Here is a 131,555-nt window from a genome sequence, read left to right as displayed (position 1 = left end):
TAGCTATTAAGACCACACTGTTATCACAGGGGAAAAAAAAAAGCATAAAGTTATCATTATTATTCCTATAACACAGTCTCCATCATGTTGAGCAAACCAAGACGCTTTCTTGACACAGAAAACACAGTCACACTAAATCCAGGACAATCATCTCAAAATAATGGCATATTATGAGTTGGTTAAACTGTCATCACGACAAAACAAGCTTCATTACCCCGGGACAATTAGAAAACAAGATTTTATTCTGTCAAAACAACCAAACAAAATAATTACAATTAATTGTGTGAACAAATGCGTTCTTATGTTGAGGTATTTCAGTTGAAAACTTATAACTTTAAAACAAAGTTTTAATATTGACAAAACTTAGTCAGTTTTCCTTGAGATAATAAAATAATAAAAAAAACAATACCATGGAAAAAAAAAAGCTGTTCTTCCCAGACAAAACAATCTGGCATTTAGAAATGAGTTAATTGAGCCATTATCACAACAAAACAACCTTCATTATCAATTGTTTCCAGAGTGACTGCAACAAAACAGACAGAAATGACTAACACTTTGTTCAATGAATGACAAGTGAGCAAACAAATGGAAGGGAGTTGGAATCTGATCCAACCCAGTTTTAGTGATTGGATTGACAGCAGAAGTTTCAAGAATTAACGTTGATTCAAATCAGGAACGTGCAGAGGGGGGCGGCTGAGGGGGCTTGAGCACCTGCCCCTTTTGTGGTCTCTGCACGGCACTGACTCAAATAGTAAATATGTTTGTGTGTCCATCTAAGAACGGATAAATAAACCTTCAGTTAAAGTCCCTCCACCCTCATGAAGTAAAGTAAATTACAATGACTTGATACATCAGGGTAGATTCTCACTTATCCTGGTTTTCTAGGACTTGAACAGAAAGTAGCTGGACTTCTTACACCAACAGGGTCATTAGGGTCACTGTTTGGGGTGTAAAGGTCAAATGTGTCACTGGCCTCCATTCAGATCAACATTTGACAATCAAAACATGTTATCTTTATGATTCCACCATATCAGTATGTCTAATATATATATATATATATATATATATATATATATATATATATATATAAAAAATTCCCTTCTCACCCACCGCAGGTGGTTCTTATCCTCTGAGCTCGGGTCCTCTACCAGAGACCTGGGAGCTTGAGGGTTCTGCGCAGGGACCCTCAAGGACTGCACATTTCTGGACTGAAATGTCTGATGTTGTTGTTCCTGGGATCTGTTGTAGCCACTGCTCCAGTTTGGGGGTTACTGCCCCGAGGGACCCGATGACCACAGGCACCACTGTGGTCTTCACCCTTCCAGGCCCTCTCCAGTTCTTCCCTGAGGCCCTGGTATTTCTCCAGTTTCTCGTGCTCCTTTTTCCTGATGTTGCAATCGCTTGGTATTGCTACATCTACCACAACGGCTTTCCTCTGTTGTTTATCCACTACGACCATATATATATATATATATATATATATATATATATATATATATATATATATATATATATATATATATATATATATATATATATATATATATATATATATATATATATATATATATATATATATATATATATATATATATATATATATATATATATTAAATGACAATGTTCAAAACAAAATAAAGAAATTTAAGGGCATGTGACCTTGAATTTCATTGTAGTTGCCTGAGTTGCTCTATTTGATGAAATTTTCTGACTAGAAAAAAGCTAAAAACAAAAACTTCCGGTATTTTTTGATGCTGTATTGTTTTTAATGTGGTATTTTTCTGTTTCAAACTGTGAAATCTCTCAATTCTTGAGTGATCAGTTTTGAAAAATTATTTTAAACGAAAACAGCAAAACTGAACTAAAAGCATGTAGTTTGATGCAGTTTAATAATTGAATACATTTGAGCTGTTGGGTGATATTTCAGTATATGAATGATATAAATGTGCAGTTTTTTCTTTCTGTAGTAGCAGATTCAACAATTATTTGTTGAGTTGTCATTTCCTGTTTTAGGGACTGCAGGCTTGCTGCAGGATCTCACCAAGCTTGTTGGTGAGCATGTGGGCTGTTTCCGTCCTCTGGCTGTCTTTTCGAATAAGGATGAAAGTGAAATTATTCCTTAAGCGATGCTGACGTTTGCACCTCGTTGCTATCTTATCCGTGCACACAGATGCTTTTTAGTGGGGGTTGGGGGAGGCACCTCAACAAAAGCAAACATAAAGCATCACCAGCATTTCTACAGAAGTTCACTCAGTTCACCAGTTATTTTTCTGGTGATGATTTAGTGCACAATTGAGGGATTGAGTAGCATGTAGTTTTTTTAGCATGGTTTTCACCAGTGGGCACAGAAGCTTTATCCATGCTAGATTAGAAGGTCTCTCAAATCTTCCATACAGTCTCCCTGATGTGCAGCAGAGAAAGATATTCGGAGCAGAGCACATTTTTACCATGCGTTTCTCTGTGTGATAGTTTTCACATTTTTAGCGTCTCAGCAGACGCCGTCTCAGCGGACAAAAGAAGCAGCTGGGAGTGCATGATTCACAGTATGTGCAGTTAAAATTGGAAAATTTTCTCTTGGCTCATTCTCTCTGGGAATTTTGATGGAACAAACAAGGAAAAGGAAAAAAAAAGTTATTTATTTAAGAGAATGCAGGAGATATGAAGCGCGAACTCTGAGAATTAAAGAAGCAATGAAAAAAACAAAACAAATACAAAGCCCATTTATCAAAGTTAAGTTTCCTATTCTCCACAGTCTGATTCATTTAAAATGATCTGAGTCATAGATGTTGATTTGAGGCTAGGCACAATAATATCATCTTTTCAAAACCCTTAGGATTGTATCTGGTGACAATATTTTTAAGTTAAAGTAATTGTCAGCAGTTCACTAAGAGAAGAGACTTTTTTTCATATGAAAGATACTATTAAAAATGTTAGATTGGGACTGATATCAAATTACAACGTTTGTTTTTGGAACTGAAATGTTTAGAATGCTGTTATTTCACTTCAAATCTTTCAAGAGAGTCAAACATGGCCATTTATACAATATAAATGGCCATTAGGATGATAATGTGATGGTCCTTCCCTGTTCAGAGGTGAATCTCTTCCCTGCCTGGTTTGCAGGTCCTGATGACTCTGATAAATCCAACTGATCACTTTAAAATTGCCTGACTGAAGCCCACATAACAGCTTCTCTTCTCTTTATTCCAGGTAGCACCATGTTTTGCTAAATTACCTTTTGAGTTTTACACTAAGCGGCATCCAACAAACTATGATTCATTCATCTGTTGACAAAGCTGTTATACTGACTCACACCTCACACAATATGTCCTTACTTAGTACAGAACAAAATGTGACTGTCTTCAGTTAACATTAATCTCTGCTATTTGTTAATTAATGCAATTCAGATTGTTGTGCGCATATTTACAACATGTGTTTGTTAATAACCACCAGTAATGAAGTCGACATGTTTCTGGACCCAGAACAACCTGCTCAACCCAACAATGGTTGTGGTGAGATTGGAAGTCAAACTGGGTCTTTTTTGGGAAGCAGTCAGAATCCTGACTGGTGCAGTTTGATTAGAAGTTGGCCTCTCAGCAGTTCATCACACATGGAAGTCCATTCCAATTAGTGATTTTAAACCCAACAGGAAGCTTAATGTCAGATTCTCTTTGTGTACTGTTCTTGACTGGTTCTAAGGAATAATTCTTTATTCCAAATATTTCATGAGCACCTCTCATGTCCTTTCCATTTTCATTCCCAATTATGATTCTAAAAATCATGCTGTATATTCCCATAAGTACCAACCTCTTGCACCAGTGAACAAATGAATTTGCCACTATTTATAGAATCCCACTTGCAGCAGAATTCTCTTCCCCATAGTCCATCTGTTTACTCAGTGTTTCCGCCCATCATTATGCCAAAACATGGATGAATATGCTGACAAGAGCAGAGGAAATTTATTTTAAAAAAATGCAAAAGTAGTGCAGTCGTGACAAGCTGCAGAAAGATGGATGGATGGGTGGATGGATGGATGGATTGGCCGACATGTGAGTGTAATGGAAGGTGTGTTTAATACCTGCTTAAGGATTTTCTGATTTTCATAGCTTTAATTAATCTTTTTTTTTAATATGACCACATATGTATGTGTACATTTTTTGTACTTGTTTTCCTTTGGAGAAACAGTTCAGCTGCAGGTGTATGACATTCCTTCCTGCTTGGTTCATGGTTTAAAAGACAGGGAAACTGTAATGGTCATGACTTACGATGACCCATTTTAGCTGTAACAAGGTAACATCTGTGAGCCCGCCAGAGGGTTTCTGTTTTTAGGTCTGACCTCTGAAACCCTGGGATATGATGCATCAGTTCACCATGGTGCATGTTTCTTACTTTTGTCATAACAGATGTCTGGAGCCTCCAGCTAAGAATGAGCCAGAATAGAGCCCTACTGGCAGAATCACCTTCAATTTACAGACTTCAGAAAACACAAGGGCAACTGTAAGCTGCAGTTATATTGCTGTCTGTTTGCCATTGAGTACCTGGGAGGAGAGCAGTGTATGAAGATAACTATGAGTTGGACAATGGGCTTAAAGATTGATTTTTTTGTTTGCAATAGAAACTGCATTATATTGCAGTACTTAGCATGAAAGGTCAACAGTTCAACTCTCATTGGGTTCTCTCTCATTATTGCTAAAATAACTGTTTCGTGAGAAACAATTTTCAATCCCTTTTTGTTCAGAACACTGAAAAATTGCATATTATCTCACCTGTTTTATCCATAAAATGCATTAACTTTAGAAGTCTTTGGAGAACAAAACTAATCTGCTATTTTTCCCCACATATATAAGTATAGAAAGTATCAGACAATGCAAAACAAATTTCGTCCTGAAACAGCTGAATCTGCAAAGAATGTATGAATGTTTCTGTGGAGCTGCCCCTCTGTCCTCAATATAGATAATGAAATTATATTTGACAAGATAAGTCCCACAGGTTTTCACAATGCATACATGTCTGGGTATGCAGGATTGTCTAGAAGTTTCTCTGGGAGTGAGCTCAGGTGTTGAATCTCAGGAGACATTCGTGGGCCTTTGAAAACGTCCTGCCTCGTTCTTCTTGCATCGCTTCTGGGAATATTTTGCACTGTATATGTTTTGAGAACACATAAATCAATTGTCAAAGAAAGCCAGAGATTATGCATGCCACTGCCTTGCATAGTTATGTCTTTGACTTTTGCCATTTCAAATGGTTTGATCCTATTACTATGGTTTATTGGCACTTGAAGACTCTGGGTTTAAAGAAAGTAATGAAAGAATCTTAGTGGACTGAATGTTTCAGTGGTTGACAGAAATTCCTAAAGCTTCTCAATCTTCGGAGGAATAGCTTCTTTAATTTTCAAGTGTTTTACCTCTAATATTGTGGATGATAAATTTAAAGCTTTTGTGATGAAGGTTACTGGTTTCTGAGCATAATGTCAATCAATCCTGCAAAGTGTTATCATCATTTTCCATAATTAGTGGGATATATTTTAGACATACAAATATCCATATTTGAATTAGGCTAAAAAGAGTTGCATTTAGTTCACTGACACAATTGCCCAGGAGTTCTGATGTATTGCCTCGCAACTAGATCCATCTCCAGGCAAAGTAGAAATCAATATGATATGAGGATATAAAACGTCAAAGGAGAGGAGGAAGCATTATCACCTAACATTCCAGTTTTTGCCAAGAAAAATGCTATCACTGTGTTGTTGCTACATACTGTACAAACTGTCAGCTGTTGTTTTTTTTGGACTTTCTACTTCTGTGTTTTTAGTCAGCGTGTATTACTTATAATATCTTACAGCTTCGTCTGTTTTTAGTGTGGCATTTTTCAGGTTTTCCGAAGGTTGTATTTGTTACACATCAACTCCACACAAATAGATATTCTACCAGTGAGTTAATTCAAAACAGGCATTTATGAGATGCAGTGGTGGTGCAGCGGTAAAACTCAGCCCGTGTATGGAGGCCTAAGACCTCAACGTGGCTGTCATATGACCTTCACAAGGTCTTCAGACCCTCACAAGGCCTGAAGACCTTTTCCACATGTCTTCCCCCTCTCTCATTACCAATTTTTCTGTCTGACCACTCTCAAATAAAGGCTGAAAAAGCCAGAAAAATCTTTAAAAAGCAGGCATTTGTGGCAATGATTGCACTGCTTTTATGTCATTTTTCTTGAGTCACTTTTAACCATTGTTTTTTTGGTTCAGTTTCATTGGTCTAAGACTAAGCAATGTCTGATTACAATTGGAAAAAAAAAAAAGTAGGTGTTGAGAAACAAAGCAGTTGACATTTATTAGTCTGGAAGAGCTTTCAAATCCATCTCTTGGGCTTTCAGACTGAAGTAAACCACAATTGGAATCGTTTTTCAGAATTGGAGAAAAAAATAGACTCCAACCTACCAACTGTTCTCCAAGAGTACATCAATGATTCACCCAGAACATCATTTAAAGCCTCTCAGACCACACTTTAGTTGCCTCACATGCTTTTGGTGAGGTCAATGGTCATGATCGAATGGCTAGAAAGAGATGAGCTATGGCATAGAGAGGTGGCACTATCAGTTTGACACGGTACTTCACTGCAAGAGGAAAATTACAAACTAGCTATCACCACAAAGAAAGACATCAGACAAGAGATTAAGGCTTTGGGACTGAAGCATTTTCCAAAAGAACAATGATGTCCAATTCTGAGTGTAAATATTGTATATTACACATACATACTTTTCAATATTTGTATTTGTATTTTTTTTAAACTGAAATTGTCCTACAAGCAGCTAAAGCAAAACCTATTTCTTTACAAATATGTATTTTTTGTGGCTCTGAACACGTTTATCTTTTAGCTGGACTCAAGTCAAAAAAGTCTTGTTGGGAGGTTAAGGTTGCTAACCTTGGATCTAGTTTATGAGTTTTATGTTTTTAATTGAAATACAATGAAAGTCACATTTCTTCATGTAACTTCACATAAAATATGTAATAGTAAAATCAAGTTCTTCAACGTAATGTTTTCATTCTTCAAAGCTGCCACAGAAAGGACCGAAAAGGCCAACACAAATATTTTTACAAAAGTCTGTGTGATCTTAGTTTGCATTTACAAAACCTGTCTTGAAACACAATCTTCTTTTTTTCTTTACTGATTTTGATCCAGGTCAAGCAGGTAGCTTAATTGGCTGACTTTCTTTGCTTTGCTGCTGACAGCCTGCTGTGTTTCCTTCACACACGAAAGAAGAAAGAACTTGACTGCTCAGCCTCTTGCTGCTTCGGTCTGACTGACAAAGAGCAGCAAAGCATTTTGTACCTGTGGAGGTCTGACGCTGGCTTGCTTCAGTGTGGTTAAATCCACAGGGTTAATGAGCATCACAGGGGCGCTCCTGGAGGAGAAATTGGAATCAATAACCTGACAGAAAGCATTCTGCACAAAACAAGGTGTGTACTGGCTATGGTGCAGCTGAGCTTATTGAAGTTGAAGTGTTTTATTTCAAGACCTGACATGCTGCTCTATAGTTCACTTCCAATTAAGGCCACGGGCCCGCTTCACCTCTGACCTGTGCGAGATGAATACAGCAGAATGTTTCAGTACACATCAGTTGATGCTACAACCAGCATTAGGATTGAAGAGTTAGGCGATGTGTTTTTATCCATCAGCCTTGGAGGTGCTTGAGGCCATTCTCATTGGTGAATCTCAAATAATCTCTATGCTTTTACAAGTATTTCATAAATGTGTCTATTTTTTAATTTTTAAAATTCCAGAATTAGTTACTGACTCATCCACCGACCTCTATTTTGTAGCACTTTACTGGGCGTGGACATTTTTCTGCTTTCATCATTGCACTAATTCTATGTTGCAAGGAATGAACAAGTCAACAACTTTCATCACAGATGCAAGATTACATATTTCCAGCTCTGGACAGGCCAATCAAGTTCTTCCACACCAAACGCCATCATGAATTGATGCACCATGTTTTGTGTACTTTGCGCAGGCCTGATTCAGACCACACTTAAAATAGTCCCATTATGTGAAAACATAACACGTTACAAAATATCTTATAATGCCAAAACAGTAAGAATTACTTTCAATGGAACCAAATGACTGTCACCAGCTACTAAAATGTTTAGTAAATATTTTATTAGCTCAATAAATTTACTTGACACTATGTAATCAGGTAAGTCTCCTTCTCTCACTAAAAGGCAAAACTTATACATTTCTGTAGATTTAGACAGATAGATGTCATTTGTTAGTCTGTGGAAGAACTTCACTCCTCTAAAATGCAGTAATAGTATATTTATATCACTGCATCAAACGCTTTGCATTGATCTGGGTGATTTAAGGCTTGGATGCATCCCTTGGCAATGGGAACCCCCCCCTTCCCCCATACAGATGTATTGCCATTAATCAGAAAATTGTGCAAATTGCAATTACAAAAATAAACTATTTTTATGGAAACAGACCAATTTAGGAAACTTTTTGCACTACGATGAGGTCATTTCTCTGTTGCATCAAAATTTGAGAATGGAGACATTTTGCTACTATTGCCAGAAAAGATGAACAAGACAACAGGAAGTGGTAGGAGGACATTGTTGCAGCATGTTTTTTTAATGTCTTATCACATAAACAAGCTTATTAATCTGTTACCTTAATTGCATTTCTTATTAAATCAAAACACTGCAATTGCAAAACTGTGTTTTACCAACAACAGTGGAATACTGACAAAATTCTTAGTACACTTGTTGTGGAAACACATATGCATAAAGTGATTTATTGAGCTAATCAGAAGACCAGGAAGTTTAGAGGTACCTGAACTTGCTGAGCTCTGTCCAGGGTAACCCCACCTGTCACCCAGAATGTTGGCTAGAGATCGGCACCAGCACCTCTAGACCCCACTAGGGACAAAGGTGTAAGAAAATGGGTGGATGGATAAAATGAGACAGAAACATACTTGGCATAAATGAAACACATCCATGCTTAATAAGAGCATGCCTCATTTTTCTTACGGTAAGTGATAATGAAAGGTGTATAATCAAAGCAAAATGGTTGCTGTAAATATTTATTTGTAGCAAGAAGTAGATTGAAAATGCAAAATATTTTATTTTTAATAATATATACTTACAACTACAATTTACAGTCATCATCCCAGCCATATGTTTTTAGTGCACCTTTAAATGCATTGAAAGTCTCAGTTTGTAGGATGAAATGGAAAACTTTTGTTTGCGTTGTAATTACATTATAGGAGGGAGATGGTTGAATATGGACTTTTAGTCACACACACAAATGATTCCTTTCCTATAAAAAGTATTGATATTAATTTTTGCTTTGGTAAATGAAGGCTTTAAGGTGGCAAAAATTAAAAACTCTGTCATTGTTGTCAGCAATAAAATAGAGATATCCATCTTAATGAGTTTGGAGCAGCTCGACTCAAAACTGTGGAATTCAGAGCCAAACATATGGCAACATAGTTACCATATGTTTATGGTAACTCCATAAACATATGGAGTTACCATCAAAACCACCTGCTCCATCGAAACCAATCGGGGTTGTTACCTGCAACACACCAACATGTCTTCTGTCTCTGGACACAGTTTCATGTTGATTAGGTCAAACAGTAAAACATGACACTTTCTGTTCTCAGGGGGTGTGACCTAAGTGGTGTCATCATTTGACCATTGGGTATTGTTGGACACCTGATGATGATGAATCAATGGAGTTTGGTGCCTCTGTGAGTTTTTGTGTAGGAGATACAACAGTTTTGTGTTTCATGGCGAGTAGGTGAACTTTAACTCCTGACAACGTCCCTTCAGCACAAAAACTCACTGTTTTGATAACTTTTAATCGGCCATGCCTTCTGAACAGACTGACCAAGTTTGAAGCCGATCAATTGAAATCCCCAGGAGGCGTTCGATCAAACGCAGAGGCTGTAAACGGCCAAGATGGGGTCAATTATGACTTTAATTGTATTTTCTGTGTGTCTTGGGGAGCTCCACAATTGCACCAAATTTCCCTCGATGAAGTAAGGTCAGAGCAGAGGGTACTTTGAAAGCTGCTAGGTGGCGCCGTTGAGTCGTTTCTTTTAAGACCTTTGCTAGGACCTTAAAAGGCGTAATTTTCACACAGGCTGGACGTGTCTGCCAAGTTTGGTAAGTTTTTGAATATGATAAAGCTCCCAAAAAGCCCCTCTTCAGGGGGGCAGAATCATAATAATAAGAAACACTGATTACAATAGGCCTTTGCAGAGCTGTATTTGCTCTGGCCTAATAAACTCAAACAGAAACTTATATAACTAGCTGACCTTCCCTCTGCTTCTCACATACAAGCTGTGGTTAGATTTTACTCAGAAGTGAAAATGTAACTTCAGAAACACATGAAAACGGATTTGAGAACATCCAGGAAGAAGACTTCTCCATTTGCTTTCATGGCACCTTAATCACAAACCTATTAAGTAAATGGTTAAAGTGATAGATGAAAAGATTTTTATGCTCCGTTGAGCTGATCAGTTAAAATTTAATGACATATTCACACTCATTCAGATTCGTGCTGAAAAGAAGTCTGAACGCAGACGACAGAAGCGAGGAGACGAGGCGGTGGGGGCAGAGGGCCTTGTATGTCTCATTTGGGCGCTGCCGCTTGATTAATGTGGCTCTTCTTTTCAGAGTGGGTATTCACTGTGCATTTTGATGAGCCAATCAGATTGCCTCTGCTGGGTCATTCCTACAGCACAATGAATGAATACACTTCTTATTGGCTCTATTGTTTTAAAGATGGATTGCATACAGTGGCGTGAGGAAATTGAATACATTAAAGATCAAGTTTTAACAACTTTATAGAAGTTTTGCAAGATTTGCTTTTACCAAATATGTCAAACATTGATAAATTACACTAATATATTTGTGTTAAAGTTTTTATGCTATTGAATGAAATTTAATCTTGAGTAAATGAATGGGAAATTCATTATTCTGTAGTAATTAAAAGCAAACAACTTGCTCTAGTGTGGGCTTGGTTTTAACTTGCACCCATCCATCTTATAGTAGTTAATCAGCAGTGGGCTGTTGGAAGGGAAAAGCATATATACATAAAGACTCTATAACTCCTCAACATAACTCCAGATGTCCTCCTGCACATTTCAAGTGTTGGATCTGCACCAATGCCTCTGCCCTGCAGGACTTTTCCAAAATACCTTCTTAAGAAGATGTTCAAAAGTCAAAGGACATTTTCTCCAGATTGACCCTAACAGACAGCTGCTGGCTGTTCTACCAGGCGAGATCACAGATCTGAGCCGTACATTTAAGGAGCAGAATCAATTTCCATGAGCAAGGTTGAGCAAATGTAAACATCACACCAAAGTAAGGCATCATTTGAAATTGCTTCTCTTTTTTCAGTCTGGCCTTTTGTCTTTCTATTTTGGTTAACCCATAGCAATTAATCTTTAATTGATTTTTTGTGTATAATCTTGAGTAGGTCGGAGTCTGTGCTGTTATTCTTTTTTTTTTTAAGATTTTTGTCTTTTAAAAGCATCAAAATCTTTTGTTTGTCCAACAGATAACTCAATGTGACATCAATAACTGCTTTTTTTAAGATTATGTGAATACAGTATAACCTGCTACACTTTGATTTGCCTCTGGCTTGTAAACAAGACCAGCAATAATGCAGCTCATCCCATTCCAAACCTCCCATCACCTCCAGGAGCTACTGAAACACACTGCTGCATTGTGCAGAAGAAAACAATGACAGAAAAAGGTCTTGAATCGACTTTGTGCCACTTTCACAAACTCTAGCATTGGAATTATGAGACAGACTTAGCCAATCAGCTAAAAGGTTTAATAATGTGTGAATTAATCAAATGCTGATAAGTCTTATTTTTCCACTAGCCCTGAAAGAAACATTTTAGCACGTTCTGTATTTCTGTATTTCTTTGGTACATCTTATTTAGTCAGACATTATGTAGAACAGGGCATGCAGGTGCGTGCTCGTGCATGCATGCGTGTGTGTGTGTGGGAAAGAGAGAAGTGTGGAATTGTCCTCAGTTGATTAAATCTTACCATTCATTATTTTTTTCTTTCCATCAATCAAAATTAATTGATATGAAATTAATAAAAGCTCCCTGCACACCTGCAGAAAACGCTGGTAAATGGCCCCTTGTTTCACAATGAGAGCAAATAGATGATGAGAGTGGAACCACTTTCAATTCACTTTGCTCTAAATCAAAGCTTTTGCAAGGAGGCAGACAAAAGGAAGAGGAGCAACACAATGACAAGGAGAGAGGAAGAAATGCACCTGAGAAAAAGACATCTAATGAAAATATAAAACCTGTATGGAGGATGTCAGCAAAAATGAAAAAGGGCAACGTTTTACTGATTGTGCCTTTATGGTCTGTCATTGATAGTGTTGTTGGTGAGAATGTCCAGCTGCCTAAAATCCTTACATTCAGTCAGCAGAAACTCTGTACCTTTGACTGGGGCTTATTGTCCAGCTTTTATACAACCAACACATTGAGCTGTGACACATGTAGGCAGTGTGTAAGGAAGACCTACAATGGAGAAGTCATGTTGACAAATCTTAGAAATCACTTGAAATAGTTATGAACGCCATTCATCCATCCATGGAAAACCAGACGTCTTTCTACCAGCAACACTTTCCAACCCAAAATGGTAAATCTCTACCTCAAGCCTTCTTTGCAGCTTCATTTTTCCACTTGTCTCCTTTGCATTTATTCTTTCATGGGTTTTGTCTCGTTTCCACTAACTTAAATTGATGTTTTCTAGAACATTGTAGTTTATTTGGATTCAGAACTGTGCAAATCTGTCAAACTGTGAATTACGAGTGCAAAGAATTATGTGGCATTGCAAAGAATAACTTTGTTCAATGTAGCTCCACTGAAGGTAAAGAGGAAACAAACAAAAATGTTCTAAATTTTTAAGCCCTTATGTAAAAATATCTGAATGAAACAATCCATGCCTCACATATCTAACAACCTTTTTGGGACACATCTGGGAATGTTGTGGGGTTCATGGAGGAGGGATGTTGAATTTATTCCTCTGAGTGTTTTGTTTATTGAGCAAGTGCCTTGCACAGCTTCAGATTTCAGCTGTTAGCTGAAAGCGTTCTTTTCTGCAATTTGTAACCTTTTTTTTTTTTTTCAAAACCACTCAAGGTCAAATATGTTGTGTGGTTTGAAAAGCTTTTATACTCATCAACCAAAGAGTTTTTGTTAGACAAACTGCAGTTTCTACATTGCTTTGAACACAATTCAAGTTATTTGACCTTTCTGACTTGTTTTGCTCCATTGATTTTGTTTTTCAAACTCATCTGACTAAAGTTGAAAAGCTGCTTCAGTGAACATCCGAACAGACTGATGAGTAACATCAGAATAACTCTGAATGATTGAACTGAAAACAAACATCTTTGCAAAACTGAAACTCATTAAGATTAAATTGGTCTCACTTTTAAAGACTAAACCAAAAAAGTCTAAAAGTAATATTTATTTATTTATATATGTATGTATTTTCAATACAGCTGTCAGTATACCCTTTGTAACAATTTACCACACAATCCTCTTCAGTTCTATCTTCCCTGGTCATTTTGAAATGAAAAAGTGTAGGACTCTTGCTGGAATATGTCAAGGTTATAATCTATGAATTCCTCTGTTCTGGGCAAAAAGCTGCAGCTTCATCTTTGCCATGTCTTATGAGTTCTGATACTTTGTGCTGGTGGTTTGAGGGCTTTGTCTCAGGTATTGTCCTTTCTATGTGCTTCAGAGGGCAGCCTTTGGTGTTACAGTGATTGCTGGGAAAGCCTCTGGATTCTCTATGAGGATGCTAAAGCCAGAGAGATGAGAATCAGTCTAGAATATTTAGAAATGAAACTTTTTTCCCCACACACATTTTAGCATATTTTGATGTTTTATGTGTGTTTTTGGCTAATGAGTTTGAGGATACTATCAAACTAACAAACACAAAAATAACCTTGCAAGATCCTTACCACACCAATACATAATCCCTCTGACCTTTCTGACATTTTCTCCTTTACATGGCCTGAAGACATGCAAACAGGCAGCATCCATTCTACTACAGCAGGCTTCATGAAATATCAAGTAGAGAGTAGGATCATCTGCACCATCCCTGAGGGAATGTTCTGCTGCAGTTTTTTTTTTCTTTTTTTTCTCAGTCGTGATAAGCTTCTGCAACACTTTCTTACTGTATTGAAATGGGAGAACGCTCCTCTGTACCAGTTTCTTTCCAAAGTTAGATGAAAATAAAACTTTTGGTTTTCAAGGACATATTTTACATTTTCTGTTCCTCCACAGTTCACCTAGTTAATGTGCCCAAAATGACTTTACTGCATTGTAATGTTTCTCTAATGTTGCAGTAGTCTTGAACTGAAGCAAAGAACAAAAATAATGCCTCACATCTCTTCAGAAAATTTCAGAAATCATGTAATTGTTTAGTGTAAGGAATGTGGTTATATGAATAAATAATTTCCAGAATAATTCATCTAATTGTGCTGGAAATAAGTTATTTTGATCTGCGATAATAATCTGTCTTATTTAACAATAATTATTTATAGTTGCAACAGCTGGTTCGACTTCACTTTTAGGACATTTCTTCCACTGTAAAATGGACTTTTCTGACATAAACATTGACAAAGTATGACTTGAAATACTGTCAATCTAATGTAATATTTTGTCTTTTTTAAGATATCACCTGACACACAATCCTCAAAAATGCATATATATTTTGACAAGGACCATATACAATGTGTAAAATGGTCAAACTGTGTTTCATTTTATTTTTATTCAGTTAATTTTCAAGCAGCATTAAAAAAGAATTTGACTTTTATCCAACATTTTTGCCCAGGTTACCAGGGTAACCACTGCACATTTTTATTAGCAGGTGACACCACATTGGGGGTGGGTGGTATAAAATAATAAAGGGTGACTGACAGTTCTGTCTTGCACTTTATTGCATTAAATGTCACCAAAATAGAATTACGCCTTTTTTCTTGTTCAAACAGCTATTAAAACTAAATTAATCACAGATTTCATTTTAGGATCATTTTGAGGGCCAAAAAGAGGAAAAAAATCTTCCATTTTTATTTTTATTTGACATTTTCTTCTCTGCACTGAGAGTTTACTGGTAGGCTGTGTTTTCACTCAGCTGTGGTCTATTGTTTATGCACAATAATCATCAGTGTGGAAGGAGGGAGTGAGTTAGAATGGTTGAGTGGATGCTGTCAAAGCAATGTGGCACGTTTAAACTCAATGAAATTAAAATTATGAATGCACATATTTTCTCTTTAAATAAAAATGTAAGTATATGCATGCTTTGCATTATTCTGGTACATTATGGTTAAAAGAGTATTGCTGTAAGACTTATGCAGCTAGAGTTGCAGCTGAGCTACTGAATGTTTTAGTGTACGAGGAGACTGGAATAATTGAGCAGTAGTTTAAACATGTGCGATCCCACTGATCTGCAATCCTTGTAGTTACAGTGAAAGTTGCTTCTTTCTTTTCTGTTAAAATCTTGAGCATGCTGTGATAATACAATATCACAAAATGAGTAAATATTAGCAAATTTTGTTTTGGATTCCAAAGTGGTGCCATTTACAGTCTGCAAGGGGCTGGGTTCAAGTCCTAACTGAAGTCCTATCAACAAGGAGTTTTATGATCTCCTCATGCGTGATTTGGCTATCTGACAAAACTATGCATGTTAGTTCATCACTCCAAATAAAGTCTCTGTGCACAATCATCTGTGTGTTGCTGGAAATGGACTTCAGGTCTATCAAAGGAGGCCTTCCAAATAGTTTTTTTCCTTGTTCAAACAGCGACTGGAGCAATTGTTTATTTTATTTTTTTTAAATTAAACCACAATCTGAAGACCTTCAACTATATAAAAATGTTTCTCTCTGTCTATATTTACAACAACAGCAGAAAAGAGAAAGATTAACCGAATCGCATGTCTACAGATATTGTGTAGCTCCAGGGCAAACTCGTGTTTGACCTTCATGAGTACAACAGTGTTCCTTTAAGCCAAACACATTTGATCTATTTTCTTTTGGAAATCCCTCCTAATAACTGAGATGTCCTTGATGCCAAAAATATCATGAACGAATGATATTATTTTGACAAATTATTAAATGTGGCTAATACAGATATTGTCTCTTTGATCACTTAATTCCAACACCAGTTCATGAAGATGAAACTGAGAGGATGGCTGCATCCTGCATCCTGCAGGATGGAAATAAAATGGTGTTTGTGTAAGAAAATGTCAGTAATTCAGAAGGATTTATAAGCTAAACTTATGCTGTTATAATGCCACACTCTCAGTGGTGTGAATTAGCTCACAAAAAAAGACTAGGACCGGAGATAACAAGTCTGATCCTCAAGTCTTAAAGCATTTAATTACTCCTCTTTATTTTGTCAAAACATTGACGTCCTTCTTTTGAAACTCAACGTAAAACATCACCAAACTTGAACTTTTAGAACAAATGTAGCAAGAAATTAAATCTAACTTAGAAATAAGCTAAAACATCCATGTTTGGTTTCCACTGAGCTAAATCTCACTAAAGAGACAATGATTCATTCTTAAAACCTAGAAATGTGGTTTACATGCAGTGAAGACGCCAGCTGCTAACTGTGGATAAAAAGTGATTGGGGTTGATCGACTGGGCTAATTAAACCATTCTCTTAATGTTTCTTTAGGTTAGCTATGGATTTAAAAAGTATTGCTTTATTGTGTTTTTGGGAGGTAAATAAAGAAAAGGGCAAACTGACCTGGGATAGAAAACATGGAGGGTTTTTCTTTGTAAAAAAAAATACGCAGGCATAAAAGTTTAAGAATGAACAGAACCTACTCATGAAATGAAGGATCTCTTTCTGTTTCATAATGTGCATGTCTTTGACAATGTCAATGACAAATTGATTCCAAAAAGAATCAGTAATGTAAAGATTCATCTTAACTTCAGGAGGACTATTGATGATATCAAATATTTCTGAGTGACAGAAAAACATTTCATGTACTCCATGTTCTTTTTTAATATTTGTCAACATGATTTAACAGAATCCTACGTTTCTGTTAGATTATTATGATTTAAATCTTGTTTTTGGGGTTTCTCTTATTGTAACTCTGAAACAAGTGCATCTTTTATTTTGGTGTTTTATCCTTGGGAAATGTAACTTTCATTTGTCACTGATTCTTTCTTTCCTGAACGAGATCGTAATGATGATCTACTTCATTTAATTTTCCTCTGTAGATGAAACAGAGGAAATTGTGCCAACTTTTTTTATGAACTTATTGTCATGGTGATTTGTTGGTAGATTGTTTGAGGACCCAACTGCAGAACAGAGGAAACATGGAGTGAATATTGAAAAAAGGCTTAATGAAAGTGATGTACAAAAAAACTTAGAAAGAATCAACAAAGAACCAAGGCAGAAGACAAACAAAATTCAAAGATGAAATCGATGAGGAAATGTGACAGTAGTAGACAAAAGAACCCAGTAAGGAGTGAATGAGAAAGAGAGGATTAAATATTGGGGAGGTTACATGCTGAATAAAATACTTGGGTTGATGAGTTAACTGATTGCAGGTGTGAGCAGAGGGAGCAGGAAGCAGGCTGAGGAAAGAAAGAGAGAGAGAGAGAGAGAGAGAGAGAGAGAAAGAGAAAGAGAGAGAGAGAGAGACAGAGACAAAGAGAAAGAGAGAGAGAGAGAGACAGAGACAAAGAGAAAGAGAGAGAAAGAGAGAGAGAGAGAGAGCAGCACAGGGCAACATAAACTAATTCTAACACTAAAGAATAACCAGGCTGAAGAAACCTAAGACAACTAGAATAACAAAGAACTATAAGAAATAAACATAGCTAGAAAATTAAAATAAATGGAAAAAAAGGAAAACAGGAACAAGACAGATATAACCAAACTAAGATAGAAACACAAAAAATAATGAAGCTAGAATGAAATTAAACTACAAAACAACTAAACAATCTGGGATCTTAACAGTCATTTAGTATAAATGTGGTTACCAACATCACAGGACCCCATGAGTTTTGAGAAGTGTCTCACAAAAGTGATGCCAGAGTGTAGAGAGGAAGCGTCCCGTTCCATTCCAGGTTTGGTTAATGTCGTGCTAATGAAGAGAACCAATTTCTTCCAAATTAACATTCATTGGCAAGAAGCTTAAATGCATCTGGTGAATTCATTTTCATAAGCCCGGTCAGGCTTAGGGGCAGCACTTGAGGCGTTTCTGTGCTTGTAATAACTGAATTAAAATTTTATTAGAAGCAGCTAATTTCAAGTGAAGGAAATTACTCTGACAAGTCAAATGGTTTGTGGGGCACTGAGCAGAAGCGAAGCAGGCACATTAGAGAGGCTTTTCACTCTTTGGTCTGTTCAACGTGGCACATTCATGCTGCTGTGGAACATGTTTCTGGAGGGCAACCTGGTGTTTCTGTGTGGTTTGAAAAATCACTCACTCCTAAAAAATTATTGGTAACATGTTTTTCAATGGGGCTATGAAACTGAAACCAGAAATCAGTAAGAATCCTAGTAATCGACACATACAAAGGAATCACATCTAATGGTCCATTTATAAAACTATTTGTTATAAAGTGGAACAACAAGGGAGAAAAGAAGTAAATAAGTGAAGAGAAGAAGCAACACAAAAGCATTGAAAGCCTAGAAATGAGCTGAAATCAGTTCCAACTGATGGCCTGTAAAAAGCTTTTTCATTACCAAGAAGAACGAGATGAGGGGTAAAAGCAAAGAGCTCTTTCAAGGCCTTGGGAAACTTATTGTTGCCAAATATTTTGAGAGCACTGGCTATAGAAGTATTTTTAGTCTTTTGAATGTTCCATTATCCACTGTTGGGACAATAATCCAGAAGAAAAAAATAAATAAATCAACGGCAGAGTTTTAGAAAAACTTGGTATTAGTAAGTAAAATAGTATGTTTTACTTGCACAGCACTGTTCACAGGAAAAAAAGTGCTTTAAAACATAGCATTAAATGAAAACATATAAAAATAATGAAAAGTAAAGAAAATGATAAGTAAGGTATATACACACTTCTATATACACTTACTACAAAAAATTCCACTACTGACAAAATGATGTAAAAAGTTATCTTAAAATTTTCTCCAGAACATTTAGAAAAGCCAGTGAAATACTGTGAACATATAATAAGTTAGGTTAAAAAAAAAAAAAAAAAAAACTAAATTATTAAATATCAGTGCACACTGTGTTTTGAAGACTGGTCCAGTAAATCATTTCTAAAAAATATGCCAACATTTAAGCAGGGAGCTGGGAACAGTGCAGACATCATGACCTAGAGACTAAACAGGGTCGGCGTTTCAAGTACGGGGATGCAGCAGAAAATACACAGAATAAAGAAAAGTTTCTCCATTAAAAATTTATACCAAATATTATACCAGCAAGCATGTTCAATACACTGTTCTCTTTGTAATCTCACATTAACTCACTTAATTTATGGACTTATGCGTTACAATCTTGTACATGTGCATATCTGTTGTAGATTTTATGTTAAAATTAGAAATGTTGACAATTTTTTATTACAAATATATTTACTAACAAATATATCAAACTGTTCATGTCTCCTTGGCCAGGAAAGCAGCAGCTGGCTATGGTGGAGAATAATGAGGTTCTTCATCCAGAAACAAATCCCATTAAATCACAAGAGGAATGACCCTGAAGAAACCTTCCCCCAAAATGCACTACTGTGAAAGGCACTCGAAAGTTATAAAAGATAAAAATGAAACACAATTTGTTTCAATGAGTAAGAATAAAAAGATTTTAATTTCTTTTTTTCCCTATTTTACAGTAAACAGGATCCAGGTAAAAAGAATGATTTTTGCATTCTGAATCTTCACAGTTGAGAAATAAACCAACAGTTCTGAGTCTTTTCCAGTTTATTGCTGGATTATCAGACAACAGCATGTCTTTTAACACAGGAGACAAATTTAAACCCTTCAAGAAAACAAGCTGGCTATTTATTAAAAAAAAGGAAATTAAAATTATCAGTTACAATTAAAATTGATGTAATAACTTAGTAATTTTATTTGTTTTGGCATGGGGGGTATTTTGTACCACTGCACTATACAGCTTAGTGATTCTACAGGGGATTTTATTTATCTCTAGGGAGTCATGGTATAAAGCAAAATGAATTGATGTAATTTTGCTTTCAGTGCCCTGCCCAGTTCTTCATGTGGTCAACCATAGAGCAAAAGAAAATAAAGAGAATCAATCTGTTTTGCGGTCTGCTGTGCATTTCGATGATCTGTTTGAAACTGAGTATGTAAAGAAGAAATAATCCAACTCTGGAGTGTTCTTTGTTTTCTTATTTGAGATTTAAAGTTGTAGTAAGTAACTTTTATGCAAATGTATTATTATAATGTATATAATAAAAGGCAGAGAGTAAATGAAAATAGTGACACTCCTCTGCCCCCTTCCTGTGGTTCTCCTACCATCTACAGAAATATGCATCTCCAGCTCAGAAACCACCAATCAGAGCCAAAAGGAAAGTCTTAGCACATTGTCAAATATGACCGCTGATGATGACAGGTAAGGAAGACTATGTTGTTTCTCTGCCAATTGCATAGCTGCAGAAAAGTGTGAGCATACACAAGCCTGATTGACATCTGATCTGACTGGAACACCAGTGTCTTGACCATCTGATGATCCATCCTACCTTGCACAGAACAGAGGCTCATGAAAATTGATCAGGGCTGTTTTCCTAATACATATACACCCACGAAGTTTAGACCAATCACACAATAAATTAACATTGAATCGGGTGTGAAAGTTTCCTCAGAGGAGTTGTGACAAGAAGGTTTGGAACACGCGGCTGAGAACAAAATAACATGATTTTCATTACGCTTGTAATCTAAAAACAAAAACTGATTTCGTCATTTCGGCCTTTACTCCAGTTTACCTCCATGTTCCATCCTGATGGAGATGGAGCTAAGCCTTTTCCCAGTCAGTAAAAGACAATAAGTGTGATTGGATAAACTGTAGCAGACCTCCAAGTATTTCTGCAAAGGTAGAAAACTGCATTTTAATCTCAGGTCTGAGAGCAACAGATACTGGAGTTTCCTCCATCAGGTTTCTCAAGGTGGATGAGAAACTTTCTTCCTCCAAAGTTGGACCAAGCTTTCTGGTCCACGCCTAAAATAAGGAAACACCCTCATCTGTCCCTGAATTTCAGGCAGTTTTACTGTGGATTTTCCAAACAAGATAATCCAAGATTAACCTCAGGAAGTTTCAGAATTTTCAGAAGGGACGCATAAATTAAAATTTTACTCATAAGCACCTCTTTTCCAGTGAAATGGGGAGTATTGGAAACCAGTATAAAATTGGATACTTTAGCAGAAAGTCCAGGCAGTTATGAGTGTAACTGGATATGGAGAGAGCAAATTACACCACTTGATCATAGTACCTGTTTAAGAGCAGGGGAATGTCACGAAGCGTGGAAATAAAACAGGGCGAAGTGGAAGGTTTTTTTCTTCAGTTTTCATCATTCTTTCAGAGAAACCCCTGGAGCTTTCAGGTAAATGATTCAAATGTGAGAGTGAGAACACTGCATGCCATGAGATGAGACTTTAAACAAGATGGAATTAAATTAAAATGATACGCCATCTCTGGAGTGCGGGAAGAAAAAGTGTTTTCCTTTGAACGATCTGGCTTTCAATTCCGATTTGTCTTTTTTTTTTTTGAAACACAGTCAAAAGCATTCGTCTCAGCTCCAACCTGCCTGGGTGAATATTTTAAAGTGGCTGTTTTTCTTTTTCTTCTGATGGTTGGCCTTATTTTTCTGTTTCACTCAGAACTATGCTGAGATAATTCAAAGCTTCAACACAAAAGTTTGCGCTACATTTTTGTTGCATTTAACATTTTTTAAAATTCATATGTGGCGCTGTTTTGTTTAACAGAAGAAAATTATGATGCCATTTAAATTGGAATGTTTGTTGGATTTCTAAGACAGGATCAAGAGAACAAATAATTTTTGAATTACAGACTATCAATGTCCAACAGTGAGTCTTCTGTTTGAGGTTATCAATATTTTTAGGCAATATTGATAGTAAATGCTGTTTTTATCTCCAGCTTGTCATTAAAAGTCTTTACTGGGGCTTTGGATTCTTGCACTTCTGTGATGTGAATACTATAGTTCATAGATGGCATAGAATTTCTTATTAATTTAGGAACATTGTCGGTAATAAATATTGTTGATTTGTGGTGAACAGCGCATGTCAATGATTGAGTTTTTGGAACAAAATTGATTACAAGTTGTAAAATTGAATTGAATTGATCAAGGTTTGGTTTTTAGTTGTGCCTATATTACTTGTCTTTATGACATAATAAGACAAAACAAGCAAATTTCAAATAGAGAGGAAGAAATTTGTGTTTAATTCCAGGTTTCACGCAGACGTGGCTCCTAAATACAGAACACCCACATTGTTCTCTGCCAACATTTCTTCACAAAGCCAGATTGATGATACACTTCCTTTTATGTTTGAATATTTTCTCTTTGCATGTCCTGTCATTCTGTAGATGAATTGAAAATAGGAAACAGCTTTGATTCTGCATCACTCATCAGATATTTGATGTGTGGAACTCTTCCTTCAGTGGTGGGAAATATTGATTATGTTGCCAATCTGTTTTCTCACATGATGTTACACATGTCAACTCAGTAATACATTTTAAATTAGAAATGGTCTATGTATACATACATATGTAGGGAATCTCTTCTCCATGAGCATTTCAACCAGCTTTAACAGTTAGTTCCTCCTCTTTCATTTCTCGTTCATGTTAATACGTTCCTGCCCATATTTATGCCCAGACAGAGAGGAACCCAACTTTACTTGGACTGAACCAGACATTAACAGTGGAGAGAAGGCTTTTGTCTTCTCGATTGAACACACAAATTCAGGACAGGTTGGCCACACGGTAAAACATAGCAAAGCAAGTCATTGCGATAAGTATGACTCAGGACAAACTGTTCTTAATGTATCTATCTAATTAGTATTTTCATTCACCTTCTGGCTTAAATTGTGGACAAAACCAAAATGAATTTTGAACTCAGACCTGGTTAGTTCAAGTCATCTACATTGAAAAGGACACATAAAGAAGTTTCTATCCATTTTCAAAATCTTTAAATCTACATTTGGGCAACCTGAGGAACTCTTGATTAAGAAAAAGGAGAAGCAAAACACAAAATATTATGACTGTTTCAATTTTTCAACTATTTCAGACTATTATCAAAAACCACAAATAGCTGAGAAAAACCCAAGTATCAGCCTAGACAGTCACTGTTGGTGGTTTGCTCTTGGATTAGATTAAACAGAAATATTCTGATCAGTCATTTTCTGCCTGTGACTATTAGAGCGGAAGAGAGAAGACTGTTATTTTCACTTGACTTCTAGCCAGGTGTGTAAACTTTTAAATAAAGGCATATTATATATTTTAATTTAACTTGATTTGATACAAAGAAAGTGTGGAATATCATCTGCCGGATCCTTTAGAAACTGTTCTGATAATTTCCTTTTAAAGACACGGTGACTATGGGGATTTGACCCGAAAATGTCCACCAGCTCCCAGATGACCTGAGCCTGGTACTGCATCATGCAGCAGCCATGATCTTCCATTTGTATGAGACCAGGGAGCCATTTATAGCAGTGAAGCCCTTTGAGGATGTAGGCAAGGTGTAATTATTCAGGAGCGAGTTAAGAAGGTCTTTCACATTTCTTCTGGCTCCCTGGACTCAGTAAATCAAAGTCTGGACATTAGTCACACTGAAAAGAAAAAAAAAAAGCTCTTTGGTAAAGGGAATTGAAAGTAGCGCTCAGACTCTTTTGGTTGTACCTCTAACATGAAGCTAATACTTCCATTAGCCTGGTTAACAAAAAAGATCAAATTCTTTTCAACTTGACTTTTTTTTCTGTGAACAAATTTGCACATAAAAAAGGCAGGAGTTGACACTAAAGAAAGAACATGTCAATGCTCTTTGGTGGTTTCAGAATTCAATTAGTGCTTTCTTTTTCAGTTTTTGCCTCCAGCTTTCAACTTTTCATTTCATACTTTCTGATATTCACACATGATGACAAAGATGAGCACAGTGTGCTGGATGATACACTAATGGATTCAAATGGAGAGTTGGATGTAGTAGACAATGGTGTTAAATGACACCTGACATCTCTTTTTCTATTACGAACATACTGATCAAATAAAATTACGTTATAAAATAAAATACTGACATAGGTCCAGACTTAGTAATTAGTCTACTTTTCATTTCAAATTCTGACTGTGTATGACAGAGTTAGGGGAAAGGGTAACATTTTTATATTATTCAAACAGTAAGTCAAGTAAGTTAATGTAAATTTAAATGCAAAAGTGCACATAGCGAAAAAGTTGATATCCCATTACATTAATTAGTAAGAATAAAGTCAGTATCACCAAAACCATTTGACAATTGCTAAATTTTTTCATACTGAGTGGAACTTTCTTAATATTTATATCTGCTTTGTGTTATAACAATGAACTCTGCAGACTGGACTCTATTCCTCAACTCAGATATTTTGGATGGTCAAATAGTTTACCTTCTAGAAGGTAAAATGAGAATCAGAGAGGAGAGGCTGTGTTGAAAAGGACATAAAGATCAAAAATACCAAAGGCAAAGGACTAGAGAACAGCTGCACTGGTTGCTGCTGGAGACAAAGAGGTTCCTGTGTACACAGTGAATCAGTACACAGGAGGTGGAGGTGATTTTAGGCAGGTGTGTTCAATCAGGCTGGCTGGGGACAGGCAGGCGGCAGAGGTGGGGCATGTCAAGGTTCACAAGTAAAAATGATTTGATATAGAACTGTCCTTGGTCAAAGTTTTTGGAATCCTTCCATAACCTTCCAACATCACTTTCCTGGAAGAATTAGTTCCTGATCTCACACAATAAAGCAGTGTGTTTGAGTTGCTGCAGCTGGTAACGTCACTAAATTAAAAAAAAATACACAGGCTCAGGGATCCTAAAGGCTGAAAGTTATTAGGATTTTATTTTTTATATTACATTTTTGAATTATACTCATTTTGTCTATGGTTTTGGTTGTGTGTGGTCTATATTTCAGTTTTATTTATTATTTTTGATTGTTTTCATTTATTTAGAATATTTAAAATGTCTTCTAGTTCCAGTGAGGAACAAAATGAAAGTTTATTTTCCTTTCAGAGGCGGAACTCGCATTATTTTGCCATTATCAGTGTATATATTGAAAATAGTCTCCAGACAACATTAAGTTATGGTCCACAGAAGTTAATTTTTTTGTTTGTTTTTGTTTTTATGACTATATAATATTTAAATGAAGCAAAGAAGTCTGATATTTATGAAAAAGATGTTTGGTAATCAGTATAGATCCCCAAAGATCCCATGTATGTTATTTGTTAAAGAATCAATCAAAGAAATGGCTTGAACTTCCTCCCTCTGCATCCAGGAAGCCTCTTTTTGAACTCTTCTGAGATTTGGGGTCACTGTTCGGGTTTTAGTTGAGCTTTTGAGATGCTGATCAGCTGCTCATATTTGTAAAAACAACACTTTGTTGTCACGGTTTCGCATCATAAAAATTGTCTGAGTCTAAGAAAATAAGAGCAAAAAATCTTCCAACTACATAGCATCACAAAAAATGTCCAAACATGTCACACCTCAATTATGAATTATGAACATCAGTTTGCAAAAAGAACCAACCACAGCTAATGTAGCAGAGCTACTCCACCATGAGTAGCTCAGTTTTAAAGTCTGAGTGAACGACAGTGATTGGATGAACACTGTGGACATGACATGGGGTTCCAGAGATATAAAGTCATTTTATTAGCATGTCTAACCTTAGATGTGATTAAGTTTGAACAAATTATTTTTCTTCCTTGTTGTGTTTGCTCTTGTTAGACAGTCAATAAGTTCTACTGCGTTTGCCACTCAGGGCGATGACTCGCTCTATGTCAATAAGAAAAGAAAATTGGCAAATGAACTTTGGACCAAGAATCTGCCTTTCCTCCTGGGAACATGTTAGCTGGCTGTGCAGATGCTGAGGAGATATGATGACTTTTCTTGACCTCTATTTTACCAGTTTACTGAACGTAACCACAGGTGTTGAGCTGAGTACTCAGACATGCTGCAGGGATGTTTGCACCACAACCTGATTATATTTTTTTGAAGAGCTGGCTGCCTGAACGTGTTGATCAGAATTCAGAGTCTGTGTCATGATCTTGAGCAGGTTGTTTCTGGTCAAAAACCCTTGAATGTGACTAAATTAAAGAAATTCTATACAATATAACCATGATGATGTGAAAGACTCATTTTCATTTAGAGTGAATAGTTGACAGTAGATGATGCTACTAAGAGTGGACAAATGATGATACTTTAGGGATTACTTTCTCCAATAGAATCAGGTTGATTTTGATACACTTTTTCTCGTGAATAAAAGCAATATTTTCTGTTTGCATTTTTGCTTTCTTTTGAGCATTAAAATATTTTTTATTTATTTATTTCAAACACAATAGAAAAGAAATGCAAAATGAACAGTTTTGTACTACATGAATCTTAACATGCATGAACATTTGATTAAAACAAAACAAAATAAATCTGTAAAGAGGCAGATGGCAATGAATGTAACAACTGCAGCCCCTCCAGTTGCAGTTTGCTGGTAATTTTGTCATTTGATAAAATTACCAATTAAAACATTATGATGCTTGATAATGTTTTAACTGATTCTTATACTTTCCATTTGTTGCATCTGGTATAATATTGCATCTTTGCCTGAATGTTCATGTTATTCATGCTATATAATTCTTTTTTTTTAAGGTCAGCCATGATATGATGCTCCAGAGCAAGAATCTTGGCAGTGCTTCTGCCTTCAGCCCACATGCTCTTCTCACTAACCCACCGGCTTGAACACTGAGCTTATTCTGAAATCCATCGGCTTCCTTCCTGTGTGGGAAAATTCAGCTGTTTGCCTTTATGACTCCTGTAAAGTCCAGCAGATTATTTTTTTGAGCGTTTCTGTATCTACACCTACCTCTTCTAACGACACCTTGTGAAAATAACAACACAGCAAAATAAATTCACGTTTTGCATATTTTTGTAATTCATTTGGGACTCTTCTGCTTCTAGAAACTGTCTAAGAACTAAGACAAATCATCCAGCCATTTTCTAGTGAAGTTAATGTACTTTTGGAAGTTAGTGCTTGTCTGAAAAACAAACTGATTCAAAAACCTCCCAATTATGAAGTCACGTTCAACAGGCATTACCCACCACCTAGCAACCCAATCAGAGGTCCAACATGTTTGGTCAGCTGGTTTTCTGCTGTATGTTCTGCACAATGACTGCTAAAAAAGACATGTGTTTTGTTGTTAACTTATCATCCAGAAACCACTTTCTGAATTCTTCTTGGTTCTGGATAGGACTCATTGTCAAAGACGTTTGGTTGTACAATCAGTTTGCCACCATTTTTGTGTATAAAGTCTGACATTGAATTGGGGGCTTTTTGTGCAAAGTAATGAACATGTTTTATAACCAGCAGACCTATTCTAACTTAAAAAGAAGCATAATAGGTCCCCTGTAAAACAGGGACAGTGCTATGCACTGAATTACCATGAAGTCCTTAACAGCAAGGAGTGGTGTGTGTGTGTGTGTGTGTGTGTGGGGGGGGGGGGTGGGGGGGGGGGTGTTCGTGTGTGTGTGTGTGTGTGTGTGAGATCAGATGTTATGAAGAGGTGTGCACTGTTGTGAGTTAAATGGAAAACTTGTGTTTCAATATAAGTTGTCAACCTGCCTCACTTTTTTTGTTGCCTTTCTTCTGCTCTTTTCTGTCTTTATTTTTATCTTATACCTAAAACTGCTTTAAACTTTGCTCTCTGCTGGAATGACTTTAAATCCTTTCTGAAATGTTGCAACTTGTATTTGTATTTTCTTCTTCATCTCGCTAAAGATCTGATGCCATTAAAGCCCACAGTTTATAATTTGCAGGCAGTGAAGCATAACAACACATACACAAAGAGAAGCAAAGTCAACTTTTGTGATTTGGTTGCTTTATTATATATTAGAAAAAAACTACAATTTTACTGTAAGGATGAATATAAACAAGATGTTGGTCCTTTTAAGAAAAGGATAGCATGATTCACTGGGCATGAACGAATCAATTTTTCCAGTTTCTGCTTTCTCAAGCTGTTTAGCACCATAAAAGACAAGCATGCCAGCAATAGAAAAATACAAGACTAAGGAATGCAAAAGAACAAATCACCCCTCAAATCCACCAGTGTGTGCAGACAGATGCACCCTGTCAATGAAAGGAGCGCGCCTCTCAGCAAATATTTGCCGTCTTTGAAAGTCTCTGAAAGCTTTTCAGGTTTCCCGCAGGTCAAACAGATCTCACTGCGGTCCTCCCACCCTGGAGAAGGACAGAATACAATTCAGATATTTTTTTTATTTTTTATTGAATCAATTTTTATCTTTATTTCTTGGCAAGTGAATTTCAGTGGGCAGAAGATAGACTGAGTGAGGAGTAGCTTGTGTTCAGGGAAGCGTGTCTCTCTTTTACCTCCTTCCACATCACAAGCTTGAGCTGTATGATTGGATTCTGGGTGTCGAGGCGTTTGGTCTGAACAACTCTTCAGCTGTCAGCCGGGGCGCTGGATCTCTGCTGTACCACAGGAAATGATCAGGCAGCAAACTTCTGTCTTGGAACTTCCAGTTTTATCTTGAAAACAGACAAGGAACAAAGATAGGTTTTTTTTTCATATTGAAAAAAAAATTCACAAATGTCATATTTGCCAAATTAAGAAAAAAATAATAACGTTTCTTTCCTTTAAATCTAGGAAAATAAACGTATTTTCTCTAAAAATGTCCCAGGTAACTAAATGGTTTGTCTTAAATAAATAAGGTGAAATCATTAATAGAAAATATTCCTGTCCAGCAGCACATATTGGATTTATTTTATCTATCAGCCTGACCCAACACACTCAGTGGGAGGGGCTAAATACGCTGTCTGGCCAACGTTTCTCTATGGCAGTAGTGATCCTTTATTTTTTACCTGATAGCCTGTAGTAATATGAATATAAAATAAAAATAGCCAATACTTAAATTAATTCACCTGATTTAACCAATTTAAACCATTGTGGTTTAAAATTATTACACCTTAGCTATACATTTTGTTTATCCAATATATTTATTTCCATTTTTTTTTAAGTGGTGTAAATTTATTGGTATATTAAAAGCCTTATTGGACTATGGGACTTTTGTCCCTTTATGTCTACTGGTGGTGGTGTGTGTGTGTGTGTGTGTGTGTGAACAGGCTTGGTCTCACTGTTACAATTAGTTATCTGCATTCTGCCACTTCTAATTTCCTACTTCAGACCGTTGTGTGTTTAATGGGAGCCAAATTACTATTGATGCACGATATATCAGAATTAACATCAGTTTGTTGATTTGATAGTGTTTACATATCCGTATCACTCCAGCGAGTGAAATTGAGTCTATAATAACTACTAATGGTGGTTTTTGTTTGTGACACTGGCAGTGATTGTGGATGTTTAGCTGAAGCAGAATATTAGGGGTAGAGAAACATATGTAAAATCGATGAATATTGGTAACACCCATAAGAGCAAAAAAATAAAAATCCAATATGCTTTTTTAATTATCATTCCAGTCACTTGATGCCAAAAAGATGCTTTAAGTTTGTGCAAGTGGGAAGGAATCCTCTAAACAGACAGAGAGTTACATATGTTAACTTTCATACAAAGTGTATAGACTTGTGGATATATAGTTTTTTTTTTGTTGTTTGTTTTTTGTCTTGACACTCACTTGAACAAAGGCGATCACAGTTTCATGATCTTTTCCTTGGAAGATGCCTCGTTTCGCTGCCCCCTGACCTCAGTCGGTACCCCGGTTGAAGTGCTCCAGCACGGTGGCGTTGGTTCGCTCAAACAGCCACTGCTGGCTCAGAGAGGTGGGGTCACACGTGTTCATGAACACTCGCCGCTCGCTGGTACTGCTGTCGATGCAGCTGTTACTGACGGGATGGTAGAGACTCTTATCCTAGAGAACAGGAAACAACCACGGATTTTAAAATGCTTTGTTGTAGTCCTTCTTCTCAAACTACAGCCAGTAGGAATGTATGTTTAAGCAGTTAAATTTAGCATCAAAGCCAATGCTCAAACATTTGGATTCAGTTTTGGTTCTTTATAGAAAATCAAGAGCACTTTTGGAGGTCAGTACCTTTCTGTAGCGCCAAAGCTGATTCCCCTTCATGCCATGACAGTCGTACAGAGTGACAGGGCTGTTGTGTGAGACGGCATCAAAGCAGACCTTCCTCGTGTGATTGGGTTCACCCACCCGGATATCCTCCCTCCAACCAAATGTCAACACCTGTACAAAAACAGAAACACTGAAGCCGTTGAGAATAAACTCATTGAATTTAGATTTAAATGACATCTAAGTTATTTGTAGGAAAAAAAAAATATTTATCTGAACAACAACATAAAGTTCATTGGACTTCTCAATAGCAATGCATGTCAATAACATCAGTTCAAGCAATTAGCCCTTAACTTTTCACACACACAGCCGACATCAGCATCACCTTGTCTGTGGTTGGTGGTCCAAATTTTGCTGGACAATAAATGACCCCTGTATTTACAGCAATAAACAATAATGTACAGAAACCATTTTCAAGTAATTTATTGATAATGGTGAAATAAAGCAAGCTGGTCCTCTAAAAGACCAACATTTTATTAATTATAGTCAATGATACTGACATGTCACTAAAGATTCTTTCTTGGATTTGCATAAGCAGACAGTTTTAAGTTATTCAACTTTAAATTTAAAAGCTAACAACACACATTATATCCAAGACGGTGTAAATGTTTGGTGAAATAAATATTCACATATAAATGACAGATACCTGTCCATGGCTCCAGCTGATTTCCCCTCGACTTTTCACACAGTTCTCCAGGCGGATGGGACTCCCAGAGACAAAGTGTTTGATCTCCATACACATCCCACTTCCCACATTTCTTATCTAAACACAAACAAATAGAGACATATAGAATTTGATTTGCACTGAACGACAGTCTTTTTACTTGTCTGACTTTTCTAGAAATCCATAAAATGTGGAATAAGCCCTCCTTCTGCTGTTTTGAAGTTTAGTTTGAATTCATTTTACATGTGAGGGGTCTGGGCTTTCTTTTGGATCCTAGCTGTGCAGCTCTGATTCCCTGATGGGAGCCACAGCCTGATGGTCAGAGGTCAGAAATCCAAGTTATTGCAAACACATGTCATCACTATATCGCCCATGTAGTTAAACGCTTAAATTTTACTAGCACTCAATCTAACCAGCAGTAGGTATTTCTTCTGGACCAGTTAAAGCAATGGCTGCTCTATTATGCAGGAAAATGATTGAAGAAGGAGATTAAACACAGAACATGGTCAGCAGTGATCCCCCCCTCCAGGCTTTGGGGTTTACATTGCATTCCTGAGGTTCTGAGGTTCATTGGATAACTTTTATCACAATGATTTATGTTGCTATGTAGATGTTTAAATGCCAGGTTTGCTTTGTGAATATTAAAAGAAGCTCTTTAGTATGTAAAATTCATTTTTGAATTTTAATGTTATGATCTTATTCCTTCATCAGAGACCTACTGCTAGTGTTGCCCTGATTCATTCATGCATGTTTGAGAATGTCTGTGATCTCCATGGCAATGACTCAGCTGTGCAAAAAGCCTGGTTGGCCCGAGGTCCGCCTTCAAGGATGGAGCTCCTCCTCTGTGTTTCAGTTTCCAAACTTCTGAGATTCTCCCCCGTAACTTCACCACTCAACTCCTTCAGACGAGCCAGCAACAATTAGCAAACACCTGATGGAACTGCACATCTGTTTAGCTTGGTCTCAGTGCAACACTGGCAAAAATGTTGCTCAACATTTAATAAGAGGAGGGACATTGTGAAGAAAGAGTTTCAGAAAGAGCAGGAGTTTTTAAAGAAGCAGAGACCCAATTTCAAGGTCTTAAATTACAAAGTAAAATTTCTTTTAAGTCATATTTGATAGATATAATAAATGAAGGCAAAGTAGTTTCTTGATTTGTCTGTGAAATGGCATTATGTGCCTGGAAATACATAATACCGCCCATTTAATCATCAAAAATTGCGTTTGTCAGTTACGTTTCCCTTTAAAAGTTGCTCTTCTGGTTTTTGTCAATTCATCTTTTTTGAAATTTTACGCATAGTTAAGAATGATGTGAAATATAAATAATTTCATAAATGTTAGTACAATTATTTACTTAATGCCTTTTTCATGGAGCTGAGTCACTATGGACTCTCAATATGGATACAGAGATGCAACTTTAAAAGACATTTTTTCCTTTACCTCCCCCCATGCAGCGGCGGGGGGCTCCACAGGTGGGTAATGTCTCGGCAAGTCCCAGGCCACTTCGCTCATGAACCACTTGAAGTTTTTACAGCTCAGTCGGCTCCGCAACTCCTTCTGCGCCATCATGTCTCCGGCTGACAGGTGGCGGTACTCGGGCCGATGCTGGTACACGTACTCGGCGTACTCGTCCATCCACACCTCCGCCACCCGTTTGAGATTCTGCAATCCATCGAATCGCTCCGAGTTAACACTATATTACAGTCATATCATCATACAAACACAACAGTTCATAGATTTTTTTAAAAGCCTACTAGCATGTTTTACTTTATTGACTCTCCAGAGTCAATAAATGCTAATGGCTGAAAGCCACACAAAGTGAAAATAATTTAAAGCTGTGAGAAGCAACAACACAAGGCCAAAGTTTTCTCCATTACAAATAGTGACCTCAAAATTTCATGTTAGAAAGGCCGCCTGCTAACGCCGTTAGTTGGAATAAAACAACAGAGCTGCATTCTGCGCTCAGTTCCAGCCTGAGAGGCAAAGGTCATACATAATGAATGGTGCTCAGCTGAATATCAGATGATTTAGCTCTTTAGGAGAATTATCCATTCTGTGGCAGTGCTTTAAAAACAAAGGAACTGAAGCACATTCTTCATCGCTGCACCTGTGTAGGCCCAGAGAAAAGATCTCACTAACTAAAGACCACCAGGAGAGAGAAGGAAGAATGCAAACCACACTGCATTCTTAATCACACTCCTCTGCAACTAATCACACTTTCCAACGTCTTTTTCCTGTTGCAAAGTATTTACAGCCTGTTTTAAATCTGTTTGCTTAATTGCAGGTGAAAGCACAAACGTTTGTCCAGTTTGCTTCGTGGATTCATTTATCTCTGTGAATAAACTCAGATGTTTGTGTATTTATGTAAAATAAACTTTTTTTGAAGCTTTTGCACCAAGAACACAAAAACTCTCATATTTCCAAGCTCAACAGCTACATATGTTGATTTCTATCTGTATTGTAAACTAAGGTGTGTAAAAACTGCTTTTGACCTCAGTTTTCTTTTTGCCCTGAATGGATCTAATTTCCTACATACTTACATATCAGATTAACATTTTACTTCTGTTCAATGAACCAAATTCAAGGAATAATCGAAGAAAAGTGATTCAGTATCACAACTTATGTATTTAAAGAAACCCTGCATTAATAAAAATGGGCTTAATTTAACAAGAAAGTCACAAAATCCTTGACATGTGATGATGCAACAAACAGAATTTTAAAGCTGATTTTCCGTTTGTTCTTTTTTATTTGGAAAGTTTTGATCTGCTGGAACAAATTTTGATTCCCACAAAAAAAATAATGAAAGATTATTATTAGAATAACATTGAAATATATCTTGTATAATCTATATAGTCACCTTCCTAAAACAATGTCATTCTTTTGCCAAAAGTAACTTTTTACTTAAATCAAGACATTTTATGCACTCTAGCATCTTATCTCCCCACTCAGTACGGTTAATATCTGCCCTGAGACCTAAAATCTATAAAATGAACATTTTATCATAAAACATGCTGCACCACCTTTGCCAAGCTGATCCCGCCAGGAATCTTATAGGGAACATATTTCCGGTAGATGTGCCCCACCCTGGAGCAAGGGATGTCCTCCATCCGGCCACCACACATCCACACCTACAAAATCACATGTAGATGTGTTGACTGAAAGAATCTAAAAGAAGGTGTGAAATTGATGCTAAGGTTTATCTGACTGGTTTGAAAATCTCCAGTCATCAGATGAGATACAATTTCAAGCCAACAGTTGTTTGCAAAACACAAGCCAAAGCTGCAGAATCTCTTGAGAATACAATTCCTAAAATACCTTTCAAATTCTTCAACAAAGGTTTCAATTCTTTTTAAATCACAATAATGCAAAACAATTCACCCTTTTAGTAATTGTTTGTTTATTTTTGTGACTCATTTTGTGACATAGCAGACACTGAATTACGTTTTCATGACTTTAATCCTCATTCAACATAAAGAAAAGAGTCATTCTTCTCCCACTTGGCTCCTGACGCTGAAAATAAACCAGGAGAAAAAAATAAATAAATAAAAAGGACGAGACAGAAAAGACGATTTAACTAAAGCAGGCAAACTGGAAAAAGGGGCTTTGTCTTTTACAAGAAAAGCTAAATGCAAGCTAGAGAAACTAGAGGGCAACGAGAACATGAAGTAAGAGTCAGGAGGAAGGAAGAAAAGAAGGAAGGAAGGAAAGAAAGAAGGAAGGAAGAAAAGAAAGAAAGAGATGAGGTAAGAATAAAAAAGCAATGTAAAGAAGAAAGGAAGTGAGGAAGGCAATTGAAAGAGGGAAGGAAGAACTAACTGAGGAAAGAAAGACAGAATGAAATTAAGAAAAAATGAAAAATAATCCATGCATAAATATAATGAGGGAGAAATAGGAAAGAAGGAAGCAAAGAAGGAAATAAATAAAATGACATCTTCTTGAGTAGAAACCCAGAACTCAAGAGGTTTGTGCTGCAAAACAAATAAAAAACACCTTGAATTTTGAGCTTTTACATAATTGCTGAGGTCATCTGGTTGTTAAATTGAGCTTTTAGAAGCTTTTGTTCTCATTCACCTCGACTCAAAATAAACACATTTTTGTCTCTTTAATGTTAGTTTAATAAATCGTGTCTGAAGAGCGGCTCTGTCTGTGTGTGTATGAAATGTGTGAATCGGGAAAATGTTTTATCCCTCTCCTCTGCATGTAAGGCTGTAATGTGTTCAGACATTAGCTTGCTGTGTGAGCTGGAGACATTCAGTGCTCCCACACCAGTGTTTCCAGTATGAAACTCCAGATTAACCAACTAAACAATTGTGTTCCAAACACAAGCAAGGCCTGGTTTGTCGGTGAGAGCAGCAGTTTGCTTGTAAGGATTAGTATGAGAGCCTGTTAATCTCCACCTCAGGAGACTGGCTGTCTGTGGCGTATCAGCTAATGGGGATCTTAATAAAGACGAAACCAAATTGAATATCTGAGCACATAAAGTAGACCTAGGAGGCACAGCAAGGCATGTGCTGATAGAATAATTTCTTACCATGATAATCCTGGCTGAAATAATAACCTTGGTGTGGGATATTATCTCACTAATTACTTAAATAAGATGAAAAGCTTCAGATGAGAGTTAAAAACATCAGAGCCTTTCTGGCTGCGCCCGTCGCTGGGTCAGGAGGAGGTTTGTCATTCATTTCACACTCAAAGCTACAAATAGAAGGAATTTTCACTTCTTACAGAGCGCTTAGCTCCAAGGCAGACTTATTTGAATTATACAGTGTGTGTGTGTAAAACAGATATTTCCCATCTAATTTTAACTGATAACCAATGCCGGTACAAACGTTTAATTATAAAACCACTTCTAGAGCAATGTGTCATTTCAATTATGCTATTTGACTAAAATGAAGAGACATTTGGGGGTGTGAGAGGGAGAACCAATTGTATTTAAAACACAAGTTGGTATTTTTGCTTACTCAACATTTTTAGGGAAAATTGTGACCATCATCTGATTTTAACAGCATGCTGATTAAACGTATCTATAATTTGGTGAATAATAAAAAAATGGTATATGATCAGGAACAGTCAGTTTGAAATTAAGTCAAGTGAGTGGCTTCCAAACTGTTCACCTTATGACCCAAAGAGACTGAAATTGATTCTATCCTTTTACCTCAATGCTTACTCACAACTTTCTATATGTTGTAAAAGCACTAAGTCCCACAAAGTTTTTTCTGTCTGGTTTGTTGTGGAAATATCTTAGTACACTTGAAAAAAGACAAACATAAGTAACTTTTCATAAGTAACTTTTCAGCAGGATATACTTGGTCAATACTTTTGTGATATTGATGAAAAAGTATTTGTTCCACAGAGAGATTATTTCACTTATATCATGAGAAAATTGTATTTTTATGTGAAATAATCTGTCAGTGCAACTAGTACTTTTTTAACATTAATATTAAGAATTATTTCTTTAAAACAAGGTAGTATATTGTTGAAAAGTGATTGGTAAGCTAGTTTTGTCTTATTTGAAATGTGCTAGGATATTTGCAGTAGAAACTAGACAGAAATATTTGTCTTTAGATTCTGTGTTTGCAGTGTTAGCTTATTTTAGTTGACCTAAAAGCAGAAAGATTTTGTTTGATTTATCTGATAGCAAAAGAGCTTACTCTAGGTATTTTTTTTTCAAACATGTGTAAATCTATATTCAGTTGCAGACATTTATCTTTTTTTACCTTGAAGGAGATCTCATATTGTTCTCCTCCCCAGATTTCCAGGCCGGTGTCGTATCCTCCCAGCTCCCAGAACCACTTCCTGTCAACAGCAAACAGTCCACCTGCCATCACCGGAGACCTGGAGGATGAAGTAAAGCAGGAACAGTTACGCATTGCTTTGACAATGGGAGTTGCTGCTGGCCTACAGAAGGTATATTTTCTGAGTCTTGGATAACAACTGCAGCATATGAGCCTTGAGTTTATACTGTATGTCATTTTGGCTTATTTGTATTTTAAATACCGATCTGATTTCCAAGCTTTTTGGTTGACTGAAACCAACATTACTAAATCTGCAAGGAGTAGAACTAATTTGAGGCTAAACTGTATAGACCTACTTGCTATTTGAAGCATAAATATGTTTTAAGTATTTTGTAGATCCTTGTTTTACTTCTAACAATACAAAGATTCAATAACTAAATAGTCCTTAAACATCTTTTCAATATCAACAAGATGGTTGTTCAACCAATTAGACTATTCAGTACACAAACTAGCCTTATTAAGTTGTAACTAAGTTAACTATAAATTACTACAGTTCTTGGAGGATTTCCTTTCTTTGCTTTGCTTAAACCTGGAGATGGTCCTAAGAAAATTGTATATTTATCGCGACACTACTTCCTAACACATAACTATGTACAGAGAAAAGCACCCATTAGCTCGTTATAGACTCTCTGAGCTGCGGATTGGAGAGCCTGTTGGCGTCTGCTGAGCTTGACTGTTGCTGCTGCACACCTGAGGCAAAAAATTAGGCCAGCAAGTGAATCCACAAACACTTGTTTGTGTCAGCCTTCAATGAAATCTCCTTCTGGCAAACGCATTATTAAACAAACTGATCTGTCTTGTCTGCCCATCAACAACTGTATTATCCAGTGTAAGAAATGCACTAAGCTGCACATAAATGTGCTCAACGTTGCTATAGCTACTGGCCTTTGATTAAATAGAAGATTGGAGGCAGCATCCCTAAAGGTGGTCTTTTCTTGCCAAATTTGTCCCCGAGGAGGATCAATTAAAGGCAAACGGGGCAGATTTTGTACAGTCAGCCAAGAGAAAAGCTCTGGGGCTTTCTTCACACCACAGGACCACTAAGCAGAAAAGATCCCCACGGTGAAAAACCGACAGGTCTTTGCAGTTTTTAAAAGACATGAACACAATCAAAGCAACACAGCAGATACACGGGGATCTTTTTAACACCAGATTCAGTACAATATTGTTAACTTCTTGTTTTAGTAAGAAGAAGCTAAGGAGATAAAAACCTTTGATCCACAACACAAATATTCATAGCATAAATTCTGGGTGATGATATATTATTCTTGTATAGGCAGCAAGAACCTTACCAGATTATGAGTAGGATATTTATACTATTAACATGTATCCCTAACAATATTTATTCACTAAATTATTATTAAAAATGATGAAGGAAAGAATTGTGTGAAAAGAATCTGAATAAGCCACATAACTCAACAATTTTTAAAAATATTTTTTAACAGTAATACCTCTTAGTTTTTTTCTAACTTTTCTTAAATTATAGTTGAGCAATTTTGACTCTTCTTTCCAATATTGCTTCATTGTTTCCAAGTACCAATGTGTATTTGTTAGTAATCTTGTCTTTTCATTATATTCTGATATTCAAAATATTACAATTTAAATTGTTTTATTTTGTAATGTCTATAGTACACCACTGCTCTCAGACTAAGCAGATGAGTCAAAGTTAATTGTTTCATTCTGCATTTGCTCTTTATAAGTGGATTTCTGTCAAATCAACAAAATAATTTCTTCTTTTCCCCTTTTCAAATATGTTTTCTTCTGTAAAAATGTGCTAAATTAAAGAACATTACATTGTTTCAGTTGCATTTCCCTTTTAAATTCAGCTTCAAAATGTCCAAATTTTTATTTCATAGATTTCACTGTAGAGTGAAATCTATGAAATTAAGTATTTTTTTAGTATGAGACAATTCAAATGGAAACTCAATCCAGAGATATTAATCCATTGTTTATGGTATACTTATGTTTATAGTACAACTCCACCACATTTCTGGAGATTACTGTCACTCACTCAAAAGGCTCAGTGGGATCATCCCTCTTCATCTCTGGAGGAATGGGGATCCGTTTGTAGTACATTTCCCAATCAAAGGCCCCCCGCATGGCATCCCCCGCCTGCGTGTCGTACCCAAAGTGGTCGTGGTCGATGACATCTATCATGGGACACACAATGGTCTTCCGGTTCTGGGCAATCCGGTCTAAAAAGCACAGAGGGACACGTTTGATTGTGTCTTAAAAAAATACAACAGGGGAATATACTGAATAATATGCAAAAATATTTTCAAGTCATTTGACAGATATTTGAAGAGACTGGATTATTTCTTCTTTTTTTTCAAGAAAAACATTCAGAGTGTTTTCTGTGAGGTTTACTTCCCCCCATCTTAGCTGACTCAGAAGTCAACTATGATGTTTTCTCTTAGTTGAGTAAAATTTTACTCATTTTACTCAGAATGTTTGACCATTTTACTCAACATTTTCACTTGAGTAAAATGTTTGGATTCTCTCCACACTGTGATTAACATCTCTGACTGAACAGGCTTGTTTTGACACAGCTGCACACCTGCAGTTTTTTTATAGTTTCATAAATATTTTACTGCAAGAAGTTGATGTGGATGTTGTTTTCTTTTGCTTAATTTTCCAATTTGTAATTATGTTTTATGAGTCATTTACATTGAGGTCCTCAAAATACCAAAATTTCCACATAGCTTTATATTTTTGTCTGTCTGATTATGTAATGTCTGTCTAAATATTAAATGACTGATGTTTGGAGCACTTGAGAAACATTTTGCTAGATAGTTTCTAGAATACTGTAGCTACATTATCACAATCCAAGTGACAGACTTTCATCCGATCCCAACTTGATTTGGAAAGAGTTCCATGGGGCGGTAACCCGAGTTAAATGTTCTACTGTAAAATGAGTTGGAGTCGTGCAGAGCTGAACACTCGTCCTTAATGGCAAAAAGGGTCATTGAGAAAGTGAAAATGTATTTGTGAGCAAATCCACGAGACAGGGGAAGAGGCACTCGGCCTCTCAGTGGGGTTGATGTGCCTGTAAACGCCTCTGTGTCATTTAGCAGGCAACTTGATTGGTTCTAGATTCAAGAAAGGAGTTTCAAAGCATGATCAACACATCACGAGTGATGAAATGTTAGGAAAATCACAACATTTTATAATTCTATGCAAGTTTTTATGACCTGATATAATTTCTGATTTGTCAAATTGGGTTGCTGACTTGAGAACTGAAAGTGTATTTCTGATGGAATTGCCAAAAACAACCTAGAAATTTGAATTTTTAGAGGATTAGGCCAAGCTTTTACATTTGCTTTAAATCAATCTATGACCACCTATAAAAGGTAAATCATTTTCTAGTGTTCTTCAGAACCAAAAAAAGCCAGCATGTATACTTTGCAATTAAAGGTACCAACATTTATGAATTTATTTTGCTGTAAATTTGGGTATATTTAGGTATATTGTTATTCTTTAAAAAACAGTCTTGTCAAAATGCGTTTGCTTTATTATGGCTTGCCTGCGTTCTACTCAGCAATAGCAACAGACCAAGTATCACTACAGAGTTAAAGTACCAATGTTTAACACTGTGGAAACACAAGAAAGATGAGAATCCTTTATGATTTATGGCCTCATCTGTTCTTAGGTTTTGAAAAGTAAACCATTGCTGTAAATGTCATCAAATGTCAAATGTTAGGCAATAAACACATCATGTTTACTTGCATACCTTTTTGTTTGCAAACAAAAAAATTGATACTTAAAAGCCTAAACATTTATAAGTTTAGGGACAAAATACTTACAGAAAAAGATATAAGAAAACAAATAACCTTCGAGAAGACAGTTTTAGACATATTTAATATAAAATGTTCCCTATCCATAAGGTAATCAAAAAAACAGAAGTTTTTGGAAGGAGGAGAAACAGCCCCCATTTATATCTAAAGACTCAAACTTACAAGTAGTTTAAGCGAGTCACTTTGAAAAATGTGCATGATGGTAAGATTTCCAAACACATTTGGAACACTGAGATAAAATGGATATTTGTGGTTTTGCCTTGTATTTACAAGCTGCAAGGTGAATATAAAATTGGAACAATGTTAATCATCAAGCCAAAACGGCCATGATTATATCCTTTGAAGATGCTTCAGAAATATCTATATTCATAACATGTTTTTGAAGTATATAAAATCTAAAGGGGATGTAAAATTCATATTTTGCTATTTATTTATTTATTTATTTATTTATTTATTTATTTATTTATTTTAACTTCCACTAGTGTGTCTACTGCTTCAAAAACTAGCTTAGGTGCTTAAAAAAAACATCAGCTTTTGTCGCTAAGTTCATGATTTTTGGTGTCTGGAAAACGTTTTGAAGACGTCTCAAAAGTTAAGTCAACTCAGCTTCAGAATGTTTGACCAGCTGGTTTCACCACTGTGCAATGGCTGCTGGAAAAGATAAGTTTTTTGTTGTTGACTTACCATCCAGAAACCTCTTGCTGCATTCTTGTTGGTTGTGCAGGAGGCTCCACTTTTGCTTTGTTTGAAAACAAACATGCAAGTGTAAATACTGCATGAGGGGGCGTGCAGAGGCCCAATAACAGCTCATTCTGAAAGGGGCTTCAAATAGGCAGAACTAAGCAGACTAAAATCTCATCATCTATGAATTATGTTCTGCAAAAAAAATAATGTACATGTTGTGTAGCCCATAGACCTATTCTGACCTGTTCAATGAAGCATAATAGGCATAACCTTTAAATTAAAATGTGCACGCTTGTGCAATATTTTTGATATTTTCAAATTCCTTTGCGTGTTCCTCACCCACTAGAGGCGGCAGCCAGTTGACGTTGGCCTCACAGTGAGAGTCCAGGAAGGTGATGACCTCCCCTGTGGCGGCGGCGGCTCCCAGCAGCCGAGTTCTGATCAGACCCTCTCTCTTCTTCGTCCTCAGGATGCGAACCTTGGGTATTCTCGTCATGTAATCCTCCAGGGCTACCTTCAGGTGCTCTGCACAGAAGAAAGGGGAGTAATGGTGATGGGGTAAATATTTCTTTCCATTTTTTTCTGGTTACAGTGATTGCTTTAAAAAAAACTGTATTTTATACACCAATTATTTGTTTTCAGCTCAAATCTTTCTTCCTCGCTAAAGACCAGACCAAACCCCTCATTGGTGCAGACAAAGCGCCAACATAGCTGTCAATCTGAGCTGCATATATTAACCAGTTAAAACTGCTATTAACAAATATCAATGCAATATTGAACACTGAGCTTCGGCAGTACACTCAATATCAGTGCATATTTATTTAACGCTTATTTTTGCACGTAAGAGGGATGATTCTTTTTTTTTTAAATTTTTTTATTCTCTTCTTTGGATTGAATGGTGAAAGATGATAAGAACGTTGGCTCTCAGAGCTCAGTGGTTTAAAGCAGTCAAAACATGACATATGACTTTGACAGCTTCTTTACAAACAGCCACAATGCAGCCTGTCTGAAATTGACCTTTTCAATTTATCTTTAAAAAACTTTGATTTGCTTCCCTGCCAAGTATGGAGCTATCTGTGCTGCCTTTCTAAACTGCACAATGGGAATCAGAAATACTCCCTGACCTGCAGTAAAAGAAAAAGAAATCAGAAGGAGTTTTAATCCTTTTAGGTTTATATGAGTGCAAATGAAAAATTATTCACACACCACCCTAATGACATATATGACTGTTTTTGGTCAATTATTTCTACCTCTCCTTGAAAACATTGACTGAACTGTACTGGATTGAGATTGGACATAACCAGTTATGAATTGAAAACTTTTCTCAGATTTAAGTAATACAAACACCACAATGATTCAAGTGTCTCCAGGCACCCAAGAAAACCTGACTCTTGTTGATTGAACAAGTCTAATCACTCTGCTTCTGACACAACTTTCTGCCAAGATGCAAGGCAATGTGGTGTTAAATTTTGTTTTCCAAACATGTGCTGCCTTTTTGAGCTAATCCTTTCATTCTGAAAGCACACTGTTGTAAAACAAAACTTCTTGGATATGAGTGCATCCAAAGCTAATCCTAAATCAAATCCTTTCATCCTTTTTGGAGTGATTTCAAATTACAGCCTTTTCTCCATTTTTGCAGATTGTATTTGAACCTACTGAAGGTCAGCTCTGTTTACTGAGAGCATCTTTACTTTCTCTACTTTCTTCATCACTGACCTGCAAAACACTGTGAAATATGACTTTGCAGCAAGAACAGAGGGTATCCCAGAGGTCAGCCTCATACGCCAAGAAACAGTGTCCTCTGCGTGAGCTCCTGCACTCCCATTAAAAACAGACCATTACATGGAGGGCTGTGTGTCTTTATGAATGCAACGCCTTACAACGAGAGGCTTACATCATCCTGGTAGTGATAGAAAACGAGGAAAAATTAATCAGAGCACATTTGGTCCTTGTGTGAAAAGGCTCTGTTCATGGAGAGGTGAGGGAATATGATCGAGGCATTTAATTATGATTGGTTAATTTCCCTGAATGAATTGGAATACAGCTCATACTGTTTACCAAACGCAAGGAGGCCATTAATCAATGTAATGAGAGTGAGCTGATGTCGGCAAACACATTAGTCTTTATTAAAACGTGCCGGAGAGGACGGAGGAGGGATGAGGATGCTGAGGTCACATCAGAACTTTGAAAAGATTTTGGAATGACCCAAAGGACATCACATTATCTATCCATCCATCTCAGACTGTTTGCCACAGTTTTCTCCCCCGCTGATCTTGGAGGATCCTAGGCTGTATCAATGCCAGAAGATAAAAATACACAAATGGAAGTCATCATCAAGCATCTGAATCACTTCTGCTGATTTTTTTTGATTCAGGGGAGCAGCATCGAAACTCTCAATTCCACCCAGGAACAATTTTAGCCGCTAATAACCGGGATGTCATTCTGCTTATCATCCTTACGAGCAAGTCACCAGACATTCTAACTCTGCAAAATCCTCCCTTATAGCACAGTAGAGTTTGATTGTTTTAGGAAAGCTGGTCCTGGGATATGGAGTCTACTGGACAGTTGACCTTAAATTGTATGCAAAATTCACATATCCAATTCTTTTTTACATTTGGGTCTTAACTTGAAAAATTTGACAGAATTCTCTAATGTATTTGAATTCACTGAAATAGGTGTTCAAGAGAACTCTCACTGGCCGCAGCTAACCTGAGGCTTTTCACCAAAATTCTATTAGTCTTGGATACAACATCGTATGCAGTGAATTAATCTTCAGACTCTGGCATATCATAACCAGAGCTACTAATTTTTTCTCCCTAACTATTCCCTCGTCCTTGAGAACTCCATTGCTCTCTTAATTTTCCTCCTTAGTCCAAGGTCATTGTTCACTTGAGTCACATTTTGAACATGGGGATCATATATTTTTTTGGATCTTTTTCAAAATATTTATCCTTTTAAAGTCATTTAAAATCTTTAGTACATCTTGATAAGAATAACTTATCAGGTCATACAAAAAACATTATCTAGAAAAATAAATAAAAAGGAAAGGCCTGATATGAGAGGCAATCCTACTTGACACACTATTGGCAACTAATCCATTCATTTTCCTTGGAGTTGACTTAAAGGACCCCTAAGAGACACAGAAGACTATGGGTGGTTTAGCTTCTGTGGTCGTGCTGCCTATTCTAAATTACTACAATAGGCAGTTGTAAGTGTTTTTAGAGGGAATCTCAAGTATAGATTCCAGCTATTCACAAGTGGTTGTGTGGATTTCAGGGTTCCACCCTGAATCAACACCCAGAGTCACTAAGTTGTACAGCCCATGATGCCTGCCTAACAGATATGTGAGCTGAACATCATATCAGCAAGTTTAAAGAATTATAAATAAAACAAACATTAGCTAAAATAAATAAAGAAGAAAAAGGTGCATCTGATAACATAAAGGCATTGACTTTTTGAGTAGAGGCCAAATAGTTTAGGAACAAGTGTTTCAACTTGTTTTATTTTTTTGTTGCTCTAACCAGTTTGAAGTGTATGAAGTGTATCTCCACTTTTATAAAGACAAAGTAAAAGATGTGGACATTTCAGCTGTTTTAATTTCAGTCAAAAGTTTACATTTGGCTTGAAAGTGAAGCTACTTTAGTTTTCAGTGCCATTACCTCTGATTTAAATGTCATATATTCTATGAAGACAGAGTTGATTCAATAACAGACACCTGCTGTATGTGGCTCATTATGATGTAATGTGGAAAATCTGTATACTTTAGATAGTATATTAACTAGCCCACCTGATAATGTTAGTATGTAAACAAACCAGCTTTACATGTGCTGGTTCACAAGATTTGTACTTTCAAGCTTAGAAGTATGACAAAAAACAGAAAAAAAAAATCATATGTTCATGCCAACTAGTGGAGAAACTGGGCTATATTTTCATAGAAAATACATGTTGATTGACAAAGATTTGTGTTTGCAACCATTTGGTTGCACATTAACCAATAAAACTGCATGTTTTGATTTTTTTATGAAGTCTACAAATACCTACTTTGTGAGAGGGAAAAGACCTTCTAAATGTCACTAGGATGTGTCCATTTTATTCTATATATAACTAGCTTCATTAGGTGATAAAGCAAATTACTGAATTTTATAATCTAAATAATTACTTTAATACTCAGTGTAGTATTTAAAAAAAAATCTTTTGATGGTTTTGTCCTGATGTTTGGTCAATTGTTGGCTGCTGTCCCACCTGAAGGTTAAAACCCAAACTTTGCAGAACAGTGTGGGTTACATTGCATTTAGTTTTGCGGACCGTTAGACTAAGACTTTCTACCATGTGATCCACACAAAACACGGACTGATGTTGCTCATAAAGACAAAAGCATCACTGATATGGTGAATTTTCTGCTACTTAGCTTTTGCTAAATCTGAGAAAAGAGACCAAGATGCTTATTGTTAAAACCATCGAATCCTTGAAGAAGAGATATCAAAACCAGGCGATGTGAGTTTGGAGAACTACTCAGCTTCCAAAAACTGAATGGTGGGGAATTGCACAGCCAGTGTGACAGACTGCACACTGAGTACTGGACATGAATTTGACATTGATGGATCAGAGCTGGCTGTGGAAATCAGCAATCTGCCAACCCTGCCTTCTGATAACATGACTGCACTGGAGCTTTTCTCTTTCATCCAAAAAAAAAAAACCATTATATCCAAATCAATGTATTTTCCAGCAGACTGCCTACACTCTCCTTCACCCCTCTGGTCTTGCCATAATCACATTTAGTAAAGAAAACAACAATGTGTTTTGCATTATAGGAACAAGGTTAACTCATAATGCTTTTGTTGTAGTTTTTTCAGATTTTGGTGGTATTTAAGTGTTATTCAATTTTATTTCTGCTCATTTGCAAAATGAACCAGTTCATTATCATTACTGTTTTTATTATAGTTAAATTTTATTTTATTACTAATAAGTTCTTTATTGAAAATTCACATCAGCAATCATGACTGAGCATTAAACTGAGACTCTGCTAAACATTTAAATGTGTCAGTGAAGTGGACAGCAGTAAAAAGTCCTTAGAAAATGCAGACATTTGATGCAACTTAGTGAAACATAAAGGACCTGCGACAGGGAGAGACGTTGGGTACCAGGAGTATTGTGCCTGGAAATAACCTACTCTGTTCAATACAATTAACATTTTTGTCTGTTTGCTGCAGTCTCAAACATGGTATTTGGTTTTGAATATTCATTAGAATAAAGTTTGAATTGATATTATCATGACATAACTATTCAATATCAAACACCTTTAGATTTTATGCTTTTGAGTCCATGTTTTCAATGCACAGCAACAAATTGTGATCAAAACAAATGATTCTTCCAGGAGTTCAAATGTTTTTGTTCGTGACTGTATATGTTATTCCAGTGGTAAGTGTTTCACATTCAGATAGTATTGATGAGTTCAGAGAATATAAAACCAAGTATCAAAAGAAAGAAAATAAAAAACAATGTGAAATTGTTTTCCAGTTTGTCTGCCTTGAAGAAAATTTTTGCTTTGTGTGTGTGTGTCATTCTATTTGCTTTAATAAAGTAAAAATAACGCTCTTGAATCATGGTGTCATGAACATTGAAAGAGCTGCATTACACATAAAATTGTCTTTAAAAATGCTGAATGTGCTAAATGGTTTTTAAATGAAGCTTCACACTACGCCAGTCTGTAAATATTTCTCTGGAGCTACTGTAGATGCCGTTCATGTTGTTTTCTGTCAGTAAGTTTGACTCATACTGTTTTATGCTCTCCAGGAAGATGTCTGAATACACGCACACGCACGCATGCACACATCTTACCACTGATGGCTCTACATCTCTAAATGGCAACTCTCAATTAGCTGCTTTTGTCCTCCGTCATTTGTCTCCCGCTTCATATCCGCCGTCTCCGTCACACTTCGCTGAGCACCATTACCTCATTATCTCCCTTCGTTCTCAGTCAGGAGCAGAAACGCTCACACCGACCAGAATGAATAAACATGTCGAACTTTGTTCAGTGTTTCTGCTCTGCTGCCTCACTCCCTCTCTTCTTTTCCCTTCGCCTGTCTCACAAATCATTCCCTATCTCCCCATCACGAGGCTTCCTCTCCCCACCACTCCATCATTCTGATGGTGAGGCTGCATGTGTTGATAAGAAGCTTCAAAGTAGCTCTGCAGTGCTGACAGCAGCCCTCTCAGGCAGCCAGTGGAGCTAAATTATTTAGAAAATAGGTCCTGTAACTTAAAGACTGTTTATGCAATGAAGGCATGAGGTCTATTCTCAACCGGCCAAAAAGTCATCAAATGAGATTTTTCTTTTTTTGTCAAGACTACATATATATATATATATATATATATATATATATATATATATATATATATATATATATATATATATATATATATATATATATATATATATATAATATATATATATATATATATATATATATATATATATATATATATAACTTTATTTTTTTTTTACCAGAACATGTATGTGACCACAAGCACATCCTGGGGATATCTGAGGAATCTGGAGACCAAAGAGTCATTACTGTGCTCCTTAAACCATTCCTGAACTTTTCTTATGTTGTAACATCCTACATTATCTTTCTGAGAGAGTCCAGAGAAATAGAAAACACTGTTCATTTCTCAATGCCTTGTGGAATAATGTTTGGGTGGGTATCAACATAACCCCAAAATAGCAGGATGAAGGTTTCTCTAGTTAGACAACACAAATATACCCTTGTAATGTAGAACAAAATATAATTCATCAGACCTGACCACCTTCAATTAGTGCACAATTGTTTATAGTTAGCTGTTTCAGACTCTGAATGACGTTGATATCTGAAAATGTTCACTACAGAAGAAATATGACAGAAAAGAAAAGTCTGAAAGCGTACTTTCTGGGTTTTAGAGGGTTCCCATTGACTGAAAGCAATTTTCTTCCAAACAATAAGATCCACTAACTTCCTGCTTTTAACCCAGCATTGAGTCTAAACTGCACTGATCTTAGAAAATTACCCTTGTGTTACATTCCAAAAAATAAGTAAAACTTCAAAGTAATAGGACTCTCCAGTGAGAAAATCATTAGCATCAATATTTCAAATATATAAGAAAAAAATATTCAGTCGACCTTGGGAGCAAGTTTGTTCAGACATTAGATGTTAATCTGCACTATGTGTGTTTGATTTTTATCTTTTAGTTCTAAATGTTCAGATGTTTCTTCATTTCACTGTGGGAGTTTTGTCTGTGCTTCTGTTTTTCCAACAAAACACTTTCGGACCCAATCTAGACCTAGTCTCTTTGGTTGTACATTATAAATTAAATTAAGTTTAAAAACACAGTCTAAATATTCTCAAGTCAAACAGAAATTACTCACAAAAAAGTTTTTTTGACAGATACAGGACAACATAGGCCATTTTCTATTTCAAAATGATGAATAAATGCAGCAACTGGAGGGATATCTGTCTTTCAGATATGGCAAAAATCTGTCAGAGCTCAGACTCCATTAGTGTCATTCTTATCTTGAATTGTGGCGTAAGAAGAAAAGCCTTGTTCAGGAAAAGCTTTTCTCCTATTGATGTGGTCATTCCAACTGACTGATTGAATTTCAGCCTGAAAAAGGGGGGATTATTTCCTCACTGCTGCATCCATTGCCTTGACTGTACACCTGTGGTGGGAGAAGTCTGTTATTTTCCTCCACAATACCATAAAATCTGTTCCTGATATATTTCCGCACACGTAGCAGCAGACCTCCTGCATGAAGCACTACAGTGGTTTGAGACTAAAGGCAGCACTGGTTCCTGCTGGGAGCCATTCTGTGTTCCCACTAAACTGCCTTTACATCCAGACTGGAAATACATCAAAAGTTCCTTTGCATACATCCATCCCACACTCTTATTTGAAATGACGTATGGCAGCCATTTGCTCAACTGATCCCATCGGGAAGCAGAAAGTGGGAAAGTAATTGGACAATCAATCTGTAGATGGCAGGTTTCCTTCACACAGGAGCTGATAGTGCAGCATGCCAGAGCTGTCCTGCTGAATAAATATGGGCTTTGTTTCTGGCTCTGATTACATGACACATCCTTTTTCACTCCTGAATGAGCATTCTGTGTGATTGACAAATGTGACAGAAGTATTTACACATGAGGCAAAATAAATAACAGGAGAAGCAGTTCTCTTTTCCAGGCTGTGGGCAAACATAAGAATGCTTATGTCCAGAAAGGAGACAAATCGGCAGCTTTATGTATTTGGCACAATTACTAAGGACAGATGAGAAAAATCTACTATATAATATTTTTAGTCTCCTAAACAGACTGTGAGCTCAGAACATACAGAATTTATATCATTCACCAACAGTTGCTGTAATCATGTTTAAGGTACATATTCAGAAAGTTTTTTTACCAAGTTGCACACTTGATTTTAATATTCCACAAATTAACAATATTGTTAAAAAAGCGGACTTAATTAACAAAAATTACTTTAACCTGATTAGTATGCTTTATCTTTGCAATGCAAAAAAAAAAAAATCTTACTAAGCATTTTTGTCTAGTTTCTATTGCAATTATCTTAGTACTCAGAGAACAAATAATTTACAAGTAACAAAACATTTTTTTTTCCATAATTTAAGTGAAAATATAATCAATATTAAAGAATTTGTTACCATATTTTCTGGTCTATAAGTCGCTCCGGAGTATAAGACACATTTTTGAGAGAAATTTATTTGATAAACTCCAACACCAATTCAGACATGTCATCTTGAAAGGCAATAAAAATAGAATAGAGACAACAACAGGCTGAATAATTGTACAGTATGTTAACGTTACATGACAAACAACGAACTGAGAACGTGCCTGGTATGTTAACATGACATATTAAGAGTTATTCAGCAAACTATGGCATAAATAACATGCTAACAAGTTTACCAAGCCATCCGTGTCTCTCCAAATCACTAAACGTAATGAAATCTTCGTCCTCGATGTCGCTGGTAAACAACTAGAGCGCCTTCTTGCGGTTTAGTGTGAAAATAACATGTGATATGATACAATGATGTGTTAATTTCCACACATAAGTCGCTCCGGAGTATAAGTCGCAAAAAAAAACAAAACAAAAAAAAAAAAACACTGCGACTTATAGTCCGGAAAATACAGTACTTAAAATAAGCTCATATCAAACTGAAAAGTGACTTATAAGTTAGTCTTGTCTTATTTCAAATATACAATAATATTTGCACTGAAATCTAGACCAAGCACACTTGGATGTTGTGTACTTGTCCTGTCTAGGTATTTCAGGCATACCACATGGAGAAGATGGCTCACTACATGTATTTCAAGAATCTAGTATACAAAATAAATAAATAAAAATTACTAAGTGCTGCATAATAGTACAATAACCCAGGAGAGAATAATTCTAATGAGTACATTTATTATAAACTTAGTCACACCAAACTTAGTTCAAAATTTAAAGCAATAATTTTAAATTCATATTTTCAGTCACAAGGATCTCTTTGAGTGCTAAGAATCTTTACTGTGAAATAAATTATTATTTTTTCCACTACAACAACTAAATGTTGGAGCCATCTTGAAGATCTTGACTAACAGTAGGATCTGCATGATTTAAGGCAAATAGAAAAACTTAAATCTACTATTTTAGTTAATTCTTCTGAAAAAAAGAAGTAATAATTTGAGCTAAAGCAATCTTAATGGTTTGTGAAGCCTATCAAATGGTAACTGAACCGAAATTATCTTTTATTGGGAATTATTGTAGAGATCCACTGTATTTGTATTAAATACATATATTGTAAAAAAAAACAAAAACTTGTTTTTATTTTTTTCTATTGCAATATTAATCTTCCAGTGAATTTGTGACTTGATTCATCACAATGGCAGCCAGACTACCTGGCAACTCCTCACAACTCCTCCACTTTAAATCCCTGCTGTGCCTCGACCAGGAGAAATGAATTAATAATTTTTACCCTACATCATTAAATCCTGAGCAAAGTTTTCTGCCTTGACTTGATCTAATGTGCCAGCAGAGTTGCAGGTGGTCCCGCTGGCAGGCTGCCAGGTGTGAGGGTTTCACCCGGCAAGACTTTCACCTGCTGTTGCATCTATAAACGCTTTTTTATGAGTTACTTAACGAACTGGAACATTACCTTGTGAATATTCCTGTGTGGTAATACGCTACATGTGGTTTTGTAAGTAAATACATGTCTTATCATCTTTTGATGAAAACATAGTTGAATAAGATCAACTTAAAAAGTCATAAATTATGATCTCCCAACAGCAGGAATGCACTTTCAAGTCTTGACTGCTGAAAAAGGGACCCAAACTGTCACCCTGTAGGTGTTGTCTGGATGCTATGTGAGGTTATCTATTATGCTTCATTGAACAGGTTAGGGTCTATGGTCTAAGGTCTTTACAGAACATGTTTATTACATGTTTTGCATAGTTATAGAATAATCCAACTATAATCTTTTCGGTTCTGCCTATTTTGAGCTTTCAGAATGCACTATTGTAGGACTGTTTGTCACTTGAAATCCAAATTAGCTGGTGCTGGATACACTCCAAAACTCACCATTTACACTCACACATGAAAATGTCTGCAAACCGACACAAAATTATATTACTGTACATCTTTGAGTCTCCTGTAAAAGCAACAACAGTGTAGGTTTTGGTTTCTAGATGGTAAGTCAGTAATAACAAACTTGTCGTTTCCAGCATATCTGGTGTTATGTGCTCTACCTTCCTGGTTTTAGTGAGAATGTGAGCAGCAGCGTTCTGGATCAGCTGCAGCTGTTTGATTGATTTGTTGGACAGGCCTGTGAAGACGCTGTTGCAGTACTCAATGTGACTGAAGATAAACGCACGGATGAGTTTCTCTAGATCTGGCTGAGACATTAATCCTCTAATCCAGGAGATGTTCTTCAGGTGATAGAAGGCCGACTTTCTAGTCTAGATGATAGTCCGGATTCATTCTGTTCTAACTAGCCTGCTCAAAATCTGCACATTCCCCATAAGTTTGAGAAGTCAGAAGGAGATGAATAGATGAAGCTAGGCTCCCACTGCAGTGAAGAGATTGCACCTTTGATCTACGTAAAGAAACAGCTTCGCCAAAGGGCAAAGGTCTTGATTTATTGGTCAATTGATGTTGGAATGTTTCAAGACCCAGCTGAGGTAGTTAAAAGGTATCTACTGGATAGCTTCGTTTTGAGGTTTTTTGAGGCATCTCCCATTGGGAGGAGTAGCAGGGCCTGAACCCTGGAAGTGCTAAACCTTCCTTCTGGCCAGGGGGTTCACCAAAAGAAAGTTGGGACAGAGAGAGCACTTTTGGTTTCAGCATTAGACCTTACCTCCATGACCAGAGATGGATGGATGTATACGTGAAGTTACAGGAAAACAGATAGGAAATCAAAGCAAGATGTTGTACTAAGAATTTTGAGCTTTTGACACTAATATTATGCTTAGTTCAGGATTTCAAGTATTTTGAAATCCATTTGCTCTTTACACATGGTTTGCCTTATACAGATGTATCTATCTTTACTAATGCAGACATGATGAAATTATTTTTCAGTTTTTCTTCCCACTCATATATGTGAAGTTAAAGCAACTTTTGCTATCCTGTCTAGTCATAAATCCATGAAATGACTTGGGCTCCACCAGCATAATCCATTGCTCATGCTCAAAAGCAAATGCTAAGCTGCATGGATCATTTTTTTCTTCTACACAGTAGATAGAAGATGAAGATGATGAGCAATTGCTCTACTGCTCTGAAGCCAGAAATGTATATTCTTCCACCTCAGCATCTTTTCAGACAATTTGATTTGTCCAAAGTAACTGTTACAGTGTAAAGTGTGACGAAAGTACAAATTAAAGTAATGCCAAGTACAATAGCCTCCACCACAAAGTAGGAAAACCAAGTTAAAGCAGGAAACATAAAAAGTGTTTTCAGCTCTGATCATATTATGTCATGTTGCAAATACGATTGGACCCAAGTGCAGACAAAACTAAGGGCAGCTGATGAAAGATGAGGATAATAATAAGAGGAACAATTAAAACACAATGAGAACTGATAAGTTTTATACTGAGCGAGAAATGGAAATATCAAAGCCACCTAAAGGTCTGATCAGAGCCAAATGGGAACAGCTGAGGTAGTGTGCAAGCAGAGGGGAATTAGGTAATGGAAAACGCCTGTGAAAGGGATAAAAAATACAAATAAAAAAAAAAAAACTGAGGAAAGGTGAAAAGTAAACTGAGAAGTTAAAAATCAAAGAAAAAAGAAAAACAGCAAACAAAGTGAGTAAAATACAAAAGCCCAGAGAGCAGAAGTCATAAATAAATCAACTAACATCAAGTAATGAACCATATGTCTCAGACAGTATATATAAAACAAGGAGGTGATAAAAGGAGATACACAAACTAAACCCAAGACTCAGACATAAATGAACCTTAGTGTATAGTTATGACCCTTTGTGGATAAAGAAAAATCAACAACTCATATTTAAAGGATGATTTATGTTGAATTATTTATTATTCCATTCAAAATGAGCAGTTCAGATAAATAATTAAAATAAAAAGAAAACTGACAACAGGTCCATAACTCCTGTAATAAAATGTTATTAAATAAATTCTCACCCAAACTTACATCTGAGTTGACCTCTTGTCAGATGAGACAAAAATGTTAGACTGTCTTCTCTCTCTCTCACAAGGCTTGCATCTATCTATCTATCTATCTATCTATCTATCTATCTATCTATCTATCTATCTATCTATCTATCTATCTATCTATCTATCTATCTATCTATCTATCTCTATCTATCTATCTATTTATCTATCTATCTATCTATCTATCTATCTATCTATTTATATATATATATATATATATATATATATATTTTTATATATATTATATATATATATATATATATATATATATATATATATATATATATATATATATATATATATATATATATATATATATATATATATATATATATATATATATATATATGTGATTCTTATCTGAGCTCGGGTCCTCTACCAGAGGCCTGGGAGCTTGAGGGTTCTGCAGTATCTTGGCTGTGCCAAGGACTGCACATTTCTGCACTGAGATGTCTGATGTTGTTCCTGGGATCTGTTGTAGCCACTGCTCCAGTTTGGGGGTTACTGCCCCGAGGGCCCCGATGACCACAGGCACCACTGTGGTCTTCACCTTCCAGGCCCTCTCCAGTTCTTCCCTGAGGCCCTGGTATTTCTCCAGTTTCTCGTGCTCCTTTTTCCTGATGTTGCAATCACTTGGTATTGCTACATCTACACAACGGCTTTCCTCTGTTGTTTATCCACTACGACAATGTCTGGTTGGTTCGCCATTACCATTTTGTCTGTCTGGATCTGGAAGTCCCACAGGATCTTAGTTCTGGCGTTCTCCACCACCTTTGGGGGTGTTTCCCACTTTGATCTCGGGGTTTTTCTGCACAGATGTTTCTGTACACTATGCCTGCCACTTGGTTATGTCGTTCCATGTACGCTTTCCCTGCCAGTATCTTGCACCCTGCTGTTATGTGCTGGACTGTCTCACGGGCCTCCTTGCACAACCTACACCTTGGGTCTTGTCTGGTGTGGTAGATCTGGGCCTCTATTCTTCTGGTGTTTAGGGCCTGTTCCTGGGCGGCCAGGATGAGGGCCTCTGTGCTGTCCTTGAGTCCAGCTTTTTCCAGCCATTGGTAGAATTTACTGATATCAGCCACTTGGGTTATTTGCTGGTGGTACATCCCATGTAGGGGCTTGTCCTCCCATGATGGTATCTCTGGCACCTCAACCTCCGTTCCCTGTTGTCTGAGACATTCACTGAGCACATTGTCTGTTCAGGCTTTGTCCCTGATGTTTAATTTAATCCTTGTTTCCATTGAATCGTAATAGGTTTTGATGACTGATAACATCCAAATAATATTTTTCTATTCTTTATGTGCATTAGATCTTGTGCTATTCATGTTTTACTATTTAATTTGCAATCATGTTTGATTGAAAAACAGCAACATGTACTGAGAGGCAAGTCTAGTAACAAGAAGTATGAAAAAGATGAAACACAATCTCATGATGCTTGTAGGGCTTGTGGGATATGGAGAGAAGAGTATAGGTTCTGGATTGAAATCTGCCACAAGGCAGACACACTTTAAAAAGTAAAGATGTATTCTTCACTTTCAGACAGTAAGAGGTGATTTCACTGAAACTCGGCTTTCAGCAGAAGGCTGAAAGACTCAATCATGCCATGAGATATGAAGGGTGCTGTCAACCCAGTAACAGGGAAGCCTTGAATCCAAACAGACATCCCCAATGTTTAAATAGCTGGAAAATATAAAGCAGTAGTAGTCAGTTGATGCTAAAAGGGAAGAAAGTAGTTCTGCTCCACTACAGAAACTATTGTAGTGGAGCAGAACTAAAATACACTGAAACTTTCTTATGTGATCTGAACAAGACCCACTCCAACTGATGTGCATGAAGATTTTATTTTAAACATTTAATTACCTAAGCCATAAATACAGAATTCTAAATTTACCATTTGATGTTATCAGTGGTTACCATGGTTGTTTATTTATACCACATTGACTGACAATATCCATCCTGTTATGTGCACAGTGTGACCTTCTTTTGATTCCCACTTCTAGCAATAAGATGCATCATGTCACAAAGCACAATTTATTTTAGACTGGTTTCCTCAGCAGAACAATGAGTTCACTGTTCTGCAACAGCCTCCATAGTCACTAAATCTTAATCCACCAGAGCACCTTTGAAATGTGGTGAAAAATTGATGTAAAGCCAAAAAATCTGCTCCAGGTGTATGATGCTATCATGTCAAAATGAACCAAATCTAAAAGGAAAAATGTTTTTTTTTTCAAACTAACATTTTGTGGCATTTTTTAAGTAAACAGATTCAATTGCAGCATGTGTTTGCCAGCATTTTTGTTTCTGCTTCACTTGGCAGTGGGATAGTTTTGTCACAAAGCTCTTGGTGTTTGTTAACCTCTAAATGAGCCTTAGGCAGTGGAACATTTTATTACAGTCGACAGGATGGGCACTAAACATATCCTTCAGTAAGGGATGGTGACGGTAAGTGGTAATTAACAAGATGTAAAACACTTCATTTAGTGCTGTAAGGAATAATAACTGAGAAAAGCTGCCTTTAATTCAAGGAGGTGTAATCGGATATGTAGGTTTATTCTGTAAGGGCACAATATTTCAACAGGGAGTCAGTTTAAAGGGCAAATTCGTTGTTGGTATTTAGTTACATTTTTAAAGCATATATCTCAAGCCACAGAATGCTTTGCAACACTACTAACCTTTTGAATTTCTCACATTTAGTCAAGGTACAACCAAACCTTCGATTGTATTTTCTCAGAGGCAGCTACAGCAGTCAGATGCTCTGCCATTTTTGAAAAAAATTAGCCTTCATTGAGGGACAGATAAGCCCTGATCTGCCAAACTCAGGGACTTGGTAAAGACATATGACTGACCAGATTATAAATGTATGAAGGTGCATCACAGTACAGGCGTATATATCATAATCTGTTTTAAACAGAAATCAAATCCTTAACGATCAGTGGTGGAATATCTTGGGAGCACTTAGAACCCCAGCAGCTGCATTTTAAACAAACTGTGGGTGGTCCAGGAAGGTTTATCAACATAAGGTCAGATAAAATTACAGGTAGGAATGACAACTATGACAAATCACCATTCAAAGTAACTCCAAATTTTAATAGTGGGTTTAATGTATGCAGAAAGCAAGTCTCGTCAAACATTCTGCTGCACCTAGACATTCAGACCACAAAATAGAACTTTGGTTTCCTCCTGCATAAAATGAAGAAAATTGTCCAGGGTCTAGGACTTTACACTATTCAAATTCCATAGAACAGAAACATTCACACATTTCATAAAAATGAATAAAAAGGTATAACAAAAAATACATAAAACATGACAAAGAAAACAACTGAGTGGAATTCCATGCTTAGAAGTAACAAATGTGAAGTTATAGTTGGATTTTGCAACAGAAATACTTTGTGTTGATATATAAGAAGTACACCCACGCAGAGATCCATTGCATGTACCCACCTAACTCCTTAGTCTCTAAAGATGCATATGTTCCTGCATCCATGCTACAAGTGATTGGAGAGGCTCTGAGGCAGAGTGATTAAGTGGATTGAGTGAAACAGAAATCTGATACAAACCTTTCTATGTAAAGTAATTAAACAGATTCGAAATATATTTAGCATGCATTTGCAGGAATTACATTAGTCTAGCAAATTTTTCACTTCTGAGGTTAATAAATACTGATTAATGTAAGTTAATCTAACTGAAAATAAAACTATTAGAGGTTCTGAAAGTCTTGAGACTAAGTCAGAGGTTCCCTTCCCATAGCTTCAAATTATTCAAGGTATAAGCCTAAATCCTAAACATTGGGCATCTGGGGCAAGACTTAAAAAGTTATGTTAAAGACTTTGGACTCAATATGGATGAGTCAATCTGAGTTCAAAAGAAGACGCGTCAAACATTTCAGTCTCTGGAATATATTTTCTCAAAAGATTCATACAGATGCATGATAGCCTTTTTCAGATTTTCATTTGAACAGAATGGTGAGAACTATCAATACATCCATAGTCCATCCTTGCAAGGTCTCACAGGGGCCTGGTGCCTATCTCCATCAGTCGATGAGTGTGAGAAGGGAAAATAGAGAAAAAGCAGAGACACACAGGACAAAAGCCCATGAACACACACACAGTCACTACTATGGGCAACGTAGAGTGACCAAATACCATAACAGTTTTTTTTTTTTGTTTTTTTTTGTGAAAAGAACCCAATAACGGACAAGGACAATGCGTAAACTCAACATGCAAGACCTTCCTGGTCCAAGGCAACAGACCTACCAACAGCAAATCCTGCAGCCCATTTCTAACCTCCTTGCGTCATTCACTTCACAATAATACATTAGATAATGCTTAGCCTACCAACCCATTATAAAAAAAGAATGTACCTTTGTCACTGAAGTCATCAACCAGGATGATTTCTGCGATCAGCTCTGGAGGAGAACGGTTGATGACACTGTGAACGGTCCTCAGCAGAGATGACCAGCCCTCGTTATGAAATGGGATGATGATGCTGGTGTTGGGCAGCTTCTCTGCATACAGCGTCTGTTTGCAGCTGCAGACACAAACAACTGGTAAAGAAACAGTTCGGAAATGGGTATTATCATTTATTTGCTTTGCAAGTGAATGGATGGCATGTCCAGAATAGGACAATAAGTTAGAGAAACAATGTCCCCTATTAAAAAATTACCCATTAAAAAAGAACCCAGATCCATTTTTTTTTTTTTTGTTACAGAATAAGTTTTTAATATTTTTCTAGTTATTATGCACATGGTATTATATCACAAAATTATTTGATAAATAACACTTTCAGATAGTGACTAAAGAAAAAAGAAAAGAATTAGGCTATTCTTGAAATAAACAGCTAAACTATTACGATGAATGACCATATATGTGGGTATACATACTAGCAAAACTTCACATCTCATCATCATTTATCATTTTCGTTCTGTTAAGGGGAAACAAATTTTGGCATGCCTAATCAAAATTATCCGTAACAGCTGCCCAGGTCTCGAATAGTGACCGGTTTCAGTCTCATATCACATTAAGAACAAATGCATTTGTGACTTGGGATCTTCTTTCATTATAGATCAGAAAGTCAATCAAATATCTGACTATAACCAACAACTTAGAAAACTGCCTCAGTTGTTAATGTTAGTCAATTCTAAATGTTTTTAGGTTAGATTTAGGTGACTTTAGGGGGCTTTGAGCTTTATGTTTGGAGTTTATTAAATCAGTTCTAAAATGTAACCAATCTGTAAAAAATTAAACACATCCACTAATTAAACAGAGACGACAACAATAAGCAAACCGAAGCGCTTCTGAGTGCTGCATAAAAAGAGCTTAGTGATGCTGCAAACGTATCATGACACAGACAGCTTTAATTTCATTACTAGCAGCATGTACAGAGGTTATCAGCCCCAACATGTGCTCCAAACGATGAGAGACAGCGATCTCCTCGTTAATTACCCCAGCAGGTGGCTCAACCCCTGCAGAGGTGTTAATCATGGGAGGTGAGTTATGTCCCCCTGGAGAAGTGTCTAGTGAGCTGTGTCAGTCGATAAATACAGGTGTTCAATATCAGCCAGCATATTCATTCACATACAAACACTAAGAGCTGCAGTGATGGACAGCTCACTGGGTGGTTTACTTTAACAAACCTCGCCCAATTCCACGGTAGACGGAGGTAACGGTTAGAGAGTGTGCTTCCAGTAAAAATCATCAGCTTGCACAACTCAGATGTGCCAGGTGCAGGTTTGTGTCTGATTGCCTCTGAGTCACCAACAATGAGCTAATCGCAGTGAAGCAGACGGCACCCGCAGGGCAAGCCAGGTGAGATACTGATGTGTGAAAGGTGCAAGGCGACAGCAGATGTTTTTATTTAAAACATGTTCATTTTTTATAATGCCATGAGAGCAGCAGTGAATCAGGACTGTGGTTGCCACATTTGATATGGAAAAAGGACCATTTTGCATGGTTGTCAGTGAGAATTTATGTTTATTCAAGTAATTATAAATAATGCAGTCCTTATCAGTTGAGAAAGCAGGTAGTGACAGGAAGGAGCAAACTCAGGCTGAAAACAGGCAGGTGAGCAAAGGAAGCTGAAGATGTTCATTTGAAAAGCACAACTAAACACAAAGAGAGGTGTTCATGGAAAACTGACTAACATCTGGCCAGTTACTAACAATACTGCAGGGTGTTAGGTTTTATAGGCTACGAGTGAATAAACAAGAATATACCAAACTGTGACTCTGCAACAAAACAAAAGATGATTTAGACAGTATTTCTGCATTAGTTTTTTCTTGTTTTTTCTGGGGCATTCAAGTGTTTAACACACTACCAAATAGACAAATATCAGCAATGAACAAGCAAGCATCAGTTTGCTAAAAGGTCATTACTATTTTTAAACCTTCATTCTTTAGAGAGATTATTACCAACAGGAAAACATTTAAGATGCCAGCCAAATCTTCTAGCAAATTCATCCAAGAGCAAACTTCACAATGCTGAGAGAACTGATAGAAAACCCAGGAGCTCGGTCTTAGTCTTACTTAGGATGATAAATGTTAAAGCTCAAAACAGAAAATGAAAAAAAAAACAAAAAAAAAACAGTTACCAATACTGGCTTGTTTGGACAGGTTAGATTAACGTCTGGTTCACGTGGCAAGATTTCAGATTTGTTCATTTTCAAACCCTGAGACACACAATGATAAAAATTCTTAGATATTACTGGTTTATTTGTGTGCAGTCAAATTACAGACACATCACTCTCAAATGTCCTTGAGATTTCACTCAAGAACATTTTGATGTTAGATGGGAAATCTCTCAATTCCTCTAGATATCAAACATGACTTGAGAGTAAAGAAACATGGCAGACAAAGAAGAAACAGTGGAGATTTTTAACAAAGACAAAACCTAAAAAAATATCTTTGATGTCCACCAGATAATCTGGTGCACTGTGGCAGTTTGATCCTTTTGGTTTTGGATTCCCCTCCACGTTTCCGTCTTCTTGCTTTCTGATTGGTTTCAACGTTCACCAGGCTGTGTAATCAGAGAACACCTCACAGGATAGGATATCAGCTCAAGACTTAGAGGTCGTAGCATTCTTTCTACACTAGATAGCTCTTATAAAACCCATACAAATTAACATCTTCTAAGATAATCTTTAGAGATATCACAGTAATCGGAGCATCAGAAGGAAAAGATCAGGTCAAAAATTGGCAAAATATCTTCCTGTGTGAACCAAACATTAGTAGAAATGCCTGGTTCACAGTTGAGCCAACACTGTTACTGAGCGAGCAAACAACAATTACAAATACATCTGATGTTTTGCAGTTTATGCAACCTCCAATGTATAAAATGAAGATCATTTGGGCATACATTTCCATGGCAACCACTGCCAATTTGAACATAATTTGGTGTAAGCGCAACTTCTCTTCATGCATCTAAACACATCACTCTTCCCCCTTCTGAACATGCGGAAATTTATGAAGCGCACAGATTGTTTGCCAGGGAGGGACACTGTTCAAGTGTTACAGAATTTTCCATGTTGGAGATGTTTGATTAACAGACTGACGACTTGTTTATAAAGGAAAACAGCTCTAAATCAAAGAGAGGCGATGAAGAACAGACTTTTTGGCACATCTTCTAAGATGACATCTTAGATGACATCTCCATCAAAACAGTGCAGGTTTAATGGATGATACAGTTTACCTGAAAACCAAAACATCACTGCCTATGTCAAAGAGAGAATAATTTAACCGTATGTAATTTGCTCAGCTGTGTAATGCAGCTATTATTCTAGACACACAGTGCTATTTTTTTGGGCATATTGTAAGAGCTTATTTGAAACAGTTGTCATGACTTATGATGCTTTAACATATGGTATTTATCTAAGATCCCTTGCACAATCTACACTATTTACTTTAAACCTAAAAGGTGACACTTTCCTTTCTGCCTGTAGCCAACTCTGAAAAACATTAAACTTAACTTTTCATTCATATACTTTTTTTTTTCATGTTATTTATTGAATTTATTTAATATTTAGGTCATATTTAAATTACTTGTAATTTCACACATTATAAATGATGTGATACTAATGGTGATATTCATATTTATATTTATATATGAATCTGGAAAAATATGTCCCCTTTGAAAAAGTTTTTTTTTTCTTTGCATATATGTTTGCCAGTTTATAATTGAGCATCCAAACTGCTGTTTGCTTAACTTAACTCATAAAAAATGGGATCTACTGTTGGAGTATGTGGAGAAACAAAATCAAATTTGGTTGCTGTAGTCCTGCTGTTGGCAGACAGATTAGAAGCTGCCTCATGTTTTACACCTGCGTGAATTAACATTGTGTATTACAATATATATGAACTTTCCAGTCCAAGAATTGAAAGTTTAGGTTTTGTCTCTGGATGAGATCTTGAAAATCTGTAACCTGTTGCATCTCCTGCCTGGACCAGATGAGAAAATAATTCTCAGGCCAATTTGGGACAAAAATGCTTTCAAGTTGTGTTCAGCATTTGTTTTCAATGCTGCTGCAGTAATAAAAACAACTGTTGGAACAAATTGCATTTTCATTAGCAACAAAAACACATCATTCATCTAGATCTTGATCTGTTTGAGTTGCAGCATTGATTTTCTTTTTCTAATGTATCTGTCAGCACTAACAGATTACTGTAGGGGAGCTCAGGTCAAGGAAACTCTGCTTTCATGAACCCAAATTAAAAAAGAAAACATCCTTTTGGAAAACTGGTGTTAAGGAAGCAGGTGTAGTTGCTTTCAAATGAAAGATGGTGGGAGGTGAACTGTCAGAGGAAAGGCCTCACAAGAAAAACTGAAAATTGTCCTACAGCAGCATTCAAAGACAGAAGGTTCACACAAGAGTCTAGATCATTTGTTTTTGTGATGGAAACATTTTTATTTTTTTTATCTGCGCATAAACACATTACCAAACGTCCTCCAGATGAGCAGCTGTCATTATGAAGGTGAACCTGTCAGAAATATTCCTCTGATAAAAACATCATTAGAATGTGAACAAAAGACAAACAACGGAAGGTATTTCAGTGATTCAGGTACTATGATTCAGGTACTATGATGCACACCCACTCATATTCTTCACGTTTCATTGGTAAGGCACTCACTTTTCATGACGGATGTCAGGCAGGGAGCGGTTAAGAGAGATCCGGTTGCTGACATAAATGTTGAAGCCGTTTTCCCGGTAGGCCTGGTCAACCCGGTCAGTTTCTGTCAGAGGGAACGGCTTCCCCTGTTCACCATTACCTACAGGACACGTGTTTGCTTAAAATTTTCAGAAATTCCCATTGCTGGGGAAAGTATGACACAGTGTTAGGTTATTGTAGATAAAAGAGAATAGGTAGACATGGAGGAGTAAATAAAAAACAAACAAAAAAAAAACATTTCAATTTTGTCTTTTGTCGTGCAAAATTACAAGTTTTTTATTGTAAATATGTTAAATGAACTTCAGAATTTCAGCTTTGTTTTATTTTGCCCCTTTTGACCTTCATAGTGCATTAGAATAACCATATTCCTCAGGATTTTTTTTTTCTTTTTAGTATGTCGCTCTTGCACAAAATATTTATTTTATATCTCTTTACATTTTCTTTATTAGAAATATAATTGGTTTACATTTAAAGAAGTAAGATTTTTTTTCCATCATTTTGTGATCTTTTTTTCCTTTAAAATTGTCTGAGTCATTATCAGTTCAATTATTATCAGCGCCAGACGTAAAGTAAAGAAATTCACTCTTAATGTGAGCAAATTAACTCTGACATATGAATCATTTGGGTGAAGTAAGCTTCCTAAACCACAGCTCTACCCTTTGTACTGTTCAACTGCTGAATATTTTCGTTCAATCTGACTTACGTATTCTTTACTTTCAAAATCACACTTCCCAATATGTTGTGGTGTGAAATGACTCAGAAAATCCATCAACAAAACTCATCACAAAATCTGTAGAATGATTTATCTGGATCATTTGAAAAGACACTGATTGCAAGTATAGAATGTAAAAAATAAGTAAAAGGGAATATTTTTTGTGTTTTTTTAATGCACATAAGTTACATAAGAATTATTCTTGAACTTGGAAGAACTTGGCAGAAATTACAGAACAAGTTACTTGAATTTTTTTCTTTAATGTCTGCATCTCTTGAGTTTTAGACATTCCCCTGTTTTAATTTTCTCCTCAGCTATTTTCATATTTTTGTAGGAGCCTGCTGATTACACTTTTTTGTTTCAAATTGGATGTATTCAAGCTGGAAAATATCAAAAACATGAACAATTTTACCCATGAACAAAAACTAGCAGAATTAGCTAGTTTTTCTACAACTGCCTTTTGTCAAACAAATTCCTGAGTACTGACTTATTGACAGGAACCACTGTGCAATCTTTTAGTCTTAGACCTTTTCCTTCAAAAGTCCAGGTAATTTTTCACCCAAAGTTTCTCCCAAAACTACACAAAAGCCAATTAAATCCTTTCACTTGTTTCTAACTCAACGCCAGGGGCAGAATCAATGCTTATTGTAGAAGATTAAGTGTGTTTAATTATGAACTCAGGGCGCTACAAGTCATATTGATTCATGCTGGTTATGTGGTAGAAAATCCAATTGGAGGAAATTAAGGAAAGAAGTCGGGGAAAAAATAGAAAAGCAGTGAATATCTGCTTGGCCTGAACAGATTCAGCAATGAATTTGGCCCTACCGATCCGAGCCGCGTCTCTCCTTATCGCTTCATGGTCGTGCCAGTCGACTCGCCGCACACCATCAGCTCCTACCTGAACCACCTTCTGGCTGAACCCCTACAGGAGCAGAAACAAGAAAAAAACACCAAGATATAGACTGAAATCAATTCATTATTTCAGGTTACATTACGTTTTTCAGATATTTAAAAGTTCTTTGAACAAAACAAGCACATCTGCAGACAGCTTTTAAATCCTCATCAGCTTTCTTTTCTGGCTGCCATCCAGAACCCTCCATTATTCTTTCTGCTACTGACAGCTGTGGGTTCACACAAAGGAAAGGCAAAGAAATCCTGCTCTTTATTTGTTTAACTCAGAGTAAAATGACATTCACTCTCATCTCAGTGGTGAACGCACACTTATCACCATGAGCCATTATTCTCCGCCGCGCATTAAAATGCACAAGCAGCCGTTTATGAAATTCTCTCCCGCCTGCTTTAGAAATGACTTTTGGTGGCTCGAGATGTTATAGGATCACAGCACAATGGTAAATTAATTAGCTCCATGGGAGGACGCAATTAGAGGAATGTTGTTAATACAAGAAACACGGCTGACTGTGTGGAATACTGTTAACTGGGCTGCTGGCTGATAGTGCTGCACAGTCAAACAAGCGGCGCTGGCGAGCCGTGGGACCGTGTAAAGTGTCTGCAGCAGCTGTTCTGCAATTTTTCTCTGTTTGCTTCTGTTCTGCCTCACAATGGCTTCAGGAGAAAGACCAATCAGCGAAGGAGGGAGACACTCCATAGAACAATAAATCATTTAGTCAGTGGTGCGTTTCATATTTTATGTTAACATTTTATACTCAGGAGAAATTGCATATTAACTGAGAGATGTTTTTTGATGATTGCAGAAATTGATAAATTGGAGATTCATTCATCACAAAATGCTCAAAGACAAAAAAAGAATAGGAACCAGAAAATACTTTATTGATCCCCAAGGAAAAAGTGCGTTTCTTGATAACCTTCTCTCATTCAGTCGTGACATCGGCAACCATCCAGGGCGGCATATCTTTGGGGATGCCATGATTGCACTGTAGTTTCTCAACTTTACAGTAAAAAAGATTTTGTTTTTATTTGCTCTCAGATCATATTTTGTTTGATTTATTTAAAAGACAAAGTCAGTGCACAAAATTAGTTTTCATTCCCCGTTGTTTCTGTGTGACATGTAAAAATGTTTTCAAGAAAAATTGTTTGGAGACATCAATATATGTTGACTATAGTCTGTCCTCACTTTAAACAAAATCATTCAAAGAAAAAATCTAATGTCTTTACCTAAAGGTAAGACGTTTGATGATTTATCACACTTAAATGATAAACATAAGGGATGGTATCATCTCTTCACCCTATTTTCTGTCCACTTTACAATAAAGGCCACTGGAGCCTAAAAGAATGAATAAAAAATAATAACTATTCAATTATTTATACTTATTCATAGCCAATCCAAACCCTATTCTTGCACAAGTAGAATGTCTTTATAGTCATGTGATTAAAATAGTCCTTCTGAAATTGCTCAGGGAATAAACAAAGCAGGGAATAAACAAATTTTAATTCCCTGCTTTGTTAGTCACTGCTTTGTTATTTACCTTCAAAGAAAAGCATACAGGCATTATTGCTTTCTATCAAAACAGTCTTTCGAATGGAGTGTTGCTCAGAGAGCAATTTTCAGGATCACAGTAATCTTTGGGGTGAAAGGTCAACTCCAGTCAAAGAGAGCCCAGCAGGCTCCAGAACTGCCTCATCCCAAGCCCATCCACAACATAATTGTGATTCCACAGACTCAGAGCTTGCACAGCATTGGGTGTGAGAGCCTCTCTACACACAGAGAGACAAAGAATTTTAGAAAAGCCAGTTCTGTTTAAGAAAAACATCAAGGGCAGTCAAACACTGGATTGTGGAGAACAAGCATAAAGTTATTTTCTCTGAAATAATCCCGTCTCTGATTGCTTGTGTCTCATTCAAGAGAGCCCAATTTACCAATTCTGGTCAAGAGAAACTCCTTGAATGAGGAGAGTGATCAAAACGTCCTGAGAGAGCAACTTCTTCCAACATCCCCTAATCATTGGGTATTGAGCTGTGTATCTCCAAGTATGGTGGCCCACCGTGTAACAAAGCTGCAACACACTGGCCAACTCCATGCCTGGCCTTTATTGTTTAGAAAATCAACAACTTTAGAGAAATTGCAAAATGTTGTGTTTAAGTAACAAAATCAAAACCCATTAAGTTGTGTACATCATAGTCTCTACTGAGGTAAAATTCAAAAAGCAAGCGAGAGAAAATTAAATGTCACCACAGCTTGCAGCCAAACATGTTCCTGCTAAGTTGCACCACCTGTCTATGACGCTGTTATTATGCAAACTCCCTCTGGTGCTGAATTGATTCAGCGATGCCAATCTTAAAAAATGTTTTCAAAGCACAATTCTAACAATATTTAACAAATGTAGAAATCAAATCAATACCTTAAGTTTGATTTTGTTTCATAAACATTTTGAAACCTTTTAGAAGCATCTCAGGGTAAAAGTAGAGGAGTGCGAGAAATGTGCAGTATTAGCTCTACTGAAAGAGACAGAAAGGAATTCGTGGACCAATGCATTCATTTAATGAAAAGAAATGAAAAACAAAACATCAAGGAGATCAATGTTTGCCTGAACTACAGAAGAAATGGCCCAAGCTAAAAACTTTTAAATCCCATGTCCCATGTTTCTCATTTTGAGAAATACAAGCTGTCACAAGAAAATGAAATGCACAAATTCATAAAGTGCAAGATAAACTTCAGAGTAGACCCATCTAAACCTTTAACCAATTGTATGTCTTTGAAATAATTGAAAAGACAGATTGTGTTCACAACCAAGGACATTTTCAAAAAAGTCTTCTCACTGGACAATCCCAGTGGAAGTTAATATTTCAACAAAACAATCAAAATGAGCAGCTTTTCTTGGATTGATTCATTTTTATTCTTCATAGTTGATAGTCTGTGGCATTTGAGAAAAAAACATTCCCTTCTTAATGTCTGGCCTGGGTCACATTTCTAACAAACGAGGGATATTTTGAGATCCAATGAAGCATGTTTGTTTTTACATGTCTTGTTTTCCTTTTGCAAACTAGCCTCAAGGTGTGAAGCTGCTTTTGGTCATTTTTTGTAAAGCTGACACAAACTTTTCTAATTCAAATGAGACAGTCCTCTCCTTCAAATTTGTGCTTTTGAAACTGGAGGAGAGTCCTCTGATATCTCTTCTGGACTGCAATAATGCAGCCATTATAGCAAAAGAAATTAGCTTTGCCCAGGGCACTAATCCAGCACCACATCATTTCTGTTGCTTGGTGCATTGAGTACTTGCTGACAATAATCTTTAATTGACTAAGATTTTCAGAATGATCTTTTTTTCTTTCCAAGTAGCTCTATTACGAGTTGATGAAAAATAGTAATTCTTGCTTCTGTTTGGACTGAGGCATCATAAATAACAGCAGTCTGTCCTAACTATAGTTTTCTTCCCATTTAATTCCTGATGATTTATTTTATTTATATAACTTTCATCCAAAAGCCAAAGAAATCAGAGTTTCATACTTCTTGAAATAAGTGTACAGGAACTGCCTTTGTAAAAATAAAAAAATATGATTACAATTCAAATGCAGGAAAGGATTTATGTTAATATATATATGATGGGCTTTCATCTTTCCTTCCTGCTGCTGCCACTTCTTCAGTCTTGGCATTCGCAGGTCTTCCCAGGAGAACTCTCCATCTCATCATGGAGGTTTTTCTAAGCCAGAAGGGACAAACAGTCCAGAGCAATAGAAAGTTGCTCTGGAACAGAAAGTTTATTGTTACTGCTTCCATATTTTTAAGAGTGACAGCCATGGTGCTACCATAAAAGCAGGATATTTTCCCTGGTTTGCTCTTGGTGAAGGTCTGAAAACCTTCAGCATGGAGCTTAAAGAAGCAACACATTCTATCCCAAATCTCAACATTTATTACATGTTAAGCTGGTGTGGTTAAGTTTTACACTGCAGTGTGTCAAATGAACCGTACCCTTTGAAAAACCTTTTCCTTCCTTCACATGTGGTAGTGCTGCACCAAGAAGCACTGAAAGAAACAACATGAAAACTTCTGAAGAAGGCAATGAGCTCAACTTCCTTCTTTATGAAAACAAAACAAAAATACATGAGATTTTAAAGGTTGTCTTTTTCTCTTTTATCTTTGGCAAAGGTCATTCCTCCAGCTACCACGAGTTGAACATTTGTTTTGGTTGTATTTACCAATGTTGTGTTTTTTTGCTTTTGGAGGGATCACTGATCTGCTTGGCATTAAAATATCTATTTGAATAGGAGCAGAGTTGACTTTGACCAAACCGTGACCTGGGTTTTTAAGCACACCAGAATTTAACACCAATTGAAGCAAGCCATACTGTCAAGGAAAACACAATACAGTTAGATCAAAGTGAACTTAGTAAGGCTAAAGTGAATGGACCTTAAAGTACATCATCTTAAAGGGAGAGAGATTGTATACATGATTATACACAGATTATATGAATCCTTCTCTGTATATGTTACCACTTTTGTCCTTTTAGTGCAGATTCATCCCTTCAAATGCAAGTAAAGTCTATCAATCTCCCAAATATATCAGTAGTAGATCACTAAAAACCCAAAGCTGAAAACCCACTTTCTGTAAGAGAGATGACAACGACCTCAGATTTGTTGATCCTAATCCCCATCCAGGAAACAAAATGAACTCATTTAAGAAACTTTTTTATTGTTCCACTATCAGAACACAAAGACGGTTAGGAATTTATTGTAGATCAACTTTTTTTTGCTGCTTTTGGTGGGTCAAGAAGAGTGTGAGTCCATCTGTGTATTTTCCAAATGAATAGAAGTGATGCTACGCCAACACATTTGCTTATAATTAAAATTTAAGCCACTGTGGATGTTTTATTCCACTGAGGCTCTCCACTCTAATGAGACCTTGAGCAACAGAACACAGAGAATAAAAGACTATAGCTGTTTCTGAACGCTTCAGTGTAACTCTTATTTTTATACCGTTTTTTGCACAAGTCTCTATGCTTTGCACGAGTGGGCTGAGCCTTTGAAAAACAGCATGAGAGAAAAGATGCTGGTGATTAAAACAGTCTTTTTTTCCCCGTCTGGCCCAACATACCCCCCTCCACAACCCAGCCTCTCTCACACATACGGTCACACGAGTGAGTAGCCAGCAGTTGTAGAGGACCTTGCAGAGAACAAACAGCCAAGGGAATATAATTCCCAGGAAAGCTGTCTTAATAACTCAACACTGATATGCAAGTAATGAAGCTGGACACCACATTAACCCAGCTTTCTGCTGGAACATCCATTTCTTTCCTACCACATAGAGCCTCGCAATCACTTTATTTTACTTTCTATCCAGCCATGCTGAAATTCGCTCTGTTCAGTTTAGATTTAAGATGAAACTTAAGGCTGAAAGTTTTAAGGGCAATTAAATCATGACATATATTGCCAAGTTTTCTCAATGCCACCACAAAAAGACCAGTTTAATGGAGCACGCCTCTGCAGTATGGTGAGAACAATAAATACTATGTGCAAAGAGGTGGAACTTAAATGTTTTAATATTTAAATAATACATTAAAACATGTCATTTTTGGACTTATTTAGCTCCATTCCTCTCTTTACGGCTTCATAAATTAATTATAAACTTGCTCTTGTTTACAGCTTACTGAGACTCAGTTTCTAAAATGAGTCTCATTATGTCTAATTATGAAAGGTAAAATGAATATTTACTATTTTAAAATGTATTTTACACCTCGATCAGTGAGGGATCCAGGATTTATTCAAAAATGTATGGTTTCATATGGAATAAATTTTCTTGCCAATATAAAGTTGTTTTTCTTTACTGCATTCACAAGTTTTTCCTAAGAAAAGCTCCTTTATGTTATCTTAAAACTCTAAGATAGAAAAATATTAATCTTAAACTCCAAGAAATATTAAAAGTACATTTTGAATATGTAGCTACCCATAAAGATTATCCACTTGTAACTTAAAAGGTCAAAATTTTCACTTTATTAAAGTGCTGGAAGAGGCCCCATCCAAATGTCAACTTCACAGCAACAGCACTAAGCAACAGAAACAAATTAGCCTCTATTATAATTTGCATTTACAAGCAAATAACAATTGTTAAATAAACATGTAGAAATATTTCTCAACTTTTAACTTTGATTTTTTTTTTAAAAACACTGACTCAACAGGTTCATTACTAACCTTAGAAATACATGAAAAGGACCATTTCTTTGTCACTCTTAATATTAATTTCAAATTACTATCATACATGAGGCTTCCCAAAAGGAGGAAGAAAACATGTTCCCTGAAAAAGCCCGACCTGTCGCACAAGAACAGATTTGAAAAGGTCTTCAGTGCCCAGAAATAAAAAGAACTCCCTGTACAATGAGTGGAAATGCCATGTTAACATCTACGACGGCACCTTTTCAGCAGAGACTTTCCACATTTTGCTTTGATCCGTTAACTTTTTTTCCCCCTTTCTTAAAAGAGACACCTTTCTCCAGAGAAATACAAGAAGATGATGTGATTGGTGACAAATGGTTGCGACCCTCACCAGTTAAATTTGTCCTTTCTAAACGTTTTGCTGCACCAACTTTAACAAAGGAGGCTAAAATATTAAAAATTGTTCTTTTAAATGAAATCACTTATGTAAATTCTATCACTTTTCTGCCTGCCTTTATATCTGTGTTGTCCTCTTTGCCTTGTGATATAGTACATTGTTATCGTACATTGTGAGCAAACACTTTTCCATAACTGTAAGGTTACTTATGAACAGAGATGTATTGTAAAAGCATCTTGTAAGTCATATGATTTAGCCTGAAAGATCCCAGACAGTTCTTAAATTCTGAGAAGTTACTCGTGATTTTCAGGCAAGTGACTCTTAAGTTCCAGAAAAGTAGCCATACATTTCAGGAAAATTACCAATATGTCTTGGAATTCAAATTATGACTAGTACATTACTTGGAATTTGTCTGAAATTAACAATGAATTTTCAGAAAGAATCCCCAAAACTAATCTTTAGATTATAGGAAAGTTGTATCTTCTGGGAATGTGACAGGTAAGTGTACAAATAAAAATGTCAGGATCAGAAAGTAACCTTTCAAGTTTCATAAAAAAAAAAAAAAAAAAAAAAAGAAAAAAAAGAAAAAAAAACATGAGTTGCAAAATGTAGTCAGTTGGTTCAATGAAATAAGTCTCGGAAAGTAACCTCCAACTTTTGAAAAAGATGTAGACTCTGCTAAGTCATGTAAATATTCCAGGAGAGTAACCCACAAGTTCCCAGGAAGTAATCATTTAGCTCCAGATAGTTCTGTACTCTAATGTATATCTTATGGAATGAACCCTGTAGGAAAGTAATCTGAAATAAAATTGTGAGTTTAAAAAAGTTCTAGTCCTGCGTTTAACTTGAAAATTAAATGCAGGATCTGTTGCTATCTGCATGTTGTATTTTATCATTTGTGACCTGTTTTTTATTGTGAACATTGGTAAATTTGATCAAATTGAATGTTTTGTCTTTGCAAAGCGACAAAACAACCAAAGCAACTCTAACGTCATGGTTCTTCCATGGAAACTGGTTGAATGTTTCCTCTCAGATTCTCTTTCTCAAGTCTGGCATCATTCATATAGCAGTAACAATTAGATAAATCACAGCTTTATCTCCAAAAATGAGAGCTGCACTGCAGTGTGTGGTGAACATGGCCCAAAATTAAGCTCTTCTATGAAGGATACATTCCAACCTTCGTATTTGGTCAAGAATCGTGGATCACGACAAACAGAACCAGAATGAGCTCTGCCTTACAGTTGAAGTGCTTCATCATCAGTAGTGTGGAGTAGAAGTTCTGCTTCTCCACATCTAAAGGAATCAGATGTGGTGGTTTGAACATCTGACCAGGATCTCTCTGGGAGGACGGCCCAGGGCAGACCCAGATCTCATCAATGTCAAAGTATCTACTCTAGCCTCTGATCACCTTAGATGGGTGTTTCTCAGCCCCGGTCCTCTGGGTTTCCATCTCTTACATGTTTTACATGTTTCCTTTCTGCCTGCCACACTTCTGCCTTCTGCAGAAACATGGTAGCAAGCTGGAGGTAGAGCAATCATTTGAATCAGGTGTGCTGGAGAAGAATCCATCTCAAACATGACTGTAGGCACCAAGGTCCAGGAGTGAGAAACATTGCCTAAGGTGTTAAAGCAGGAGAAGGATATAATGCCTGGCTGGATGGATGTAAAGTAAGAAAATGACACAAGCTAAAGAAAGAAAGAGAGATGACTACATTTTATCAAGCCTTGCTTGGCAGGGGGAAAAGAGCAAAGCCGTGCATTTGATAAAAAACAGATCTGAGCATTTGTTCTCTACAGACCAAAGAGTTCGACCACCGTGGGTCAACACCACCAGTCTGTTTTCTTTTTTCCATCCTAAAAGTGAAAGCTTTCAGAAGGCTGGACTCAGAGGAGATTTTTTTTTCCTCCGTCTTCTTTTCTGTTTTTCGTTAGATCACAGAACCCCAGGGAGACAATTACCTGCTTTTCCTGTTTTTATCTCACCTTCTGCTCCCCGTCTTCCTCCACTTTCCGACACTTCACAGACAAGTCAATTTGTGCTGGGAGCTGAGAGCATCCTTTTGCTTCATCCAAGAATGCAAAAACTTGGGTGCACAAAAATGCCCATTTCTATCTCAGTCCAGGGAATGAATCCATATCCTATCTGAGTGTGAGCAGCAGCTGCGACTCCAACATTAAATTTAGTCCTCATCCTTAGTTGAGGACTAAGAATGACATTCATAAAAACATAGTTTATATGACATTTACTCCAAATTATTTTGTATCTATTGAAAATGTATATACCAGAAAATCAGCAAAAAGTATATTAGATGTAAATTATAAATTGCATACACAAGAAATGTTACATTTAATGTAATTTATTCTGAAAAAATGATCAAATATAAAGAGTTTCAAAGAAATAGTTGCTTAGTTCAGCTGCAAGGAAAAAAATATATATATATTTTTTACCATTGGTGCTGAATGTTCTGAAATAATTTTTACTTGTCAACACCAATGGCAATAACTTTCTAGTCAGTTGTTGTGATTTACAGCAACTGGGGTCTAGCACTTGGTTATTCACAAAACTTTTACTAAACTCTGACCACAATGAGAAAATATCAGCATGGATGACTTGAGATGAGATTGTCAAAGATGGTGGTGGCAGCATTAAGTTAAGGGAATTATTTCTTATCAGTGTCACTTGTACCCTGCATGAAATGGATTTAATAATGAAGAAAAGGACTGACAGAATTTGACTTTAGTTTTATCACTTAAAAGTCAGGCTGACTTTAGGTAAACTTGTGGCCAGTACTTAAAAGTTGTGCCCATTTTAGGACACAATCCAAGTTCAAGGATCTCTGACAATTCTCCCAAGGAGAAAGGCCAAATATCCAGTTAAATTTATCCCAGAATGTTGTTGATAGCTTCAAAAAGCATAAATATGAAATGCAATTTCATGAGGGACATTTAGAAATGCAGATTCTAAAGTTGGAACACCATTTGCAAGCATAAAACATACCACAATCAATAACATTTGGCTACTTTTTCTTTCCCTGTGATTTATGAGCAGCAGGAAAGATCCTTTAAAGATTATGATCATAAGTTAAGGTATGATCATATAACTTAACTGATGTGAGTGTTTTTAAATCTTTTGCTAAGGCCAAGCATTACCTAACATTTCTGTGGGTTGTTTTCACAACTTCTCAGCCACAAATATGCAGACAAGAGTCACTTCAAGTTGACTAAAAAGCTAACATGTTGCAAAACACTCCCCATCTTTACCAGACTCAGAGCAACAGTGAGAACTTTTTCTGGCTGGCAACTGATCAGAACCTCTAAACCTGTCACAATGTGGATAAACCCCACAAAGATGTCTGTTCTTTTAGCTCCAGGCTGCAGAAGACCCTGCAGAGGAAAACAGTACAGTAACGCTACTGTAAGGCCCATTATTTCCAAAAAGGAGCCATTATACAGAATCCTGCTGAGCTGTAGAGTGGACAGAGGACCCAACAGAGACTGCAACTTGTGAAAGCTTAAACCTCTCTCACAGAAAGTGATGAATTAAACCTAACCTATGAGTTTCAGAAAACATGACAAAAACGCAAGGCATGCACAGGGTCTTGATGCCTCTTACCTGTAACAAGCGAGCTCAGATTTGGAGAAACTTTCACAGACAAATTCTCGTTACCATTATCAGTGGGAACACCGCAAAGTTGCAACCCGTTACTAAATCCATCAGACAGCCTAAAATAATTATTGTGACATTTTTTGTTATTTAAATTATTTCCTCTGACAGCCACATGTAGAGTAAACAAGTATCCACTGAGATGACTTAATTGAAAGTCTGCACAAACAAATGCAACAAATACACCTCTGGCTAAAACGAGGAGGATCTCTTCTGGTACTAGAGAGTATCAACAGTGAATGACATCAAGCTTTACTGCCTATAAAAAGTTAGAGATGTAATAATCTAGAGCAGTGCCACATCCAATAAAGACACAAATAAAATGCACAAATGCCCTACAATTTTCATTTAGGACATATTTATTATTGAATCTCACTGCTAAGCAGTTTTCATTTGCAGAAATGTGAAATACTACCTGAAACGTTATGTGTGAAATAAGAGATGGAAAAAAAATGTCACATATAATATGTTAAAAATAAGAGATTCTTGTCAGAAATGTCCTTTGACTCATCATAGGCATCATGTCGTATCTGTTTTAGACTTTTGGTCATTTTTTTAAACCATTACTTTTCCAGGCTTAAATGACTTAAAATACAAACATTTTAATTTAGGGTGAATTTTTATATTTGCATAATTGGGCTAAAATATTAACAGATCTTACAGTACACCGATTGTATTGCTTGTTAGCACAAATTGTACATCTAACCAATCACATAGCAGCAACTGAGTACATCTGGGCATCTAGAGGTCATGACCTGCTGAGCCACAACAGCTTTTTAAACCAGTTTATGCAGAATACCTGCTACTGCAAATGTTTTCAGCATATTTTTTTCATTCATGCCATAAGCAGTGAAAGTGGTTCTGAGGGCATGATTGACAGTTGTAGTTCCAGCATTTGAAAGTCTTAACTTGGGCCCTCCAAACATAGCTATAAGCATGGAAAATTTTCATCAAACTTAAAGGTGCCAATATAATACTTTCTAGAAATTTCATCATAACTACATAAAAGTTTAGGAAGTATGTATTCGATTAGATAACATCAACCTTCAATTCAAACTTCTGCCTCTAACTTAATTATTGGACCCTAAAATCAACAGGATGCCCTAGATGAGTGGATGTTTATGATCGTGTTCTTTATACACTGTTAGTCAAAGCTGAAAAGATCCATTGTTCTCGCTACTAATCTTTACTTTGCAACAATCAGAACAACCCTGAATAAAAGTCCCATTTTAAGAAATTATCTTTATGAAAATAAATCTGTATTTTTTAAATCTGCTTTATCTAACACCTTCAGTAAGCGAGATCCTCCTGTTTTATTCAAACCTGTTTCAGCAGGAGCTGCAGAGAAAATCACCAAAAATGTCTTTAACTAGACTGTATGTGGGAAAACAAGAATGGGATTACAGTATTGACTTTTATCTGCTTCAGTGAAGCAACAGGAGGCAGAGAAGCAGCTCAGATAGAAGGCAATTCTTCCCAACATCATCTAAGCAGCCTGTCACTGACTTTTGTCCCACAACGACACCCTCCTTCATCAGTCTCACAAAACATTTCCATCTTTGTCCTTTTCTCATCTTAAGCAAACAAAACACAAATGAAAAAAAAAAATGAAGATGCAATTTTTTGCTGAGCGCTAAACAGAAATTATCAAGTTTTATTTTTACTTAAACAAAACAAAGATTGAAATCATCAAAACTGTTGGTTTATTTTGCTCTGTTTAGACTTTTTCTAATGGTATGTCTGGTTTGTTTTTACATAGCATGTCTGGTATTACATGCTGACAGCCAGTTTTGTAACAAAAAATGCTGAAGATGACATCTGATTGCAATAGTTAATGTAGTTTTCATACCCTGTGATCTGCTCAGCTGGTTATAATTAATAGCACATCGCTACCTGGATGTTTTAGAACTAATTTATGATGCACTTATTAAATATTGACTTGTTAATAGTTTTAGTCGAACCCCTTTTTCAGATCAGCTTTTACTCTACAGACTTCGGTCCTGGGAGAAAGGAGGCATTATTGATTGGAACAAATTTTTTCTGTTGACAATTTTAAACGCATAAACATCTTTATACTCTGGTTTCAAAAAAACATTTGTCTGATTTTAAATGAGCTTGCCTACTTCTTGTTGTATTTCATATGGTCAAAGTTCATTTTTAAAGAGAATTTTAGCATTCAAATGTTTCTAAATGGTTCTTATCTTTCTATACGTTAAATGGCATTCCGTTCTATTTGTCTACCCATATTATGTCAAGTTCAGCATTTTTTGTTTTTTTTGTGTGTGTTTTTTTTTCTTCTGCTGACTCCTCATTGTTAGTTTGCTTGTTCCTTTGCTTTAACCTCTACATGAGCAAATTTTACTACATTTGAATGTATGCAAAATGGTAAATAGGTCTGATCGACTGACATTATGCCAGTTAGAAATGTTCAAGTTTGAACCCTGGTCTAAACCTGATCTAATTCCCTGTATGGATCTGAGAATCGTGCTTAAAATGAATGATGAGTGAAGTTGTGCTTTTATTATTTCTCAGTTTCTGCTGAAATCCTGCTGAATATTCGAGTTTGGACATGCAGGTTCTTCTGTGAAACAACTTGCGCTCTCCAAGGTGTTGAAACTGCACCGAGAACTTTCCAAGGTTCTGATTCTGCATTTCTTAGCCTTAGTCTATCAGCGAAAAGGTGCACGGTTAAAAAATAAAAATAAAAAAAGAACATTTAGGTGTAGTTTCTATTTGCTTTCAGTCGCACATGTGTGGATTTTCTCGGCCAGTTTGTTATTATGGTCATTTTAACAGAAAACCGCTGCCTTACCTGAAGCAGCGCCGAGATCCGGCTCGGTCCGTCCACTGAGCCCGCTGAGCCGCTGTCCAGCACGCGGTCCCGGTACAAAGACCACAGGCCGACGTTCGGGAAGAAAAGAGCCGCGGCGAGCAGCAGCCCGGTGACCTGCAGTAGCCTCTTCTCCTTCCGCCGCATGTCGTTCTCTCTGTCCGGGGAGGAAGAACTGAACAAGCTGCTGGGATCCTGACGGAGCTTTATCCGCTCCCGTCGGAGACAACTTTCACTCCGACTGACAGAGAAGCGGCTGCTCTAAAAGCTCCATCAACACTATGAGTGACGTCAGACCCGGATCAGACTTTCAAAATAAAACACTGAAAGTGCTCATGACTTAAGTCGAAAACTTTGTTTCGGCAATAACAAACAAATGAATGAGTAAATGGGTACGTTTTACTATTATTATTATTATTATTATTATTATTATTATTATTATTATTATTATTATTATTATTATTATTATTATTATTATTATTATTATTATTATTATTATGTGATTAAGTTTATAATTATTAAGTCAGTATGTGGTGCAGTCAGTAGCACTGTTGAATTGTCCTGGGTTCAAATCTGAGCGTGGAGATTTCCTTCCCAAGTCCAAAAACAAGATTATTAGGTTTTTGGCTTCTGCATATTGTGACTTTGAAAATATAACTGTCAAAAATATAAGTAAAACAGTTTGAAGGGGCAGTACTATGTGTTTACCAGGCACATATTCCCATTTCATAGCACAATCAAGTGTCATCTTCAGTCAGGGGTGTCGTAAGGAGGGAAACTTAAGACAATATAACCCCCTGTTAGGGCCTCCACAAAATAGTTTTGTTTTTTCTTCATAGAAATATTTTTAAAAAATGGGCCTTGTCAATTACAAAATAAATTAGATTGTGTTTTTTTATTGTTTTTATCAGTAAAAGATAAATGTTACCACTCCCAGACCAAAATACACACATTTACATTTACATTGAAGCTCCTTCCCTTGAATCTGCATAAAATGGTTCCTTCCTGCTAAGTGGTGATGGTTTTCAGCAGCAGTCAGTTGAAGACAGTTTCCTTGACCAGTGAAGTGTGCTGCATGTCAGTAATTTCAACAGAAATCTTCTGACCAATGGGGCCATGTAACTCTACCCAGGCCTGAAATGAAAACGTCTTCCTCTCCGGTGGCTGTGTCTTCAATAGTTCATCATCTCCTGTGTTTGGAGATGCATTCATTTTCATTGACCAGTTGAGAACTAGAGAAGATAGTTTCCCTGGTACAAGCTTCCTTTTCTAACAAGCTTCCTTTTCTAAGGAGTCTGTCAGATCACCTTGTTTTTCCAGAGGAGATCTATAACTTTTTTCATCGAAATTTTTATTGGAAATCATACAATCTGATGTCGGAGGGAAATCTTTTCTCTGAGCTCTTCTTGACATCCCAAATTGATTATTTCTCCTCTGACTGATCCACTGTCTCCTGTATTTTAGGGATGGTTTCTGTTACAGTGACCAGTGAGGCGTCTTGCATTTCAGTAATTCCAACAGAAATATTTTGATCAATGGGTCGCATAGCTCCAGAGAGACCTGTAGTGGTAGCTGCTTCTTCTTCCTCCTCTTCCTCTCAGGTGGCTGTTTCTTTCCTTTATCACCCACTATCTCCTATATTTTAGTGATCAGTTATTTTTCGGTGATCAGTTGACGAATAGCAATCACAGTTTGTTTGATTAGCTGAATTAGAAATCTTTGTTCCTGAGGAACCCGCCTGACCTCCTTGTTTTTCAGAAACAAAACTAGCCTGTCTTTCAACACTTTAAGTGGATGGCTTAAGAGTCACGCAGATGTGCGATGCAGGGAAATTCTGCCACATCACCAGTGTCTTCTTGACACATCTGCACTCAGGGCAGTGTTTCTTCTCCACTGTCTCCTGAGTTGTAGCGATGGTATCTTTTTCAGTGACCATTGAATCATGTTGGTTTTCATCATTGTCATCAAAACGATGTTTGTGTTCCTTTAACCAAATTTTGAATGCCACCTTCCTCTTCTTGTTTCACCTCACCCTCAGTGGCTCAGCTTTTCTCACAACAATATTGTTGGATTTATCTATTTCAACGGTAAACTGGTTTCACAATTTTTCCAATGGCCCCTGACCGAAAGGGGTCCTCCACATTGTTTTTTTCTTTCATAGAAATAAAAGAAATGTGGGCCCCTAGCAATTGCAAAAAAAATTAATCATATTATGTTTTCTAAAATAGTTTTTAGCATTAAAAACCCTTCCTCCGCGATGTGCTGTAGCAAGCAATGAAGATAAGTTGTTTCTCCACCATTAGTGGAGAAGTGAATGAGATTGGTTCTCAGCACTAACACCTTTCTCCTGGTTTTGATTGGTTGTTTTTGGCCAGAACATTGCATTAGTTTGGCCAGTAACATTATTTCAGGGAGGAAGTGGAGGAGATTGGTTGTTTTCCCAGATTATCTGTCTCATAACAAACTGGTATGACATGGTGTCAGTTTTAACAAATATGGAGAAAACATATTTTTATTAAAGTTATGTACTACAGCTTGAATAAAATGCAAATATATAGCATTTTTAAATGACTGCTTCATATATATTTTGCATGTTGCCTATGACTGTTGTTTGTGGGGAGAGAGTTTTCAGTGATCTAAAACTAATAGAAAACATTTGAGAAACCTACTTGCACACTGTATGCAGATTGTTTTATGTAAAATTTATGACCAGTAAATATTGTCCTAGTATGAGTATTGAACCAAAGAAAGCATCACAATTATAAAAGCCTTCAAAGTTGTGACGCTTTTGATGGGTCAGATAGATTCAATAAATCATAAGAGCAGCTGCGCAGGGGGGGAGGGAATTTAAATTTTTTATCATGGGGCCCAAGATTCCTGGCAGTGCCCCTGCCTTCAATTGTTGCAAAAATGTTGTATGTGTCAAAGGTGACTCAAAAGAAATCAGGCTTTGTGATTTGACACCTTCCCCCTCCCTCCTTAATTTGGTTTCTGTCTCTTTAAGTAGTCTCTTCATGCTCTATCTGATGCACAAAGCAACACTCCAGGTGTGTCTTAATGAGAACAGTAGCATAACATGATGTAAAGTTTAAAAAAGGTCTATTTTATCTAAAAGTGTAAAATCACATTACCCTGAATGTCCATTTTACTGCCAAAAGTCAAGAGCTTACATTGTTTACATCATGAGCATTCCACATTGCCATTATTTCTGCTTCAATGTTTTTTCTGCTTCAGTTCATGAGACGATGCTTCCCCAATTGGAATATTGTGCAAAATGAAATGCAAATGCTGTAAAGAGCTTTATCAGCTTAAACATCATCCTTACTAAATCTTTTTTACTATTTTTCCACCGCCCCCAAAATTATCTGGTTACAGGTGGATGTGAATCCATTAGGTCTAACAGCATCGGTTGCTCTAAAGAAGGACAGTCAGCTTGAACTTTTATTTGTTTGGTTGGAGAGAATAAACTGAAAAGAAATGTGCAGTTATTATTGTTTTGCAGATAAATACTTTTAATTTGATCAAACTTTTAAAAAAAGTCTTTGAAATGTAAAAAAAAAATATGTTTCAGTCTTCTTCAAGATTCCATCAAGATATATCTTGACTATCCTGTGAGAGTCACGTTTGTTCAGCTAATCAATTCAAGCTTTGGGGAAACAAATCAAACATTCCATTATTTCCTGGATTGGCATCATTGTATAAATTTTCTTTCTGTGGCGCTGCTTTTATTTTGAAAAGATACCAGAGCATCCAGTAAGATGTGATTCTCTCGAACTTGAGGCAGTTTTAAAGAGACAGGCAGGATTAAGGATTGCATGAGAAGCAGTGTTCTCAATCTATACATGTGTTTTCTGAGGAAATGATTGAAGAATAAATTAAATATTCAAACAGAGAAGTTGTCTGCTTCACATGGCCGATGTGACAACAATCAATAAAAGGAACAAACTGTCAGTGAAATGCACAATCACACCCTGGAGTGACACATTAATGCATTCAGACACACAGAGCTTCAGGCTTTAATGGATCAAACTAACTTATTTCTCACTTATCATGATGTTTACACATTTCCATATTCCCTACAGGATCAAAATCACTAGAACGCCATAGACCATACTCTGAACACAAACAAATTATTGTCTGCCTCTTGCTGGGGTTTCTTCTGACAAGGGTCAGTGCACAGTTTGCTAAAATGCTAAAAACTTCAGTCAAAAGACAGCTTAACCTTGGGTAACAGGCCTGAAAGTCAGGGGAACCATGATTCAACACCTGAATCAAAGTAATTGGTCAATAGCAGCCTGCTATGAATGGATGGCTGGATTAATGCCTCTAAAACATGCATTGTAGTTTGTGGTTCTAAAGTCAGTAATAGTGAAAATACTTAAGGTGTATTAACATATTTAAAAGACATTGTATTTGTATCGTTTGGAATTCGAATACAGGGACACATTTAAAGGTTGGTCCAGCTGGACCAAAAAACTGGATATAACACAAACATTTCCCATTACGCTCCGTTTTCCAAGGTTCTTGCTGTATTTTTGCTGCTCTTCCTGGTGAGCATTGATTAAAACTTTCTGTTTATGTGACCTGGAGGAGCAGATTTCACGGCTCACTTCGTCGGGACAGAATGACACCTCGGTAATTGCTTATCAGTAAAGTCAGGGCACAGTCCTCTCTGAATCAGCTCTGCTAATGGCTTTGAAAAAGAAGGAGTCAATCAGCGCCCTGCTATCAGAAGATAATGATACTAGCATTTCCTTGAGCTTTGATGCTCTCCAAATTACCTTTCTGATTTTTTTCCCTACCCCCACAAGTGTCTTGCAGATTGATACTTTGACACAAGAGGGACAAATTTTGAAGCATTCCACAATTCACACAGAAACAGACTTTTTAAGCTTAGCCTCCGATGAACAGAGAGAATGAGAGAGGAATGGGATGCTCGTTTGTTGCTATGTAAGATAAAAGAGATAAAGGCTCCGACACTACATTTTAAATGGTCAGAAAATTCCCCTCCCTCCTTTCTGCTTTAATATGCAAGACTACCAGTTTCAAGGCTTTAGAGGAGATTAGTGTGATGCTTCACTGGTTCAGAAATGAGGGTTTGTTCATCATGTGTCAGAGGTTAAAGAGGCTGAATCAGTTGCAACGGAACAATGAAGACACATCAGTCAGTGAATAGAGAAAAAATTACAAACAGGAAATTGAACATATGTCTGCGGAACAATAAAATGAATGTAAATGAGGGATAGAGAGGATGGATCCGATGACTGTGAAGTGTTTGATTTGGTGCCTGGAGGGTAACTGCATCAAAGAGCAACCATCAAATATGTTCTTAGTCTTTCCGTAAGTGAACTTGCCAGGAAAGATTCAACCGTCTACTGTCTCTTAGCTTGTAATCCGGTTAGCAACGAGCTTGTGGTTTCCTTTAGCGCTCATTGAATTTTGAGAAATGTTTTTACCATGCTTTGGATTTTACCGACTTTATTAGAATCTTTAGTTTATTTCACAGACAAATCATAAAACTGAAAATGAATTTAGTAAAGCACAAGGGGAAAAAAAAGAAAGTTTAATGGAAGAATCCAGGAGTGAATGAAATAAAATAATTTTAATGCTGAAATTTAAAATAAGACAAAGGATCAGGGAACAAAAATCTAACAATTCTAACTGCAAACTACTGTTAATAAGGCAAGAGTAACAAAGGGAAACTCATTAACAAAGGGAGATGAACTATGACGCAAAATGAATCGTTAACCAGAGGACAAAGGCAAGAGAAAGAAATCCAAATTCACAAAAGTGAACTAAGAAACCTGGCAAAAATGAGACACAAATAAACTAAATAATCTAAATAGAAACACAAGAGAGAGCAAAAAAAGATACAAACACCCAAAGACTGGGGCATTTTACAAGTGAGTGTTTCTGTAAAGACATTTTTAAACAACAATCATTACATTTATCAGACGTGGTGAGCTGCATTTCCAACATCTAATCAGTGTTTAACAGTAATGGGAACTGATGTTCTGCATGGATATGTTTTAAATAAAGGTACAAAAAGTGTTATATAGTAAGTAAATTCAATAAAAACAGCTGTTGCACTGAAAACAGAAAACATATGACCCAACTTCGAATCTGCTATAAGTCACAAAATTAAGTTTGTCCACGTAAACATATTACATTTATCAAATTATCATGTTAAGTAAACAAACGCAAATAAATTCATTTTAAAAACATAATTCTATTGCATGTAACAAATTAGAGCTACAGTCTTATTTTTTCAGACCTACATGAGTTATATTGTGAATCGATGGTATTCCAGTACTGAAGGGGGTTTTGGACATTTTTACAGTCCAGTAAGTTCGGTGCTGTTGGTTTATTAGAGCTAAACATGGTGCTCAAAACATTAATTTTTTTGTTAGTCATTATGAGCCTTCATTCGGAAAAAATAGATGTCCCTTTCATTCTGCTTAGTGTGTTTTCAGATAGCAATTTGAGCCATGACCACTATGAATGTGAAAAAAAAAAACTAGCCTTATTTTACTATTCTTTGCTGTTGGTAGACTGATAGTAAGGACACCCATGATAAAAGAATGTGTTAAGCGCAATTATTTCCAATAAAAACTGCACTGAAGTAACACCCTCACCGCTGTGTTTGCTTTCCTTCGTTTGCCATTAAAAAGGCTGGAGAAAGTCTCCACACACAGTTTATGTGTGAAAGTGCCCTTTCTTAATGCCATGAAAGGTCAAGAAGTGGTAATTCACCAGAGAAATTATCGCCCCACATTGCAAGACTGAGAAGAATAATATAAGGCATGACTGGGACCCGGGGTAGAGCGATGGAACGGACGCAGAATTGTTTTATGGTTCCACTTTACTGTTCTTATAAGATGCTTCCCATATAAATGCTGAGCTTTTCTGGCTGTCTGTGCAGCACAGCAATCAATCATGAGGACTAAACTCAGGAGAGTTCAAGGGGGGAAATTCATCTAACAGAGGAAGAAATAAAAACTTCCACATGCTTTGAATATATTGGGAAGTGTTAAGCTACAGCACTGTGCAAAGATTTTAACCAACTTTAATTTTTTTCATATTTTTCTTCCAAGCAGACTGACATTCTTGTGTGTCTCTTTTTTTAGTTGTGTTCATAAATAGATTTGAGGGCTTGTTTAAGAGCAGTATCTGAATACCGTTTTTAAAGGAAGCTTTGAAAACACTTAATAGGCCCAGTGACATGCACTCAGGGGAGCAGAGCCTCACTTGTCATAATGAAAAAACATGGTAAAATAATTTATATTGCTATTTTCACCCTGAGGTTTGTACTGTAAAGTATTTTTTTATTTATTTAGCTTAACCAATTCTGATGATTTTTTTCTTCAAAATAGCTGAATTTTTGCATTTTCCCATTCAAATGCTCGGAAGTGCAGCTGGTGAGGCAGCAGCAAACTGGGATTGATCAACCTCTCTAACTGCACTGGCTGCCATTTTGAGAGCATCCTCTTCCTGTCTGTACGTTGCCAATGAAATGGTTAAAAAAACATTTCATATATGAACTGATTTTAGATAATTTAGCTTATGTATATAATCAACAGCTTTTTTCGTCAGGAACTGTGTGTGTAACGTGTTTCATGTGCTGCGGAGCGATCATTGACGGCAGAGAACAGATTTGAGGCAAGGCAGGCAATTCTCTTGTCACATGGCAGGGGGCGCTCATAATCCCAGACATTGGGACTCCATTACTGCAGAGTAAGAGACAGTAACAGTGAGCGAGCCATACAGTAAAGTGCAGCGATATAGTTATAGTTTTCTCCTTGTATCACAGCAATCACTTATTAATAATCACAAAATAAACATTAAGCCACCCTAAAACCATATTACTGAAACTGTTCTACTATTTGTGTGGGAAATATTTCAGTTATTGATTTTGCACTGAATAAGAGGAAAACTTTGAGAAACTTTCAGAAAACCTGAAGCACAATCAGTTGAGACCACTCTGAAAGATTACAGAACAATATGATGGATGAGTCAATTCTCTGTTCACAGCACATGCAAAATCCTTATAGAGACACAAAGTGATTCAAATGTTTTGAAGCTGTTTGTAGAAAACCAAACATGAGATACAAAAAGGTAGAATTAAATATTGTTGGAAATATAGAAAATGAATTACTGGAAAACTGCGCAACTTTAAAATAATGTCTTCTAAATTCCTAAGAGAATAGGAAATATAGTATGACAATAATTCAAGTCACGACAGTTTGCCGTAAACCTAATCTCAGGTCAACCAGTCTTATTTTGGGAACATAATAAAATGACAACAATAATATGGTCATTTTTGAATTTGATAAAAATGTGACTTTTTTTAAGGTTGGAAATTGTAATTTTTTCATATCAATTTCCACATATCAACAGAAGAAACTGAATCCATCCTCTTTCTAAGCGTCATGATGTCAACGTGCAAATTCAAACTGGAGACTCTTCAGCCTCACCTGCATCATCCAATCGCTGTGTCACGCTCGCCGCCACCAACCTCAGCACTGGACCTCGAACCACTCCGTCCAATCACCATTCAAGCTCCCGTTTATCAGGACCCACACCCAAGACATCATTCGCTTTCCAGCTATGCTCAATCCACATCCTTTCTCCGACCTCCACCACCAGAGGACTGGCCCAGGGTTTAGACATCCCTGCTGAGCATTGGGGATGCTCAGCTGAGTCTTTGCAATTCACAGCTCAAATCTTCAGCCGGGGCCCGAGCGCCAAAGAACTTTATTTATGTTAATAAACCATAACTCAGTCTCCAGATTGAGTTATGATTTGGTTTATTTTAAAACCTAAGAATGGAAATTAAATTTTAGCTCTTGAAATATAAAATGTGACAAACTGCAGGAGACATTTGTTAAAAAATAAAAATTGTATCTGTGCTATTATGCACTTTACCTATTTCTCTAGTAATCAAGCTGCCCAGAATAAATGCTTGTACCCGTCCACTTAAAAACTGCCCCTTTGCCCACAAACTGCTCCACTAAGGGGCAGTTTTTAAGTTATTGAATTAACTTTTTTTTTCTTTTTTTTTCCAAGTGAAACTGTTTATTTCCTCTTGCTTGCCTCCTTTTTCCTCTCTGTATTTGGGTATTTGGGTACTCCTTTCAATTATTCCATGACAGGATGTTTCCATAACATTTCAAACATGATAAAACAAATTAAAACAATAAACTAAATACAGCTGAATTAGCTGAATTTCAGCTGTATTCAGCTGAAATTGAGCCAGGACTCTGGAGACGAGTCTTAACAAAAGAAACTCATTTCAGTGTCGAGGTGCAGCAGTCTGAACAGAGTGATCCTCTTGGTCTGTAAGTCTTTTTAACAATAACGATCTTGCACTGCCTTTGACTACATTGTCTTTTGATAAGGCAAAACTTGAATGTGTGAAACTGAATTTGAATATGTCTATGATTGGACAGATTTGCTTCTGCTTCTCAACATAAATAGCAGTTGTCCATCCATCCATTCATTTTCTGAGCACCCTTCTCCCTAAGGTGGTCGGGAGGTGCTGGTGCCTATCTCCAGCTACGTTCCGGGCGAGAGGCGGGGTCACCCTGGACAGGTCGCCAGTCTGTCGCAGTAAATAGCAGTTGTGTGTTATGTAAAGTACCTTGAGGTCCTATCCAAAGTAATCCTTTCTCCAACATTTACATGCTTCCTCACATTCAGATGTTGCAAAACAGTGAGACAGAGATTCACAGTTATGCTGACAATACACAGTTCTACATTAGTCTTTCACTTAGTGATTATGTTTAGGCTCACTTATATACTGAATCAACTGAACAAAATAATATGTATATGTTTCAAAATTTTAGCTAAATAAAGCGGGGAAAATAAAGTTCTATATCATGGACCAAAAAAGCATACACTGGAATTAAGTGTCCACCTTCAGTCTGTTGACTTATGAAGGTGATCATGGATTATGATCAAATTCTTCACAATAGGATACATTTTTCATCAAGACAGCATATGAACATCATCAGAGTTAAGTGATGATGTTCCAACAAGATCCAGGTAAAAAAATAGTGCATACTTTTGCTTTTAGCAGACATAATCAGAGTTTTTGAAAGAGGGGGGCCATGGCATAGAAATGTTTGGGAATCCATGGACTAGATTATTGTAACAGTTTTCACAGGATTGCAGAAAATATTTGGACTGTTTTAAATTTGTATTTTCTAGCGGTACCACAAATCTGATATCTTATGTTGTGTTTATGGCATTAGCTTGCTCTCAGGGCAAGCAAGACAAATATCGTAACACGAGTTCAGAACCAAAAATGAGCCAGTGGATCTTGCCTTGGATGCCCAAGTTCAGAATCATTTTCAATACCCGCTTGTTGTTCAACACCCGAACAGCCTTCGGTAAGAAAAATAAATAAAAATCAAAACACAAACTGAGAGACTAGAAGACTCTGAAGAGCAGCATTCCAGCTTTATGAAATCCATGCCTCTCTATTCGATGGTGCCTGTATCGTCCAAAGCCAACATTTTGCTGTTCTGGGAGCATTCTGAACTGCCAATAGCGAAGCCCACTCCGGATTTCTGTTAAAATAATTATTCGCTGGGAGAATTCCCTCAGACTCGTGGCATTACTGGCAGTGAAAAGAGATTAGGTTGTTATATTCCCTGAGCTGTTTCTGAACCATTGCCATCTGTTAATGTGTCATCTCTGGTCCCACGGTAATTACATCTCCTACATCACATTAACACTCCTGGTGTTTATTTATTTACCCTGACAGCTTTGGCTGCAGCGCTTAAAGAAGAAAAAAAAATCCCAATTGCTACCTGATGGTCATATGAGGTAATCTCAATTCTTCCCAAGCCGCTTACCTGGGAGAGTAAAAAAAAAGAAAACAAAAAAAGAAAAAGAACAGCAGCTTGTTGAGATACATGTAGCTTGTACCGAGGTCGTTATTTATACTCTTGGCACAATTCCTTATCTTTTTATTTGATCAGTAGACTTCATCCGGGCAGAAATGCCAAAAGATGCAGGTTCTTAAGTCCCTCAGAGCAGATTCAAGTGTGTTCCATGCCAAATTGTTGACATTGTTTACTTGACTCATGTTCCTTGCATGTTAAAGTCATTGTCTTCTTCTTTCAACAGCTGATATATTTTCTTACTGAAGGTCACCCAAAGTCCATGTGTCACCAGCTCCACTTGAAAATCTACAACTAAAAAAAGCTTTAAAAACAACACAAGGATGATAAAAATCCGCATGAGATCTTAAAGCCCTGGCTTTTGTTTACTCTGTTTCTTCTTTATGTTAATGAATATTACAATAAAACTGTTGGAAAAGCTGTTTGGTTTTAGGTTTCATTCAACAAATTTCCTGTTTTAGCCAGGAAGTTCTGCAGGGCAAAAACCATCCAAGTCCCAGTCAGGGAAGAATATATATATATATATATATATATATATATATATATATATATATATATATATATATAATATATATATATATATATATATATATATATATATATATATATTATATATATATATATATATATATATATATATATATAACCCCATTTCATCAAAGGGAGCAGAAAAACGTATGAGAAATTGTTTCATTCTTCACAAAGTTGTTTATAAGTCTAGTTACTTGATGCTTTGTTGACAAAAAAAAACTTGGCAAATACCATCTACACAGAAAAGCCAATCAATGGCGACAATGACAAGAACATGTAAAATGTTATTTAAGCTATTTTTCAGTTCATTTATTCATTCCAGTCACTGGAAGATTAAATAAAACAGTTAAAATAACCCAGCAGATTTAAGACACGTAATTTATAATAAACAATTGGATCCTTAAGCTTTAAAAGCCTTCAGAGAGATGATCTGATATCTTGAAAAATATTGTTGCACAAAAGAGAAAAGAAAAAACATGCGCTCCAGCAGAGTATTTTTCTAGCTTTAGGAATCTTAAAAAAACAGTGGCCTGAGATTGGAGAGCACAAAGGAGGACATACAGGTTCAGAAGGTCAGAGACATGAAGGAGCAGAGCCATTTAAAGCCTTGTTGGTCAGCAGCAACACCTTCAAATCTAATCTGCTCTAGCCTGACAAGGAAACCGGAGAAGAAATGTCAGTGCTGAAGTAATGTGTTCATATTTCTCTGTTTGGGTTAGAATGCAACCAGATACAGTTTTACAACTGCAGACTTGTAAAACCTGTGTTCCAACCCAGAGAGTAGAACATCGAAGTAAACAACGCCTTAATGTACGATGGCTTGGATGAGAACCTCTTGTCTAATTTTATGTTCCTAAGCTGATAAAAAGCAGTGTGTGTTGCTGCTGATGTAAGACTGAATAAGAGAGCACAAAGTTATTTACTTTTTACCTGAAATTTATGACACAGGCACATTAATATTTCTGAGGTCTAGAGACCATTAAATGTGTCTTCGAAACAGAAAGAAGCAGGAACTTATAGAATGATCTGCCCTGAATAGCATGAAACTGAATGTGATTCTTTGTCTTTATCTTATTTGTTTATCCAGAATGAAATCCCTGAAATCTTTTATTCAAATTTTATTTGGTGAACAAGAGGCTGCATCTTTCCATCAGTACAGCAAACAGAGAACAATGTACATAAAAGTAAATACACAACCACTCAGATTTAAACTAAAGAAAAAAATAAACATTGAATAAGAGAATCAATGCAACTTTCAAGCTGTGTCTCAAGCCAATTTTATCTGGATAAATATTGCCTCTGAAAGGCTCTGAACCTTTTAGTTTCATGTAAATGAGTTCATTGTCCCTTATTTGACAGAATAATCTAATCCAGTGTGTTTTTTTCTGCAGTTCTGTTCCTAACTGCTGTTTTGCTCTAAATGCTAATTCACTTTCCACCAACCCTTTTCCAATTTTCCAACTTATAAACATGCTGTATTTCCATTCCCACCACTCTAATACTTTGATCTTTCTCTGTTTGTGGATTTTTATCTCTCTGCCTGTGTTTGTCCATCTCTGTCTTCGCAGTTTGTCTCTTTCTGATGCCTCATCATCCGCTCTCAGCGACGACGATCACACCCAGCGAGCCGGACGTGTTTGTCTGTATTTTGTTGCATATCCTCACAAAACCCTCTGTCTCTCCACTATGTAAACAGAGCACAGCCATCCACTTTTCCACCCATTTCCTAATTTATCATCTCTCCTCTGCTGCAGTAATACTTTCATCAGCCTCTAAATAAACAGTGCAGCCTTAATGAGTTTGGCAGATGGCGCTGCCTATTTATCTGCTTAAGAGCTGTGCATTTACCTGGGATTGAAAGATGAAGGCATTTTCAAATGGTTTACATTCAGATCACCTCCAACAACCAAAAGTTGACACAGCTAAAATGCTCATTAATATTCTTATCTTGCCTTTGACATTTTATAGCTTTAATCAGAAGTTTTCTGCACTCATCAAAGGTATAAATGTCATATTATGAAGGCTTTTAATTGTTTAAGTCAATCTTTTCCAGGAAGGAATGATGACATAACATGCTGCAATGAATTTTAACAGCATGATCTGGATACATTTATAGTAATTGTAAATATTTATAGTTTATCTTATTCTGATGCACAAACTAATTCACCCATCCTAAACTATATTCACCACTAGTATTTAGTAATATTGTAATTGTGATCAGGTAGCTTGACTTTCCTTCTTGGTAAAAGAAGTAGCATTCATTTAAATTGCTTTGTTCCATGTTGTATTTTCTAACTTTTAAACATGGTTGAACAGAATTGTTTTTTATATGAAATTCACAGTTATACAAACTCGAATACAAAGTAAGATGTACAGAAAGATGTGATTTTTTTAAACAAATGTTACAATTTTGGTCCCAAGTCGAATCAAGTCTTCCAGACTCCCAGGTGTGAAAATACTCTAAGAATATATTCCTTTACACAATTGGTTAATTCTGTCATTAAAATATTTTTCCTTCATGACAATACAGTCTGAAATAAATACTGAGCAGAATATTCCTAACGAAACACACTCAGGCAGCTGGGTTAGAAGTTTATCATGGAGCAGTCTGTCTTTACAGATTAGTTGCATCTCAAGGCCATAAAATATGTATAATCCTGCCAAAATATTGTTTTATATTAATGTTTTATATATGTTTTAAGGCACTGAATAAGAATTCTGGTTTCCAACACATTAATTCTTGCACACTATTAAAATATGCAAATACAAGTCTCAAGAAAGCTTTGATTTCAAAGACAAGGCCAACAAGATTCCCCTAAGTTTTAAAGTCTAAATGTCATAGAAAGTTGGAATAAAGTGGTGGAATAAAATTATGAAGGAAAAGATCACTCAGATGCACTTCAGTGCTTTTTCCATGTAGTCCTCCAACCAGCACTTTGCCCTTGTAGCTTAATAGACATACACAATGTTCTGAATCAAAGAGAATAAAGTCTTTTTAGCTGGAACAATGATCTTTTATTCATTCTAGTCAAATAATAAAACATCAATGAGACCAAGTGCTTTGACAGCAGTCAAAAAATCTGAAATTCAAGCTGACTTTTGGAGTTTTATGCTCATTAAAATAAAAAATAAAAATTACACGTTCATGTCAAAATTTCTATGTTGCATGAAAGTCATGTGTCAGTCAGAGGTTAATGGCCGAGGGGTCTAAATAGAGGGTAAACCATTAATAAGCATCAGAGACAGAATGAATGAACCATAGATCTGACATGATGGAAAAAATACATTGGAACATGTGGAGCTCATCAATCAGGAGTCACAAAGGCAAATTTGGTCATTCAGAAACCAAACAGTGACAGTAAAAAAAACAAAAAATTGAGTCCTCAGCAAAACTTGGCAAACCTAATCTGTCACAATAAAAATAACAACACATCGAGTTTTTCTTCTTCGAGGGAAACGGGACATGAAGAAGAACAGTGGATTTATAGGTTTGGTTAGTGATCAACAGAGATAATTATGTGACAGAGAGAATTACTTTACCTTTCTTGGTTCTTGAGATGTTGCTGCCCAGGAGGAATGAGAGATGCTGAACTGAATGGCTTTGAGTCTGGAAGGCAATTTAGAAGAGAAGCTGTGTGTCCTTGGTCCATGGAGTTTTCTCTTAAAGAAAGCCAAGACAGGTGGGAGACAGAAGAGTTGGTGGAGGCAGCTGCACATCATCCAAAAAAAAAATAAAATAAATCCAAAACAAACTATCCTCCTCGTTCTTACATCTTCTTCAATCGTTTTCACCAATAGTAACATCCGGCTGTTGATCAGGTGATTCGCTCAATGGGAAAAAAGTGTTTCCTTTCAAGTTTTGTGAAATACATCCATTTCAACAACATCGAAAAAAACAAACATATTTTTATTGAAAAGCATAAGTTTTTTTTTTTTTTTTTTTAATTGGTATCTTTCAATATCTACTCTAATTTATTTTCAGAATTTTGATGTGTGCATTTTTATAGTTGACAGTAACTCAGCTAGTGACATGGGGAAGGAAGTGGTGACATACAGACAAAGATGATATTTGCAGCGTTGAAATTCCGATCACCCCAACTCTTGTAAACTCTTGAAAAGTAAAACAATAGCTTGTCAGAGCATCACCAAAGACAACTATGAGCTGTGACAACAGGGATGGTCCAACAGGGCATTCTTCAATCCGGTTTTTAAAGTTTCAAGGCAACTTTCTTCCTCTCACAGCGTGGGTGTTTGGCTACATTTGCGCTTCAGCTGTCAACAGGTTTGACGGAACAGCTGGGAAATACAGCAGTGAGACTTCGAACTGACAGGTGCATGTGTGTGATATGAACCCTCACAGGGCGGATGAATCTGACAGCAATAAGGGTTACACACACAGACTCAGAAAAAAGAAATGGCATGTTTAGAAAATGAGGTGGAAATGCTGAAATTCTCTGTCGGAGTTGTGCATTTATTTTGAAGAACCAGCTCAACCTGTCATGGGTAAAGTAAGGTTGGAACATTTCTAAAGCGCTATTGCAAAAGTACTTGTGCAAGTACTCTTCAAAGTATTATTATTACTTTTTTTTTATCTACCTTCCAAAATGTCTAGAACAAGAATAAAATAATTCTTAAAGATAAACTTTAGAACATCTTTCATTATAAGAAGAAATCTAGTGTCCTTGTTGCCAAACTCCACATCATTCATGTTTGAATCATGTCCTGACTAATCTGTCCGACACTAAGTTAGAATTGAGTTTTTCTAGTTTCCAAGAATTGCTTGCAATTTATGAGGGTCAAAAGTAACCATCTGAAATTAAACAATTAACTGAAGTCAGTTATTGACAATCAAGCATTTTACTAATTTAACACAATTGAGAATGAGAGGAACATTAGATTGTTTTTTGGGAATACAGGGTGTGGAAATCTGAGTGTCATCTGCATAAGATTGGCATTAAAGTCTGTGTTTACAGAACAGATTACTCAAGGGAAACATGTAAAATATGAATAAAACTGGACCCAAGATTAATCCATGAGGAACTGCATGACTATTAAAAGCAGTATAGGAAAAAAAATCACCAAATTCTATTAGTGAGCCACTGAAGGACCAACCAAACCCTGAGGGGCACAGAGGTCAAGCTAAAATAAAACAGCAGGTCAGTACTGATAAAGCAGGTTCAGTGCTGAGACTGATTCTGAAAACTGAAGAAGTAAACATAATTATGTTGGATGTTTACTTTATGTGGATGTATGGATGTCAAATGAAAGTCAAAATCAACTTCATGTTTTAAACTGAAAGAGGAACGTCCATGAGCATGACTGCTACTGTATTTATCATTGGCTGGTGTTGGACAGCTTCTTAAAACGTCTCTTAAAAAATATTAAGCAAGTAGAATCCCCACTGAACTGGTGGTTGGTTTTATACTTAAAACAATAGTGATATTGTCAGACGAGGGCATCTTTAAAGAAATCTTCAAAAATGGTTGGGTGATCTGGCAGAAATTCAAAAAGCAAAATGTTGAATGTTTGACTATCAAATAAATCTTTGAAGAAAAATTTGAGTTCTCAGAGGCAGCAGCAGACGTCTCAGGGAAGAGAAGGCTTTAGGACTGAAGAGAACCTTGGGGCAGTGGGAATTCTTTCAAATAATGAATGCAAAATAATTGGCCCTCACTATAGATGGGTCTATAATTGGAAAGTCTCTTTTGTATTTACCAACTTTAGATCCTTGTCTCCCCAAAACCACATTAAGCAGGAATATGAAAGACTCAGGCACAGGGAATTGGTAGAAAATGAATTTATGCAATTTTACCTCTCGCCCCCCTATCCTCCCTTATTTCCTTATTTCTCCCCTTCCTTATTTCCCATGAGTCTTTTTCTTCATGAAGGATGAGCAAAGCTATCATTTCCATAATGATTGACAAAAAGTATTCTGCAAATGCTGCTTAAACTTTATTCCTGCATCTTTCACAAGAAATTGGAGAAACTCTACAATAAATGTATCCATTCAGTGTTTAAGCAATAAAACACTAAAACCTTTAAAGTCTTTTTATGAAGAATGATAGCTGATAGCTATAAATATGGTGACCATATCTTTATATTTTTATGTTAAAAAACACAGATTTCTGTAAATCTGTTTTTTCACAAAAACATTTAAAAAAAACAACAATAAAACAGCTTTATTTATGTAGAATTATCTAAAAGTTAAATACAAATCCTACATGTTTTAGCCTTTTTGAGAGAGTTAGACATGTTACAAGGAGCCACTGCTCCTTTTAAAACAGGAGTGGGGGACCTTTTCTCTTTTAAGGGCAATTTAAATGTTCAGCTTCATACTAAGTACTTAGCTTGCTAATTAAATATTCATTTAATTCAATTTCATTGATGAATTAATGAAAAACAAAATAGCTTCTCAAAATAATCCAAATTAATAACTTTACAAATGGCGCCCCTTAACAATAAGGATCCACTTTTCTCACAGACTCTCCAATCGAATTGTATCCGGCTTGTATTTCCATTGTGGTTTCTGTTACCGCAGAAAGGCCATTGCTTACTTAATTGTTATGTCTGAGTTTAGACTTTTATATTCATTTGCATAAAATTGTGCAGCAAGTCAGATAAAAGTCCTAAAGAATGTATGCAGTCGTGATTCCAGACGCCCTGAGTTCCTACCAGAACCTAAAGAGCATCTTTTTCACTCTGACAGAAAACGGTTTTCCAATCCTGTTTCAGTCAGACTCCGCATTAATGTAAACACTTCTTTACATTAATGAACACCTGGGAACCCAGTTAAAAAAAAAAAAACAGAACACAGCTTCTCTCATTAGCTGCGTTTCTACTGACCCTATAATTGCATAATTTGACAATTCGAAATTAATGAAGACGTGGCAATAAAAAATAAAAAAATAAAAATTGGTGAACGGTATAGCCACATGGAATTTTTTATTTTTTTTTTAACCATATTGAAATTGATTTATTTTGCAAAACTGCACATTTTTTTTGTCACATGAGCCACAAATCACAGAGAAGAAGTAGTTGGGGGATGACAGAGGACCATGATTCTAATTGGCTTATTATGTAAAAAAAATTATTCATGTGTGACTTAAATTATGTTTCTTTTTAAATTGAAACACAGCAATTGCATAAAAACTCTCAACGTTTTGCACTCAATTGTAGTGGGACATTAAAAAAGAAAACATTTACATAAAAATCCTAATGTATTGACTTTTATTGATACCTGGGATGTCTGTCACTTGTATTTTAAAAATTCAAAAAGGTTTGATTTAGTTTCTTTTCTTCTACTGGATGTGATAATGTGACCAATCCTGAATATTAGTAACTTATGGTGATCTAAACAGTGTTACTATTGAGTTATTAATATTAAGTCTGCTACTCTGCGTTTACAGCTAAGACATTGTAATCTGAAGTTGACAAATGGAGTTTTGAAATTAATAAAATGAGAATACCAAAACATTGGGACTAGTTTGACTCATCGTTTGTCTTAAACATGTCCAGAAAAATAATGATGGTTTTTCAGACTACATCTGATCTGACTCTGATCACTAACTGTAGAATATCCTTAAGGTCTCATTTTCTCCTTCTGTAATTGGAAAATTAATGCAAAATCATGAGGAATGCTGAATCTTTTCCATGAAAGCCAATGTGGTGAGATATATCATCACAATCTCTAGAAATAATGCCTGTTTGAGGAAACAAAACATCTTTAAGCCATTGCTGGGTACCTTTCTCATACTTAGAGCTTAGATTCAGGTTATTGGTATAAAAGTGACTCACAGTAGCTAATGTCCCTCTCTCATGGTCATTACAAAGTCCAGATAAGGATTTGTCTCTGGCCAGTCAGCAACCAACCTATGGATAATAGAGTAGATTACTGGACCTGATTAATGAGCTGCCCTTTTGACGGTGCCATATATCCTTAGCTCCAGCTTGTGCCAATTTAGCCTCTAGCTGAGATGTATTGATTATGTGCACAATGGAGCTTTCACTGTCAGTCCTCACTGTATCAATGTATCTGACCACAACAAGGCAGAAATCAAGTAATTGATAATAAATTAGACGGTTGGATGATTCAGCTTTGGCCCCATCTGTTACACAGAGCAGCCAATGTGTCAGGAGTGGAGCACAGCAGTCACAAAGGGATTGATTGCAAATTCAGCAGTGGATTAAATATTTTATGCTACCATTGGGGAAGGTTGTAAGTATAACGGGTTGCTTGATTGAGCACATCAAAGTTTTTCTAGGTTAAAATAGTTCTGATAGAGCTATTGATGTAAAATTCACATCAGATGTTTGCAACCACCCAAGCAATTTGCATGCGACCAGAAATAAGAGCAAATTAGTGCACAAAAGATGTTTTGAGGGAAAAACTGAATTTAACACATGCTAAAAAAATAATAAAAAGTCAAGAAAACAGCAGAAACTTGTTAAACTTGTTAACTTGTTAACCTCTGGTTAAATAATAATTGATGGCTTGTGAAAAGATTTTTCTTTACCATTGTGGAATGATACAATTTTCTTACAAGATAAGAGAACCACAATCTGAAAGTAGAAAAAACATTATATCACCCCTTATAAGATTTCTATTAGATGAATAAAGTTGTCAAGAAGAAAATGGACAACTTTGCAGAGAGCTTTGGAAATACCTGGAAATCACAGGTAGCACTTTTTTCATGAAAACAGTAAGTGCTGCATTACTGCACCACACCGCAGTGGAAACTAGAAGTAACTGAAGAGCGTTGATGTGAAGAGGGATACTTAAAGTTCCAACCTGACCTTGCATACGACAAAACAAAGAGAAAAAGAGGTTTAAAGGGGAATTTTCTTTTCCACTGTCGCTCAGAATGAGGGATTGTTGGGTTTTCTTACACAGACAACCTTTTACCAATCAGACAGTATGGAAACAGTTGCTTATTTTGGGAACATCATTAGATTTAAATATTGTGTATAAGCCCAGCTTGATTTTTAAGAATACAATTTTAGAACAATTCTTTATTCTGTGGATTTCTAAACTGCATTAATAAAGTAATTTTAATTTTTTTTCTGTTTTCACCCAGAAAAAACACAAAAATCTCAATTTCAACACCACTACATATTTAGATGCATAATAGATAGCTCGATTTATTTTGTGAAACACAGCATGATTTTCTTTATAAAAAGGCACAGATAGCTCTGTTATCTCTGAGATTGAACTCGTCAAATCAATATTCTGCTTTATAGATGTATCTTCTCATTGTGGCGTTTATTCATGGCAGAAGAGTGTCAGTGTCTGACATCCTTAATCCCAAAAACAGACAAAAATATGTGTTTTAAGGCATTAAAGCCCTGGCATATCAGAAACTTTCTGAAGTCTTTCAGGGTTGCTGAGAATCTTAAATAAGGTTGGCAGGTTTTCATTTATCTTCAGATGGCATATACAAAGAGTCATGCATTTGTGAGTCACATGATGACTAAACAGCTGCAAGTTTTCAACGTGCCTTGCATCTCAAAGCTTGCGAGGGGGACATAGAAAGAAACTTCCATCCAAGAAACGAGGAACACTTCATCACTTTCTTTGAACAGAATGTGGAGTGGCTGAAAATGACAGATGGGGCAAGCACAGAAGGCTCTCTACTTCTGAAGTGGCAGCGTCGTCGACAAAAAGCAAAACGAAACCTTTGATGAACTCGGAAAGTGACAGAAGTAGAGAAAATCATACAGGCAGAGCCTGAACATGCATGAAGTTTGTCTCTTTTTTTGGTTGAAATGTGCACACATTCCACAGTGCCAGAAATCTGACTGGGTTCATCCACGATTCATGTGTTTGAGCTCCGCTTTGTGTCATTCTCCATGTAAATTCTGCCCTGATGTTTATGATGCATTGTGAAATCTGGCCAGCGTTCTGCAGGAGTGCAGGTGGTAATGCTTTTGCACATTTGCGTGCTTCAGTTTAGTTCTAATTCTCTGAAGTGTGTTAGTGTGTAATCTGGCCAGGTTTGGTGTGATGATAAAGGGCCAGCTGCTGCCTCAGCTCCCTGCCATATGGAGCCAGACCAAGAATGCTCCCGGGCTGGATTACAAAATAAGTGACAGAAGATTTTCAGAGGAAGTGGAGGTGGAGCTCTGAGAGAAGGGGAACAAATCACAGCAAATAACCATTAGCGACAAAAGAAGGAAAATCTGAGCAGCTATAGAGAGATGGCGATTGGGTTGGTGTTGCATCAGCAGAACTGTATTGAACGTGCATCAATGATGAGACTGTAAACAGCACAATATTATTATATAAATTCATTATGCAACAAGAAATGTCATCCATCATCAATCCATGCGTTGCATTCAGCTCTTTTCTCTCTTGTACACATAACTATATTTCTGTGCAGCTACTTGCTCCTACATGTCCCCTAATAAGGGAACAGAGTAATATGTAATTCAACCTCAGTATACATCCAGCTGCTCTATTAAGCCCTCAGAGTTTTAATAGGAAATTAATTAGTCAAAAAATAAACATCATGAAGACCAACCAGCACAGCTGAAAGATTTGATACAAGGTTTTGAGCAACTTGAGAGCTAGATTATAAGAAAATGTTTCAAACTTTTAACAACTTACTAAACACTGTTCAGTCCATCATCTGAAAGCTGGTGGTGTTGCAGCGTCACACGATGGAAAAGTTTTCTTGAACGCTAACTACCTGTCATTTCTGGAAGAATATCTGAGACTGGAGGAAAGTTCCACCTTCTGTCAAGACTCAGACTCTGAGCAGCTTGTTCAGGTTGTTTTGGAACAATGTATTGTCCCTTAGTTTACACGTCTTTTGGTTTTTATGCCTGTTTTCTTCTTTTTTTTAATCTAGAACATTTATGTTTTCCTTTGGAGTTGAGTAAACCTGAACCTCAATCAGGTAAAATGATTTAGAGCCAAGGTTTTCAAATTACTCCTTGTAACTGGGCCGATTTAGTGGTACTCATACTTAAATACAAATATGTATTTATCTTAAGTTCAAAAGTAATAAAAACTTGATAAAGGGGAAAAAGTGAACCAATATAGTCTTTTAAAATGTACACCTTGCAACTTAACTTATTAATTAGAACGTGGAACATAAGCCTGCTGGAAGAAGATTTAAATAAATTAATAAATATACACAAATGTGAAATTTGCAGGTCTCTTCATTTGTTTATATTTTTCAAATTGTGTTTTAGAGAAAAGATTAATCTGGTAATTTGCTTATTACAGATTTGGATAAACATGACAAATTTTCACATTTACTTGCCCCTCCACCTTCTTTAATCCATCGTCTATTTGTTCTCTGGAATTTGAATAGAGCCAATGAAGATACAAATCTGAGTTCAGATTGCTTCTTAACTCATTTTTATAAACACAGAAGTGATGTAAACATACTAGAGTTAAATCATTTCAATTGTGAGGACAATCTTTATTTGGAGACGATTTACTAACTCTGAAAGTCCAACTGTTGGTTTTTACTGAGCAAAAAGCACATCTGCCCAATGTTTTATTATTCATGAAGTATTTGCTTTGCAAATAGAACAAGCTGGTGTTTACTTTTGATTCCCAGGTTTTGTGTTTAAATTGGCTGTGAAGCTGATAGCTGGTAGTCGATAAACGGTTGGCTGAGGTGATGCAGGTTCAGAGCCAAGTAAAAAGATTTGTTTCTTAGACGCGACATTATTTTGGTTTTATTGTGTTGTTTTCTTGTACAGTGGGAGCAGAGCATTACACGGGACAACATTACTTTAATTGGATCATCATAGAGAGATATATGACTGGGTCTGTGTATTTGCTGTAATGGAATGAACATCTTTTGAGTCATCAGGCTCCAATGTTTCAGTGACCACCACCCTGGCTGATGTTATCTGCTGTGTGAAAAGCCTGTTAATTTAACTGATAGGCTCAAAACACACCATACTGCTGAGTTTTCAGTTTCTTTCTTTCTGGGCTTTGCTTTTTAATTGGTAGATCGATACATTATGCTGCCAAAACAGGCATTTTATATATTACACTAAGATTAACTAAGCCTTTCAGTTCATTAATAATTTTTGTAATTTTTTTTTTTTTTAAGCTTGCAATTTTATTTTTTTTTTAATTGTTTACCTATAGTTTCGTTGGAAATAGGGACCAGCACCCCTCTTGACCAAGAGGGGTGGATGGTTGGATGGATGGATGGATGGATGGATGGATGGATGGATGGATGGATGGATGGATGGATGGATGGATTGATGGATGGATGGATGGATGGATGGATGGATGGATGGATGGATGGATGGATGGATGGATGGATGGATGTCATCCGTACTAAATAGTGAGCTGAAGTGCTGCACTATTCATATTTCTTGTGTTTTGCTTCTGTTTGTTCTGTTTTGTCACAATCAAATGCTTCAAATCAAAGGACTTCTTTAAATTTAAAGATTCAAATGTATGTATTTCCTTTTCTTTTCATACACATGAAGAAGTCAGGTAAAATGTGAAAGAACAGAATTGCAGGCAGTTGCTCCAATGAAGCATGCCAGTGATTGGGGTAAAAAAGCCTAATGAATTTGCAGAAAAACTGTTATGAAACGTAAAACATGAAACAGAGAGCATAGAAAATACGTAAAAGAAAAAGGCTTGCACAACCACTAAATGTCTTTGACTTTCAATGACATTTGATGAAGCGAGGCATTTAAGTTTGACAAAAAAAAAGGTATGCAACTCGTGTGTGTTTGTGTGTCCTGTGTATGTTACAGCAATAGAAGCTAAATTCAAGTTCCTTAACAACTCTTTACCAGAAATATCATTTTTAATAGTGTGGATGTTTTTTTTAACCATTATTAATTTAATTATTAATTGTCAGTATTGGGATGGCATGTAGTGCAATGAATCAAGGCCTGGTGTCTTTCTGTGAGAAGTTTGCATGTTCTAACCATGCATGTGTGGTGCCATACTTTTTTTTTTTTTGTGGGTGTCTGTGCATGTTTTCTTCATCCTGTTTTTTCCCTTGTCATGGACTGCAGATAGATGGGTTGATTAAGCAATTAAACACATTAAGTGACTAAGTCTCATTCTCAATATATACTGACAAAAATCTCTAATCAATTTATTACAAATAAATACCGAAGGCAGGACTGTGTTCTTAATGTGACTTCTGTCTACGGACATCACTGGACAGCTTCTCAACATCGGGCTTGTAAGATGTGACTTTAACCTTGTTGCAGCAGCGAATGTAGCGTCTTCTCTGGAAATGTCTTTCCACATTACTGTATTTTTCGGACTATAAGCTGTTACTTTTCACCACGCTTTGAAGCATGTGGTTTATAGCTCAGTACTTTCCCAGTTTTCTTTCAAAACATTTGTACGTGCAGCCTATAGTAAGGTGTGCTCTATAGTATGGGACTCTTTTTGTTAATTGACAACTTCTCACGACAGAGAAAACATTCAGGTAATCCTTCCTCATTGGCAATGAATCCAAATGATTCGGTCCATGAATTGTAGAATCTCTCTTCTGCTATTTTCCTCTTTTCCCCTTTGCTCTACACGGCCCACCATCACACACCCATCAGTTTGTTGACCTCAGCCCCCTACCTCGCACGCCGCCCAGCTGGAAGAAACGTCACAGGCTATGACGCAAATCTTCGTTGACAGAAATGTTGAAATTTTATATTTATTCTAAACATTTTTGTAGCATTGGAAAACAGTCAACATAATGACTCTGTTATGTTTGTCCTCCTACAGAAACGAAATTAAAACAAGAAAATATATTTCCCACCCTTATCTTTTTCCATTTTCAAACATTTAGAAAATGCTCCAGAGAACCTCTTTGCTGGCGTTACTAGGTAACAGGCTGGGCTTTACTAGGGTTGTTATGTGAGATCAGTGACAACTAAATGATACATTTAGGAGGTTTTGAAATGACCAGTTTTCTGGACTCCAAATAAGTCAGCTTATTCCTGGGTGTATTTTATAATTTTTATTTTCTTGGGCCAGTTGTAGAAGCAGTGGAGACCCAAACGGAAGCACAACAACATGCAAAAGCTGAGTTTTGCATAAGAGGTTCTCTTTAAGATCATACCATTGCTAATTGCTTAATGAAACCTCCAAGTGAACCAAACACTGTCTCCACAGCGCCACCTGTGACAGAGCCTGACTATTGCACTTCTTTCTCAGTTGCTTATTGTTAACTTTAAAAAAAATGCATTGTTATGTGCTTCCTTCTAAGTTGCTTTTGATAAAAACATAAAAGTGTATAAATATAAATACAGAATGGAAGATGAAAAACCAGAGGAGACACTGTGGAAAATTAACCCTTTCACTACCTGGACTGTGTAAATCACTGCTTTATCCATCCATCCATTCATTTTCTGAGCACCCTTCTCCCTAACGGGGTCTGGAGGTGCTGGTGCCTCTCCAGCTGCGTTCCGGGCGAGAGGCGGGGTTCACCCTGGACAGGTTGCCAGTCTGTCTCAGAGCAACACAGAGAGACAAACAGGGCAAACAACCATGCACACACACACTCACACCTAGGGAGAATTTTGGGAAGGCCAATTAACCTGACAGTCATGTTTTTGGACTCTGGGAGGAAGCCGGAGAGAACCCACGCACGCACAGGGAGAACATGCAAACTCCATGCAGAAAGACCCCGGGCCGGGAATCGAATCCAGGACCTTCTTGCTGCAAGGCAACAGCGCTACCCACTGCGCTATTGCTTTATAAATCTATAAAATAATAACTATTAATTGCTACCTGGCCATTACCATAACTAACATAGAGGAGTCTGTTGGTAAGACCAAGCAGTTATACTATATATTGTTCACATCAGCCAGATCCAAAATGCACAATATAAAGCCTGTTAAATGAACCAAACTACAAAAAAGAAAAATAAAGAAAGAAAATCACATATTCATTTTAAAAATGCAGCATATAGTTATTGACACTCAGAGTGACCTCAATTCCACAGTCGTTCATATTTGCAATTCAGAGATAAAACTCAATGCCTTTTCACAGAGAGGATACAAAATGTGACCTTCATTACTTAGCAAATGTAGTTAGAGGCCACAGAAAAGCCTTCTGACGGCTCTGAAGCCCTTCTGAACTCTGCTGATAGAGCTGTGCTCTGCTGGAAGAGTTCAAGGCTCAGACAGAGCAACCTTCACTCTACAATAAAACTTTGCCAGACTGCAAACAGATATCCACCTGTACCTTTGCTAGAAAAGAACAATGAGCCAACTGGAACAAAGAGTTACTTCTAGGAGGGTTAGTGTTTCTGCAGAATGCACTGCATGCCTCTTTTATGCCATGTTGCATCTGTTGAGTCCATGCCTGGATGTAAGTTAGAAATTTAATGAATACTTTCTGATGTCACTCAGAATCTAAATGTGCATAACAGTCTCTAAGGGTTTGCTTTTATGTGACATACAGTGTTAGTCAGAATTTCTTTCTTTTTAAACACGGTCACATTTAGATATACAGAATAAAAAATATGATTTTAGCTCCATTAAGCTAAATTTCACTTGCATCTCCACTATGGAACCTTTCTCCAGAATGCATTTGGTTCTCCTTTATGCACATGAAGTGTTTATATTCCTTTGGTCTTTAGAAATGGGTCACAGTCAACAGGGATCTGATCTGGAACATAAGAGGATCTCCAAATCAAAAGCAGTGAGTTGAGGAGGCTTGAGTTTCACCTGGTCACCTGCTTTCAAAGCTTTTCCAGCCACATCCTAAGAAAACCTGAATTATCTGAAAGGATTATATGTTACTTCTGGACTTGAAGCATATTGGAATTCCTCTAAAGAAAATGGGATTTAACCCTGAGAGGGGATGCCAAGGTTTCCCTCATGGAGAGCAGGTTGATGGGAGGAAAGTTGTTTTCTTTAGGATTTTATTTCTGTTATTGTGTAAAAAAGTATTGCCTATTTGTGAAACGTTCCCATCTCAGAGAGATATTCTTATCTTGATTCCTATGAGAAGGTAAATTTAGGACCAGATTAGTAGGCTAGATCTATTCTGGGATTTATGGAAATGTTTCTTCGATTTTTCATCTGACTAACAGATGGGGAGGAGGGATACGAGTACAGAGAAAAAGAGAAGAACAAGAGAAACAGAGAGCACTTGAGCACATCCAGCATATATCATAGTCGACTGTTAAGGGGTTAGTTTCACATTGGACAGGAAAACGGACTTTGAAATCATTATGACCAATTCTGCTCTACATGTCGAGAATATTTAACTTCTAGAAAAAGAAAATGGAATCAGAAACTTCGACAACTTCACTCATATTATATATCATCTTCAAACATGCGTTTTCCCACCAATCAAAATAAATCTTATCTATCAGAGTAGATCAAATGAAATTGATGAGGATTTATGCTAATTTTGAGGCTTTGGTTGGGCTAAAGCACAAACAAGGCAAATTCCATCAATTATTTCATGTTTTAAGTTTAAAGTAGTTTAATAATCTATGACTGCTTTGAACTTTTCAACAACATTCTCCCGGATCTGTCTGTTCTAATGTTTGGTCTTCATGTTGTTGATCATAAATAGGCTACGTTATAATAGGCAACATCTGAAGGCAATGAAGTTGCACTGGCTTTAATTTATGGGGATAAAGGAAGCAGAATAACCACCCCACATTTTAGCATTGTTATTTGTAAAATAAATATATAAATTAAATCTTTAAAATTATCTATAAGTTTGCTTTAACTTGAGAAATTTGAACTTCTTAAAAAATAACTTTTTTTAACTTATTTAAAATAAATTGAAGAAAAAAAAATTGTGCATGTGGTATCAATACCTTCACAAAATTCAGCATATTTAGTTTGCTTCCTTAAATACTTTATAACTTTTCCTTCGGTTTTGTTGATAAATACAAAGAAGAAAAAATATTGGGACAGATGCAGCAAAAGAAAAAACCAAGTCCAGAAAATGAATGCAATCTCAAACCATACATATTTCAGAGATGAGATTGATTGTACTCAGCTGATTTAGTGCTGAAGCTAGAATGTGTTTCAGAATATTTGAGTTAAGCATTGAGATTTCTTAAAGTACAACTATTGTGAACTGATACATAATACATACATGAGTTTTTAAACCATTTTTGTTACTTTCAAGTGGAATTTCTGTAGCAGTGTTATAATTCAAATTTGTACAATTCTCAGCGGTATCCAGGTAAATGTTGCAGTTATCTTAATTATTTTCATTAAAAAAATGAAATCATGTGCCCTTTTCTTTCCATTTCACAGTTATGAACTACATCATGTTCATTTAAAATCCCAATGAAATAAAATAAAGTTTCTGTTTGTAGCGTGACAAAATGTGGAAAAGATGAGATAGCACAAAGGCTGCTGTGGATGAGGCATTCTTTTTGAATCACTTGTACTTGTTTTAATTGTTTTGCAAATCTTCATTATTATTTCTGAGCTTTATGCTGAGGTAGAGGAGAACAAAAGAATTTTGTGAAATTTGTGAAATTGGGTGTGTAGGTAAGACTACCTGGGAGTGTAGGAAAATGCAAAAAATTAAAAAAGAATAGATGCAGGTGCAAAAAGGACCTTAAAGGTCAAACAACTATAGTCAAGTGAAATCTTCAAAACATGAGAGAGACAATATGAGCTCGGCTGAAGCAGAAAGCTTTTTCTCTTTTGATCATTTTCATTTCTGTTTACTTCAGTGAGAATCGTGTCTTACTGTAAGTTCATGAGTGTCAATCATGTTCCATTTTTAGCTCTGCCTTTAGTGAATTTTCTCCTTGAACTTTTATCTGTTCACAGTGGGAGGAAAAAATGTGAAGATAATGAAAAGCTGGCGGGTTGTGTTTACAGGCGCTGTGGTGGTATTTTACTGATGGATGTCAGATCTTATTAGCAATGCCATTTGTCAAACACACAGCCGACAGGTCACCAGGCTTCAAGCAACTGGAAAGTTATTATTTTTCTTTCCCTTCACATACATCAGGAAAAATTTGCCTTTAATTAAAAAAGAAAATACAACCCTTTTTTCCCCTCACAGCTGTGTGTTATTATTCTGTGGTAAGCACTACAAATATCCAAAAACTGCTGAATGTTTTTGTTGTCTTTCAAATATGTAACATATTATAGCTTTTCAATAAAAGCACAAACTTTTGCACAAACCAGAGCATGTTAGTGCTGAAAGCATCATCAAAAACAAAATAACTGAGGTATGTTGCAACCGAATTATTGAACTTTTTCAGCTTTGTAAAGGCATGCCAGTGTGGGAGCTGTAACCTTTCTATCTTCTATCATTTATGTAAGAGCAGGATGTAATGCTATAGCATTAGCATTAGCAGACACTGTCAGACCTTCGTTTCCACAGAGGCTTCTGACTGAAGAACTTAGTTAACTCAAGTTAGCTAAGTAAGCAAACATAAGTTTAACTTATATTGTAAATTATAATTAGAAAAGGTATTATATGTTGAAAGCAAACTAAGTGAACATTTATATCTTCTCCTAGTAATAAGGTGACATCTTTTCCCATGATGCAACTCCCTGAAGATTCTTGAGTCAAGGATTTAAATGTTGCATAGAGATGCTAATGTTTGTGTTCTCACCTATTTCTTTGCTCCCACATTAGTGTAAAACGAGGAGCTCATTCAAAACAGTATTTTTTTTTTTTAAACTCGGGATCAGTGAGGACGCTGCTGCTGCTTTCAAGCAGATCATCCCTGAATGGCGAGCAGAGAAGAAAAAGGAACTTTGGTGAAAATTGGAGGAGATGTGAGCTGTGATTTCAGTGAAGTGTAGCTGTAAGAGCAGAGGTGCTAAAAAAGAACATCATATGTTATTTCAGGTTTTTTTTTTCAAGAGGGTAAAGGCAGCAGAAAAATAGAAGTGGTAACTTTCAGAGTAAATTACTGCAGCTTTTAGATAACTTACTAAATCGCATGAAAACACAAGATTGTATTTAGATTGAGATGGTGTTGTTTTACAATTTAGTTCTCTAATAATAGCCCTTGGCAGTGAGCAGTCTTCACTAGTTTTGCTTTATTAAGAAAAATATATGGCTCTTCTCATAAAGCCATTTTATTTCTTTGTAGTGTCTAAAAAAAGAGAAAAACAATCTTTGGAAGAGCAAAAGAAAATGGAGGATAGCATTTTCATAACGTTTTGACCACTATTTCACTGAGGGGTAGATCATATGATGAACTCAGTTAATGCACAGTTCCTACTGGCTAGTCTGAAGGAGCTGAGCGGGGCATTCGTGGGCATGGCTGTTCTGTGAGAAGGAAACTTTGAAATTACAGCTCAAATATGCTTGGAAGAATAATAGCAACACTTCAGGTATGGTTTTGATGAGGAAATGGTGTTTCAAGATAATGTAAATCTCAAAAATCTTCATGTAATGACAATATTTCCTAGTCAAAGACACTTCACTCTGGTGGCATGATGTATTTTGGAGTACAACTTATTAAATGTTTAATGCTATTTATACTGAGTTTCTAGATGCTCTTAACTATTGTGAAACTTTCAGTGTGACGCTTTTAGCTTTCCATACCTTTACTGTTTACTCTGTGTTCTTGTTATAGATCAGCAGAAAACTGAAAATGTAAATTTAAGGTATGGATTTAACCTGCTGTGTCATCATTATTACCATCCCTGCTTTGACTTTGCTTTATCTTTTGCGGTTTGAAACTTAGGTGAAAGCTCTAAACATGCAGAACCATTTTTTGTTTGTCTCAGCTTCCTGAGTTTCTAAAGTGGTTAGACGTGTTAAACACAATACATCTGAAACATTTTCATTTCAGACTTCATCTTAAGTTTTTAATAGGTTTGTTGGGTTCACTGTGCTTGTAAATCAATTGTTGTTGCTAGGGAAACACAGCAGGTTTCAAAACCATTGGCACTTTAGTTTAGCAACACGCTGCAACTGTAATCAAACTGATTTTCATGCCCACATGAACAAAAAGGACTATTAAATGGCTGCTTTTATTTCTACAGATTACATGATGACTTATTGTTAATCAGGGCACATCACAATAAAGTTGGTTTCATGGAGCCTAATGAAAAAACAATGGGTATTGACCATTAAAATGAAAATACCACTAAATGAGAAATGTTCAACTTGTCCTGCCTGTTTCCATTTAATATGGACGTTGTTGTTTATTGTTTTTGTCATCAATTTTACTTAATTTTATTGTTTGACTTTGATGCACAACCTTTATGGTTAAACTAAATATCCTCCAATTTCATATACCTGTTGAATTGATCTTTTGATGGGTTGGACTTTTTTAGGTGATTTAAGAGTCTTTCAAGAGGTTTGATGAAAACTCATCTATGACATAACAAAAAACAACCAAAATATAAATGTTTTGCAGGCTTTTAGCAAAAGCTACAGGGTGAAATAAAAATGCAATGGTCTCCCAGTTATGAGTGACAGGTCCAGAAGGGTTTAGGGCCCGAATAAAACCTCTCCAGAAAGGTCAATGTGACTTAGTATGGCGTCATGTCAGAGTCTTTGGGAAAATGTCTTTCTCTTTTATAGGGCAGATTTTTTGAACCAAGCTGAGTGCAAATGTTTTGCCGTTCTGTGCCACAGATTTGGAACTTACAGAGAAGCACATTGTTTTTGCATCCAAAGGACAAGGCACTGTACCAAAAGGTTTTGAACTACTTCTCCTTCCTCTTTTCCCCCAACCTATTAAAATATTTACTTTGGTCTTGATCAGTGATTTGTCAAGTTTTCTGAACAATTTTTAGAGTTTTTCTTTGGACTTTGTTGAATTTTCCAATCAACATTTGTCCAGTGTTGTATCGTCACAACATAGACCAGGTAACATTTCACCTCTTTTTTCACTAAATAAAACTAGTTTGGAGACATTAAACATAACACAGCTTATACACCTTTCAAGGTGTTAAGCTATTTTATATCTGTTACAACATGATGCAATAAACGGAAACAGTGTTTATGGTGAAGTCTACTTTGCAAGTAAACACTAATTATGCAGACGTTTCTGAATATTTCTTGTAAATGTGTAAATGCTAAAATAAAATGTAGTCCATGTTAATGTAAAGAATGTGTAGTTGAAGGTTTTGACTATAGTTTTTTAAAAATTAAACATCATATCATCTATGGCAGCAGTTCCCAACATGTTTTGCATCACAGACTGATTAAATAGGTGATGTTTTCATACACTGGACTGTAATGTGTGGCAGATAAATAGAACAAAATACAATCATATGACTGACATAAAAACAGTCTACTTTGCAAGTAAACACTGAATTAATACTGTCTTATTTGCTTCTTTCTTTCTCTCTTCCCTCTATCATGTACCATTACATAAGGGAACAACTAGATTTAATTAAATATAGCAATAAATGTAAATGTAAATCCAATGTATACTCATAACTTCATAAGCAGCATTGCTGTGACATTGCACCAAAAACAATATGAGAAACATACCACCAAAGGCATTCTGGTCACTGTGGTAACATTACAAACATGCCTTTACACCACAAAAACAAATAGAAAGTGCATGAAAAATACAAGTCACCTTAACACTAAATCAGTGGGAGCCCTGTGGCTGTTTCTCTGTAATGAGACAGTCCCATCTAGGGCAGTTTTGAAGGCTTTATTGCCTCATTAGAAAGCCACTCGGCACATATTATACAGCGCAGAGTTGGTGCATGGAAATTGTCTGTTGCACTAAACCCATAATTTTAGTAGGAGTTGCAATATTGTCTAATAAAAGTAGCTTTGATCTTCTTGCAAGTCATTGTCTCTTCATCTGTCTCTTCACTGGACATTTTCTCCTTTGAAAAACAAACATTCCAAAGACAATTTTGCTTCACAAAATTTGTTTGATATTAGGTGACTTTCTGGTGGTGACATATTGTGAGCAAGTGTTTTGACATTTGTGAAGAATGAGGCATAGAGAGAGAGACGGAGAAAAACCAATAATCATTCAGAAACAGCAAAATAAAATAAAAATACTATTATTCTTTCAATACTAAGTGAATCCATTGGTTGGGGACCTATGTTTGGCCAGCATAGAACAAGTTCTATGTTCAAAAGCTGCTTTTGAACCAAGAAAAGGTTCAAAAGCTGCTTTTGAACTACATCAATTTGGGGTCTTAGGCTAGATTTAGAATTTATATATATGTTTATATATATTTTTTTTTCAATCTGAAAAATAAATAATGTGTAAGAGTGGACAGTCAGACCCATCAGAACCTAAAGAACCAGAAATCAGCGTTTCTTCATCCTCAATCGTCTCCTGAGACTGCTATGATACAGAACATTTTGCTCTGATTGAGTCAGTTTCTTATTGTGATTTTAGTTCTTATTTAAAGAAAAAGGCCAAAAGTCACATAACATTCAGATAAAAATAAGAGTAATGATGAAGTATGATTTCCAAATAAAGTTCAGGTTAATGACTAGTTTTCATGAGTCATTTACCTGAACTTGTATCTTGATAATAAACAGGTTTTAGTAAAATGTTCTTCAAATGACTGGAAATGCATGGTTTTGAGTAGATTTTATTTTATTTTCCAGGGGATCAAACCTCACTAGGACTGTGTCACTCCACAGCAGCATGTGTCTCATTAATATTAGCAGATGTTGGCAGGTCTGATGTCTTCTTGAGATTCTGTTTCAAACTGAACATATATACACCTCTGGAAAAAATTAAGGTTCTCTGATTTTACTCTTTATGAGTATATGTTTGAGTAAAATGAACATTGATCTTTTATTCTATAAATTACTGACATGTCTCTTAATTTTGTTTGTGAATGTATGTAAACAAGAGGCTAGATTTAGAAAACGCAAGAATAAATATCTTCTCATTGGTCTTCGCCCTGCTGGGGGCCAAGCACCCCTAAAGTTCAAATCCTTTTTTTGTCATTTGTCTTCACTGGTTGCAAACACTTCATAATGTCTATCTCTGCACTTTTTGTGCAAAGAAGCTTCTAAATATGAAGTGGCTTAGGGTTACTAAAAAAAGAATTCCAACTTTAATGACAGCATTCTGACGTTTGATGTCAAAAGATTAAAATCGGAATTCTGAGACTAAATTTCTTTTGTGTTTTTGTTTTTTTTTTTCATCAGTGGGCCTACTCCTCTTTCATAATAGTCTATCTTATTCAAAGTGGAACCAAAATACATTTATGTTTATCTATGTTCACAAAGTCAAACATAGAGAACCAACCCTATCCAATAATGTTATAGGAATCCTGTCAGAGTGATGTCCAAAGCAGTCTAAAATATATTATTTTCATTATGAGCAAGGAATCACAATTTCAGCACCATAAGCTCCTGAATATGTGCCTCACCAGACATCCAGAAATAGAATATAGTGGAAAATTGGGCATTTAAAGTAGGGCTTCTTAAAGAGCAAAGAGCTTTCATGGCCCCTTTCATTGTCTGGGTTCAGCGGTGGGTTTGCATATTATCCACCAAGAGGTAAATAGAGGTTTTATTGAACTGTGAATCTACTATTGCACAGCCATAGAATAAAGAAAAATGGCACTGGAAATGCCTCTTCTCATAACAAGGACCATTCATTACTGAAAAAGGGGCTTTAATCTCAGCAGATTCTCCACACGTGAAGAATGATAGTGTTGATGCAGGCTGCAAATTCACTGCGTGTCATTACATTAGCCAGGCAGAAGCGAATTGTGTTGCTGCCTCTTTGCTTCTCAGACTTTGGACATCCATTTCTTATCAAAATACAGGTTCCAAGCAGGCCTTGGAGATTTCCGTTAATACTGACTTATTTGCTTCTTTCTTTCTCTCTTCCCTCTATCATGTCCCTTTGTTAGCTGTCGAGGCTTTAGTTAGCTCTTTGCTACTCTGCTCTTTATTGGTTTAAGAACAGACTTGTCTGTATTTTCTGCAAAGAATTCATAACTTGTACCATACAATAAGGGAACAACTTGATTTATCATATTTAATGTCTTTGAAACACTAATTAAGCACATAAAGTGGAAACTACTTTATTGAATAATCAACTTAAACAGAAAAAGAATAAACATGTTAATGTTTTATGAAATCTGTATATTGTCATCCAACATTTTTTCCCAATACAATAAACATTTGGCATTAGGAAAAATGATGATAAATGAATGTTGATTTAATTGCTGACTTACTTTTGCGAGATCACACAAACTAAATACAAACTGTATTTGTATTTATACAAACTGTTTATGTAATTACAAGTCAGTCCTGAGTGACATAAACAACCACACTAATGGTGGCCACACACTCATGCGGGAGATTTGTTCATTTTCACCTTGACCTAAACTTTTAAAATATTAAATCAGTTCTTGACAGAAGATTTTTGTTTAAAAGAGAGACATGAAAAGTTCTCAGTGCACATTTGACTCAAATCCAACTCTGACTTGACAGTTTTGGTTGAATTCATTATCACCCAACTCACGTGCAAACCTTCTTCACTTTACGTTGCCAAAAATGTTTGTGCTCGGTGCAAACCTAATAAATAAAATGAAATCAGCATTTCAAAATTGCTTTTTGCAAACAGATTATCTTAGGTAATAAGAAACATTTCAGCATCACAAAAGAACAATAAGAAAGAAATATGCAAGAAGGCAACTGCTTTTGTCAAAACTGTACTCCTATACTGCTGGTAATTTAAATTTGACTCCAAATAGTCAATTAACAAGAGTGAAACATGCCACTCTTCCTTGAATGTGGACAAGAAGTATAAAAAAAATCAATGTTTTTTTGTGAACTGGCATTTTTGTATTCAGGTGTGAGATTTATCTGGGCAGAGTGAGAATAGAAGACAAGTGTTAGGTTTTTTCCTCGAACCTACAATAAAATAACCACAGACAACGTATATGAATTAAATATGGTCAGGCTTCTGCAGAAGGAGAAGTCTCCACCAACAACCTTCTTCAAGTTGTTCACAGAGTTCTGATCTGCTTTCACGTGAGCTCCCTCTTTATTGTCAAAGAAAACAGTCACATGGTGCAGGTCATCAAACAACAGAGGTCGTAAAACATTTAACACAAACAGACCAACAACTCAGTTCCAGGTGTGATATCTAATTTACAATCTGAGCCCAGTTCAGCTCTAGGTCAAACTGTCACCTAAGACTAGATAAACACCAGAGAAGAAGGTCTGAGAACCATAAAGCTTTACTATCTCGCATGAAGACAGTTGGGTCAGTTTATACTAAAATCACAATAATACTTTAGACTGAATATAAACTAAAGTAACAACAAAATGATAATACTAAAAAATATCTAACAACAAGTGACAGTTTACAGTTGGTGCTTTTGGCCAAAACATGTCAGAAAAAGTTTTGGCTTCAGTTCTTGGTATTTTCTTAACTTGTCCTTTCCAGCAGTGTAGCACTAAGAATCAGTTCTTGTATTTATACAAATACCAAGAACTGAAGGCTGGAGTCGACTGGAGAAAAGACAGACCACTAATATACTATTTTATAGAAGCAGGAAGGCTTCAGGATTGGTTGACACTGACAGCATTGTGTTTAATCAATTCAAACTGTTTTGTCCTGGTTTTATTCTATGATTCTTCAAACTGAAATCACTGTGACCATCATTTGCTTCAGAATAAGTACTGACCATGTATAACCGCTCCACAAAATCACTTCCAACCAACAATAACAAAACAAAAAAAAAACTATACAAGTATACAAAAGATATGTAGCAGTGCTGACTTTAACTAGAAATAGCATGATCACTCTGAGCAATGACCTGTGAGCACAGAGTTTATATGTTATTTAAAAGTAAACAATCATCCACGTGCCTAATGAAAGCACTGAGGTAATAGGAATTCATTTTTACTGGTAAGGAAAATCCATCAGCGCTAAGAAGCTTTTCAGTAAAGCTGTGGATCATATCTTAATCAGCACAGGTACTGAAAGCCCCCATCAGAGGATCAAAAACAACTAACAAGGCTTTCAGATTAAACAGGAGGTAATTTGCTTAAAGAGGGTTGTGTTAATGTTTCATGCTCCCTGCTCCAGTTGTTCCCATCCCTCTTTATTCAAATTGAAGTTAAACAACATCTCTCATGACTTCTAAATGCATTTGGAGAATCATGGGCTAATCAGTGTTGATGATAAATTCAAATGTCAACTACTTAATATGCTGATATGTTCCCAAAAACGCCCTGGGATAGCAGACCAAGGCCCGAGTGTTTCTGCCAAAGAAAGCTTGGAAAGTCTCATTAATTACCAGCCATAATTCTGGCTCCGTTCTTTGATATCGACCTTCCTCTCCGTCTTTGTCTCATAAGCATCAGAGCTCTCGGTGGGTTTTCTGATCTTTGCACCGGTTCAGTTTTCATTCGCGCTCCAGCATGGTTTTGATCATGTAATTAATGCGTGAGTAAGATGGTCGAGAATACCTGATTCACTGGTTTTAAAAAAGATGATTGCCTGAGGTGTTCCAGGAAAATCTGAATTATTATTTAAAGATTAGGGAATCAGTTTGGGCAGCTAGATAATTGAGCTTGTGAGGCAATCAGATCAGACTAGTATTTTCTTTAAAGTGTGTTTTGTATGTCTTATGACATGAGCTCTTTTTGGTACAAGAGATCTTGTACAAAAGAGAGCTTTGGCAAGAAAACTTGGACTTATTTAGGCTATAATTTATTGTCATTTAACTTACAATTATTAAGAACACAATACAATGAAATACAATGCAGCTTAACTGTATTATTTTTTTCTCAGTGGGGAAACTGACAGCATTTCAGCATCAATAAGATTAGTCAGTTCAGAAAAAATAAAATAAAATAAAAATAATGACAAAATATAATGAGATGTGGGAAAGAAATTCTAAATTGTAAATTCTGAAGATCCTGCTGTGTGGATATGTGTTGTATGCACAAATTAGATTCTTTTTCTATTTATTAAAGGGACATATTATGTATTTTCCAGCCACACAGGGCCACTTTATACGTATGTTACCTTCAGTTGTTATGAAAGTGCTGTGCATAAAAAACAACTTTAATAAAACTGAGTATGCATCATAGTCATATCTGACAAAATGGAGTCCATGTCTCTTCAAGGCTCTTCTACTCTTTCTAACATTCCACCTTCAGCACAGCAGCATAACAATGCTTCTCTATGGTGCCATTTAGAATGGCTCTTGGGAGTGTTGTAGTTTGAACTAGAACATTTCTGAAGAAATTTAACCAGGTCCTGCCAAAGTGTGACCGTCGGTTTGAACCCAGTGTTCTAAAAACTAGCATCAATGCTAAGCTTAGCAAAAAAAGAATGTGAGTAACATGGACTTGAACCATGTTAGTAATTTCATGCAAATTTTACAAATATGTAAATTTTTGCGTGAATACTGCATGTGGACCATCACTGGCATGTTGTGTGTAATTGACTTACTCCATTCAATATACTAAACATGGCGAACAAGTGAGAGAAATACCAAATATCTTACTTAAGAAAACTGTGCAAGGCAGAGCCCTAATCTGAGATAATGATACTTTTTATCATCTCACAACTGGAAACTCTGTGTATCTTATTGGTCAAAAGCAACAACAAACAAACAAACACATAACAAGTTGTGTTCACAAGAATTACTACTAATAATAACTATTATACTTATAATAAGACATTAAACGTAGATAGCATTTTTTTAGAAATCTCAAAGAGACTTTGCAAGAAAAGAAAAATGACAGACAACATAAACAAGTAGCTGAAAATTAAAAAGGGGTTTTGGTGGACAGACCAGATGGGGGACTGAGTGATTTGAAGGTAGTTGGAGTTCCTGACACTTTGAGACAGAGGGGAGGGACGGGGGCAGAAACTGTCGAAGCCCACATGGCGCGTTTGTTTCTCATGTTGGTCAGGAGGTTAAGAGTCAAAGGAACGAGGGTGACGGGTATGAGTTATGGTGAAGAGGTCACGAGATATGGCCAGGTGACGTTACATGATGGACACCCAATTTTTTTAAAGAAAAAAGTTATGCAAGTAAAATTGGGAAAAAGTAATAGCGTCTCATACATAAACACTGGCTCATTGTTAGTGGTGTCTTTTACGTCACCATGGTGGAACTTTGATCTCCTCTTCTCATCTACTGGAGGAGTTCAGGAACATTTTCATTGGATTTCAATAAAGATTTTCACCAAGCCAATCAAAAAAATTTTGTTTTTTTGTTTTTGTTTTTTGTTTTTTTACACAGGTCTACTCGCAATTCTGCTTCACATCATTCAAATTCTACGAGCCACTACTCTTGGGATCTCTGACCTACAGCCTGAACTAAACATCGCTGCTCTTTCAACAACAGAGGACAAGCATAGCTCAAATGGGCCGAAATGCGCAGGTTCATCTCCTTGACAAGGCGTTGTGCCCCATGATGTTACTGACACTGACGCCACTGACGTGACGGCGTTACAAAAGCTTTGACAAGTTTTGAGTCGCTGACTCCTTTAGTGGTTCCTCACAAACAAACAGAAGTTCAAAGAGTTCTCAAACCGGAATTGTGTCGTGCAGACTTTTAGCTAGAAGATGAACATAAAACGGATATTTTTCAACTGTCCCGATGTTCCTGACCCGATGGAGAAGGTACTGGAAGGGAACAAGCTGGAGCTTGGGCTGCTGATCGACTGCGGGGCTTTGAAAACTTTAGAGCAGCTCGGTAAAGAGGAAACAGCCCTCATCCAGAAGATGGTAGACAAGCTGACAGAAGGTCTCACAATCCCCAAAAAACTTCCACCAGGTGTAATTGCTGCTGCCACTAGTCTAAAGGAGCTGCGTGGGTGAGGTGAGGTGGAAAACATGATGACTTTATCTGATTTAAACTGCATACTGTAAGTATCTTTCTGCTAAATGTCAGAATCATGAGCAGCAGCGTTTTCTTAAACTGACTAACATTTTATTGTTCAGTATAGCATCACAACAAGACTTTTTTTCTCTGTTTGTAGGCTTATTAATTGTTCTGGGACATGAAAATCTTCTGGTTTCTAAAACTAAGTCTATAAATTATCCATTTCGGTTAGCAGTGGCTTGTGTGACATGGTTCTAAAAAAACCTGGACATTCCTGGTTTAAATCCCACTCTCTCAATCCCTGGATCCTCAGAATCTGGAGGGTTGTGTCAGGAAGACCATCTGGTGCAAAACGTGTGCATCCAACTGTGCAATGAGGATGGCGACCTTGTAGAAAGAAGTGTCAAAAGGACAACAATAACATAAATTATCAGTTTAAAAAGAATAGTGTTCACTTTAATCTGCTTTTTAACTAGATTCAATATGATTTTGTCTTTTTCAAACAATTTTTATATTTATTCAAGCTTCATTGCTGTTCTTGTTTGAGTATTGTATTTTTTACAGGTTTGCAAGTGTATTTGTTTGAATCTAACTGAGTGCTCATAAAAAAACAGAATCAACAGAAGCTCTGCTCATAAACTTTCACTTCTCTTCAATTATAGTGTAAACAACCTCTGACAAGAAATTTTAGTTACATAGTTTGATAAAAAGAAAAAAAGAGAGAGAGAGAAGCAGTTGATGCAAGAAAGATTTGTGGCATGGGTTAGACAGCAGGCGTTTCATGTCATTGCGTGATGAGGATACTTTGCTTCATCCTGCATTAAATCTGTAGTAAATAAGAAGATTATTAAAAAAATATGACATTGAGACTCACATTAGTAGACATTTTTATGACATAACTTTCTAAACATTCTAAAAATCAACATCTGCTTCAATAACAACCAGGAAGAACAGCCTACTATGAGAAGGAAGAGTGAATCAACAAAGGTAAGTTACTACCAAGAAAAAGAAAACACAAACAAATCAAAGAGCAGGATTAGAACAGTTCTGAGGTGGCATATCCGTTACCTTCCATAGATCTGCTCCACAATACAGCTGTGGTTTTGTTTACAGAAGAAGGTGATTGCCAAGTTCCTTCCCCGCAGAAGATGGCATTAAATCACTCTGCAATTCATCACTAATGCATGGCTGAGCTGGTTAAGATGCCCAAAATCAATCATCTAAATGGGGCCACGGAAGCACGGAGTGTGCTATTAAATGAGTTGTATCGGCACACCTTGGAGCGTAATCAGCGGCTCTGCAGGAAAGGAGAGGAACGCTCTCACACGCAACGTCTGTCTAATCATTGAACTTGAAAGGAGTTTTCAAACAACAAGGTGAAGTGATAGATCTTACTTTTTACATGCTGATTATGCGTCTGGGAAAGAGTTACCATGCATAAAGAATTTCTTTGTCAAAGTGTCAGTCATGTCTCTTGCTTCATAGTGCAGCAAATTTAAAGAGGTTTTGTTGGAAACTACAAAGGTGAGTTTGCACAAGGTTGTTGGAAACTGAATGCATTTGTCTTTATTTAATTTCATGAATACACCATGGTAACGCTCACCAGTTAGTCTATTTAACGTGTTGAGTGGTACGGTCTACTTTTCAATGACTTTGTGATTGTCATAATATGTGTATTCATCTAAAAAAAGATAAGTAAACATAATCTTGACTTTTTGAAGTAAACAAAAAAATCCTTCAAAAATAAAATATTGAAACCACTTTATGTGCTACTGCTAAAGCAATTTATGTTTGTTTTTTTTTCTTTCAGCAGATTTAGAGGCAAACTTCTTGAAAATTGACAGAAAGACTTTGTTCCCTCTGTGTTTCATTTTCTCTTCTACTACTTTCAACCACAGGTGTCAAACTCCAGCCCCAGAGGGCCACTGCCTTGCAACTTTTGGATGTGCCTCTGCTGCACCACACCTGTTGCCACAGGTGAATAGAATAATTAGGTTATTAGCAGACTTCTACACAAGAAGGAGGTAATTAAGCCATTTCATGCCAGTGTTTTGTACCTTTGGCACATCTAAAAACTGCAAGATATTGGCCCTTGAGGGCTGGAGTTTGACACCTCTGCTTTAAACCTTTCCCACCTTTCTTCCTTTCTTCTCTTCTTTCTTTCTTATATCTATCTTCATTACATTTGAAATAAACCTAAAATAATTTCTAATAAAATTTAATACATATTAAGTGAAGCCATAATTATTCATTTGGGAAAGTAAATCTGTTGGGTTTCACCTTGGCACTAAGAGTTGTAGATTGACAGGACACATGAAAAACCCAACAGAAAACCCCAAGGATTAGTCTATCTGAGATTCAGCTGTTAGGAGACTGGATGGGAATTATCTTACCTGTGATGCATCAATTCTCCAGACTCAGTTTCTTTGACCCTGATTTAATTTAGGATGTTTTCATGTCATCAAAATACAACAGATGCATCTCAAAACACTTTGTGAACGGGTCCAATTCATAAGTTGTGGATAAAATCTAGTTCAATTTGTATCAATTCACTGCATATAAACACAATACAATGCAACTGCACAGTGCAGGATAGTGGATTGCATTGAGTTGAGGGTTGGTTGTCATATTTGTACAGTGGGTATGGGACACATTTTTATTTTTCATTAACGGCATGTGTGTACCTTCTGTCAAACACAGTGTGGTTCAAACAACCTGGTGTCATGTACACACGCTGTGCAACCTCTGTCAAGTTACAATAAGTTCTTGAAGGTGCAAAAACAAGACATCCTATGTGTCCATCTATCTCTTTTAACATGATTATCCATATTAAACTCTGTGAAATTAATGTCTTTACACAATAAATTAACATTGAAATGTGTATCAGGTGGTGTGCTTGAATTCTAGCTTTATAAAGTGCTGGTTTTCACACAAAAGCTAGCACAGTGGGCTGATGTATTTCTACCACACCATCGCTGCAAGAGTTGGTGGCAGTTTCTGAGAGTCAGTCAATTCACAGGGTGACTGAACACTGTCGAGAGGATGGAAGTGTGAAGGACTGTGTTGGTTGTAAAGGTGAAAGGTCAAACCAGTGAGAGTGCTCCATTCGCAGTGAAACTGATGACGAGATTGAATGTGGCTTGTTTTTATCAGAAGTCACAGCACTTTGCTCTAAACTTCACTCCCAATTTGGACCTCTCACCTCTTCACCTTCTTGGTGTTGACCTTCACATGGCAAAATGTCTCTCTTGGTTCACACTTAGAAAACTGTAAATCTAAACTGACCCGACATATCTGAGCCATAATGCGGGTTGTGTGTTTGCTGTGACTTTGGCCTCACCTTGTCATATATTCTTTATTTTTCACAAAGCCAAGGTTTATAATGAGAACAGCTACATAATCCTGTTTTGTCTTACTTTAGGGATTATTGTAAGTCTCTTTAATACATAGTCCCCACAAGTCTGAACCAGAAGTGATCCACATTGAGAAGCGCAGTGCAAAGGATAGCAATAAGAAAATATGTGTACACTGGACAAATGTGCAAGACAAAAATCCAGGAGCAAATTTGCTGCAGTTGGGATCCAGGCATATGAGACGGAGAAGTAAAATGTGTCAGACGACTGAGACAAGCTGCCTCTGATCTCATACTGTCATATAGTCAACTGCCTAGTGAACACAGAGTGAGTACAACATGGAGGAACCTCACAGCCTGAAATAGTGGATGCATACAATCAGAATTGAAACAAATTTATAAAGGATATACAAGTTCTTCATGTGAATAACAAGGTTCTAGTGAGTAAGAGTAAAAATATGTACTAACATAAACATAAGCTATATATCAATTTTAGCTTGCAGATACAAGCTACATTAGCCTTTTTGCGAGTTTGGTGGCAAGTATTGTTCATGCAAAAAGGAAAGATGAGTCAGATCAAAACGTAAAAATGTTGGATCAAACCAGTGCAAGTGAAAAAAAAAAAAAACATTCCAGTAGTCAATCTTGGGAAACAGTTGAAGATTCCTGCAAAAAAAAAACAAAAAAAAACATCCACATTATTGATAACAGCAATAAAAACAGTAAAACATCCAAGGGATTGAATACTTTTAATAGGTACTGTATATCAAAATGGAAGTTATGGTAACAACTTTTAAAAATGTCAGTTTTAGTTTAACTTTCTATGCAGTTTTTGTACTTTGACCCTTGTGGGCACCGTACCTTTTTGTATTTCTTCAGTTTTGTTGAGGTATGACTGGACATGAACAAGTTACAAGCAATGAGTTGAGTTTGAATTAACTAAAGGAATCTCAGTGGTGTTTGGGAGCATTCTTTTGCTTCATCCTCTATTTAATAGTTCTCTTTTGCGGAATTGATCCCAGACAAACAAAGGCAACACAAACAATTGTTCAAAGGGGAATCAGAGAAAATGCAAATCTCAAGCATGGAGCAACAGTCTGTGCTGGCAAGGAAACGTCCAACTTCTTTTTGTGTTCTGGTGTATTGTACTCGCTGTGTGGTCGTCCATAACAACGAGGTGTCTGTCCTTTTTATAGAAAAATTCAGAGAAGAATTGCATTGTTTCATAAATTCTATAAAAAGAGGGTGAGCTTGAAAGTCATTTTTCCACTTCAAATTTGTGTAGGGCCATTGAAATAAAAAAATTCTGACTGTAATCTCTGAATTCTATGACACCATATTAAGGTCACTGAGGTCATTGTAGACAGAAAAAAGGGAGGAGTACATTTTCTCTTTCCATCAAATTTCTGAGTTTGACTATCCAAACTTAGAAATGTCCAGTTTTTTTTAATCTAAAAATTTCTGACTTTTTGGTTTAAATTCACTCCTTCTTCTCTGTCTTTTTTCAGTTTTCTAACTTTTTATGAAAGAATTCTGGCACGAAAATCAGAATTCCAACTTTGAAAATTAAGAATTTGGACATTAATCTCAGAATTCTGACTTGAAACTAATAATTCTGATATTTTTCCAGAATTCTCACTTCAATCTGCTGAGAACAAAAGTCAAAATTCAGAGAAAAAAGGCAGAATCTTTGTGGCCTTACTTCTCTTCTGTATGAGTGGGTTTGTTTTAGTCTTGTACATAAAAGTATTAATAAAAAATGCAAAAGCACATAAAAGTTTCATTAATACACATTAATAGTGTGGCTGTAACATGAAAAAGTTTAATGTTTGAGAAGTACCCAAACTCATTGTAGTGTTCTCCAGAGGAAAGTGCTATAAATTTCTTTTGTAGAAAACATTTTGCCCTCAATTCCTTACAGAAATCTAAATAATCTGTTTTTAGTCTGACTAACTACCCACTTCTGATGAAATTCCTGCACTGTGACACATCACACACCCTGGCATCTGTCAGGACAAACTTCCAAGATTTCCCGTCTGTCGTTCTCAAGCTGGGATGGTTAATGTTTAATAACTGTCAAAATGCATTGCAATAAAAGGCCGAGAACGACTGTCACACAGCATCTGGAGGAAAACAAACACATTCTAATTTCTGACGGGGAGTTTTCTTCTTAACAGGATTCAACAATCTGGCATTCATCTCTGCTCATACCAATAACTGTTCCTCTGAAGGCTTACACTGAATGCAACACAACTGACCTTTGCTTTGCTTTTGCTAAAAACAAATAATTGTGCTGATGCATGTAAATCATGTTAAAGTTTATTGAGCATCACTAAAAATGTTTATTGCTCATCCACACTCCTCATCTATGATTGTAAATTTCAAAAGCTGCACACATTTCTGCATAAACAGGGCTGAGGTAAACATGCTAGCAGGCCATGATACATTTTGCAGCTGCTGCTCAGTAGTTAGCTGCCATTATGCTGATGTTTAATTTAAATTGCTACACCATTCTGTTGGTTAGCTATTTACATCTATATCCACTTAATCCTAAAGTCTTCTGCAGTTCATGGAAAATAAAAACACTCATAAATATTGACCTCAGAAATCAGAATGTGAGGAGAACTGTACCGAGCCAACTAAATGGCTGTTTGACCTCCAGAGAGGTCAAAGATTTTTCAGCAGAAATAACAAAAGGCAGGTCTGTGTTTGTAAGCCAAAAGAAAACCGAGTACATAAATGCCTTCAGGCAGTCCAGAGTTGTACATTTTAAAGTTTTCTACTCAGCAATTCATAGTTCAAAATGCATCTAACCCAGATCCAAACTGCCTCTGGATGTCTGGGTTAAAACTGAACTAACATTTTCACTGAAAGTGAAAATGTATTTAATGGCTCAGATGACTGTCAACCATCAAGTAGAAGACTAAATAAAGCCTAAAATGTGATCTCTGTGAGCTAACTGGAGCAATGTTTTCATAACTCCACTCCTTACTACAAGGATATATATTACTATATCCTTGTAGTAAAACATACAGTTGATTCCTGAAATGTACATACACTGAATAAAAACACTCACCCATTACAGAATGTAAAGCTTTAACATGTTAAATGTTTATGAGAGAATGACTAGAAAAAGAAGATTTAGCTTTGCTAAGTTTTGCATCTGACTTCACCACTGCTCTTCTGGGACTTTCTTTAGATAAACAAGACCAATAGAATGTCATGTTTGAATGTGGACATGATTCAGTTTCAAATAGTTTATTCTAATATATGAGGTGTTTAAGGGCTTCACAGACATTTGTATATGTAAGATGTCTGGGTTTCACAATAAACGAGGCGCTCGTTTTCAGAAGCTTTAATACGGCAGCCAAAAGGTGGAAATGCACCTCAATCAACTGCAAACACATGAATGATGCAAATGCCAAACCACACAAACAATAAAAATAACACAACAGAAAAATGCTGCTAAAGAAAAATGCTGCAACCACAGGAAATGCAGGCGAAACGAAAAATTCTGCAAACAGTAAAATACCACAAGGTATAAAACTCATTCCACAATATGGAAGTCCTCCCAACTTCTAGAAGTAGAAAAAAAAAGAATTAGCCATGAAGTAGTTATGTCCAGTCAAAATAGGAGAAGAAGAAAGAATCTACTTTAAAGACTAAAATCATTTCTATCTGGAAAACCAGAATTATCTTAATTTCCAAGTTTACACACACAAACAGGGAATTTGGCACTATTTTCACTCTCCTATCAGAAAAGACATTTAAAGTGTAGAAATGTAAGACGTTAAATAAAAATAAATGACTCTCTTCTTGATATGTACATATGCATTTTTTTATGTTCACAAAAGACGAACACAAGGATGAGCTACAGTAAATATCCACGTCTTTGCTATTTTGAAGATAAACATCCAAACAGTTTGTGTGCAGGATGTGTGGGGTCTGCAGAGGTGTTACCTGGCCCTTTCCTGCAAAAATTGGGAAAAAGCAGACTTGTCCTGACTTTATTTATTGAATTGCATATCAACTTTATAAAAAACATCCATATTTGACAAAGAACATTGCTACTGATACATTTTTTAATCAGTTTAATGTATCTCTTTTTAAACACATTTCAGTGCAATAAGTGGATGCAGCTTTATTAATTTAACCCGCATCTTTAGTTCAAAGAGATCTGAGCCATGTTCTACAGGGATTCAAAAGTTTTTCTTACAGCTTTTGCTTATTGCACCTCATGTATATTTCAAGATGTCTGGGAAGATAATGGCCTCACTCCAAAGATTTGCCTCTTCTTATAAAGCAGCAACAGGCTCGTCAGGCTGCTTGTCAAAGGAAATTTTACTAGCACAAATGTTTTCCATGTTCATAAAAAACAGGGAGGGATGGGGGAAAAAAGTAAATTGGAACATCAAAAGGTTTTGTCCTTGTTCAGCGTAAGGCTCTGTTCAGGATGACCAAATTGGTGTTTAAATTGACACTGATGGTGTGGATTTGAAAGGAGATGCCACACGCTCTGATCAAAGGAGAACTTGCTCACTTTGATTAAGTCACACCACACAAGGCAGACCTGTGGGCTTTCATCAGCACATTTTTCAAACACTGGGTCCACTGGGGACTTTAGAGTTGATTTACAAAGAGCTTCTTATTTTGATTTATTATTTTTTTTACATATTTGTTATTAAGGAGAACTTATGTAGGGCAAAGAACCTCATCACTAGCATTTTCTCTGGGGTTTGACATCTATATAACTGAAAAAGATGAGGGCTCCTTCTTTGGACAGATCGTTTAATTCAAACATAATGATGAAGAAGAAAGTAGGATGATAGGATGAAAACTTAATGTGACAGGGGAAAATTGCTCCTCACAGACCTGTCACTAGAGGTTTTCCTGCACTTTTTGACTTTTAATGACTGACTGAGCATCAGCTTCAACAGTTAAAGGAATTTCATTTGACCTCAGTTAATGTGGCTGACCATTCCAAGCTGGAGCTGAATACAACAAAAATCAACAATACAACAAAAGAAATGTCCAGCTTTTATTCAAATTTTTGCATCCAGTTCTTTTTTTTTAAACTCATTTGGCTGCTGTATAATCACTCCACCTCGTAAAAAGTGTGATACAAATAACTAATTAAAAGGAAAACATTTATTTGGTATGATTTCTATGATAAGTGCATTTAGGCATAAACTTCAAGTGACTCGAGTGCTCATTCAGACATTTGGTCCAAAATAGATCATGAGAAATGTAACTTTTTCATTAAAATTAGTAGAGTCTGCAACTGTTTCTTCAAATACTATAAAATCAACACTTTCAGGTTGCTTTTATATCCTTGTAGTTTCTTTGAACCACATATGTGCACAAAATAATTGATGGAGTTCTGACTTCATTAAAACTAAAAACACATTTATAGCTCCATGCCCATTTATAATCTGTGTAATTTGGTTCAAACACCAAGTCTTCTTAAATAAATCAGATTAGCATGTGTCCTGCAGTTCCATCCATCCATCCGTTTTCTGATCACCCTTCTCCCTAACGGGGTCGGGAGGTGCTGGTGCCTCTCCAGCTGCGTTCCGGGCGAGAGGCAGGGTCACCCTGGACAGGTCGCCAGTCTGTCGCAGGGCAACACAGAGACAAACAGGACAAACAACCATGCACACACACACACACTCACACCGAGGCCAATTAACCTGACAGTCATGTTTTTAATTAAAGTATTTTTAAGCACCTATAATCTTAGTCCAAATTATGTTCTATGGAAGCCAAGAATGAATGTTTTTTGAGGATGCTTGCATATATTTCTTCCCGATGATTTTCTCAAGATAACAAGTTGATCTCAAGAAAGCAAACTTTGCATCAATCATCTCATTTTCTTGAGTTAACTTCAAGAAAAACATCTAGAAAAAGAAAATATCCATGTAGTAAAAGTCTTGTCCTCTAGGACCTGACAGTCAGAAGTTTGATGTGTCAAACTTCAATAAAAGTATTGGTATCAATATTGGTGATAGTGGCTTTGCATTGTCTCAGTATCAGATTGAGAAAATATGCAAGATCTCAGACCTCCAGTGTGTTTAAAGAAAGAATCCTTTGAGTAAAGATCCACAAGTTGCATTCAGGTATAAACACACTTAAAATGAAACACGTTTGTTCATGATTTTGTTCAGAGTCATTTGTTAAACTGTTTCAATCCATTTCAGCTGTGTTGAAAAATCACTTCCCACCTCCCTGTTTCCCGTTAATCAGCAGGGTTTGCAGCATGTTAACAATTTAATGTAGATGTTTCATCCCAACAGTATCACCATTGTAGCTGAAAAAGAGGACAAAAGTAGCAGGAGAGTGATAAAAATGCAACCTCTAAAATGTGTATCAGTACATAGAGCAGAAGCCTCCCCCCCAGGCTGCATTCATAAATACGTTATGAGCAGGGCTGGCCACTCCGGCGGTGATGGATATCCAGGGCGAAGGGAGGGCCGTGTGAGCGCAGCATGTAAAGGATCACTGAGCCGGAGTCAGTAACACACCATTAACTGACTCCTCGGGATGCAAACACTCTGGGAGGAGGAGGAAACCCGGCTGCTCCGGAAATCAATACGTTGAGCGCTTCAGCGTGTCAAGCAGAGGAAGCGTTTGCCAGAAAAGGATCGCTTTAAAACTCGTGGAGCAACAGGGAAGGTGTTGTACGCAGCTGTGGTAGATGGGCTTCACTGTGCCAGATGACACAAAATGCAAAGATAACTGCACTGCAAGTGATAAATACCTTTTACTCACAGTGTACACCTCCATAAATCCTCTGCACAGGTAATTGGAATTTTATAGCTACAATTTATTTTCAAATAGTTTAACAAACCAAATTCAGACCAAACAATTTTTTTCACAGCAGTGTGTTTTGTGTCGACACCAAAGGAAGGCAGTGTGATTCACCCCTTAATGTGATGCATAACTGACAGAGGATGAAACAGGGGTCTTCAACCTGTGGCTCCGGATCTGCTACTGGCCCTTTGGATCTCCCACATTGGTTAAAAGTGTTTTACACGATGCAAATTAAGTGTTGAAAATAGATGGAATAAAAAAAGAAAGTTTTAGATATTTTTCAGATTTTATGGAATAATGGAATAATCCTATTGTGGTAATCAAATATGATTACCACAAAATGCAAAGATAACTGTAAATGATAAATGGTAATCAAATACGATTACCACAATAAGATGCCATTAAAAGTAACAAGAAAAATGAATTTGGATTCATTTTTCTTGTTATTAGGATGAAAACTATGTGCAAAAATCTGGATATTTTTGACAAAATGTAATGTTTTTCTTTGTATCAAAACCTAAAAGTAGGAATAAAATGGTTGGTCTTTAAAAAAATAACAGAATTCCTGAGGTAGCTGTTTATCAAATATTATGGTGTTAGGGTCCCTACGGACCTGTTTTGAGTTTTAGCATACATAAAAGTACGTCATACGTTTGTTTTTTGCGTTGAAACTTTTTGACTTTGTCAGGGACTTCCATTTAAACAAAATAAAATCTATATATTTTTTTAACTAAATTATAAAGTGCTCTGGTGAAAAAAATGACTTTTGTGGTGTTCGGGTCATTTTGGACCCGGTTAAAATTTTCGATTATAAAAAAAAATAAATGCCAAAAATTAAATCATAAACACACAATCAACCAACAGCCTCTTCCTCCAACCACATGAGCTTCATTTAGGGGCTTTTCTCTTTGCCTTTTTGTGAGAACAATCAAAGGGAGACATATCCAGGCATGTCAAGCCATTTGAGTGTTGAGGTGGTGACTTGCAGAGTACACATCTCCAATTCATAGGATGCAACAATCAGGAGAAGATTCACTGTAAATGAAGCTTTGGATCACATCTTTGCTGCAAATGAGGCAGAGGACACAGGATTTTAGCGATGGAGATGAGCAGGCCTCTGAGAACGAAGATGATATGGAGTAACAATTGGAAGAAACAGATACAACTGATCAGTCTGAAAAGGAGGTCACTGGTACTGAAGCTGCTCCTGCTGAATCATTCCAATCAAAACGTGGCAACATCCGTTGGAGCACAGTTCCTCCTGATGTGCATGGAAAGACAGCTGCTACAAACATCATCAAAATGACCCATAGGGTCACGAGGTTTGCTGTGACAACAGTAAGTGACATGAAGACGTGCTTTGATCTTTTTTTGCCATTGTCACTAAAAAAAGTCATAATTGCTATGACAAACCTTGAGGGGAAAAAGTCCATGGCAACATGTGGAAAGACATTGAGGAGACGTACCTGGATGCCTACATTGGTGTTCTCCTCCTTGCTGGAGTTTACAGATCCAGCAATGAGGCAACTGAGAGTCTCTGGGATGCATCAACGGGCAGAAATATTTTCCGAGCAACAATGTCTCTTTGGACCTTTCAGATGATCTCAAGAGTCCTCAGATTTGACAATCGAGACACCAGAGCAAAATCTGACAAGTTTGCTCCCATCAGTGATGTTTAGGAGAGATGGGTGCAACTCCTTCCACTAATGTTCAACCCAAAGTACTATTGTGTGGATAAAAAAAAATACTTGTTTTTTCCCTTTTCTTGAAGTAAATATATACGGGTCCAAAATGACCCAAAACACCATAGATGTTACTATATTTGATAATATTAAAATTAAAATCTTATTTTTGTTGAACATTTAAGAAATGTGTTTTAATATCTCTCAGTTACACTCAGGTACCAGAACAACTGATTATTTTGTTACCTTCTTCTCGTAAGGTTCACTTGACCACTTTTTAGACGTTGAAAACGAGGGGTATGCTGTTAAAATAAAGGCCCAGGGGGCCACAAAAAATATTAAAACCAATCTTTTCATGGATAAGGGAGCCCAACCAGCTAAACAAGAGTTAAGAAAAACATGGGATGATAAAAGGTTGTTTTTAGGGTATTTTATGGCTGATTTAATACACGGGTCCAAAATGACCCACTAACACCACAGATGGCAGCAGAAAGCTAATACCAGACGAAGGTTAAAAAAAAACTTCAGGTGATATTTGTGGCTCTCAACATGTTACTGAGGGCAAAAATGCTCTATGGGTTGTAAAAGATGTAGATCTCTTTAGATTTATTTTGTTTATTCAGTACAGGTTTAACCTAAAGTCACATCTCAGCTTTTCTGAAATGTGTGTTTTATCTGTTTTTCTAATAGTGTGGCAGAACTAATGATCAGGAAGTTATGACAAACATAAAAATGCATTGAGCAGAAGAAAAATGTGCTGGACTGCAACTGGGATCCTTAATCAATGCAGTGGGACTGTATGGGTTATGCTTTGACTACACAGTGGAGGAAATGGTGGTAAATACTTTACAGCAAAATGGTTTGGGAATCTTTTTGGATGAGTTTTCAATGACAAATATACATGTCCTTGAAAAAAAAAAAGGTATTTTTATTTTATTAGCCTTTTCAGTAAGTAGAGTCACAAACACCTTTGACAGGTTTTGACATTATATTAATATATATGTCTGGATCCTGGTTAAACCCAGCAAAAACTTCAAAGAAAAGCTCTAGTTTTTCTTGTTTGGAATGGACTAACATATTTTCCAGACCAACAACATAGAAAACATTCAACCCATTAAGTTAGAAAGCTCTCTTCTTTTCTTTCTGTCCCTTTCCCGACCTTTCATTTCTGCTTTTGGTTTCAATAAAACATTGTAGGTTTTATTAATTACTGGGCAAGAAGAAAGGAAATAATTTAATGTAAAGTTAGTTTGCATTTCTGAATGGGGAAAAATAATCCCTTACGGTTTGGTGAATTTAGACTTTGGTGCAGAAAGTTTGGACACCGATGGTGTAAAAAGTTAAATACTATATGTTCCTTTCATGCACACCTCTGTCTGGTGTCAGAGTTTAAGTTGTGGAGCTCTTCCATTGTCAGCTGACAGGTCTCCACAGTCCGAGCCCCCCAGTGTCATCTCTCCATTACGTGAGCATATTCAAACTCCTAATCGGTTTTACTATTGCAGCTGCTCAGTCCTCTGTTAATAATGTCTAAAGCTTTCGCATGAAGACATGAGAAAGCTTCTGGCTGATTCTCTTTAATGAAAAAAGTGCTTTTCTGTGTTGTACTGGGACAACAAAAATGTTTGCGTGAGCGCTTGGGGCCGTCGGCTCTTTACGGGTGGGTGGCTTTGCTTCAGATTTTTGTTTACACAAGTCGTTGCTCCCATGTGGGGTCTCTTCTTGCATAAAAAGCTTCCTGGAAAAAATCAAGAAGTGCTCGGAGTGATGCCAAATGAGCAAACGCACGGTGCCATCGTTTGTCTGCGAC

General features: G+C 36.5%; 1 protein-coding gene across 1 annotated transcript; it reads right to left on the bottom strand.

Annotated features, from left to right (window-relative positions):
* Positions 1-28,067: 28,067 nt before the first annotated feature.
* On the bottom strand, positions 28,068-78,017 carry LOC129370687 (polypeptide N-acetylgalactosaminyltransferase 10-like). The gene is made up of 14 exons (XM_055046832.1): positions 77,739-78,017; positions 64,629-64,725; positions 63,053-63,191; positions 58,295-58,461; positions 41,582-41,767; positions 38,776-38,959; positions 36,687-36,804; positions 33,990-34,097; positions 32,410-32,631; positions 30,952-31,068; positions 30,270-30,419; positions 29,856-30,089; positions 28,594-28,752; positions 28,068-28,443 (listed from the first exon to the last, which is right to left on the bottom strand). Exons 1-12 carry the CDS (start codon positions 77,901-77,903, stop codon positions 29,925-29,927), a joined length of 1,818 nt encoding a protein of 605 aa, XP_054902807.1. The 5' UTR covers positions 77,904-78,017; the 3' UTR covers positions 28,068-28,443; positions 28,594-28,752; positions 29,856-29,924.
* Between the last annotated feature and the right edge of the window lie 53,538 nt (positions 78,018-131,555).

This window comes from Poeciliopsis prolifica, unplaced genomic scaffold (genome assembly GCF_027474105.1).
Source record: "Poeciliopsis prolifica strain line A6 unplaced genomic scaffold, Auburn_PproV2 SCAFFOLD024, whole genome shotgun sequence".
NCBI classification, from domain to species: domain Eukaryota; kingdom Metazoa; phylum Chordata; class Actinopteri; order Cyprinodontiformes; family Poeciliidae; genus Poeciliopsis; species Poeciliopsis prolifica.
The sequence above is the reverse complement of the archived record's forward strand: the minus strand, read 5'-3'. Positions and strand labels throughout refer to the sequence as shown.

Coding starts and splice junctions, on each gene's coding strand:
- LOC129370687 (XM_055046832.1), bottom strand. CDS start 77,903: ATGCGGCGGAAGGAGAAGAGGCTACTGCAGGTCACCGGGCTGCTGCTC. Junction 31,069..32,409: donor CCGCCGCTGCATGGGGGGAG/GTAAAGGAAAAA, acceptor GTTTGTGTTTAG/ATAAGAAATGTGGGAAGTGG. Junction 30,420..30,951: donor TCAGCTGGAGCCATGGACAG/GTATCTGTCATT, acceptor GTTTTTGTACAG/GTGTTGACATTTGGTTGGAG.